This window comes from Mobula hypostoma, chromosome 8 (genome assembly GCF_963921235.1).
Source record: "Mobula hypostoma chromosome 8, sMobHyp1.1, whole genome shotgun sequence".
In the NCBI taxonomy this organism is placed as follows: Eukaryota; Metazoa; Chordata; class Chondrichthyes; order Myliobatiformes; family Myliobatidae; genus Mobula; species Mobula hypostoma.
Window position 1 is genome coordinate 2805020 of NC_086104.1, and position 144179 is coordinate 2949198.

General features: G+C 45.5%; 3 protein-coding genes across 3 annotated transcripts; 2 read left to right on the forward strand and 1 right to left on the reverse strand.

Annotated features, from left to right (window-relative positions):
• The first annotated feature begins 5468 nt into the window (after window positions 1–5468).
• Window positions 5469–14449, forward strand: il17a/f2 (interleukin 17a/f2). Its single transcript, XM_063054935.1, has 3 exons — window positions 5469–5570; window positions 9836–10062; window positions 12453–14449. The coding sequence occupies exons 1-3, from the start codon at window positions 5547–5549 to the stop codon at window positions 12688–12690; spliced, it is 489 nt and encodes a 162-aa protein (XP_062911005.1). The 5' UTR covers window positions 5469–5546; the 3' UTR covers window positions 12691–14449.
• A 34209-nt stretch (window positions 14450–48658) lies between these two features.
• Window positions 48659–117889, reverse strand: mcm3 (minichromosome maintenance complex component 3). The gene is made up of 17 exons (XM_063055395.1): window positions 117794–117889; window positions 114813–114925; window positions 112437–112645; window positions 104896–105026; window positions 102971–103209; window positions 94190–94298; window positions 89613–89766; window positions 87590–87721; window positions 81194–81402; window positions 76813–76987; window positions 75755–75881; window positions 58895–59045; window positions 57310–57450; window positions 53749–53843; window positions 53106–53218; window positions 51811–51898; window positions 48659–50206 (listed from the first exon to the last, which is right to left on the reverse strand). Exons 1-17 carry the CDS (start codon window positions 117854–117856, stop codon window positions 50008–50010), a joined length of 2448 nt encoding a protein of 815 aa, XP_062911465.1. The 5' UTR covers window positions 117857–117889; the 3' UTR covers window positions 48659–50007.
• Window positions 117890–135013: 17124 nt separating this feature from the next.
• On the forward strand, window positions 135014–139320 carry paqr8 (progestin and adipoQ receptor family member VIII). Its single transcript, XM_063055396.1, has 2 exons — window positions 135014–135747; window positions 138242–139320. The coding sequence occupies exon 2, from the start codon at window positions 138251–138253 to the stop codon at window positions 139310–139312; it is 1062 nt and encodes a 353-aa protein (XP_062911466.1). The 5' UTR covers window positions 135014–135747; window positions 138242–138250; the 3' UTR covers window positions 139313–139320.
• The last annotated feature ends 4859 nt before the right edge of the window (window positions 139321–144179 follow it).

A 144179-nucleotide genomic window follows, 5' to 3' on the forward strand; every position in this document is an offset into this window, starting at 1 on the left:
TGCCTCAGTATATGGGACAATAATCAGCCAAGTTAACGATTTCCTCTCTCTGACTTCCTTCCTGACCACAACACTTATCACACCAGTCAATTTACACAGTGAATGGTCGTGCATTAAAGAGTGCAAAAGAACAGAGAGATCTGAGAAAACACATCCAGAGTTCCTTGAACGTGGCATCACAGGTAGATAGGGTCATAAAAGAGAGCCTCATTAAGGCCTTTGACAACGTCCATGTGGGAGGTTGATCAAGGACGTCAGAATCAGGTTTATTATCACCGGCATGTGATGTGAAAGTTGTTAACTTAGCAGCAGCAGTCCAATGCAATACATAATACATAAGTACAGCAGGCGGTGAAAAAGGTGAATGGTATGCTGGCATTTATAGCGAGAGGATTCGAGTACAGGAGCAGGGAGGTACTACTGCAGTTGTACAGGGCCTTGGTGAGACCACACCTGGAGTATTGTGTGCAGTTTTGGTCCCCTAATCTGAGGAAAGACATCTTTGCCATAGAGGGAGTACAAAGAAGGTTCACCAGATTGATTCCTGGGATGGCAGGTCTTTCATATGAAGAAAGACTGGATGAACTGGGCTTGTACTCGTTGGAATTTAGAAGATTGAGGGGGGATCTGATTGAAACGTATAAGATTCTAAAGGGATTGGACAGGCTAGATGCGGGAAGATTGTTCCCGATGTTGGGGAGGTCTAGAACGAGGGGTCACAGTTTGAGGATAGAGGGGAAGCCTTTTAGGACCGAGGTTAGGAAAAACTTCTTCACACAGAGAGTGGTGAATCTGTGGAATTCTCTGCCACAGCAAACTGTTGAGGCCAGTTCATTAGCTATGTTTAAAAGGAAGTTAGATATGGCCCTTGTGGCTACAGGGGTCAGGGGGTATGGAGGGAAGGCTGGGTTCTGAGTTGGATGATCAGCCATGATCATAATAAATGGCGGTGCAGGCTCGAAGGGCCGAATGGCCTACTCCTGCACCTATTTTCTATGTTTCTATGTTTCTATAATCTAGCAGAAAAAAAAGTAAAAATAAATAAATTACAGTACATATATATATATATATATTATTGATTAAAATCGTGTAAAAACAGAAATAATATATATTAAAAAAATAAGGTAGTGTCCAAAGATTCAATGTCCATTTCGGAATCGGATGGCAGAGGGGAAGAAGCTGTTCCTGAATCGCTGAGTGTGTGCCTTCAAGCTTCTGTACCTCCTACCTGATGGTAAAAATGAGAAAAAGGCATGCGCTGGGGGTGCTGGGGGCCCTTAATAATGAGCGCTGCCTTTCTGAGACACCGCTCCTTGAAGATTTCCTGGGTACTTTGTAAGCTAGTATCCAGATGAAGCTGACTAGATTTATAACCCTCTGCAGCTTCTTTCGGTCCCGTGCAGTAGTCCCACCTCCCCCCACACCAGACAGTGATGCAGACTGTCAGAATGCTCTCCATGGTACATCTATAGAGGTTTTTGAGTGCTTTTGTTAACAAACCAAATTTCTTCAAACTCCTAATGAAGTACAGTCACTGTCTTGCCTTCTTTATAGCTACATCGATATGTTGGGACCAGGTTGGGTCCTCCAACCCCCAGGAACTTGAAGCTGCTCACTCTCTCCACTTCTGATCCCTCTATGAGGATTGGTATGTGTTCCTTCATCTTACCCTTCCTGAAGTCCACACTCAGCTGTTTCGTCTTACTGACATTGGGTGCCAGGTTGTTGCTGTGACACCACTCCACTAGTTGGCATATCTCGCTCCTGTACGCCCTCTTGTATCCTTCTGAGATTCTACCAACAATGGTTGTATCATCTGCAAACTTATAGATGGTATTTGAGCTATGCCTAGCCACACAGTTATGTGTATACAGAGAGTAGAGCAGTGGGCTAAGCACACACCCCTGAGGTGCACCAATGTTGATCGTCAGCGAGGAGGAGATATTGTCACCAATCCAGACAGATTGTGGTCTTCCGGTTGGGAAGCCAAGGATCCAATTGCAGAGAAAAGTACAGAGGCCCGGGTTCTGGAACTTCTCAATCAGGTTTGTGGGAATGATGGTATTAAATGCTGAGCTATAGTCGGTGAACAGCATCCTGACATAAGTGTTTGTATTGTCCAGGTGGTCTAAGGCCATATGAAGAGTCATTGAGATTGCATCTGCCATTGACCAATTGTGGCGAAAGGCAAATTGCGATGGGTCCAGGTCTTTGCTGAGGCAGGAGTTTAGTCTAGTCATAACCAACCTCTCAAAGCATTTCGTCACTGTCAACGTGAGTGCTACCCAGTGATAATCATTAAGGCAGCTCACATTATTCTTCTTAGGCACTGGTATAATTGTTGTCTTTTTGAAGCAAGTGGGAACTTTCACCCATAGCAGTGAGAGGTTGAAAATGTCCTTGAATACTCCCGCTAGTTGGTTGGCACAGGTTTTCAGAGCCTTACCAGGTACTCCATCGGGACCTTCTAACTTGCGAGGGTTCACTCTCTTCAAAGACAGTCTAATATCAGTCTCTGAGACAGAGATCACACGGTCACTGGGTGCAGCAGGGATCTTCACAGCTGTAGTGATATTCTCCCTTTCAAAGCGGGCATAGAAGGCTTTGAGTTCATCTGGTAGTGAAGCATCACTCATTCATGCTATTGGGTTTTGCTTTGTAGGAAGTAATATCTTGCAAACCCTGCCAGAGTTGTTGTGCATCATTTAGGATGAAGTAGTAAACTGGATTAGACATTGGCCTCATGGGAAAAGCTAGAGATTAGTTTATTAGATTATGAGGACACTCAGTCCTCGTTTATTGTCATTTAGAAATGCATGCATTAAAAAATGATACAATGTTCCTCCAGAATGATATCACAGAAACACAGGACAAACCAAGACTAAAACTGACAAAACCACATAATTATAACATATAGTTACAACAGTGCAAAGCAATACCATAATTTGATAAAGAGCAGACCATGGGCACTGTAAAAAAAAGCCTCAAAGTCCCGATCGACTCATCATCTAACCAGATCATCATCGATCTGGTCGAGCCTCTGCCCAGCCCCTCCGACACAGCCTCTCTGAGCACCATTCTCTGCCAAGCGCTTTGACCCCTCCCTGGCCGCCGAGCAACAAGCAAAGCCGAGGACTCGGAGCCTTCCTCCCGGAGATTCTGGACCACACAGTAGCAGCAGCAGTGAAGCAGGCATTTCAGAAGTTTCACCAGATGTTCCTCCATGATCTCACGTCCGTCTCCATCAAATCAGGATTGTATACAGCACCCTACTTGACAAATAACAGACATCACCACCGGAGTAGCCGCTGCGAGCCGTGTCGCGTCGCCATCTTCTCCTCCCGAAGATAGTTGTAGATGGTTGTCTCTCGGACTAAAGAGGTGACTAGTGGTGTGCCACAGGGATCAGTGCTGGATCCTGTGTTATTTGTCATCTATGTCAATGGTCTGGATGATAATGTGGTTAAATGGATCATCAAATTTGTAGATGATAACAAGATTCGGGGTGTAGTGGAGAGCAAGGAAGGCTATCTTGGCTTGCAGCAGGATCTGGAACAGCTGGAAAAATGGGCTGAAAAATGGCTGGTGGAATTTAGTGCAGACAAGTGTGAGGATTTGCACTTTGGGAGGACCAACCAGGGTGGGTCTTACACAGAGAAAGGTAGGGTACGGAGGAGTGGGATAGAACAAAGGGAACTGGGAATACAGATCCATAATTCATTGAAAGTAATGTCACAGGTAGATAGGGTTGTAAAGAAAGCTTTTGTCATATTGGCCTTCACAAATCAATGTATTGAGTACAGGAATTCGGTTGTTATATCATTGGCGAGGTCCAATTTGGAGTATTGTGTGTAGCTCCAGTCATCTACCTACAGAAAGATGTCAATAAGATTGAAAAGTGCAAAGAAAATTTACAAGGGTTTTGTCCAGGTTTGAGGATCTGAGTTATAAGAAAAGTTTGAATAGGTTAGATTTGATAGAGATATGCAGAATTATGAGGGGTATAGATAGGGTAAATGCAAGCAGGCGTTTTCCACTGAGGCTGGGTGAGACTACAACTAGAGGTCATGGGTGAAGGGTGAAAGGTGAAATGTTTAAGGGGAACGTGAGGGGAACTTCTTCACTCAGTGGGTGATGAGTGTGTGGAACGAGTTGCCAGCCAGATGTGATGGATGAATGTTCGATTCCAACATTTAAGAGAAATTTGGACAGATACATGGATGAGAAGGGCAGGGTGATAATTCAACATAGACTAGGTGTGCTGAAGGGACCGTTTCTGTGTTAAGACACTATGACTAACTGAAACTGAATGAATGAAGCAGCAATCTGTAAACTCAGTCAGCTCTGTCATGGGCACTAGTTTCCACAGCATCCAGGACGTCTTCAAATGTGATGTCTCAAAAAGGCAGCACTCATCATTAAGGACCCCATCACCCAGGACATGCCCTCTTCTTATTGCTACCATCAGGGAGGAGGTACGGGAGCCTGAAGACACACACTCAATGTTTTAGGAACATCTTCCCCTCTGTCATCAGATTTCTGAATGAAAAATAAATCCATATAAACATATTAAACTGTACGTGCTGAAATTTAGAAGAATGAGAGGGAGGGGGATCTCATTCAAACCTACTGAATATGGAAAGGCCTGGATAGAGTGGATGTGGAGAGGATGTGGGGGAGTCTAGGACCAGAGAGCACAGCCTCAGAATAGAGGAATGTCCCTTTAGAACAGAGATGAGAAGCAATTTCTTTGGTGAATCTGTGGAGTTCATTGCCACAGGCGCTGTGGAGGCCAAGACAATGGCTATATTTGAGGTGGAAGTTGATAGGTTCTTCATTAGTCAGGGCATAAAAGATTTAGAGGAGAATGGGGTTGAGGGAGAATAATAAATCAGTCATGATGGAATGGTGGAGCAGACTCAATGGGCTGAATGGCCTAATTCTGCTCCTGTGTCTTATGGTCTTATGTTCTGATTCTGGTTCTGGCTCTGTCTATTTCGCACCATTTTCCCCTGGGTTTACCTGCAACCAGAGCACTGGTCAGGGACTGGGATCTTTGGCCAACCTGTTGGGAACACTCAACACTGTACACCCCTAAAAGCCAAAAGCTGCGTCCAAATAGCTAGCCTCCAGAAAGAAAAGGAGTCATTACGAAGACCACAGAGAGTTAAAGAATAAGCTTGCTCTAAAACCCAATGCAGGTCGCTGCTTTGATCCTGACATTAAATAGGTTAGATGTGGTTTTCAGATTAATTCTGCTCTAAATTATTAGAAAGAGGAGGAAAGTCCATGAACCTGGATACTCTCTGAGCCTCAACCCCTGACTCAGTCATCTGCTGATATCATTTTCCATGCGAGAAGGTAGAAACCCCTGCACGTCTGCCAGTAATCTGCGGTGAACCACGTGAAGTCTGCCCTCAATAAAAGGGGATGTAGCAACCACTCGAGCAGACAGGCTTGAGGCAGACCTTCCAGTGATCACAGCCCAGCTCGAGAACGACCAGCGTCAGGTGGAACTCCAGCCGCATCAGGCAAGAGGCTTCAAGATGTTTTACAAGGGCAGATTGATGGTAAGAAAAGCGATATTTTTAAATAATGCACGCAGCCACAAGAGATTGTAGATGCTGATATCTTTTAGATTTATATTACAAGAACACTCAGTCCTCGTTTATTGTCATTTAGAAATGCATGCATTAAGAAATGATACAATGTTCCTCCAGAGTGATATCACAGAAAACAGGACAAACCAAAGACTAACACTGACAAGACCACATAATTATAACATATAGTTACAGCAGTGCAAAGCAATACCATAATTTGATAAAGAACAGACCATGGGAATGGTAAAAAAAAGTCGCAAAGTTCCAATCGACTCCCGATAGTCCCCGATAGCCCCGGATAGCAGGCGGCAGAAGGGAGAAACTCTCTCTGCCATAAACCTCCAGGCACCGACAACTGTCGATGCATTGGAAGCACCCAATGAGCAGCTGGATATCAATATGATTGAAAGAGTGCAGAGAAAATTTACAAGGATGTTGCCAGGACTTGAGGACCTGGGTTAACGAGAAAGTTTCAATAGGTTAGGACTGTAGTCCCTGGAGTGTAGGACATAGAAGGGCAGATTTGGTAGAGATATACAAAGTCCTGATGAAGGGTCTCGTTTATTCATTTTCATTGATGCTGCCTGATCTGCTGAGTACCTCCAGCATTGTGTGTGTGTGTGTGGAGTGTGTGTGTGTGTGTGTGTGTGTGGAGTGTGTGTGTCTGTGTGAGTGTGTGTGTGTGTGAGAGTGTGTGTGTGTGTGTGTGTGTGTGTGTGTGTGTGTGTGTGTGTGTTTGCTGCTCAATCATTCATTAGTTGCCCAAGTACCTTCTGCTGGGATTTCGCTCAGCTGAGATTCCCAACTCGAGGATCATGCAGCATGGAAGTAATATTAGAACAATTACAACATTTTGAAAGACATTTGCAAAGGTACATGGACAGGAAACCACAGAGCCCCTCGGTTAATGGGACTAGCTCACTTAGTCAGCATGTGTGTGACATCCAAAGGATCTGTTTCCATGTTGTATAATCCCATAACCGTGACCCCCATGTTGTGGGATTAGGACAGAGGATGATTACTAATGGGTCTATTTTACCCACAATCCCCTACACTCCAGGGTCCACTCTATCCATTAACCAGCAAACTTCAGCATGCTACTGCTATTGTGATTCTGACCAATAAAGTGGATAGAGCCACAGAGTCACAGATCACAGAACTAGGCCCTTCAGACTAACCCAGTAAACCTATTCTTACTAAACCCATTTACCCAGTCTACGTATCTATACTAAACCCATTTACCCAGTCTACGTATCTATACTAAACCCATTTACCCAGTCTACGTATCTATACTAAACCCATTTACCCAGTCTACGTATCTATACTAAACCCATTTACCCAGTCTACGTATCTATACTAAACCCATTTACCCACATTAGGTCCACTGAGTTCCATTCTTTGCTGATTTGAGTGCTTGGCAGAATCTGAACCAGCATCAGGTTTATTTTCACTGATATATGTCATGATGTTTGTTGTTTTGCATCAGCAGTATAGAAATGTTCTGAGAGTTTATTAACTGGAGTGCAGGAGATTGGATAGAATTATGAGGGGTATAGATAGGGTAATGTATGTAGGTTTTTTCCCCTGAGGTCGGTGAGACTCAAGCTAGAGGTTATGGGTTAAGGGTGAAAGGTGAACTGTTTAAGGGGAACATGAGGGGGAATTTCTTCACTCAGAGGGTAGTGGGAGTGTGGAACGAGCTGCCTGGACAAGTGGTGGCTGTGGGTTTGAGTTCAATAGTTAAGAGAAGTTTGGATAGGTCTATGGGAGGGGTATGGAGTGATATGGTCGGGGTGCGGGTGGATGGCACTAGGCACAAGGACAGTTCAGCACAGACTAGATGGGCCAAAGTGCCTTTCTCTGTGCTGTAGTAACCTATGACTATGTTTCTGACATCAAATGTGCATCAGAGCTCCAGAAAGGTGCTGGGGGTGGGGTGGGTGTTCTGGCAAGGAAAGAGCAAGCACCATATAAGAAACATAAATGAAATATCATACATAATTATTGCTAGAAAACCCAACAAGAACGAAGTCACCGGTCTATTTTAGTTCAGTGGTCATAGTGATGAGGGTAGTGCTGGCTGAAGAGCTAAAGGAAAGCAGCTGTTCTTGAACCTGATGGTGTGGGACTCTGGCAAATGGTAGCTGAATGAAGATAATGTAGGCTGCAAGGAGGGGATCTTTGATGCTGGATGTTGCCAGTTCGAGGCAGTGCCTCCTGGAGATGGTACTGATGGGATGCCCATGGTGTGTGGGGCTGATACCACCAGCCTGTGCGGGTTCGGACAGTGACATGCCACATGCTAATTTTTATCTGTTAGAATTTTTGTGTTAATATTTCCCCTGTTCCTTCCCTTTCTCCTACGGTCCACTCTCTTCTCCTATCAGATTCTTCCTTCTCCAGCCCTTGACCTTTCCCACCCACCTGCATTTGCCTCTTTCTGCTCCTGTCACCTTTTTTATTCTGGTGTCTTCCCCCTTCCTTCTCAGTCCTGAGGGAGGGTGTCGGCCTGAAATGTCGACTGTTTATTCCTTTTCAACGATGGTGCCTGACCTGCTGTTCCTCGAGTGTTTTGTGTGTGTTGCTGTGCTAATATTGTTTTATGTGCTGCTTGTGATATACAGTATGTGATATACGGTATGTGATATTGTATGTGATATACGGTTTGTGATATATTGTATGTGATACATGGTATGTACTGTGCTTTGCACCTTGGTCCTTGCAGAACATTGTTCCATTTTGCTGTACGGATGAAAGTTGACCTTGAGCTTGAGATCATCGTGGATCAGTGATCCCCATGGTTTCTGGGTAGGAAATCCATACGGCGTAGGCGAATGGTGTAATTCTGCTCCTCTCGAGTCTGCTCTGCCATTCTCCTTCCCCCCGTAACATTTCACACCCTTGTTGATCGAGAACCTATCAACCTCCACTTCAAATATACCCAATGGCTTTGCCCCCACAGCCATCCGTGGCATTGAACTCCACAGATTATTCACCACTCTCTGCCTAAAAGAAATTCCTCACCGTCTCTGTTATAAGTGGATGTCCCTCTGCTCCGAGGCTGTGCCCCCTGGTTCTAGACTCCCATTATTGGAAACATCCTCTCAACATCCACTCTTTCAATATTCAAAGTGCTTCAATGAGATCCCTTTCCGTTCTTCTAAACTGCAGCGAGTACAGGCCCAGAGCCATCAAATGATCCTCATATGTTAACCCTTTCATTCCTGGGATCATCCTTGTGAACCTCCACTGAACCTTCTCCAATGTCAGCACATCCTTTCATAGATCAGGGGCCCAAAACCACTCACAACACTCTAGTTGCTGTCTGACCAAAGCTTTGGAAAGCTTGAGCTTCAGAGACTCCTCATCGAAGGATCAGAGGTGGAGAGGGTCAGCGACTTTAAATTCCTCGGTGTTATTATCCCTGAAGACCTGTCCTGGGCCCGGCACGTAAGTGCCATTATGAAGAAACCACAGCAGTGCCTCGACTTCCTGAGCAGTTTGCAAAGATTTGCATGACATCTAAAACTTTGACAAACTTCTATAGATGTGTAGTGGAGAGTGTATTGACTGTTTATCACAGTCTGGTATGGAAACACCAATGCTCTTAATTAGAAAATCCTACAAGATATAGTGGATACAGCCCTCTCAACCATTGAGAACATCTACATGGAACGTTATCACAGGAAATCTGCATCCATTGTCAGGGACCCCCACATGCTCCCTTCTCACCTCTGTCATCAGGAAAATATAGGAGCCTCAAGGGCCACACCACACGATTCAGGGATAGTTGTTCCCCTCCAGTCATCAGGCTCTTGAACCAAAGGGGAGAACTTCACTCGTCCTATCACTGAACTGTTCCCACAACCTAGGGGCTTACTTTCAAGACTCTTAATTGCATGTTCTCGATACTTATTGCTTATTTATTTATTATTACTATTATTACTTCTGTCTTCTTGGATTTGCACAGTTTTTTTCTCTTTTGCACAACAGTTGAATGCCCAAGTTGGGCAGTCTTTCATTGATTCTGTTATTATTCTGTGTTGGATGTATTGAGTTTCCCGACAAGAAAGCGAATCTCAGGGTTGTACATGGAGACGTATATGTGCTTTGATAATAAATTTACTTTGAAGTTTAGGATTAGCTTTACTTGTCACATGTGGGGGGGGGTGAGGGGAGGTTAAGTGGAGACAGGTTCCACAACCACCATCAACGACGCTGCCGTTTGCCTCCAGGTAACTGCGGTGCTGGTCACCTTGCTGCTCGCTGCCATGACAGACCCCGCTGCGGCGGGGAAAGGGAAGAAGAATGGGAGGAAGGGGAGCCACCTGCGCTTGAGGAGAACCACAAAGTACACGCTGGAACTGGGGAACCTGAAGCTGCATGCCGACTTCCCGAAGCACAGCCAATATTTCCACGATGCCTCCTTCAGGAACCGCTCCCTGTCCCCTTGGCATTATAAGTAAGTAGCCCTACAGCCCTCTCTCTTCTTTATAAAGATTAGCTTCATTCATCACACCTACCATGCATCGAGACACACAGTGAAATGTTCCGTCTGCATCAACAGCCAACACAGTGTGAGAATGTCCTGGGGACAGCCCACAAACCCACATCTCACTGACACTAACCAGTATGTCTTCGGACGGTGGGAGGAAACTGGAGCACCTGGAGGAAGCACACGCGGTCGCAGGGAAAGCGTACATACGCTAGAAATTGTACCGATTGCAGGCGTTGTCATAACATTAAGCTACTGTGCTGCCTTTATAGACCCCATTACCTCCCGCACAGCCAGCTAAAGAAACGCACCCTACAAGGAATAGCTCTTTCCATCACTGCCGATCTCTTCAGCACACTGGCATCTCCACTGTGTGGGCTGAATCTCTTCATCAGGGCTGGAAGTGAAGAGGGCAGAAGCCAGAATAAGAAGGTGGAGGGAGAGGAAGGAATACAGGCTAGGAATTTAACTTCCCATTTCCATTCTGACATGCCAGTCCATGGCCTCCCCCACTGCTACGATGAGGCCACATCACGCTGGAGGATGAACACTGCATGTTCTGCCTGGGTAGTCTCTAACCTGATGGCATGAACATTTATTTCTCCAATTTCTACATCCCCTTTTATTCCAGTCACCACTCTGACTCCCCTCTCACCCCTTCTCTTCTCCTCACCTGCCTATCACCTCCCACTGGTTCCCTCCTCATTCCCTTTCTCCCATGGTCCACCTATCACCTCCCAGCTTCTTACTTCATCTCTCTCCCCCACTCATCCACCTTCCCCCTCACCTGGTCTCACCTGTCACCTGCCAGCTCGTACCCTTCCCCTCCTCCACCGATCCACCTTCCCCCTCATCTGGTCTCACCTGTCACCTGCCAGCTCATACTCTTCCCCTCCTCCACCCATCCACCTTCCCCCTCACCTGGTCTCACCTGTCACCTGCCAGCTGGTTCTCTTCCACTCTCCCCACCTTCTAATTCTGGCATCTGCCCCCTTCCTTTCCGGTCCTGATGAAAGGTCTCGAGCCAGAACATTGTCTGTTTATTCCCCTGCAGAGATGCAGTCTGACCTGCTGAATTCCTCCGGTGTGTTGTATATGTGACTGAACTCTGAGTGTTGTTGCTAGGTTTTGGACACTCATGATGGAGTGTCCTCGGCTATGTTGCTGGAATTGTGAAGTTTCTGCAGTTTTCTTTTGCATTCTCATGTTTCCTTACAACATAGACCTGATGAGCGAAGTGGCTTCTTTCTATTGTGAACACAACAGCTTCTGCAGATGCAGGAAGTCCAGAGTAACCACACAACATGCAGGAAGAACTCAGCAGGGCAGGCAGCATCTGTGGAAGGGAAGAAGTTTCGAGCTGGGACTCTTCCCTGCACTGATGCTGCCTGGCCTGCTGAGTGGCTCCTGTTACCTGGAGGCAAATGCCAGCGTCATTGATAGCGGCTGGAACTGGCCAGTGCACAGAACCTGTCTCCACTTAACCCCCTCCCTTCAACATGCACACACGACAAATAAAGATAATCTAACACTTAGCCAGTTTATCCCTCAACTCTCAGATTCCATCATTGACCTACAGTGGTCAATTAACCGTGCAACCAGATTTGCTGGTGGTACATCTCATTCTGTAGATGCTGGAAACGTTGAGGAAACACACATAATACAGGATACGAGAGGTTGCTCTTCGAATATGAGAGTGACCTCACCCTGGCCCAATAGAAGCATATGGATGGGTATGTCGGAATGGGATTGTGTCATAGAATTAAACTGGGCAGCCACTGGGAAAGATTGTGCAGATGCTGGAGATTCCAAACAACCAAACTGAGAGTGGGTAACTGTCCTATGCACCTAAGGTTCAAAGTTCAAAGTAAATGTATTATCAAGTACATACGTGTCACTCTATGTAACCCTGAGATTCACTCTCTTGCGGGCATTCGTAGTAAATACAAAGAAGCAACAAAAAAAAGTAATAACAATAAATAAATACGCAATAAATATTGAGACCACGAGATGAAGAGTCCACAGTGAAAACAGTTCAGTGATGGGCTGAGTGAAGTTGTCCCCTCTGGTTCAGCAGCCTGGTGGTTGAGAGGCAATGACTGTTCCTGAGGCTGTACCTCCTTGCTGATGGCGGCAAGGAGGAGAGAGCCTGGCCTGGGTGGAGGGGGTCCCTGATGATGGACGCTGCTTTCCTGAGACAACGCTCCTTGTGGATGTGCTCAGTGGTGGGTAGGGCTTTACCATGACCAACTGGGCCATGTCCACTACTATCCGTTCAAGGCCAGAGTGATGAAGGAAGAGTATATTTGTCCCGGTGACTTTGTGACTGACATTTTCCCCCTTTTCTCCTACGGCAGAAAGGACTCCGATGATAACCGCTACCCTTCCATCATCTTCAGGGCAGAGTGCAGAAACAGCTACTGCCTGAACAGTCGGGGCCTTCCCGACCAAAGCTTGAACACTCGCCTGGTCAAGCAGGAGATGCTTGTCCTCAAGAAGAAGTCGTCGCCTGGCAACAAGATTACTTTCCATGTGGAGAAAATCTTGGTGCCCGTTGCCTGTGTCTGCGTCCGCCCAGATGTGCATACTGCCTGACAGAGACAGCCGTAGGCAGCCAAAGCAGAAAGTAATATTAAGCCAATTAGTAGCACGTTCCTTTAGCATTCCGAACTAGAGTCACAGTGAGGGAGACAGTATTTTCATCATAAGCCAGACTAACGTATTGCTTTAAAGCACCCACTCCAGCCGGTCACCAACATAACGAGAGGCCCCACCAGCACAGTATTGCCCGTGCTTTGCTTGAGAATAAACGCCTTCAGTAGATCCCGCAGCCTGAGCGGTTAGAATTGCAGGCTTCACAAGGAGACCATAGGACCATAAGGCCATTACATTTGACACCCTTACTAATCAAGAACGTCTTACCAGACCATGAAACAGAGGAGCAGAATTAGGCTATTCGGCCCATCGAGTCTGCTCCATCATTCCACCACGGCTGATTTATTATCCTTCTCACCCCCATTCTCCTGCCTTCTCCCCGTAACCTTTGACACCCTGACTAATCAAGAACCTCTCAATTTCACCTTTAAGTATATTCAGTGACTTGGCCTCCACAGCCACCTGTGGCAATGAATTCCACAGATTCACTCCTCATCTCTGTTCTAAAGTGTTGTCCTTTTGTTTTGAGGCTGTGCCCTGGGGTCCTAGACTGCCCTACTTTTGGAAACATTGTCTCCACATCCACTCTATCTAGGCTTTTTGATTTTCAATAAGTTTCAATTAGAAACACCCTCATTTTTTTTAACCTCCAGCGAGTACAGGTCCAGAGCCACCAAACGCTCCTCATTCATTAACCCTTTCATTCCCAAGATCATTCTTGCGACCCTCCACTGGACCCTCTCCAATGCCAGTGCACCCTTTCTTAGATAAGGGGGCCAGAACTGCTCACAATACTCCAAGTGTGGTCTGACCAGTGCCTTATAAAGCCTCAGCATTACATCATTGCTTTTACCTTCTAGTCCTCTGGAAATGAATACTGACATTTTGCCTTTTGCCTTCGCCGTGCAGTCAGTGAACTCGGTGAAAGATCACAGGACATAGGAGTAGAATTAGGCCATTGGGCACATCGAGTCTGCTCTGCTATTCCATCACGGCTGAGTTATTATCCATCCCGGCCCCATTCCCCCTGTAACATTTGACAGCCTGACTAATCAAGACCCTACCAACCTCTGCTTTAAATGACTTGGCCTGCACAGCTGTCTGTGGAAATGAATTCCCTCAGCTTGCCCACCCTCTGCCTAAAACTCAGGCCCTCCAGTCCTGGAGGCATCTGGTCAGTGAATTCACACAGAATATCGATCTTTTGTTCTCCTTGTCTTTCTCTCCATCAGCCAGACTAGGTAATGCAGCTGCTGACAGACAACAGCACCCCCCTGGGAGTGGCGTCTGAAGTCACAACCCATCAGCTGGTCGCTGGCTAATGCCCTCAGCTGAACCTTTGTTTAGCAGGGCTTTGCCATTTTTACCAGCTCTTTAAACCGAATGGTGACGTGCCCAGATCGTGGGACAGTATAACGGGAAGGCCTGTGTTGACTGTAAGCATCGCCCCAGCGGTATGGCCATGTCATATCTGTGGTCAGCACATCAGCCCCCAGTCTGAACTGGCACAATCCTGGCTCACATCTGCTGGCTGGTACGGCCTCTGCTCACTGTCGTGTCAGAGTAGGAAGCCAGGCAGGAAGGAGAAATCCTGGAGAAGTCCACCTGAGATCTGGGAAGTGAAGCAAAGGGAAGTGTCAGAATGTATTAATTATTAATTTATTAAGTTATTTTAAAAAATATTTATATGAAATATTTCTGACTAAAGAGCCTCACTGTACAATTTAATTTTAAAATAAAGATTTATGTTTCAAGCATCTGTGGTTTCCAGTCTGAGTGTTTGCGATCAACGGTGCTTGGCTAAAGACAGGCAAAAGTCTGATTTTAAATTTGCTTTATTTGTCACACATGCATCGAAACACAGCGTGACGGTGCTGGGGGCAGTCGCAAGCGTCACCATGCTCTGGCACCAACATGTTGGCTGTCCTTTGTAGCCAGCGATGACAGGAGACCTGCGCAAGTGAGTTTTTCTAAGGGGGTTCGGAGAGGCTGTAGAAGAGGATTACCAGGATGTTGCCTGAATTAGAAGGCGTGTGTTATCATGAGAGGCTGGACAAACCTGGGTTGTTTTCTTTGGCGCGGTGGAGGCTGAGGTGCGAAGTTCAAAGTAAGTTTATCATCAAAGTATATATATGGCAGCATATAGTGCACAACCCTGAGATTCATTTTCTTGTGGACATTCACAGTAAACACAAATAAACAACAAAAAACACACACAGGTTGGACGATCAACCAATGTACAAAAGACAACAAAATTGTGCAAATACAAAAAGAGAAAAAAAATTAATTAATAGCAATAAATAATGAGAGAATAAGTTGAAAATCCCTTGTAAGTGAGCTCATAGGTTGTGGGAACAGTTCAGTGATGGGGTGAGTGGAGTGAAGTTGGGTGGAGTGGAGTTGGGTGGAGTGAAGTTGGGTGGAGTGAAGTTGGGTGGAGTGAAGTTGGGTGGAGTGGAGTTGGGTGGAGTGGAGTGTGGTGGAGTGAAGTTGGGTGGAGTGGAGTGTGGTGGAGTGGAGTGTGGTGGAGTGGAGTGTGGTGGAGTGGAGTGTGGTGGAGTGGAGTTTGGTGGAGTGGAGTTTGGTGGAGTGGAGTGTGGTGGAGTGGAGTTTGGTGGAGTGGAGTTTGGTGGAGTGGAGTGTGGTGGAGTGGAGTGTGGTGGAGTGGAGTTTGGTGGAGTGAAGTTGGGTGGAGTGGAGTTTGGTGGAGTGGAGTTGGGTGGAGTGGAGTGTGGTGGAGTGGAGTGTGGTGGAGTGAAGTTGGGTGGAGTGGAGTGTGGTGGAGTGGAGTTTGGTGGAGTGAAGTTGGGTGGAGTGGAGTTTGGTGGAGTGGAGTTTGGTGGAGTGGAGTTGGGTGGAGTGGAGTGTGGTGGAGTGGAGTGTGGTGGAGTGAAGTTGGGTGGAGTGGAGTTTGGTGGAGTGGAGTTTGGTGGAGTGGAGTTGGGTGGAGTGGAGTGTGGTGGAGTGGAGTGTGGTGGAGTGGAGTGTGGTGGAGTGGAGTTTGGTGGAGTGAAGTTGGGTGGAGTGGAGTTTGGTGGAGTGGAGTTGGGTGGAGTGGAGTGTGGTGGAGTGGAGTGTGGTGGAGTGAAGTTGGGTGGAGTGGAGTGTGGTGGAGTGGAGTTTGGTGGAGTGAAGTTGGGTGGAGTGGAGTTTGGTGGAGTGGAGTTGGGTGGAGTGGAGTTGGGTGGAGTGGAGTGTGGTGGAGTGGAGTTTGGTGGAGTGAAGTTGGGTGGAGTGGAGTTTGGTGGAGTGGAGTGTGGTGGAGTGGAGTTTGGTGGAGTGGAGTGTGGTGGAGTGGAGTTTGGTGGAGTGAAGTTGGGTGGAGTGGAGTGTGGTGGAGTGGAGTGTGGTGGAGTGGAGTTTGGTGGAGTGGAGTGTGGTGGAGTGGAGTTTGGTGGAGTGGAGTGTGGTGGAGTGGAGTGTGGTGGAGTGGAGTGTGGTGGAGTGGAGTTTGGTGGAGTGGAGTGTGGTGGAGTGGAGTGTGGTGGAGTGGAGTGTGGTGGAGTAGAGTTTGGTGGAGTGAAGTTTGGTGGAGTTATCCCTTCTGGTTCAAGAGCCCGATAGCTGAGGGGTAATAATTGTTCCTGAATCTGGTGGTGTGGGTTGTGAGGCAGATGTACATTCTTCCTGATGGCAGCAGTGAGAAGAGAACATGGATTCAAGACTTGACAGATATATATATAAGACTATAAGAGTCAGTATGTTCCCCATATTGCATACCCCCTTGCTGAAAGTGTAACATTAGATAGCATGCATACAATTTTATTTATTTGTTTAATTTAGAGTGGGATAGCCTCTTCTGGCCCAATGAGCTCACCGCCCCAGCTACTCTTCCTGGTTCAACCCAAACCCAATCACAGGACAATTTCCAGTCACCGATCGATTAACCTATCAGTACATATTTGGACTGTGGGAGGACGCTCACACATTCCATGGGGAGGATCTCCTTACTGAGGACTCTGACAACTCAAGCTGTAATAGCTTTGCGCCAACCTCTACCATACTGTGGCACCAACACTTTTTGTAGCAATATCACCTAATGGATACCTTCAGATTCAGATTAATTTACTGATCCCTTGTACAGCGAACCATACAGTGAAATGTGCCACGTGTGTTCAGGACCAACACAAAGTGAGGATGTCACCGCACGTTCTGACACCAACATAGCACGCCCACCATGTTCACCAGAACAACACAGATCACAGAACACCACAGGCAACAACACAACAACAGCAAGGCAAGCCCCGTTCCTCCCTCCCACACACACAGACACACACCTCCAACTCCCTCTCTCTCTCTCTCTCTCTCTCCCACACACACACACAGAGACAGACACACAGACACTCCAGGACAGGCTGCCTCCGGGCCCCCAAGTTGAGATGGGATAGTCAAATTCACGATCAAAATCAAGTTTATTGTCCTTTGGCCAGAATCAGAATCATAAACTGATATGGTGTCAAAGCGAAGGGTCTCGGCCTGAAACGTCGACTGCACCTCTTCCTATAGATGCTGCTTGGCCTGCTGCGTTCACCAGCAACTTTGATGTATGTTGCTTGAATTTCCAGCATCTGCAGAATTCCTGTTGTTATGGTGTCAAATTTGTTGTTTTGTGGCAGCAGTACAGAACTAAGACAGAAAATAACTATAAGTTATAAAATAACTAAATATTGCAAAAAACTATAACCATGAGGTTCATAGTACATTCTTAGATCTGATGGCATGGGAACGAAGTTCAAACTTCAAAGTAAGTGTATTATCAAAGTACATATATGTTACCAGATACTACCCTGAGATTCATTTTCTTGTGGGCATACTCAATAAATCCATAGCAGAACCAATGAAAGACTGCCCCCAACTTGGGCATTCCACCAGGGTGCAAAAGACAACAAACTTTGTAAATACAAAAAGAAATACATAATAATAAATAAATAAGCAATAAATATCGAGAACCTGAGATGACGAGTCCTTTAAAGTGAGTCCACAGGTTATGGGAACAGTTCAGTGATGGGGTGAGTGAAGTTGAATGAAGTTATGCCATCTGGTTCAAGAATTTGATGGTTGATATTTAGACTAAACTGCTCTTTGCAGCTTCCATCGGTCCAGAGCAGACCAGGCTGGGACACAACCTGTCAGGACAATTCCAACAGCGCACCTGTCAAAGTTAGCCTGTTGCACTTTGGTTATTTCTGACTGTTCCTTGATCAATACACAGAATAGAATCAGGTTAATATCACTGGCATATGAAGTGAAAATTGTTGTTTTGTGGCAGGTGGTGTACATGGGTTCATTGTCCATTTAGAATTCTGATGACGGAGGGAAGAAATGTCCCTAAAACATTGAGTGAGTGCCTTCGTGTTCCTGTATCTCCTCCTTGATGGTAGCAATGTCCTGTAGTGAATCTGCGGAATTTGTTGCCACAGGCAGCTGTGGAAGCCAGGTCATTGGGTGTATTTAAGACAAGAGGTTAATAGATTCTTGATTAGTGAGGACATGAAGGGATATGGGGCAAAGGCACCTGGTGTACTGTGTGTAGTTCTGGTCTCCATACTTGAGGAAAGATATACTGGCTTTGGAGGCAGTGCAGAGGAGGTTCACTAGATTGATTCCAGGGATGAAGGGGTTAACCTGAGGAGAGATTGAGTCGCCTGGGACTATACTCTCTGGAGTTCAGAAGAATGAGAGGGGAATCTTATAGAAACATACAAAATTTTGAAAGGGATAGATAAGATAGAAGTAGGAAAGCTGTTTCCATTGGTAGCTGAGACTAGAACTAGGGGACATTGCCTCAAGATTCAGGGGAGAAGATTTAGGACAGAGATGAGGAGAAACTGTTTTTCCCAGAGAGTGGTGAATCTGTGGAATTCTCTGCCCAGGCAAGCAATTGAGGCTTCTTCACTAAGTATATTTAAGAAACAGTTAGATAGGTTTATACATAGTAAGGGAATTAAGGGTTATGGGGAAAAGGCAGGTAGATGGAGCTGAGTTTACAGACAGATCAGCCATGATCTTATTGAATGGTGGGGCAGGCTCGATGGGCCGGATGGCCTACTCCTGCTCCTATTTCTTATGTTCTTCTGATCTTAAAGGCAGGAGATTGGGGCTGAGAGGGAAATGGAAGAGCCATGATCAAATGGCAGACAGACTCAGTGGGCTGCGTTATTTCTGCTCCAATGGCTTATGGTTGTTAAGGATGGATGCTTCCCTTTTGAGGCATCTCCTTCTGAAGATTCAAAGATTCAGAGTACATCAGGACTCATGAAGAGCCTTGCCCCGAAACACCATCTATTTGCTCTTTTCCGTAGACGCTGCCTGGCCTGCTGAGTTCCTCTGGCATTTTCCTAATAAAGTATAACCACTTTTGTGCCTTCTTTGTAACTGCATCAATATGCTGGGCCCAGATTAGATCTTCAGAGAATTTGACACCCAGCAATTTGAAACTGTTCATCTTTTGCACCAGAACACGCCTGCTGTGGACAGTGTAATTCTAAAATTAATAGAGAAATTGCTGGAAGAAACCAGAACAGTTAAATATTTAAAGATTAGCTTTATTTGTCAGATTAGTTATGATCTGGGTGCCGATGGAACTAGGCAGTATATACAAATAAACTTTTCTCGGGCTTCCAACCGGGTACAGGTATCGATTATAACTGATGCTTTGATGACAAACTTTGCCATCTTCATCAGGTATGATACCTGGTCATGTCTAGTCAGGTGCTATTTATACCCCTGTAGTCCATCCCTCCTGATTGGTTAGTCCTCATCCAATCAAGTTTCAGCTCTCCCATCTTGTTTACAATTGAATTCAGGTTCTTACTTAGAGTGACACCTTTGCCTTGGTTAAAATTTTTTTCCTCTAGTTTTATTTCAATGGCTTCCTTTACCAGACAATCCCAAAAGCCATTGGTACGACACAGTAGCTTCATGCCATCAAAGTCAATCCTATGGATATTGTGAATGTAATGTTCTGCACTGCCGATTTCTCCGGGTAACTTCAGTTACAATATTATCTGTACCCGGCTGGAAGCCGAGAAGAATGTATTCATCATATCCGTCAGGAAAGCAGCAGATCCAGTTTTAGGCAGTGTATAGTTCAACATGGACCAGATGGGGCAAAGGGCCTGTTTCTGTGCTGTAATGCTGTATGATTCTCTGACATGTACATCGAAACATCAAAATTTATGGTGAAATGAGGACGGGAGAGGTTCCCGAGGACTGGAGGGTTGCGGATGTTGTTCCCTTATTCAAGAAAGGGAGTAGAGATAGCCCAGGGAATTATAGGCCAGTGAGTCTTACTTCAGTGGTTGGTAAGGTGATGGAGAAGATCCTGAGAGGCAGGATTTATGAACATTTGGAGAAGCATAATATGATTAGGAATAGTCAGCATGGCTTTGTCAAAGGCAGGTCATGCCTTAGGAGCCTGATTGAATTTTTTGAGGATGTGACTAAACACATTGATGAAGGTAGAACAGTAGATGTAGTGTATATGGGTTTCAGCAAGGCATTTGATAAGGTACCCCATGCAAGGCTTATTGAGAAAATAAGGAGGCATGAGATCCAAAGGGACATTGCTTTGTAGATCCAGAACTGGCTTGCCCACAGAAGGCAAAGAGTGGTTGTAGATGGGTCATATTCTGCATGGAGGCCGGTGATCTCAGGGATCTGTTCTGGGACCCCTACTGTTTGTGATTTTATAAATGACCTGGTTGAGGAAGTGGAGGGATTGGTTAGTAAATTTGCTGAATGCACAAAGCTTGGGGGTGTTGTGGACAGTATGGAGGGCTGTCAGAGGTTACAATAGGACATCGATAGGATGCAAAACTGGGCTGAGAAGTGGCAGATGGAGTTCAACCCAGATAAGCGTGAGCTGGTTCATTTTGGTAGGTGAAATACGATGGTAGAATATAGCATTAATGGCAAGACTCTCGACAGTGTGGAGGATCAGAGGGATCTTGGGGTCCAAGTCCATAGGACACTCAAAGCTGCTACACAGGTTGACTCTGTGGTTAAGAATGCATATGGTGCATTGGCCTTCATCAATCGTGGGATTGAGTTTAAGAGCCGAGAGGTAATGTTGCAGCTATATAGGACCATGGTCAGACCCCTTGGAGTACTGTGCTCAGTACTGGTTGCCTCACTATAGGAAGGATGTGGAAACCATAGAAAGGGTGTAGAGGAGATTTACAAGGATGTTGCCTGGATTGGGGAGCATGCCTTATGAGAATAGGTTGAGTGAACTCGGCCTTTTCTCCTTGGAGTGACGGAGGCTGAGAGGTGACTTGGTAGAGGTGTATAAGATGATGAGAGGCATTGATCGTGTGGATAGTCAGAGGCTTTTTCCCAGGGCTGAAATGGCTAGCATGAGAGGACACAGTTTTAAGGTGCTTGGAAGCAGATACAGAGGAGATGTCAGGGCTAAGTTTTTTATGCAGAGAGTGGTGAGTGTGTGGAATGGGCTGCCGGTGATGGTGGTGGTGGAGGCGGAAATGATAGGGTCTTTGAAGAGACTCCTGGGTGGATACATGGAGCTTAGAAAAATAGAGGACTATGGGTACGCCTAGGTAGTTCTAAGGTAGGGACATGTTCGGTACAGCTTTGTGGACTGAAGGGCCTGTATTGTGCTGTATGTTTTTTATGTTTCTATGCTTCTAAATGTCCCGCATACCATCCCGCATTTCGACGACTGCATTGTTGCTGCTTCCTGCACCCATGCTGAACTAGCATCCACCCGGCCCTCAAATTCACCTGGTCCATTTCTAACAGTTCCCTTCTCTTTCTTGATCTCACTGTCTCTGTCTCTGGAGACAGCTTCTCCGCTGATGTCTGGTATAAAGCAACGATTCTCACAGCTACCTGAACTATACCTTGTCCCACCCTACTACTTGTAAAAATGCCATCCCCTTCTCTCAATTCCTCTGCCTCCACTGCATCTGCTCCAAGGATGAGCCTTTTCATTCTAGCACAGAAGTGTCCTCCTTTTTCAAAGAAAGGGGCTTCCCTTCCTTCACCATCAACGCGCCCTCAAACGCATCGCTTCCATTTCACACACGTCTGCTCTAACCCCATCCTCCCACCACACGACCGGGGTTAGGGTTCCTCTCTTCACCTGGCACCCCACCAGCCTCCGCATCCAGCACATAATTCTCCAAAACTTCTGCCACCTCAACTGGATTCCATCACCAAACACATCTTCCCCCACCCCGCAACTTTCTACTTTCCACAAGCATCACCCTCGACCCGACTCCCTCGTCAATTTGTCCCTCCCCACTGATCTCCCCTCCTGGTACTTATCCTGGCAAGCAGAACCAGTGCCACACCTGCCCCGACACCTCCTCCCTCACTACCATTCAGGGCGGCAAACAGTCCATCCAGGTGTGGCAACATTTCATCTGTGAGTCTGTTGGGGTCATATACGTACTGTGCTCGGTGCTCCTGGTGTGCCCTCTTGTATATCAGTGAGACCGGACATAAATTGGGAGACCGCTTCGTCAGGCATCTACACGCCACCCCCCAGAATAAGTGAGATCTCCCAGTTTTCACCCATTTTAATTCCACTTCCCATTCCCATTCTGATATATCCATCCATGGCCTCTTCCACTGTCAGGATAAGGCCACACCAAGTTTGGAAGAACAACACCTTATTTTCCGTTTGGGTAGCCTCCAACCTAATGACGTGAACATCGACTTCTCAAACTTCCAGTAATGCCCCCATCCACACCACCTCCCCCCACCATTTCCTATCCCCTTGTTCTTCTCTCATTTTATCTCCTTGCCCGCCCATCGCCTCCCACGGGTGCTCCTTCCCCACACCCCTCTTCTTTCTTCCATGGCTTCTGTCTCTTCCACCAATCAACTTCCCAGCTCTTTGCTTCATCCTTCCCCTTCCAAGTTTCACCAATCACCGGGAGTTTCTCTCTCTCCTCCCTCCACCTTTCACATCTACTGCTCAGCTTTTTTTCTCCAGTCCTGCCAAAGGCATTTGGCCAAAAACGTCTACAGACACTGCCTGGCCTGCTGAGTTCCTGCAGCATCTTGTGTGTGTTGATACAGTGAAATGTGTTGTTTGCACCCACGATCATCACAGTCCAAGGTTGTGCTGGGGGCAGGCCGCAGGTGTCACCATGCGTACAGCGCCAACATAGCACGCCCACAACGTACCAACTCTCACCTGTACATCTTTGGAGTGCGGAGGAACTCGACCACTCTGAGGAAAGTCGCGCAGTCCGCTGCAGTGCATACAGATAGCGGCTGATATTGAACGCCAGTTGCTGGTACCAAAAAGCGATTGCGCTAACCGCTAACTTTTCATCCAGATTCACTGGCTAACCTGCACAGTGTTTCTGGGTGGGAATCAAATTAAAGAGGCTAGGCGTGAGGAGGTTAGTTCACGACAGAGGGATGGGAACCAGTGCAGAGAGACAGAGGGGTGTAAAGTGAGGGTAGAAGCAAAAAGTACTAAGGAGAAAAGTAAAAGTGGCAGGCCGACAAATCCAGGGCAAGCATTAAAAAGGGCCACTTTTCAACATAATTGTATAAGGGCTAAGAGAGTTGTAAAAGAGCGCCTGAAGGCTTTATGTGTCAATGCAAGGAGCATTCGTAATAAGGTGGATGAATTGAAAGTGCAGATTGTTATTAATGATTATGATATAGTTGGGATCACAGAGACATGGCTCCAGGGTGACCAGGGATGGGAGCTCAACGTTCAGGGATATTCAATATTCAGGAGGGATAGACATGAAGGAAGGGGAGGTGGGGTGGCGTTGCTGGTTAAAGAAGAGATTAACGCAATAGAAAGGAAAGACATAAGCCGGGAAAATGTGGAATCGCTATGGGTAGAGCTGCGTAACACTAAGGGGCAGAAGACGCTGGTGGGAGTTGTGTACAGGCCACCTAACAGTAGTAGTGAGGTCGGAGATGGTATTAAACAGGAAATTAGAAATGTGTGCAATAAAGGAACAGCAGTTATAATGGGTGACTTCAATCTACATGTAGACTGGGTGAACCAAATTGGTAAAGGTGCTGAGGAAGAGGATTTCTTGGAATGTATGCGGGATGGTTTTTTGAACCAACATGTCGAGGAACCAACCAGAGAGCAGGCTATTCTGGACTGGGTTTTGAGCAATGAGGAAGGGTTAATTAGCAATCTTGTCGTGAGAGGCCCCTTGGGTAAGAGTGACCATAATATGGTGGAATTCTTCATTAAGATGGAGAGTGACATAGTTAATTCAGAAACAAAGGTTCTGAACTTAAAGAGGGGTAACTTTGAAGGTATGAGACGTGAATTAGCTAAGATAGACTGGCAAATGACACTTAAAGGATTGACGGTGGATATGCAATGGCAAGCATTTAAAGGTTGCATGGATGAACTACAACAATTGTTCATCCCAGTTTGGCAAAAGAATAAATCAAGGAAGGTAGTGCACCCGTGGCTGACAAGAGAAATTAGGGATAGTATCAATTCCAAAGAAGAAGCATACAAATTAGCCAGAGAAAGTGGCTCACCTGAGGACTGGGAGAAATTCAGAGTTCAGCAGAGGAAGACAAAGGGCTTAATTAGGAAGGGGAAAAAAGATTATGAGAGAAAACTGGCAGGGAACATAAAAACGGACTGTAAAAGCTTTTATAGATATGTAAAAAGGAAAAGACTGGTAAAGACAAATGTAGGTCCCCTGCAAACAGAAACAGGTGAATTGATTATATGGAGCAAGGACATGGCAGACCAATTGAATAATTACTTTGGTTCTGTCTTCACTAAGGAGGACATAAATAATCTTCCAGAAATAGTAGACGACAGAGGGTCCAGTGAGATGGAGGAACTGAGCGAAATACATGTTAGTAGGGAAGTGGTGTTAGCTAAATTGAAGAGATTGAAGGCAGATAAATCCCCAGGGCCAGATGGTCTGAATCCTAGAGTGCTTATGGAAGTAGCCCAAGAAATAGTGGATGCATTAGTGATAATTTTTCAAAACTCGTTAGATTCTGGACTAGTTCCTGAGGATTGGAGGGTGGCGAATGTAACCCCACTTTTTAAAAAAGGAGGGAGAGAGAAACCGTGGAATTATAGACCAGTTAGCCTAACGTCGGTGGGGGGGGGGGGGAAACTGCTGGAGTCAGTTATCAAGGATGTGATAACAGCACATTTGGAAAGCGGTGAAATGATCTGACAAAGTCAGCATGGATTTGTGAAAGGAAAATCATGTCTGACGAATCTCATAGAATTTTTTGAGGATGTAACTAGTAGAGTGGATAGGGGAGAACCAGTGGATGTGGTAGATTTGGATTTTCAAAAGGCTTTTGACAAGGTCCCACACAGGAGATTATGTGCAAACTTAAAGCACACGGTATTGGGGGTAAGGTATTGGTGTGGGTGGAGAATTGGTTAGCAGACAGGAAGCAAAGAGTGGGAATAAACGGGACCTTTTCAGAATGGCCGGTGGTGACTAGTGGGGTACCGCAAGGCTCAGTGCTGGGACCCCAGTTGTTTACAATATATATTAATGACTTGGATGAGGGAATTAAATGCAGCATCTCCAAGTTTGCGGATGACACGAAGCTGGGTGGCAGTGTTAGCAGTGAGGAGGATGCTAAGAGGATGCAGGGTGACTTGGATAGGTTGGGTGAGTGGGCAAATTCATGGCAGATGCAATTTAATGTGGATAAATGTGAAGTTATCCACTTTGGTGGCAAAAATAGGAAAACAGATTATTATCTGAATAGTGGCCGATTAGGAAAAGGGGAGGTGCAACAAGACCTGGTTGTCATTATACACCAGTCATTGAAAGTGGGCATGCAGGTACAGCAGGTGGTGAAAAAGGCGAATGGTATGCTGGCATTTATAGCGAGAGGATTCGAGTACAGGAGCAGGGAGGTACTACTGCAGTTGTACAAGGCCTTGGTGAGACCACACCTGGAGTATTGTGTGCAGTTTTGGTCCCCTAATCTGAGGAAAGACATCTTTGCCATAGAGGGAGTACAAAGAAGGTTCACCAGATTGATTCCTGGGATGGCAGGACTTTCATATGAAGAAAGACTGGATGAACTGGGCTTGTACTCGTTGGAATTTAGAAGATTGAGGGGGGATCTGATTGAAACGTATAAGATCCTAAAGGGATTGGACAGGCTAGATGCAGGAAGATTGTTCCCGATGTTGGGGAAGTCCAGAACGAGGGGTCACAGTTTGAGGACAGAGGGGAAGCCTTTTAGGACCGAGATGAGGAAAAACTTCTTCACACAGAGAGTGGTGAATCTGTGGAATTCTCTGCCACAGGAAACAGTTGAGGCCAGTTCATTGGCTATATTTAAGAGGGAGTTGGATATGGCCCTTGTGGCTACAGGGGTCAGGGGGTATGGAGGGAAGGCTGGGGCGGGGTTCTGAGTTGGATGATCAGCCATGATCATAATAAATGGCGGTGCAGGCTCGAAGGGCCGAATGGTCTACTCCTGCACCTATTTTCTATGTTTCTATGTTTCTATTTTCTGATGTTATTTCCAGCACAGATTTAATGGTTTCAATGTTGCTCTGAATCCTCCCACGTTTCACTGGGTTCATTCTGTAGGGCATTCGTAATCTCACTTTCAGATTCCTAGAGATCTTCAAAATGTGAGTAATTCAAAATTTTCCAGGTAAAATCTAAAGTTTATGTACATACCAATCAAAACCAACTGATTATTGATAATGTCTCAGAGGTACAGTGTATCAATCCTGTGGATTCGGGCCTTCATACGAGACTGTGATGCAGCCAGTCAGAATGCTCTCCACTGTACTTCTGCAGAAATCTGCTACAATCTTCAGTACAAACCAAATCTGTAGAACAGTCGTCAGTGACAAACCAAATCTGTAGAACAGTCATCAGTACAAACCAAATCTGTAGAACAATCTTCAGTACAAACCAAATCTGTAGAACAGTCGTCAGTGACAAACCAAATCTGTAGAACAGTCTTCGGTCCAAACCAAATCTGTAGAACAGTCGTCAGTGACAAACCAAATCTGTAGAACAGTCGTCAGTGACAAACCAAATCTGTAGAACAGTCTTCGGTACAAACCAAATCTGTAGAACAGTCGTCAGTGACAAACCAAATCTGTAGAACAGTTGTCAGTACAAACTAAATCTGTAGAACAGTCTTCAGTACAAACCAAATCTGTAGAACAGTCTTCAGTACAAACCAAATCTGTAGAACAGTCTTCAGTACAAACCAAATCTGTAGAACAGTCTTCAGTGACAAACCAAATCTTGTCACACTCCAAATGAAATATAGCTGCCAGTGAATCTACTTTGTAATTGTGTCAATGTGTTGGGCCCAGCATAGATTTCAGAGATGTTGACACCCAGGAAACAGAAACTGCTCACCTTTTCCACTGCTGATCCCTCCACTTCCCTTCCTGAAGTCCACAAGCAATTACTTGGTCTTAATGACATTGAATGCAAGGTTTAGGTTGCAACGCCACTCACCCAGCTCCTCTGTGCCTCCTGATCACCATCTGAGATTCTGGCAACAGGAGTGGTGCTGTCCAACAGTTTACAGATGACATTTGAGCTGTGCCTAGCCACACCGTCGTGGGTGTAGAGACAGTCGAGCAGAGGGCAAAGCGCATATCTTTGAAGCATGTCTGTGTTGATTGCCATCAGTGAGATGTTATTACCAATCAGAATCACATTTATTATCAGTTTTATATGCTGTGAAATTTGTTGTTTTGTGGCAGCAGAACAGTGCAAACTCCCACTGCTGAAGTTGAGGTACTGAGGCCCAGTGTCAGCTAAATGTTGGTAAACTGAGTTCAACAGCTGAGGTAACATTACAGCTCTATAAATGCCTGGTTAGTTCACACCTGGAACATTGTGTTCTGTTCTGTTTGCCTCATTATACGGAGAGGGTGCAGAGGAGATTTACCAGGATGCTGCATGGATTAGAGGGCATGTCTCATGAGGATAGGTTTAGTGAGCTGGTGTTTTTCTCTTTGGGCGAAGGAGGATGAGAGATGACCTGATAGAGGTGTACAAGATGATAAAAGTTACAGACTTTCCCCAGCTGGAAATGGATAATACCAGGGGGCAGAATTTTGAAGTGATTGGAGGAAAGTATAGGAGGAGTTGTCACAGTTAGTTGTTTTTTTTTACAGAGAGTGTTGGTGGGTGTGTGAAATACCCCGCCAAATGCTGGTAGAGTCAAATACCTTAGGGGTCTTAAGAGTCTCTTTGATGGACACATGGACGATAGAAAAATGGAGGGTTATGTGAGAGTGAAGAGTTAGATTGATCTTGGAGTAGGTTAAAGACAACACTATATAATGGGCTAAGAGCCTGTTACTGTTGTATGTTCTATATCCTGTTGAGTGTGACATTCATACACACACTTTGTGGGTAATCACTGGCCTCAGGTGAAGCTGGGTGGACTGATAAGGATCAGAAAAGGTTTGAATGCTGTTTTCCGTGAGGCCACGGGGCAGTGAGGAATTAGTGGTGCACCATCTCCAAAACGCCCTGGATGAAGCAACCAGGTGTAACACGTAGAAGTTTAACAGAGTGTGATGGTGAGTTGTGAGGAGGGTGCAAAGAGACTTCAAGGAGGCTTAGAGATTGAGAGCGTGGGCAAAGATGACGAGTCGATCACAATGTCAAAAAAATCTGGCTGGAAAATTGGAGGAAGTATTGGAGTCCCAGAGTCAAACAGTTACTTCCTCCAAGCAGTAAGGCTGATCAACACCTCCATCACGACTTTACCATTTCCTGTCAGTCACTTTATGGACATACACTCAATCGATGTACATAAACTCTCTTGTGTTTTTATTCTTATTATCCTGCTCTTTACCTTATTGTGCTTTTTGTGCTGCATCAGATCTAGAGTAACAATTATTTTGTCCTCCTTTAGACTTGTGTACAGGAAATGACATTAACCAATCCTGAGCCCAGAATCTCAAAATCGAACAGAAATGGGTTGACTGGAAATGTGAAGATATCTAAGTTTATTTTATTTAGAGATACAGCCTAGTATCAGGCCCAACGACCCCTCCCCGCCCCCACTCAATTACACTCACGTGAACAATGAACACATTTGAGAGAGTGAGGGCAGGATTACCCCGGGGACAACTTGTAGAGAACATCATATCAATGGGATAATGGAGTCAGTCAGAGTGAGTGAAAATTCACCAGAGCCATGAGCTGAGAGCGGTTAGAGAGACGATGAACAGAGATAAAAGTAGTGTGGTATCAGCTACCGAAGACTGAAACACTTGGAGGAAGTGGACATGGAGAGGATGTTTGAAAAAGTGTGAGAGTCTCAGACCAGAGGACACAGCCTCAGACTAGAGGAGCGTTGATGGAACGGCGGTGCAGACTAATGCCCTGGTCCTGCTCCTTCGTGTTATGGTCCTATGACATTGGAGAAGGTTAAGAGGAAGTTCATGAGATGAGTCTTGAAATGAAAGGGTTAACATCTGAGGAGCATTTGATCCCTCTGGACTGTACTCACTGGATTTTAGTAGCACGAGTGAGGAGGGGACGGGATTTCATTGAAACCTATTGAATATTAGAAGGCTTAGATAGAGTGGACATGGAGTGGAGACTGATTCCTACAGTGGTGGGGTGGGGGCTCTAGGACCAACCAGAGGGCATAGCCTCTGAGTAGAGGGATGTCCCTTTTGAACAGAGATGAGGAGGAATTTCTTTAGCCAGTGAGTGGTGAATCTGTGGAATTCATTGGCACAGACGGCTGTGAAGGCCTAGTCTTTGAGTAGATTTGAAGTGGATGCTGAAAGTATCTTGATTAGTAAGGATATCAAAGGAAGGTAGGAGAATGGGATTGAGAGGGATAATAAATCAGCCACGATGGAATGGGGTAGCAGACTCAATGGGCAAATGCCCTAATCCTGCTCCTGTGCCTGATGGTCTAATGGGATGTGAAGGGGGAGTTAGGATGTTGCAACAGGCTTGTGGGAGGATCTCTGGGTTTCAGAGAGTGCAAACTGTTCATGTTCTTCTGCTAATAACATCTCCCTGCCAACCAGGTCAAGCCTGTTGCTGTTGACTTGTCCAATGCTGCAGCAGGTATCTTCACCAATGAGAGACATTCACCCCACTATCAAATGAGTCATCTTGTAACCTGCAATCTGGCTGAAGATAAGCTGATGTCTTCATCTCAGGGCTGCTGCTGAGAGATCGTATCTGGTATGGAGGATGGGTAGCAGATGTAGGCCGCCTGCCTACCTTCCCATTACACCTCAGTCACTCAGCAAGTTTAAGCCGAGCTGGAAGCCAAGACATTCACAACTTACTTCTGGGTAGTCACAGGGGAGGAGGGAGTGGAAAAGTCTACACAAAATGGTGAATACAGCCCAGTCTGTCACAGGAAAAGCCCTCCCCACCATTGAGCAGATTTACACTGAGTGCTGCCACAAAAATGCAGCATCCATCAAAGTTCAAAAGTGAATGTATTATCAAATGTCAGTATATACAGTCCTGAGATTCAGCTTCTTGTGGACATTCACAGTAAACACAAACACAAACACAATAGAATCAATAAAAACGCTTATAACATATACGGACAAATAACCAATGTAAAGATTCAACAATACGCTGGAGGAACTCAGCAGGTCAGGCAGCATCCGTGGAAAAGATCAGTCGACGTTTCGGGCCGGATGTTGCCCGACCTGCTGAGTTCCTCCAGCATGTTGTGAGTGTTGCTTTGACCCCAGCATCTGCAGATTATTTTGTGTTAAAGATTCAACAAACTGCAAATACAAAAAAACATGAAAAAGGTAATGGTAATAACAAATAAATCGGCAATAAATGTTGAGAACATGAGTTGTAGAGTCCTTAAAAGTGAGTCTGTAGGTTGTCCAAAGGTTGTGAAATCGGTTCAGTGTTGGGGTGAGTGAAGTTATCCCTGCTGGTTCAGGACCCTGATAGCTGAGGGGCAATAACCCATTCCAGACCCTGGTGGTGTGAGTCCTGAAGCTCCTGTGCTGTCTTCCTGATGGCAGCAACAAGACGAGAGCATGGCCTGGGTGGTGAGTCTCCCCGATAATGGCTGCTGCTTTCCTGCAACAATGCTCTGTGTGGGTGTGCTCAATGGTGGGGCGGGGTTTACCCCCTGATGGACTCAACCATATCCACTACTTAGTGTACGATTTTCCATTCAAGGGTATTGATGTTTCCATACCAGGCTGCGAAGAGGCTTGTCAATGTACTCTCCACTTCACATCTATGGAAGCTTGTCAAAGATTTAGATGTCATGCTGCATCTTTGCAAACTTGTAAGGAAGTAGAGGCTTTCTGTGGAATCAGGATAAATGCTGTTATCTTTTCCAAGCTGCTGTCACTCTGTCTTCCTCTGATCCCCTGACAAGGACTGGCTCACGGACCTCTGGTTTCCTCCTCCTGAAGCCAATAATCGGCTCTTCGATCTTGCCAACACTGAGTGAGAGTCTGTCGCTGTTGCGACACCACTCAGTCAGATTTTCAATCTCCCTCTGAGATGCTGATTCATTACCACCTTTGATTTGGCCTGCAACGGTGTTGTCAACAGCAAACTTGAATACAGCATTGGAGCTGTGCTTAGCCACAGTCGTCATGCGGGAAGCGAGTAGAGCTGGGGCTGAGCACACAGTCTTGTGGTGCACCTGTGCTGATGGGGATTGTGGAGGAGACGTTGCTAACTTAAACTGATTGGGGTCTGCAAGTGCGGAAAATCAAGAATCCAATTGCACGAGGAGGAATTGAGGCCAAGGACTTGAAGTTCATTGATTAGAATCGAGGGAATGATAGCATTATTGCCGAGCTATATTCGATAATGGTCCAGGCTTGAATGAAGAGCCAATGAAATGGGATTTGCTACAAACCTGTTGTGCCGGTAGGCAAATTGGAGCCAATCCAGATAGCTTCCTAGGTAGGAGTTGATGTTTCACCAGGAACCTCTCAAAAACACTTCATCACCGTGGACCTAAATGCTACTGGACAAGAGGCAGGTTACCCATCCTTCTTAAACGCTGAAACCCGTTGGAAGCAGGTGGGTACCTCAGACTGCCGAAGAGAGCAGTTAAAGATCTCAGTGAACACTCCAGCCAGCTGATCAGCACAGGTCCTTAATACTCGGCCAGACACCCTACCTGGTCCTGCTGCTTTTCTTGGGTTACCCTCCTGAAGGCTGGAGGCACACCAGTCTCAGAGACTGAAATCACAGGACCACTGGGGCTATAGCAGTTCGTGATGGTCCCTCCATGATTTGAAGGTCAAAGCAAGCATTAAAAGCATTGAGCTCATCTGGAAACAAAGCCCTGCTGTCACCTCTGTTGCTTGATTTTACGAGGGGTGATTGGTGATTGATAAGTGCGTGGGCTAAGGTAGGGGAGTCAATTTTAGAAAACCTAGCACATCTATTTTTCTTACATTTACACACTTAGTCCAGCAGTCGTGGAGCATACGGATCCCTTCTTTGTAGAAGTCGGCGTCTTGGACCTCCAGAAACTGGTCCACAGCAGGGGTGATTGATAAGTTCGTAGCCTAAGGTAGAAGGAGATGAGTTATTAACTTCAAACTTTCTGCACTTTCACTCAAACTGTTGAACTGTACGTGCATGTAACAAGACCTTAGGCCACAAACTTATCAATCACCCCTGCCGTGGACCACCTGGAGGTCCGAGACACTCTCGTTACATTTATCTGTGGAATTCTCTGCCACAGCAAACTGTTGAGGCCAGTTCATTGGCTATGTTTAAGAGGGAGTTAGATATGGCCCTTGTGGCTACAGGGGTCAGGGGGTATGGAGGGAAGGCTGGGGCGGGGTTCTGAGTTGGATGATCAGCCATGATCATAATAAATGGCGGTGCAGGCTCGAAGGGCCGAATGGCCTACTCCTGCACCTATTTTCTATGTTTCTATGTTTCTATGAAACCTAAAGTGGATGTGAAGAGGATGTTTTCTATAGTGGGGGAGTCTAGGACCAGAGCACACTGTTTCAGAATAGAAGGATATCTATTTAGAACAGTGATGAGGATAAATTTCTTTAGCCAGAGAGTGGAGAATCTGTGGAATTCATTGCCACAGACAGCTGTGGAGGACAATTCATCGAGTATATTTAAAGCAGAAGTTAATAGGATCTTGATTAGTCAGGGTGTGCCAGGTCACAGGGAGAAGGGTGTGCCAGGTCACAGGGAGAAGCCAGGAGAATGGGTTTGTGAAGGATAATATATTGGCTGTGATGGTTTGGCAGAGTAGACTAAATGGGCCGATGGCCGAATCCAGCACCTATATTCTATGGTCTTATGAACTAGAACTAGAGGTCGTGGGTTAAGGGTGAAAGCTGAAAAGTTTCTTGTAGCTTTTGTATCTTCTGCCCCATGGGGGGGCTGTAAGAGAAAGTATCTAGGGTGGGGTTTTTGATGATGCTGCCTGCTTTACTGGGGCACGAGCAGTGTAGGCAGAGTCCATGGAGGGGAAGTTGGTTTCTGTGATGTGCTGAGCCATGTCCACAACTCTCTGCAGTTTGATGTGGAAAATAGCTGCCGTACCAAGCTGTGATGCACCAGGATAGGACGGTTTCTGTAGTGCCAGCTTGCCATCACCTTTGTCAGAGCCAGGTGTGGAGCAGAGAGCTGCATTAATGTACGGTCTGGAAGCTGCACTGTAGGTGGGGAGGCTCAGCAACAGGTGGTGAAGCCTGCCCAACACGTCGCCGGTGCCAGCCTACCTCCCATCCAGGACATGTACCGTATACAGAGAGGTGCTGGAAAGGGGAAGTAACATCATGAAGAACCCCAGCCACCCTGCTCACTCCCATCAGGGAGGAGGCCGGGTAGCATCCACATCCGGACCACCAGATCTGCTGATCTCCACCCCCCACCCTCTAACCCACACCTCCACACTCCCAACCACCAACACTTTATCCTTTACTACCAGTCACCCTTATGTACAGACACTCCTGCGTCTAGTATCACTTCATGCACATACAATCAGTTTACAAGCCAACTTGTGTATTTATATTTACTGTGTTTACTGTTATAGTGTTCTTTACCCTGTCTTTTTGTGCTATATTGGATCTCAAGTAACAATTAGTTAGTTCTCCTTTACACGTAGCATCCACGTCAGGACCACCAGACCCAAAAATAGTTACTTTCCCCAAACAGTAAGGCAGAACAACACCATAGGATGTAGGAGCAGAATTACGTCATTCAGCCTACTGGGTCTGCTCTGCTATTGAACCAGGCCCATCCTTCTTTCCCTCCTTCACTTCTCCCCGTAACCTTTGATGCCGTGGCCAATCAAGAACCTATCAATCTCCACCTTAAAAAACCCAACGGAAGGTCTTACATTCTAGACCTCTCCACAGCTGCTTGTAGAAAAAACTCCACATATTCAGCATCCTCTGGCTAAAGAAACTCCTCTACGTCCGTTTTAAATGGACACCTCTCTATCCTGAGGCTGTGCCTTCTTGTATGGGACTCTCCCACCATGGGAAAACATCCTTACCACATCTATTCTGTCCAGGCCATTCAACTTTCAAAAGGTTTCAATGAGAACCCCCCTCGCCCTAAATTAGTCATAGTCATACTTTATTGATTCCATGGGAAATTGGTTTTCATTACAGTTGCACCATAAATAATTAAATAATAATAAAACCATAAATAGTTAAATAGTAATATGTAAATTATGCCAGGAAATAAGTCTAGGACCAGCCTATTGGCTCAGGGTGTCTGACCCTCCAAGGGAGGAGTTGTAAAGTTTGATGGCCACAGGCAGGAATGACTTCCTATGACGCTCTGTGCTGCATCTCGGAGGAATGAGTCTCTGGCTGAATGTACTCCTGTGCCCAGCCAGTACATTATGTAGTGGATGGGAGACATTGTCCAAGATGGCATGCAACTTAGACAGCATCCTCTTTTCAGACACCACCGTGAGAGAGTCCAGTTCCATCCCCACAACATCACTGGCCTTACGAATGAGTTTGTTGATTCTCTTGGTGTCTGCTACCCTCAGCCTGCTGCCCCAGCACACAACAGCAAACATGATAGCACTGGCCACCACAGACTCGTAGAACTTCCTCAGCATCCCAGCGAGTATAGGCCCAGACCCATCAAGCGTTCCTCACATGATAACCCTTTCACTCCCAGAATCATCCTTATGAACCTCCTACGGACCTTCTCAAATGCCAGCACATCTTTTCTTAGATGAGGAGCCCAAAACAGTTCACAATATTCAAGGTGAGGTCTCAGCAGTGCCTTATAAAGCCTCAGCATCACATCCCTGCTCTTGTATTCTAGACCTCTTGAAATGAATGCTAACATTGCATTTGCCTTCCTCACCACCTACTCAACCTACAAGTTAACCTTTAGGTTGTTCTGCACAAGGACTCCCAAGTCCCTCAGCATCACAGATTTTTGGATTTTCTCACCATTTAGAAAATATTTTGCACATTTATTTCTTCTACCAAAGTTCATGACCATGCATTTTCCAACATTATGTTTCATTTGCCACTTTCATGCCCAGTCTCCTAATTTGTCCAAGTCCTTCTGCATCCTACTTTCCCCTCCACCAATCTTTGTATCATCTGAAAACTTGGCAACAAAGCCAACTATTCCATTATCTAAATCATTCATATACAGCATAAAAGAAGTGGTCCCAACACTGACCCTGCAGAACACCACTAGTCACTGGCAGCCAACCAGAAAAGGTTTCTTTTATTCCCACTCGCTGCCTCCTACCAATCAGCTAATGCTCTAACCATGCTCCTAACTTCCTGTAATACTTAGTAAGCAGCCTCATGTGCAGTACCTTGTCACAAACCTTCTGAAAATCCAAACATCCACTACATCCCTTTTAGTCTCCTTAAAGAATTCCATCAGGTTCGTCGGGCAAGATTTTCCTTTAAGGAAACTATGCTGACTTTGTCCTATCTTGTTCTGTGTTACCAAGTACTCCATAACCTCTTCCCAACCATTGAGGTCAGCCTGCCTCCTTCCTTTCTTTCTAAAGAGTGACATTTGCAATTTGCCTGTTCTCCAGAACCATGCTATAGTCCAATGATTCTTCAAAGATCATTACTACTGCCTCTACAATCTCTATCGCTACCTCTTTCAGAACCATAGGGTGCAGTTAATCTATTCTGGGTGACTTGTGTTCCTTTAGGTCTTTCAGCCTTTTGAGCACCTTCTCCCTTGTAATAGTAACTGCACCCACTTCTCTTCCTTCACACCCTTCAACATCTGGCACACTGCTAGTGTCTTCCACAGTGAAGACTGATGCCAAATACTTAGCTCATCTGCTACCTCCTTTTCCCCATTATTATTTCTCCAGCCTCATTTTCTAATGATCTTATATCCACTCTCATCTCTCTTTTATATACTTGGAAAAGCTTTTTCTATCCACCTTGATATAGATTGCTAGCTTGTTTTCATATTTCATCTTTTCCCTCCTAATGATTCTTTTAGTTGCTTTCTGTAGGTTTTTCAACAGTTCCTAATCTACCTTCCCACTAACTTTTGCTTTGTAGTATGCTCTCTCTTTTGCTTTTACTTTCCTTGTCAGCCACAGTTGTACTATTTTGACATTTGAGTATTTGTTTTTGGAAGACATCTATCCCGCAGCTTCCTCATTCACCTCCAGCCACTAACCCACCCCTCCGCATGCCCAATTATAACTACTTTATCATTTTCTGTCATAGTCACCTTATGTACAGACACTCCTGTACCTAGTGTCACCTTACGGACAGATTCAATCTATGTATACAAGCTATTATGTACTTACGTATCTATCCTATTTTGTTGACAATTATTGTTGGCAGAATCTCAGATGGTGTGCTGAGGAGACGTACAGGAGTGAGGTAGATCAGCTGGTTGAGTGGTGTTGCAGCAACAGCCCTGCACTGAATGTCAGTCAGACGAAGGATCCAACTGTGAACTTCAGAAAGGGGAAGTCAAGAAAACACACAACAGCCCTTATTAAGTGAGCAGTTTCAAGTTTCTGGGTACCAACATCTCTGAGGATCTATCCCCGGGCCCAACATATGAATCCAATTAAAAAGAAAGCACAACAGTAGCTAAATTTCATTAGGGGTTTGAGGAGAATTCGTATGTCACAAAAGACAAATCTCTGCACACATACCGTGCAGAGCATACTGGTTGTATCTGGTATGGAGGGGCCACTGCACAGGATCGGAAAGAGCTGCAGAAAGTTGTAAACTCAGCCAGCCCCATCGTGGACACTGGTCTCCCCACCATCGAGGACATCTTCAAAAAGGTGGTATCCGTCATTCAGGACCCCCATCATCGAGGACATGTCCTCTTCTCATTGCTCCCATCAGGGCGGAGGTGCAGGAGCATGAAGAGACACATTCAACGTTTCAGGAACGGTTTTCTCCCCCCGCCATCACATTTCTTAATGGACAATGAAACCACGAACAATACCTCACAACTTTCTCCACTTTTTGCGCTAACTGATTATTTGCATATGTATACTAATTGTAATGTATAGCGATTTTTTACTATTATGCCTTGCAATGTGCTTCCGCTGCAAAAGTACAAATTTCATAATGTATGCCACTGGTATTAAACCTGAGATTATTTATATTTATTGTATTTTTATTATTCTGTTATCTCAGTGGATTTTTTTTTGTGCTGCAGCAGATCCAGACTAAGTATTTAGTCTTTTTTAAAAAAAATACTTGCATACTGGCAATGACATTAAGCAATCCTGAACCCTACGTGCGTGGTGTGTAGAGGCCAGATTCAATGTCACAGCAGCATAGCGGATAGCACGACACTCAGTTCCGATGTCATCCTCAAAGTGTTTGTGAATCTTCCCTGAGGAATGTGAGTTTCCGCCGCGTGTTCTGCTTTCCTCCCACAAACCAGTTAACAGCTTATCATTGTAAATTGTCCCGTGATTAGGACAGGGTTAAACTGGGGGTTGCTGGACAGCGCAGTTCCAAGGACCGGAAGGACCTATTCTACACTCTCCCTGAATAAACAAAAAGCATACTTCACTGCTGCCCTCCCCCTTCCCACGACAGATTAACGGGCTCTGTCGGGCCGTGCAATGATGGACACTGACAGGAAGTCCACTTTATGTTGTCAAGCATAGCACAGCATCTTACCCTGCTGTTAGATTATTAAATTGTTCCCCTGGACTCTTGCCCTCACGATCTGCCTCATTATGATTTGCACCTTATTGTCAACCTGCAATGCACTCTCTGTAACTGTTGCACTTTACTCTCCATTCTTGATCACTTTACCTTGCACTACTCCAATACACTGTAGCAAATCTGTAGGAACAGGGGACAGGACTAGCTACACAGACAAAATACTGGAGGAACTTAGCAAGTCAGAGACCATCTATGGAGGGGAATAAACAGTTTGCGCTTAAAACTGAGACCCTTCGCCAGGACTGATATCCTTCATTTAGGCCCAAAATGTTGACTATTTATTCACCTAAGTTCCTCCAGCATTTTGTGTGTGTTGCTCTGTATTTCCAGCATTTGCAGAATCTCACTTTATTAAGACAAGCTTTTCACTGTACCAAGGTGTGTGACTGTAATAATCCAAACCCAATTTCCCTACATTATACCATTTATTAGATCTCTCCAATCATCAAGATTGAAGGTGCAGTGGACAGCAAGTTAGACCATCATGGCTTGCACAGGGATGTGGACCAGCTGGGAAAATGGCAGATTGAACCTAATGCAGGCAAGTGTGAGGTGTTGCGCTTCCAGCAGGACCAGCCACAGTCGGTTTCACACAGTGAACGGTAGGGCACTGAGGAGTGTGATAGAACAAAGAGATCTGGGAATACAGATCCATAATACCTTGAAAGTGGTGTCAAAGGTAGATAGGATCCTAAAGAAAGCTTTTGGCATTTTGACCTTCATAAATCATGTATTGAGTACAAGAGATGAGATGTTATGTTGAACTTCTGTAAGACGATGAGACCTAATTTGGAGTATTGTGTGCAGTTTTGTTCATATACGTACAGAAAAGATATTAATGAGGTTGAAAGAGTACAGAGAAAACTTACAAGGATGTTGCCGGGTCTGGAGGACCTGAGTTATGTGGAAAGATTGACCAGGTTAGGACTTTGTTCCTTAGAACATAGAAGATTGAGAGAAGATTTGATAGATATACAAGAGGCATGAATAGGATAAACATAAGCATGCTTTTCCACTGACTACAGATAGAGATTATGGGTTAAGAATGAAAGGTGAAAAATTTAAGCAGAACACGAGGGGAAGCATCTTCAGAGGGTGGTGAGTGTGGAATGAGTTGCCAGTGCAAGTGGTGCATGTCAGTTCCATTTCAGAATCAGAATCTGGTTTATTAACACCGGCATGCGACGTGAAATTTGTTTACTTAGCAGCAGCAGTTCAATACAATACATAATCTAGCAGAGAGAGAAAAAAATAATAATAAAATAAATAAACAAGTAAATCAATTACATATATTGAATAGATTATTTAAAAATGTGTCAAAACAGAAATACTGCATATTTTAAAAAGTGAGGTAGTGTCCAAAGCTTCAAAGTCCATTTAGGAATCGGATGGCAAAGGGGAAGAAGCTGTTCCTGAATCACTGAGTGTGTGCCTTCAGGCTTCTGTATCTCCTACCTGATGGTAACAGTGAGAAAAGGGCATGTCCTGGGTGCCAGATGTCTTTAATAATGGACGCTGCCCTTCTGAGACACCTAGATGGGCCCAAGGACCTGCTTCTGTGCTGCACTTTCCGATGGCCCTTTGACTCTATGATCTAACCACCACCATCTATATCTTCTTTTGTGCAACATGCACAAAATACTGGAGAAACTCAACAAGTCAGGCAGCATCTATGAAATGGAATAAACAGTCATTTCAGGCCTTTCATCAGGACACAGGATTTCTAGCATCTGCAGAATCTCTTGTGGTTATATTGATTATATCTTTTTTGCGATCACCTCATGCCCTTAAGTGACGATATCGAAGTTCTGATGTTTAATATTCCCAAGCAACGCATGAGGCTCCATCAAGGGCTCTTGCTGTTACTTTGCCAAACTAAGCTCAAACTCATAAGTTTAACTATGTGAGCAGCTTAACTCTTCACCCATCGCAGAGCAGCTACTGTCTCGATCTGGTGCACGACTCTTGACACCAGTGTTCAATGCATAGTCATTTCCATAAGATTGTTATGTTGCATGAAGTTGCTACTTACTGACGGCTGTTAATCTGGTGCAATGGCCAACAATTACTAACATTGTCGCTGCACTGGTGCAGCTCTTTATAAATAGTCTGAATCTATAGGAACTGTACACTAAAGCTAGCAAGCAAGGATGCTTGGGGAAATAGGCAGAGTTGGCTGAGGTTGCATGTACAAGTAATCTATCTTTTTATACTATCGGTTACCTCATACTATTTTAAAGGTTTTAGAGACATCTTTATCTGTAACTTTACTAGAGAGTAGAGAGATTTAACAGGATGCAGCCTGGATTAGAGAGCATGTCTTACGAACAACACACACAAGGTGGTGGGGGTCCTTAATGATGGACGCTGTCTTTTGAAAATTAGTCTGCATCCTCAGCAATGTTCCCTCTAATTTTTAGTAGTCAGTGTGCACAAAAATCTTATAATGTGGAAATTTTTTTCCTGTGACAAAAGTACGTACGCACTGAATGCACACATGGGACAGTTTATGTAGGTTCACAAAATATTTGACATAAAAACTGCACAGAACAACAACAAAATAACATACATATGTAAGTCACACACACAAAAAATTGCTGGTGAACACAGCAGGCCAGGCAGCATCTATAGGAAAATGTACAGTTGACGTTTCGGGCCGAGACCCTTCGTCAGGACTAACTGAAAGAAGAGATAGTAAGAGATTTGAAAGTGGGAGGGGGACGGGGAGATCTGAAATGATAGGAGAAGACAGAAGGGGGAGGGATGAAGCCAAGGGCTGGAAAGTTGATCACAAAAGGGATACGAGGCTGGAGAAGGGAGAGGATCATGGGACAGGAAGCCTAGGGAGAAAGAAAGGGAGAGGGGAGCCCAGAGGATAGAGAGCAGGCAAGGAGTTATTGTGAGAGGGATAGAGAACCCTATTCCTAGAGGGGTGGCGGGAGGATGGAGTGAGAGCAGATGTACGTGAAATGGGGGAGATGTGTTTGAGAGCAGAGTTGATGGTGGAGGAAGGGAAGCCCCTTTCTTTAAAAAAGGAGGACATCTCCCTCGTCCTAGAATGAAAAGCCTCATCCTCAGAGCAGATGCGGTGGAGGGAGAGGAATTGCAAGAGGGGGATGGCATTTTTGCAAGAGACAGGGTGAGAAGAGGAATAGTCCAGATAGCTGTGAGAGTCAGTAGGCTTATAGTAGTCTCCAGAGATAGAGACAGAAAGATCTAGAAAGGGGAGGGAGGTGTTGGAAATGGACCAGGTAAACTTGAGGGCAGGGTGAAAGTTGGAGGCAAAGTTAATGAAGTCAATGAGCTCAGCATGTGTGCAGGAAGCAGCGCCAATGCAGTTGTCGATGTAGCGAAGGAAAAGTGGGGGACAGATACCAGTATAGGCACAGAACATGGATTGTTCCACAAAGCCAACAAAAAGGCGGGCATAGCTGGGACCCATTTGGGTGCCCATAGCTACACCTTTAAGTTGGAGGAGCCATAGGAGAAATTATTCAGAGTAAGGACTAATTCCGCTAGACAGAGGAGAGTGGTGGTAGAGGGGAACTGGTTAGGTCTGAAATCCAAAAAGAAGTGGAGGGCTTGTCCTCACCTACCACCCCACCAGCCTCCGGGTCCGACATATAATTCTCTGTAACTTGCGCCACCTCCAACGGGATCCCACCACTAAGCACATCTTTCCCTCGCCCCCTCGCTCTGCTTTCCACAGGGATCACTCCCTATGCAACTCCCTTGTCCATTTGTCCCCCCCCCCCATCCCTCCCCAGCGATCTCCCTCCCGGCACTTATCCGTGTAAGCGGAACAAGTGCTACACATGCCCTTACACTTCCTCCCTCACCACCATTCAGGGCCCCAGACAGTCCTTCCAGGTGAGGCAACACTTCACCTGTGAGTCGACTGGGGTGATATACTGCGTCCGGTGCTCCCGATGTGGCCTTTTATATATTGGCGAGACCCGACGCAGGTTGGGAGACTGTTTCGCTGAACACCTACGCTCTGTCCGCCAGAGGAAGCAGGATCTCCCAGTGGCCATACATTTTAATTCCACGTCCCATTCCCATTCTGATATGCCTATCCACGGCCTCCTTTACTGTCAAAATGAAGCCACACTCAGGTTGGAGGAACAACACCTTGTAGCCTCCAACCTGATGGCATGAACATTGACTTCTCTAACTTCCGTTAATGCCCCTCCTCCCCTTCACACCCCATCCATTGATAAACATAACAATGAGATACAAAGAGATCAGGATTACATTAATGGTTAGCGTATACAGACACAGAACATATTTAATTTAAACCTCCCAATCTCTTAATAACTGAACATGAAAAAGATTCAAAAAAAAAAGTTTTTACCCCCTACACTAAAAAAAAGACTGGGCTGCCCTATTTCATCGGTTAGGATCATTATTTGTCATTAACTCCGCTCCTCCATACACAAACAAAAAGTTATTAAAAAGGATTCCGAAAAGGTCAACTTACATCATATGGGACAGCCTACAGGGCCAGCACCTGGCCGCATGGTGTGCCAACAACAATCTGGCCCTTAACACCCAGAAGACCAAGGAGATCATTATGGACTTCAGGCATGCTAGGAGCCACACTCACGTCCCCATCTACATCAACGGAGCTGTAGTGGGGCGTGTATCAAGTTTCAAATTCCCTGGTGTCCACATTTCCGAGGATCTCACCTGGTCTCTGAACTTCTCCATCCTGATCAGAAAGGCGCAACCGCTGTACTATTGAGAGCATACTCACCAACTGCATCTCAGTGTGGTATGGCAGTTGTCCCATATCGGACCGCAAAGCACTCCAGCGTGTGATGAAAACTGCCCAGCAGATTATCGACACCCAATTGCCCACCATTGAGAACATCTACCATAAACGCTGCCTGGGCAGGGTGAAAAGCATCATCAAGGATGCATCTCATCCTAACCATGGACTTTTTACTCTCCTCTCATCCAGTAGGTGCTACAGGAGCCTCCGCTCCCACACCAGCAGGCACAGGAAGAGCTTCTTCCCTGAGGCTGTGACACTGCTGAACCTCACATCACAGCGCTAAGCAGTATTGCACCCATATTGTACTGTCTCAGTACTTTTATATTGGTGTGCTGTAGCACTTACTTTTTATTTGCAGTTATTTTTTTAAATAACACTATTCTTTGCATTTCTGGTCAGATGCTAACTACATTTCATTGGCTTTGTATCTCTACTCAGCACAATGACAATAAAGTTGAATCTAATCATATGTTGAAAGATTGGAGCAAATGGGCTTGTATACACTGGAATTTAGAAGGATGAGAGGGGATCTGATTGAAACATAAGATTATTAAGGGATTGGACACACTAGAGACAGGAAACATGTTCCCAATGTTGGGGGAGTCCAGAACCAGAGGCCACAGTTTAAGAATAAGGGGTAGACCATTTAGAACGGAGTTGAGGAAAAACTTTTTCACCCAGAGTTGTGGATCTGTGGAATGCTCTGCCTCAGAAGGCAGTGGAGGCCAATTCTCTGGATGCTTTCAAGAAAGAGTTAGATAGAACTCTTAAAGATAGTGGAATGAAGGGATATGGGGAGAAGGCAGGAACAGGGTACTGATTGTGGATGATCAGCCATGATCACAGTGAATGGCGGTGCTGGCTCAAAGGGCCGAATGGCCTACTCCTGCACCTATTGTCTATTGAATTTCCAGCCCGCAGATTTCCTCGTGTTTATGTCTTACGAGGATAGGTTGAGCAGGCTAGTGCTTTTCACTTTGAAATGAAGGAGGATGAGAGGTGACGCTAGAGGTGTACATGATTATAAAAGGCATAAATTGAGTGGACAGAGACCTCCGCCCCCAGGGCAGAAAAGGCTAATCATTTAAGGTGATTATCCTAAATTTCCCAGCGTCAGTGATATTAACCCTGATTCTGAATGGACAAAAGTATAGGTGGATGGGAGAGGTAGATTATCTACAAAGAGATTGATGGGTGTATGAAAGACACTGCCACAGGTGGTGGTAGAGGCAGATATACCAGGAATATTTTAAAAACTCAAATTGGTAGATGGATGATAGAAAAATGGTGGGTTATATAGAAGGTAAGGAATCTTAAGACCAGTTTAAAAGATCAGCATGTATTTTATGTTTAACCAATACATGGCTTGCTTACTCCCAGCCTGCTGGATAAAACCATCTGCCCAAAGGCATAGGATGGAGCGAACTACTGATTTTGAAAAGGCAAACAGCAGAGGTGCAAGTTTCATGATCAACTCTTGGTAGTGCTCCAATGAGGCAGTTTTGTCAAACTCTCCTTCCCGCCAAGTTTATTTACCTAGTGAGTTCTCATCTGTGATCCTCACTGGTGTTTATATACCACCCGAGGCCAATTATAGTCCATGCTTCAGATACTGTGTAATGCCATCACCAAACAAGGAAGAGTCCATCCCAATGCATTTTAAAATCATTTCAATTAGGCTTGTTTGAAGAAATCCCTGCCCATTTATCATCAGCATATAACCTGTAGCACCAGAGGTCCTAACACACAAGGCAAGGAATACCAGACCACATCAAAGTAAATCTGATCACTCAGCTGTTCTTCTCCTACCTGCATACAGGCAGAGGCTAAAGAGCAAGGTTCCAGAGATTAGAAAAACAAAGAGATCGTCGCAGGATTGCTTCGAGTCGGTGGACTGGGGCATGTTGAAGGAACCATGAAGGAGTACACCAGAGCTTTCAAGGCTTTGTTCAAACAATTGTAGGTAAGCATCCCCACAAAATCAGCCTTCAGCAACCAGAAGCTCTGGGTGAACCATGAGATCCACAATCTGCTGAGGGCCAGATCAGATGTATTCACGTCTGGTGACCAAGAATGTCACGAGGTCTAGGTACAACCTCTGGAAAGCCATCTCATGGGCAAAGTGGCAATTCCAGACTAAACAATGAAGGATGCTGAACAGATGTGGCAGGCCTTGAATGCTATCACCTCTTATAATCAAGCAATATAGGTGACATCAGATGATGAGATGATTGATGGTGTAGATAGCCAGAGGCTGTTTCCCAGTGCTGAAATAGCTAACACAAGGGGGCACAGTTTTAACGTGCTTGGAAGTACATACAGAAGGGATGTCGGGGCTAAGTATTTCACACAGAGTGGTGGGTGCAACTGGATCCTGGATTTCCTCACTTGTAGACCCCAGTCACTTGAGATTACAGTAGCAACATTTCCTCCACGAACTCTATTAGCATAGGTGAATCATAAGGCTGTGTGCATAGTCCCCTACTCTAGTCACTTAACATTTATGACTGTGGCCAAGCACAGCTCCAATGCCATATTCAAGTTCATTGATGACAGCACTGGGGTCATCAAAGTTGGTGACAAACCAGCAGTCCTCAGAGAATCAGAAATGAGAGGGTTAGCAACTTTGAAATAATAGCACAAATGAATTTAGAGGACCCGTCCTGTGCATGCAGTAACAATTACAAAGTAAGGCAGTGCCTCTATTTCCTTAGAAGTTTGCAAAGATTTGGCGTAACATCTAAAATTTTGACCAAATTCTATAGATGTGAGGTGGAGAGTACATTTTCAGAATGGCAGGCGGTGACTAGTGGGGTACTGCAAGGCTCAGTGCTGGGACCCCAGTTGTTTACAATATATATTAATGACTTGGATGAGGGAATTAAATGCAGCATCTCCAAGTTTGCGGATGACACGAAGCTGGGTGGCAGTGTTAGCAGTGAGGAGGATGCTAAGAGGATGCAGGGTGACTTGGATAGGTTGGGTGAGTGGGCAAACTCATGGCAGATGCAATTTAATGTGGATAAATGTGAAGTTATCCACTTTGGTGGCAAAAATAGGAAAACAGATTATTATCTGAATGGTGGCCGATTAGGAAAAGGGGAGGTGCAACGAGACCTGGGTGTCATTATACACCAGTCATTGAAAGTGGGCATGCAGGTACAGCAGGCGGTGAAAAAGGCGAACGGTATGCTGGCATTTATAGCGAGAGGATTCGAGTACAGGAGCAGGGAGGTACTACTGCAGTTGTACAAGGCCTTGGTGAGACCACACCTGGAGTATTGTGTGCAGTTTTGGTCCCCTAATCTGAGGAAAGACATCCTTGCCATAGAGGGAGTACAAAGAAGGTTCACCAGATTGATTCCTGGGATGGCAGGTCTTTCATATGAAGAAAGACTGGATGAACTGGGCTTGTACTCGTTGGAATTTAGAAGATTGAGGGGGGATCTGATTGAAACGTATAAGATCCTAAAGGGATTGGACAGGCTAGATGCGGGAAGATTGTTCCCGATGTTGGGGAGGTCTAGAACGAGGGGTCACAGTTTGAGGATAGAGGGGAAGCCTTTTAGGACCGAGGTTAGGAAAAACTTCTTCACACAGAGAGTGGTGAATCTGTGGAATTCTCTGCCACAGCAAACTGTTGAGGCCAGTTCATTAGCTATGTTTAAAAGGAAGTTAGATATGGCCCTTGTGGCTACAGGGGTCACGGGGTATGGAGGGAAGGCTGGGTTCTGAGTTGGATGATCAGCCATGATCATAATAAATGGCGGTGCAGGCTCGAAGGGCCGAATGGCCTACTCCTGCACCTATTTTCTATGTTTCTATGTTTACTGGCTGTGTCACCGCCTGGTATGGAAACACCAATGCCCTTAACCAGAAAATCCTACAAAAAGCAGTGGATAAAGCCCAGTCCAACATGGGTAAAGCCTTCCCCACCACTGAGCACATCTACACGGAGCACTGTCACAGGAAAGCGGCACCCATCAGGGACCACCACCCAGGACATGCTCTCTTCTCGCTGCTGCCATCAGGAAGGTGGTACAGGAGCCTCATCACTGGGTTCACAATGCTATTTCCCCTCAACCAGACCTCTTGAACCAAAGAGGATAACTGCATTTACCCCATCACTGAAATGTTCCCACAACCTAGGGACTCACTTTCAAGGACTCCATCTCATGTCTCAATATTCATTAACAAACGAGAGAATCTGCAGATGCTGGAGGAACTCTGCAGGCCAGGCAGCATCTAGGAAAAGAGTACAGTCAACGTTTCCGGATGAAACGCAGCCTTGCCGAAGGGTTTCAGTCCGAAACATTGACTGTACTCTTTTCCTAGATGCTGCCTGGCCTGCTGAGTTCCCCCAGCATTTTGTGCTTCTCAATACTCATCGCCGATTTATTATTTCTTTGTATTTGCAGTTTGCCTTTTGCACACTGGATGAATGCAAAGTTGGTGTGGTCTTCCATCAATTCTGTATGGTTATTATTCTATTATTGATTTATTAAGTATGTCAGCAAGTAAATGAATCTCAGGGTTGTATATGGTGACATATATACTTTGATAGCAACTTTACTTTGAACATTGTGGCGCAGCCCTCCGGTGAAAATGATATTGTATCCGTTAAATAGAGGCAGTGGACAATTCTGATTCGATGGAGACAGACGTGAAAGCACAGAGGAACAGCTGGAGAAATTTCTGAAACGCAGGTTCGCTGCCGCTGTTACTGGGCGACTGAGAATCTTCCGAGGGAAGGCCCCAAAATCCCCGGCTTTGCCTGCTGCTGGCGACCGAGATTGAGGTCGAATCGTTCAGATAGAGATGGTGCTCAGTACTCGGTGTCGGAGAGCTGATCGGTGGCTCGAAGTTTTCGGATGGCTCAGAGTCGGACATAGCAGGGAGAGTTTTCTTCTTTCTGTCTGCGTGAGATGTGGGACTTTCGAGAGACTTTGAACTTTTTACTGTGCCATGGACTGTTCTTCATCAAGTTATGATATTGTTGCACTGTTGTAACTATATGTTATATGTGGTTTTGTTATTTTTTCCAGTCTTGGTCTGGCCGGAGGAAGCATTGTATCATTTCTTAATGCATGCATTACTAAAATGACAATAAAAGGGGACTGCGTGTCCTCATAATCTAAAAAAAGGTCTGTAGCGTAATGTTCTATGTTCTCAAAGTACAGGTTGAAAAGACTAGACAGAGTGGATGTGAAGAGGATGTTTCCAATAGTGAGTCTTGAATCAGAGGGCACTGCTTCAGAATACAAGGACGTCCCTTTAGAACAGATGAGAAGGAATTTCTTTAGCCAGTGGGTGGTGAATCTGGAATTCATCGCCACAGGCTACTGTAGAGGCCAATTCATTGGGCATATTTAAATTGGAGGTTCTTGATTCATCGGGGTGTCAAAGGTTATGGGGAGGAGGCAGGAGAATGGGGAATGAGGGATAATAAATCAGCCATGATAGAATAGTGGAGAAGACTCGATGGGCCGAATATTTTATGGTCCTGTTTGGAAATAAATGCTCAAACTGGCATGCTGTCCGTATGATAGCTGGAGCTGGTAATGGGGATGCAAGAAACTGAAGTAATTGTGACACATCTTATCAGGAAAATTAGCACAATTTAGAAAGCAGGTATAAATTATGATCAGTAAGCCAGGCTGACCCTCTTCTCCTTCACACTGGTGGAAAATCTCAGCCCCTATTCCTCATTGGTATCCGTGGCTCCAATGAAACTGACTTCAGAACAGAACCTGCAACTTGAAAACTGCCTCAAAAACCACACAATACAGAAGAACTTAAGACCAAGCTAATACCAATTAGCATAACGCAGCAGAATGTAGAAAGTAGAACAAAAAACAAGGTCAGATGCATGCTTGGTATTGGAAAATAAAATGTCTCTTGTTCCGACATTCTCACGTCTAGCTTCATCTCAGTCTGAACGACTCATATTGAAACTGAAGACAAGGGTTTCTTTGGTGGAAAGAGTGGGCTCAATGAGTAAACAAATTAAATTTTATTACAAAAATCCTTTTCACAAGCAGTAACGCAATTTCAGCATGATACAACTTTGCAGCTGGCCACCCCTTTCTGCGGGAACCGGTTATTCCAGGAGACGGTCAACAAGAGAGGACCCAACCACTGCCTAACACAAGCAAGATCATGCGCCTTCAAAGGGTCACTGATGTCAGAAACTTGACCGGCAATGACACTCCTGCAATGTCAGAACTAACCACACTGAAGTTCAAAAGAGCCTACTGTAAACTTGCAAACAGCTGTCAGTACAGCCCTCCCCTCCCACCTGGGCAAAGGGCCACTCTGGACCGTTTTACTGAACCTTGACCTTCACCCCTGTTGGTCACTGGTTGATGTAGCACTGGATAATCAAAGGGGCCATGAATTAGCGGGACACTGCGGAGCGAAGGACCAATCATACCGGAACTATTTGAATTTAAAACTATTTTAGGAGCAAGACAAGAAACGGAGTATGATGCAACACCGCCCCAAGAGGATCTTCAGAAGGAAGCCTTTAAGCAGGGTTGATGAGCCATTTTGATGATTTAACCCTTTCAACACTTCGACAACCTCTTGGACTTATAGAGATGTACATCCTGAGTTTAACCCTTCCACTTCCCTACCCACCTCTGCCATAGGCAGTCCCAAGCCAGCTGCAAAAGGAAGGAGGTTGGGGCATAGGCAAGCAACTCAATCATGTTAAAAACCCAGAGCTACAAGAATGCCAACAGAAGCTCCAAAGACCTCATCCCTGGAAGAGGAAGGATCTTTGTGGATGGGCTACAGCTGGGGATAACTTGACAGTCCGGCCCAGGACAGAGGACTCTGATGAGTTTCTGTTGGCAGACTATGTCCCAGTAGGAATGAGGGGCTGAGAAGAATTTCCCTACCTTTCAAACCAGTAGACCACCCCTTCCAGTGTCATGGCAAGCTAATTATGTCCCCTCCACCCACACTTCCCAGGATACTGATGGGCAGCAGGTGTACTCTGAAATCCCTCAAACTCAAGTCTTTATAACAGACACAGGCAATATTCAGCAGTGCAATTCTGAAGAAATTAGGCTGCGTATATATATAAAAAAAATAATAAATGTTTTCCTTCTTGAACCAATGGAAATCCCCCCCTCCCTGCAGACCACAGGGGACACATTTACCGGACACCTACATCGAGCTCAAGCTCTTGAAGTGCATTGAGAATGACCCAATGCAACAGGGTAGGGAAAACTTAATTTCTACAAAAATTGGCCAATATTTAAGCAGTCACAGCAGGTCCTTTAGTCACACCCCACTGTGCTTTTAGATCTGTCTGATGCACAGGAGGTGCATGTTGAAATTGACTACTTCAGATCAGGAAGATGATCTGATCTGACACCATAATCTGGTTGTCTTCCTGCATCTTGTCGAGAGCGGCCTGCACCTCCTCCTCGGAGAATGGAACCTCATTTCCTTTGTTGATTGAAGCCATCAGGGTTTGCATTCCGAGGGACTGTGCATGTACAGCTTTGAAAGCATCTAACAGGGCAGCTTTGAACACCTTCAACCTGTGCCGGGATTAAAGATAGCATTAGGACCACAAAACATTATAGTCACCCACAGGAATGTGCCCCAACTTTTAGCACCAACTACAACCAACGGCAAGGGATGCAACACTTGTTTGACTGCTGCACAACTTTCCTACTAGACAATCTGCAATCCATAAATTCAAGAATTCAGCAAGCTGACTTCCAGCAAAAGTTTGGGGGGGGCGGTTTGAGTTTAAAATCTGCAAGGTAATGTCACAGCTCTATAAAACCCTGGTTCAACCATACTCGGGAGTATCCAGTTCAGTTCTGGTCACCTCATTCACGGACGGGAGGAGTATGGACGACTATGGTTCATGTGCCAGTCAAAGGGAATAGGTACAGTAACAGTTTGGTAGAGACTAGGAACTTTTTCTGTGCCGTAGTGTTCAATGACTCTAATTTGGCAAGGGGATGAGAACCAGTGATAGGGCTGAAGATGGGGCATTTGGAATGATGTTGCGATAGTTATGGGGGATTTCAATCGAGAGAGACTGATGGATACTTCAATTCCAAGGAAATTGCAGTGTCAGTAGCATCACAAGTGCACAGTATAAGTACACAAAGATGCAGGCAGACCGGGAAAGTCAGGTTTATGCTGGATCCCAAAGGAGTGAACTTGCAGAATGCCTACAAGATAGGGCAGCTTGTGGTTGAGCTCACTAGGTGATCAGCTATTCTGGATTGGGTATTGTGTAATGAACTGGAACTGATTAGAGAGCTGAAGGTGAAAAAAAAAACAACCCTCAGGAGGCTGTGATCACAACATGACTGAATTCCCCCTGAAATTTGAGAGGGAAAAAACTAAAGTCAGATGTGTTGTTTAATCTAGGCCAAGTATGAGGTGTTGCACTTTGGCAGGTCAAATGAAATACAATATACAGTTAGGTCTCCTGATAGCAGTGAGCTGCAGAGGGTTCTTGGGGTACAGATCACTGAAAGTGGCTAAGCAAATGGATAAGATGGTTACGGAAATGTACTTTGTTACAACCTTTGAAGGTCCTTCACTGTCCACAAAACTCAACCAATTTTGATAATCCACCCATCTACATTTTTCATTCAAATTATTCATATACTGTATATCAGAGAAACCCAATACTGATCCTTGTAGAATACCACTGGTCACGGACCTACAACCAGAATAAAAGCTTTTAATGCCTGCTACCTTCTACGGACAAAACCAGTTCTGAATCTAAACTTGTAATTCATCCTGGATGTCATGCATTTTTATCTTCTTATAAACCCACTGTGAGGGACCTTATAAAATGTTTATGAAACTCCATGTAGATAACGTCCACTGCCATATCCTCATCAATGTCCTTTGCTACCTCTATAAAAATCTCAATCATTTCTACCGGTTAGTGCTCTTAAGTGATATTACATTGAAAGAGCCCATACCGGTCGTGTACAACTGCCTGTAGACAAACCAGACCCAAAGAGTCACCTTCACCCTACCCAAAATTGCTCATGGCTCAAAAAGTTGGCCCTGGCCATTCCCGGTGAAGAAGGAAAACCAAACATCCTCCATTGTGAACACGAAGGTATCTGTGAATCCAGAGGTGGTGTCCAGATGCCAATGGACTGACCTTTCTTCACTTAGCACAGTTTCAGCAGCTCCATCACCGACGTCCATCCGCTCGTCAGCATCAGGGGTCTTTGGAGTGCGCGGCTGGGCTGAGGGGCGAAGAAAATAATCAGATTATTTCCCCAATTTAGTCACGTACATTCATGTTCTACATCCAAACTAAAGCAGGGGTCTTAAAAGTCCAGACCTATGTACACCACCATCATAGCACAAGCCTAACTTCATCCTACTCCCAGAGCTGACTGGTGGAGCTTCACCATTCAGCCTGAATCAGAACACAAAATACAAGAGCAAAATTAGGTCACTTGGCCCATCGAGTCTGCTCCACCGTTGCATCATAGCTGACTTATACAGTTAGAGTTGCTTGGAGTGTTTTTTTTTTGTCTTCATGGTGTAATTTTTAAACCAGGATACTGACTCACCAGCAGTTGGACCTTCCAGATACAGGTGTATTTTTACTACAATCAATTGAAACACCTCAACAGCGTATGGTGATTTCTAAAACCAATTGGCTGCACCAGTGATGATTAGATGCATCATGGGGGGGGGGGGAGAGGCGGGGTGGAGAGATGAGAGGGGCATGTGAATACTTATGTAATCAATTACTTTTATATTTCTAATTAACTTAGATCACTTTTTTTTTCCACACACTGACACAAAAGAGACTTTTGTCTGTTGATCAGTGTCAAAAAGCCAAAGTAAACCCACTGGGATTCAATACTGTAAAACAATAAATTTGAAAACTCGCAAGGGGTGGGAGGGGTGGGGTGAATACTTTTCATAAGCACTGCATGTCCTTAATTGCAGGTAGCCTGGTACCAGGGATGTGTTGGACATCAATTATGTTTCTCCTGAGGTCATATTGCTCGGGTTTCGTCCTACATTCCAAAGATGTATGCGCAAGGGTTACTGAGCTGTGGGCATGCTACGTTGGGACTGAAGCATAGGCACACTTGCGGGCTCCACCCAGCACATCCTCAGTCTGTGTAGGTCGCTGACAAAAACAATGCATTTCATTGTAGGTACACATGACAATGAAGCAGATCTTAAAAAGAAAATTAAATTGAAATCTTGTCTTCATTTCCAAGGTGTATAGTGCTGCCCTGTCTGTGTAGACTCTCATTCAGCAACAGGAAGCCCTTAATTCAGTGCGTCGGTTAATTCACCTTACACACCCAGGTCAAGTAACTGTGACAACACAACGGTAGCGACTCAGTCTGTCTTTCACAGGGCACATGCTCCTATGCAGTCCTGAAGAAGTTAGTGACAGAAGAAGAAGAAGAAATGAGAACTCACTGTCTGGAGCCTCCTCCTCAGCATCACTGAAGTCGTAGGGGTCATACTGCTCATCCTCACCCAGCTCCCGTCTCCGCTTTCTGCCTTCACCACCCTTCGACTGGGGCTTCCTCCTGAGAGTGCACAGAATCAGGATCAGACACAGGTTTATTCCCATTGATCATACATCGTGAGACATGAGCAGCCTGGCTAGGACAACACCAGCAATCACCATTTGGGATTCAATCCCACCACTGTCTATGAGGAGTTTGTAGGTCCTCCCCATGACCGTCTGAGTTTCCTCCCCAGAGCTCGGGCTCCCCTCCCCCCCCCACACCCCCAGAGCTCGGGCTCCCCCACCCCCTCCCCAGAGCTCAGATTCCCCCTTCCCCCAGAGCATGCTATGTTGCTGTGGGAAACATGGTGACACTTGCACATTCTCAGACTGAGCTGGTCGTTAACACAAACAACAAATCTCACTATCTTTCAATATATATGTGACAAATAAGTTGGGCAGCACAGGCTCGCGAGGCTGGAAGGGCCTGTTACTGTACTGATCTTCCGAATCAAATAGCCAACGACAATCTCACTACCTGGGCCCCCAAATGCAAAACTGATACACAATGCAGAACCATGTGCCCGTCCACATTAGCAGGATCTTTACCTCTTCTTGCTGTCGCCATCATCCTGGGTCACCTCCTCTTCCTCCGTCTCCACGTCACTCTCATCTTTGCGTGATTTCTTTTGTCTCTCCAAAACCTGCACACCACAGACGAGTGTTAGGTTTATGGGAATTGAGTGGCTTTTACAGGATAGACTACATTTCTCTGCAGTCATAACCATATGTGCTACTTGGGTTATGTGCTGTGCGTTGCGGGCTGTTGGTAACGTGTTCAGCTCCTTTAGATCAGAGAGCTTATGACAAGGTAGGTACAAGTCTGCTTCTTGGAGATGCCTGCCACCTCACCATCACACGCAGCTGTTCTTGGAAGCTCTACTTTGTTGCAATGATTAATGTGGCATTTGTTTGCAGGAAACACAAACACGAGGTTCTGCAAATACTGGAAATCCACAGCATCATACACAAAATGCTGGAGGAATTCAGCAGTCAGGCTGCATCTATGGAGGGGAATGAACAGTTGGCACCTCAGGCTGACTCTTCAAAACTGGAAAGGAAGCAGAAGCCAGAAGGTGTGGTGGGGGTGGCGAGGGGAAGGGGTACTAGGTGAAGCCAGGTGAGGGGTAAGATGGCGGTTTGTGATTGGACTCTAGCTACTTTCCCCGTCGCTATTTTGGGCAATTTTGAATCTGGGTGGCCTACAGATAGTGAACACTGAACTGCACTGAATATGGACTCTCTCGGTTTTTGTTTTTATATTGTTTTCGCTCATTCATTCCAGTCACCATTTGCATGGGGGGGTGGGGGGGGTTTCTTTGAATGTGTTTCATGGATTTCTTTGCTTCGTGGCTGTCTGTGGAGAAGAATAACCTCCAGGCTGTATACTGCATACATACTTTGTTAACTAAATGTACTTTGAATGGGTGGGGGGGGGGGAAATTAAAGCAAGCTTCCAGCTTCTTTTTACGTTGTACATCAATGGATAACAGAATTGATGACTTATTACAAACTTCGTGGACAATATGAAGGTAGGTGGAGAGCCAGGTAGGTTTGAAGTAGAGACACTAAAGGAGGACTTTCTTTGCCTATTCTCCTGATCAAAGGGGCAGATGGAATACCGTGTCAGGAAGTGTATGGCCATGTACTTTGGAAGAATAAAAGGGTTGACTATTTTCTAAATGGAGAGAAAATTCAAAAATCTGAGGTGAAAAGGGACTTGGGAGTCCTTGTGCAAGATTCCCTAAAGCTTAATTTGCAGGTTAAGTCAGCGGTGAAGACGACAAATGTGCTGTTAACATTTGTTTCAAGAGGACTAGAATATAAAGCAAAATGTAAAATTGAGGCTTTATTAAGCACTGGTGGTATTGGGAGCAGTTTTGGGCACCTCATCTTAAAGGATGTGCTGACACTGAAGAGGGTTTGAAGAAGGGCTCACCAAAATGATTCTAGGATTGAATGGCTTGTCAAACGAAGAGCGTTTGTTGGCTATGGGCCAGTCTTCACTGGAATTCAGGAGAATGAGGGGTGACCCAATCAAAAGCTATCAAGTGTTGAAAGACCTGGATAGAGTGGATGTGTAGAGGATGTTTTCTATGGTGGCAGAGTCTCAGACCAGAGGACACAGCCTCAGAATAGAGTGGAGGTGAATTCTTTATGAATATTTAAGGCAGAGGTTGATAGATTCTTGACCAGTCAGGGCATGAAGGGATACAGAGAGAAGGCAGGAGATTACAGCCGAGAGGGAAAATGGATCAGCTATGAAGTGGCGGAGTAGTCTCAATGGGCCAAGTGGTTTAATTCTGCTCTGTATCTCACGTCCTTATGATAGATGGAAGAAGGGCTGAAGGAGGAAGCTGATGGACATGTAATTAGGTGGAGGGGAGAAAGCAGAGGGAGTGGTGGGCAGATAAGAGATGGAATAAAAGGAGAGCCAGTATGGGGATTGGAAAGAGAAGGGGAGGGGTGAGAAATTACTGGAAGTTAGAGAAGCCAATTATTTATGTCATCAGGTTGGAGGCTACCCAGACAAAATCCAACTGTTTATTCCCTTCTATAGATGCTGCCTGACCTTCGGAGCTCCGCCAGCATTCTATGCATGTTGCATTAGTTGACACATTTGCGCATGGTCACATGCTCAATTAGGAATTGAGATTCTATCAATTTTTTCACCCAGGCAAAGAGTAAAATGAAAAGCAAAATGAGAGTGTGTGTACCAGCAGTTTGCTTCCAAAGAGAATGCTGCCAGTTGTTCGCACACTAGGCTGAGGGTACGCATGCTCTGCAGCAGAAAGCCGTTTCCACTATCGGCTGATAGAACATACCCTAATCAGGCCATGATGTTGTGCCACCTTTTAATCTATTTTTAGGATCAATCTTGTCCTCGCCTCCTACACTAACCTGTCATCTGTGTGCATTTCTAGAGTTTCCAACATGTTTCTACTATATCTACCACCCCCTACCCTCTTAAAAACCTGCCTCTGACATCCGCCCTATACTTTCTTTTAATCTCTTTAAAATTATGTAGCCTTGTGTTAGAATTTCCATCTCTGGCTGTCCGCTCAATCTACGCCACTTATCATCTTTTACATCTGTATCAAGTCACCTCTCCTTCACTCCAAAGAGAAAAGACCCAGCTAATTTAACCACTCCTCATTAGATACTGTCTCTAATCCAGGCCAATGGACACCTTCGCTAAAGTTCACATCGTTCCAAGAATGAGGCAAAGAACTGAACACAACACTCCACGTGTGGTCAAACCAGTGTTTTTAAAGAGCTGTAACATTACCTCAGGCCTTCTGAACTCAATCCCTCGACTTATGAAGGCCAAACCACCACACACCTTCTTAACAATTCCACCAACTTGCGTGGCAACTTTAAGCGATCTATGGACACGGAGCCCGAGATTCCTCTGTTCCTCCACACTAAGAATCCTGCTAATTTTCTCCTCAGCCTTCAAATTTAGGCAACTAAAGAAAAGCACTTACACTTTTCCATAGTCATAGAACACTACAACACAGAAACAGGCCATTCAACCCATCTAGTCCATGCCAAAATATTAATCTGCCATCCCACTGACCTGTGCCCAGACCATATCCCCACCATCTATGTATCTATCCAAATTTCCCTCAAACATTGTGATCAAGCTCACATCCACCTCTTCCGCTGGCAGCTCATTCTACACTCACTCTAGAGTGAAGATCCCCCATCATGTTCCCCTTAAACATTTCACCTTTCACCCATAACCTCTAGTTCTAGTCTCACACAACCTCAGTGGAAAAATCCTGCTTTCATTTACCGGATTTATACCCATAATGATTTTGTACACCTCTGTTACATCCCCCCTCACTCTCCTACGTTCCATGGTACTAAATGGAGCTTCACATTAAACTCAATCTGCCACTTCTCAACTGGGCTCTGCATCCTATCAATATCCTGTCGTAATCTATAGTAACCTTCGACAACATCCACAACTCCACCAAACTTCGTGTCAGCTACAAACTTATACACACACCCTTCCCCTTGCTCATCCAAGTCATTTATAAAGATCTTATGAAAGAATATGTCAGGAATGCACTTGGACGAACACAAATGCTCACAAGCCTTTACCTTCTTGAAGTAAGCAAACTGAACCAGTTCGACAGCAGCTTCAGCATCTTGGAGGTCGATGGATTTGCTCATCCTGGCTTTTGCGTGGGCAGTCGACAACCTGATCAAGGTCTCCAGAGTTCGGGCAGTGACCGGTGAAGTCTAAGCAGAAAGTGTGGTGGGAGAGGAAAGACTGCTCATTAAAAAATCCTCAGCCCTTGGTAGAAATCCACTGCTGATCTCACCAACATGAGGTGCAGCCAGCACAATTGCATTAATTCTCACTGTCCACAACAGTGCACTGACTACAGGAGGAAACCTATAAAATACAAAAGCAAGGAAGTCATACTGACACCTCTGAACCTCCAATGAGGACTCTCTGAAGCTCAGGATTTATAAGGCATTGATCAGAACACACTTGGGAGTATTGAGATCAGTTTTGGGCCATTTATCCAAGAAAGTATATGCTGACATTGGAGAGGGTTCAGAGGAGCTGCCCCACCTTACCTCAACTTTGCTTTCTTTTTACTCTATTTTTATGCATTTCTAATTTAGCTTACAATATAGTAATTTTAAAAAATGTATTGCTTTGAACTGCTGCTGCAAAGTTTACATTTGTTGGTGACAATAAACAATTCTGATTCCTTACAAACACATGCAGTTGACATGGTGGATGGAAGGGCAGACAGTAAATGTTGTGAAGACTGAAGGAGGGATTGATCTTGGAATAGGTTAAAAGGTCAGCACTACACTGTGGGCCAAAGGGCCTGTACTGTCCTATGTTCTATGACATAGTTACAAGAGATGGGCTGGGAGGTGGTGTCGTCTTGTTAGTTGTGGGAGTGAGCGGATGCGAGATCAGTGAGGGTGATACACACTGTGTAGGAGACAGTGTCAGTACAGTTGCTGATGCAATGGAGAAAGGTGCCGGGGTAGGTTTGGAACAAGAACTGCCCTACATCAGCAATGAAAGGGCAGCCTATCAGAAGCACCACAAATCCTGCTAATCTAGAGCAATGGGATCCTGTGAAAAGAACGAGAGATGACTTACATGATAATGAAGCTTAGATTAATTGGACAGCCAGAGACTCCACCCCCCCCCCCCCCCCAGGACAGAAATGGCAAATACAAATAAGCATAATCTGAAGATGGAGGAAGTATGGGGGGGGAGAAAGGGTGCAGAATGTCAGATGTAGGCTCTTTACACACAGACTGGTAGGTGCGTGGAATGCATTCCGGGATGGTGGCAGAGGCAAGTGTATTAGAGAGATTTAAGAGACTTAAAAAAACACATGGTTGGTTGAAAAAAAGAGAGCTCCATGTAGGAGTGATGGGCTAGATTGACGTTGAAGTACGTTAAAAGGCTGGCCCAACATCACAGGCTGAAGGGTCCGTACTGCGCCGTGCTGTCCTACGAGGGGACAGGCCCGTGCTGTCCTACGAGGGGACAGGCTCATGAGCTGAGTCTCCTGCTTGTATTATGCAATCACGCTAAACAAGATAACTAGATCTCCCAGAGGAGACAGTCACATCAAGCCACAGTGATCGGTAACCAAACAGAATAGGAACGAGAAACTGAGAAAGAACCTCTACAAAGCTCACACACCCGAGCCACATCGGAACTCATCTGGTCCTGGCTACGCAAGCTGGAGTACTCCTCCGCAATGTAGTTGGCTGCTTCTGTGGTGAGCACAGGTTTGACAATCTTTGCGACGTGGATGTATTTGCGCATGAACTCCATGCTGACGATCTTCTCTCTGAAACACAGGAAATTAAAGGGTTTACCTACGAGGAGCGTTTGATGGCTCTGGGCATGTACTCGCTGGAATTTAGAAGAATGGAGGGGTTATAACAGATGTGAATCTTAAGGCTCTATTCCCTAGTTCTCGTCTCACTCACCAGTGGAAACAACTTTCCTGTCTCAATTGTTCCATTTATAATTTTTGTTATTTATATAATATTATTGTCTTTCATAATTTTATATGCTCCACAAGATCCTCTCATTCTTTTTAGTTCCACCCAGACGATTCTCAATAGGCTCACTCTGTCACCTCTGGAATCAACCTCATGAACCTCCTCTACTCTGCCTCCAAAGCCAGTACACCTTCCTTGCCCAAATTTACCCAAGCCCGAGACAGAAATTGTTCACCCACAAAACCACCTAACCTTTTCCTTTCCCACCTCTGTGTATTGTTGTAATGAACTGATTTGTTTTGTATCTCAGAACACACGACAGAAAGCTAATCGTCCAATCTTGCATTCAAACCCGGGGATCTCCAGGATCATGTTTGGTTGGCAGGGTGGATCTACAAGTTATTTGCACAGAGGCAAGGTAGACCACTACTAATAACATGCCATACAGAATTCAGGTGAGGGTCGCCGGCTGAGATAGTGACCTTAGTATGCGAAGTCAGCTCTGGCACACTGGGAAGAGGCCATCTACTGTGCGATCGGACGGCCAGAAAGGCAGTCCTGCAACACTCCATGGACAGCGAACGCCATGACGAGACAAAGCAGTAGTTATGGTCATCCGCTGCAACCAAGGAGGTCGTGATCACCACCTGCACCACTGGAGCCGGTCGAGAAAGCAGCAATGTCTGTCTGCAATGGTCTTTTCACTTTAAAAATTCTCCTGCACAAGTTAAACACAATGGACAACACCACAGAATTCAGGAGAAACTTTACTCTGTAGCATAGGAAGCGCCTGTATCAGCTCACCGAGACAAAGTGGTAGTGATGATTGAGGGAGAACAGAACAGAAAGTGTCAATGAGTAATGACAACCACAAATACCAACCAGCAAGATCAAATGGCATGCTGGTGTGCCGTAGATAATTCAGTGAAATGGTGTTGCATTGCAAACTCATTTGTTGAGGACAGTTAATATACTGGACTAAACCTGAATTAGAGGGCATGCCTTAGGAGTGAGTGCAGAGGATGAGACGGGTGTACAAGATAAGAGGCATAGATCAAATAGACGGTCAGACTTTCTCCCCCAGGGCAGAAATGGCTAATACACAAGGGGCCACAATTTTAAGGTGAATGGGGGGGGGGGGGGGAGAGGAGGTGGAGGGGATAGACGTCAGATGCAAGTTCTTTACAGAAATGGTTGGGTGTGAGGAATGCCCTGAACATGGGTAGTAGCAGAGCCAAATATTAGGTACATTAAAGGGGCACACAGATGACAGAAGAAAGAGGGTTATGTAGGAGCGAAGGGTTAGATTGATCTTAAGAGTAGGTTAAAGGGTTGGCATAATATCACGCACCAAAGGGCCTGGACCGCCATATGTTTATACATTTACCCAGTTCCTTGGCCTCAACTGAACCTGCCTCTACCACATCTACAAGAAATAAACTTTAAACCCCAACCACACCCTGCAGACCAAAGTTTAGCCATTTCCTCCTTTTCATTTGAACCTGTGACTGCTCCAAAGGAGAACCTCCTGACCGGCTACATCTGGGAACGCTGCCCCAACTCAACCCACCTCATTGTGCAAGCTTCTGTGAACGTCGCCACTCAGGGAGGAAAGTCCTCCTCAGATCCCCTCACTTTTCTTCCCTCCTCCCCTGCTCAATGTTTCTATCAAGGGACATTCTAATGCAACTCCGCCGCAGTCAGTCCAAAGCCCAGGGCTGAGAGGGGAAGGGTGTTGGACATGGGGCTAGCAACCCCACCCCGTAAAAACTCAGTGCTACGGAAACGCCAACAGAAGCTCAACAGACATCATCCCTGGGAGAGGAAGAATCTTTGAGGATGGGCCACACCCGGACACAACCTGAAAGGCCGCTTCAGGACAGAGGACTCTGGTAAGTGGCTGTCAGTGACCTCTGCCCCGGTGGATCAATATCGGTATATTTCAATGCTCATTCCTGCCCTTATTTAAGCCAAGCTGCTGTCCTCATCACATCGTATTTCAAGTGTCCACATTCCCGTTCAGTTTGGTTTTCCACATTCTCTGGCCCACAATAAAATTCTTAACCCAACATAATCGAGCTTCTACACTCTGGCCCTAATTTATGCCCTTTGCTTATCCTCTGACTAAACAAAAAATATCCAATGATTGTGACAGAATACGTGAAGAAAGACTGCAACATGAGCAACACACAAAATGCTGGACAAACATAGCAGGTTAGGCAGCATCTATGGAGTGGACACGTGGCCAAGTGGTTAAGGCACTGGACTAGCGACTTGAAGGTCGTGAGTTCGAGCCTTAATGAGACAACGAGACAAGGCACTTAATCACACATTGCTCTGCGACGACCCTGGTGCCAAGCTGTATGGGTCCTAATGCCCTTCTCTTGGACAACATTGGTGTCGTGGAGAGGAGAGACTTGCAGCATGGGCAACTGCTGGTCTTCCATACAACCTTGCCCAGGCCTGCGCCCTGGAGAGTGAAGACTTTCCAGGTGCAGATCCATGGTCTCGCAAGACTAACGGATGCCTTTATTATGGAGTGGAAGAAACAATTGACATTTCAGCCTGACACCCTTCATCAGGACGGAAAAGAAAGACTTATTCTGCTTTCCCCTCGTCTCGTATGACTGTTTGTAAACTGCAGGGCTGCGTAAACTTGGAGAGGAGGCCTTTCAGCCTATATTCATGCTAGTTAAAAAGGCAGGGGTTTAGATTTGAACTGCTCAGATCTTGTGTGTTGGGTTAACTGTACAACGGAGGAACAAAGTCTCGACTGGTATTAGTGCAGTAACTTGAAGCGAATGTTATCAACGATGGAACCTGAGCCACTGATCTGATGTGGTTAATGTCAGCGTTGTCTACATCCACTATCAGATTGTAAATTGCTGAGCTGGTAACCATGCATCCTCTGAATCACTACCTCCTGGGCAACGTTACGCTGGCGCGCACTAAACTGCAGCAGTTATTTGTCAGCTCTTGGACTGAATCACCAGTGAGTGACAGTACAACATAAAAATCAACATCCTTCCCAATCAACTCAGCTCTAGCAGGCTCTGAAGTGGGAGTGGGAAGTGTCAGCAAGGTTAGAACAGGACAGGAGGTCCTTCTGGAGCAGTCTGCCCCATTAAAGTGATTTCCAAACACATTCAATACTTATTCTTTCACCAGCCCCCTCTAATCTGTACACTCTACTTATGAACTGCCTCAGCCTGGTACAGCAACTGCTCTGCCCGTGACCGCAGTGAAGTGCAGAGCTCTGGACAGAATGGAAATCAGCCTCCTCTCCATGAACTCTGTCTACACTTCTCACTGTCTCAGTGGAGCAGCCACATTGAACCCATCCCACTCGGACATTCTCTCCTCCTCCCCCCCCGCCCAGGCAAAAGCCTGAAAGCACACAGCACCAGGCTCAAGGACAGCTTCTATCCCACTGTTATCAGACTACTGAATGGACCTCTTGTATGATAAGATGGACCCTTGACCTCACAATCCACCTCATTACGATCTTGAAACTTATTGTTTAACAACACAGCCCTTTCTCTGCAGCTGCTACACTTTATTCTGCATTCTGTAACTGTTCTACCTCAAAACACTAATGATTTGATCTGTATGGAAGGTACGAGAGCAGCTTTTCACTGTATCTCTGTACCTGTGACAATAATAAACCAATTCCAATGTCCCTATAGCAAATCACAATCACAAGAGATTCTGCAGTTGCTGGAAATCCAGAGCAAAACACACACATGCTGGAGAAACTAAATTTAGGCAGCATCTATGGAGAGGAATGAACTGTAGATGTTTTGGGCCAAGACCCTTCACCGGGAATGGGAAAAGGGTCAGAAGCTGCAACTAACAGCATGATTTGTTGAGCTATAGAGATTACAAAAGAAAGATTAACTATTTGTTACATGTACATGGAAATGGAGAAGTGCGACATTTAGGTCAAGGACTAACACAGGCAGAGGATGTGCTGGGGACAGCAACAAGTGTTACTATGCTTCCGACACCAACACAACATGCCCACAACTCAGTAACCCAAACTCATATGTCCTTCGAATGGGGAGGAAACTGGAGCACCCCGAGGAAACCAAAGCTGTCACAGGGAGAATGCACAAACTCCTTACAGACAGCAGTGGGAATTGAACGTTAATCTTACAGCTGCAGGCCATATTGGGCACTTGGGGAGAAGTTTGGAGTTCAACCTCGATTTCTTCTGTACATCCACACAGGGAAAGCGTGGACCTTCCCCAGGTGTTCCAGTTTCCTTCCACAGTCTAAAGACCTACAGGACAGTTTAATTAGTCGTTGTAAGTTGTCCTGTGATTGGGTTACAGTTAATCAAAACTGTGTGTTTGCTGGGACAGCATGGCTCAAAGGGCCAGAGGGGCTTATTCAGTGCATAACTGTTAAATAAAAGTAACTGAACAACTATTCAACCTCAATTACCAGCAAATACAGTGAAATACTCAGCACAGGAGCAAACAAACTTGATTATCACTTTCTCACAGGCCCATTGGTTCAGAAGCTGACAAATGCCAAGTTAAACACAGATAACCACAATGAATCTATCAATCAAGGATGTTTGAAAGCAAGATGTTTATCAAAGTTCAAAGTAACTTTTTTAATTAAGGTAAGTGTATGTCAACATGTACTACCCCGAGATCATTTTTGCAGGTATTAACACAAAGAAATACAATAAAATCAATGAAAAACTACCGTAATACGTAGAGCCCTTGAAAATAAATCCACTGGTTGTGTTCAGTGATCAGTTCCGGGGCAAGATGATTGAAGTTATCGCTGTAGTTCAGGAGACTGGTAATAACTGATCCTGAACTTGGTGTGGTACCGGAAGCTCCCGTACCTCCTTCCCGACGGCAGCAGTGAGAAGAGAGCATGGCCTGGAAGATTCTAAAACTTCACTATTTTCCGCAGAGCCCAAGCAGTTCCCACTGCGGCGCCCAAAGACAATCCATAGAAGAGTTGCCTCACGGAACAGGTCCCTCCAGCCCAAGGAGCCTGCTATCCATGTGCCCAATTACCCCACTAAGCTGTGCACTTGTGGAATGTGGGAGGAAATCAGACCCCCACACAGGCAAGGGAGGAATGTACAAACTCCTTACAGACAACTGTGGGAATTGACCCCGGGTTTCTGGTGCTGTAATTGTTGCACTAACCGCCATGCCATTGTGTCACCCGACTGCCCTCGTCTCATTACTACTAACAGAATGAAGACACAATAACTCAGCAGCTCAGGCAGCATCGTTGATTTTATTTTGGATTTCAGCACCTGCAGAATCTTGTGTTTATGAAGATCCTACCTCAACATTTTAGGAACAGCTTCTCCTCCATCAGATTTCAGAATGAACAACGAGCCCATGAACACCACCTCTACTCTTTGCGAATTACGTATCCAAATTTAATTTAATCTTCATTTAAAGTCTTTATTCTGCTTTGCAATGTCTTGCTACCTCACTAGTTTTGCTCTCCTTTTGCACCACTGGTTTATTTTTAAAATATCCTGCAGATGCTGAAATCCAGAGCAACACACACAAAATGCTGAAGGGACTCAGCAGGGCAGGCAGTATCTATGGATGCTGGGACAAGACACTTCTCAAGACTGGAAAGGAAAGGGGAAGATGCCAGAACGAAAATGTGCGGGGAAGGGAAGGTGATAGGTGGGTAGGAAAGGTAAAGGGCTAGAGAGGAAGGAAAGTGAATGAGACTCCATTGACCAGAGAGGAGACGAAAACACAAAATAGCAGCCGACCACCAACTGGCATTGTAAGTCTGCGCCATTCAATAGGATCAGAGGCAGACTGATGCACAGAAAAAGAAATATAGGCCGTTTAACCCACTCAGCCATTTTCACAAAGCCCACACTCACTTCATTCCCCAGTCTCATCTGCAAGCCAGACAACTTACAGCAATTAGCCCACCAACCTACGCGTCTGAGGCAACACCCACACACTGACGAAAACACAACTCCACACAGACACAACTGAGAGTACAAGGCTTCAGTAATGCCACTGATCACCTGGCTGGCACATCAACAGATTCCTACTCTGTTTCCTCTGACAAACAGTCATAGAACCCTGCAGCACAGAAACAGGCCCTACATCAAACTATTGATCTGCCCAGTCCCATTGACCTGCACCCAAACCATAGCCCTCGAAACCCTCCCCAACCACGTCCCTATCCAGATTCCTCTTTAAACGCTGAATCGAACCCACATCCACAGTCAGCTTGCTCCACGCACTCACCACCCGCTGAGTGAAGTTTCTACTCTTCTCCCCCCCATAAACATTTCACCTTTGACCGCTGGCTCTAGTCTCAGTCAACCTCAGTGGAAAAAGGCCTGCATTTACCCTAGCTATACCACTCGATTTTGTATACCTTTATCAAATCTCCCCTCATTCTCCTGGGCTCCAGGGAATAAAGTCCTCACCTTGCCAACTTTCCTGTAACCCAGGTTATGTCCAAAAATAGCTAGGGGACCAAGCATTGAATGATCATGCAGTTATCAGGGGGCTTAACTTTTTGGTTATTGTAGGAAAGTATAGGGGGCTGACAGAAGCAAGTGCCTGCAGAGAGAATAGTCACAGCCTGTTCAGTGTCTCATATAACTCAAGCTCTCCAATTCCAGCAACATTTTCCTTGCCCTCTCCAGCTTCCTTCAGCATAGTTAGGAACAGACAGCATTTAACTGCAGCAAGGGGAAACATGAGGCTATCAGGCAGGGACTTGGAAGTATAAATTGGGAACAGATGTTCTCAGGGAAATGTACAGCAGTAGTATGGAAAACGTTCTGGGGATATTTGCGTGGCGTTCTGCACAGGTACATTCCAATGAGACAGGGAAAGGATGGTAGGGTACAGGAACTGTGTACGAAGGCTGTTGTAAATCTAGTCAAGGAGAAAAGAAAAGCTTACAAAAGGTTTAAAAAAAAAAGCCTCAAAAAAACTAAATAATGATAGAGCTCTAGAAAAATATAAGGGAAGCAGGAAGGAGCTTAAGAATGAAATTAAGAGAGCCAGAAAGGGGCTATGAGAAGGTCTTGACAGACAGGATTAAGGAAAACCCCCAAGGCACTCTACAAGTATGTGAAGAGCAAGAGGATAAGATCTGAGAGAATAGGACCAATCAAGTGTGACAGTGGAAAAGTGTGTATGGAGCCGGAGGAGATAGCAGAGGTATTTCATGAATACTTTGCTTCAGTATTCACTATGGAAAAGGATCTTGGCGATTGTAGGGATGACATGTAGATATTAAGAAAGAGGATGTGCTGGAGCTTTTGGAAGGCACCAAGTTGGATAAGTCACTGGGACCGGATGAGATGTACCCCAGGCTACTGTGGAAGGTGAGGGAGGAGATTGCTGAGCCTCTGCCGATGATTTTTGCATCATCAATGGGGACAGGAGAGGTTCCGGAGGATTGGAAGGTTGTGGATCTTGTTCCCTTATTCAAGAAAGGGAGTAGAGGTAGCCCAGGAAATTACAGACCAGTGAGTCTTACATCAGTGGTTGGTAAGTTGATGGAGAAGATCCTGAGAGGCAGGACTTATGAACATTTGGAGAGGCTTAATATGACTAGGAATAGTCAGCATGGCTTTGTCAAAGGCAGGTCGTGCCTTATGAGCCTGATTGAATTTTGAGGATGTGACTAAACACACTGGTAAGGTAGAGCAGTGTGTGTGTGCCCTCCATCAGTCGTGGTCGACAAAAGGGTACTGGGCCTCTGGTAGTCACTGGTTTGTTGAGCAGCGTCGACTTTGGCTATTGAGGTTGATCCTGGAACAGCAAGCTTTGTCACAGTTGCTACATGTGTAGGGCGTCGTGGAATTGTTGTTCGCCGTGCTCTCCGCTTCTCAACCTGACTCAGGATCACTCTTTCTCCTCGCTCTAGGTGTTGCTGAAGAGTACCTCGCCATTTGTTGTGGTCATCTGCTGTATTCTCCCAACAGTGTGTTGATTTTTAAGGATTTCATGTCGCGCTTGCAGAGGTCCTTGAAGAGAAGCTGGGGTCTACCAACGCTCCTCTTGCTAGTTCTCCGTAGACCAGTAGATGTAGTGTATATGGATTTCAGCAAGGCATTTGATAAGGTACACCATGCAAGGCTTATTGAGAAAGTAAGGAGGCATGGGATCCAAGGGGACTTTGCTTTGTGGATCCAGAACTGGCTTGCCCACAGAAGGCAAAGAGTGGTTGTAGATGGGTCATACTCTGCATGGAGGTCAGTGACCAGTGGTGTGCCTCAGGGATCTGTTCTGGGACCCCTACTCTTCATGATTTTTATAAGTGACCTGAATGGATGGGTTAGTAAATTTGCTGAATGCACAAAGGTGTTGTGGATAGTATGGAGGCTGTCAGAGGTTACAGCAGGACATTGATAGGATGCAAAACTGGGCTGAGAAGTGGCAGCTGGAGTTCATCCCAGATAAGTGTGAAATGGTTCATTTTGGTAGGTCAAATATGATGGCAGAATATAGTATTAATGGCAAGACTCTTGGCAGTGTGCAAGATCAAAGGGATCTTGGGTTCCGAGTCCATAGGACACTCAAAGCTATAATATTCGTACATTGTTAAATATCGTTTATACTCCCTCACAAAATGTTCCTGAGTGTGTTATTTCTTTAGATGCCGAGAAAGCTTTTGATAGAGTAGAATGGCCTTATTTATTTAAGGTGCTTGAAATGTTTAATTTTAGCTTGAAATTTATATCCTGGATTAAACTGTTATATCACTCCCCTGTAGCCTCGGTTCGTACTAACTCTTTAAACTCACCTTTTTTTCCTCTCTTTCGTGGTACTCGACAAGGCTGTCCTCTTAGTCCCCTATTATTTGATATTGCATTAGAACCTCTTGCAATTGCTATTCGAGAATCTTCAAATATTACTGGGATAACTCGGGGATTAAAGTCCCATAAATTATCACTCTATGCTGATGATTTACTTTTATATATTTCTAATCCTGAGAGATCCATTCCTGCTGTTTTAGAGTTATTAGCACAATTTGGTCTTTTCTCAGGTTATAAATTAAATCTTAGTAAGAGTGAACTTTTTCCGATTAATAAACATCTTCCCTTATATTATAAATTTCCATTTAAATTGATTAATAATTACTTTTCATATCTTGGGATTAAAATTACTTGTAAACATAAAGATTTATTTAAGACTAACTTTTTACCATTAATAGACCATATTACTCAACTTTCATCTAAATGGTTTCCCTTATATTTAACTTTGATTGGTCGTATTAATGCAGTTAAGATGTTTTTTTTGCCAAAATTTTTATATGTGTTTCAGGCATTACCAATTTTCGTTCCTAAATCTTTTTTTGATAAAGTTGACTCTAAAATTTCTTCATTTATTTGGCAGAATAAGAATCCGAGACTGGGTAAAATACATTTACAGAAAGCTAAGAGAGATGGAGGTTTAGCATTACCTAACTTTAGATTTTATTATTGGGCTATTAATATTCGACATATGAAATTTTGGTTACTTGACCGGGACATACTATCTATTCCTAAATGGGTAGCATTGGAATTACAATCTGTTCAGGGTTATACACTTGGTTCTATTTTAGGTTCCTCTCTTCCTTTTGATTCGAAACGCCTTAAGCAGGTCTCTAACCCGATAGTTAAATATGCTTTGCGCATTTGGTTTCAATTCAGAAAATTTTTTGATCTTAATCAATTCGGGTTAGCGATTCCTATTTTAGGTAACATTTTTTCCTCCCTCTTTTACGGATCGCGCTTTTCAAACTTGGAAGACTAAGGGTATTTTACGGTTTTTGGATTTATTTTTAGATGGTTCCCTTATGTCTTTTGAACAATTATCTAATAAATATAACTTATTAAGAATACATTTTTTTACATATTTACAAGTTAGAAATTTCCTAAGTACTATACTTTCTTCCTTTCCAATGCTTCCTCCTATATATATTTTAGATTCGATAATTAACCTTAATCCATGTCAGAAAGGTGCATCGGCTATGATTTATAATATTATTATGAAACTTAGGAAAGCTCCATTTGATAAGATTAGGGTAGATTGGGAACAGGAATTGGGGCTTACCATTTCTGTGGATGATTGGGGGCAGATTTTACAATTAGTTAATACTTCCTCTATTTGTGCTAAACATTCCCTAATTCAATTTAAAGTGGTTCATAGAGCACATATGTCCAAAGATAAGTTAGCGCGTTTTTACTCGCATATTAATCCTTTCTGTGATAGATGTTCGGGGCAGATAGCCTCTTTAACTCATATGTTTTGGTCTTGCCCTACTTTGGAAACTTTTTGGAGAGATATTTTCAATATTATTTCTAAGGTATTAAATATAGATATCTCTCCTCACCCTATTACTGCTATCTTTGGACTACCTAAAATTTCTAGTAATCTTTCCCCTTCAGCCCGTAGAATGATTGCATTTCTTACTTTAATGGCGAAAAGATGTATTTTACAACATTGGAAAGAGCTTAATGCTCCAACTACCTTTTTTTGGTTTTCTCAGACGATTTTATGTTTGAATTTGGAGAAAATTAGAAGTAACCTTTATGATTCTTCATTTAAATTTGAACAGATTTGGGGACCTTTTATTCGATATTTTCATTTAATGTAATATTTACCCTTCTTGTTTTTTTTTCACTGTTTTAATGGAGGTCGGGATTGAGGACGTGATTTTAAGTTTAACTCTGTTTGGTTTCAAGTTAGCCCATTGCTTTGCCTTGCTTTTAGTTAGCTGCACGGTGGGTTTTTTTTTGGGGTTTTTTTTTCTTTTTTTTCCATTGATATATATAAAATTTAGTATACTATTATGTTATCTTGGTTTCTTATGCTTAAATTACATTGTTTGTAGCATTTTCTTTTTGGTATTGTTATCTTTTGGAATTTTATTATACTTTAACATTGTATTAATGTTTATATGGCTTACCTTTTTTGTATACTTACTCAATAAAAAGATTTAAAAAGAAAGAAAGACACTCAAAGCTGCTGCGCAGGTTGACTCTGTGGTTAAGACGACATATGGTGCATTGGCCTTCATCAATCACGGGATTAAGTTTAGGAGCTGAGAGGTAATGTTGCAGCTGTATAGGACCCTGGTCAGACCCCACTTGGGAGTACTGCGCTCAGTTCTGGTCGTCTCACTAAAGGAAGGATGTGGAAACCATTGAAAGGGTGCAGAGGAGATTTACAAGGATTTTGCCTGGATTGGGGAGCATACCTTATGTGAATAGGTTGAGTGAACTCAGCCTTTTCTCCTTGGAGCACAGAGGATGAGAGGTGACCTAACAGAGGTGTATAAGATGATGAGAGGCATTGATCGTGTGGATAATCAGAGGCTTTTTCCCAGGGTTGAAATGGCTAACACGAGAGGGCACAGTTTTAGGTGCTTGGAAGTAGGTACAGAGGAGATATCAGGGGCAAGTTTTTTTTAAAAAAACGCAGAGAGTGGTGAGTGTGTGGAATGGGCTGCTGGCGACAGTGGTGGAGGCGGATACACTAGGGTCTTTTAAGAGACTCCTGGATAGATACAGAGCTTAGAAAGATAGAGGGCTATGGGTAACCCAAGGTAATTTCGAAGCTAGAGATATGTTCTGCACAGCTTTATGGGCTGAAGGGCCTGTATTGTGCTGTAGGTTTTCTATGTTTCTATAGAGACCAGACCAGCACACAATACTCCACACTGTAATACAGCACGCAAGACACTTGCAAATTTCTACAGGTGTACCATGAGGAGCATTCTGACTGGTTGTATCACCATCATGCCAGTCCGTGGCCTCCTGTACTGCTGTGATGATTGGAGGAGCAACACCTTATATTCCATCTGAGTGGCCACGAACATGAAAATCCATTTCTCAAACTTCTGGTATTGACCTCTCCTCCCCACTTCACCATCCCCCATTCCCATTTCCCCTTCTCACCTTAACTCCTTACCCACCCACCACCCCCCTCTGGTGCTCCTCCCCCCTTCCCTTTGTCCTCTCATCAGATTTCCCCTTCTCCAGCCCTGTACCTCTTCCACCAACCCACTTCGCAGCTCGTCACTTCATCCCCCTCTAATTTCACCCATCACCTTGTAGTACTTCCTCCTCTCCCCACCCCCCACCCTCTGACTTCTCATCTCTTTTCTCCCCAGTGCTGATGAACGGTCTTGGCCCTAAACGTCAACTATTTTCTTTAGCTACTGCCCGGCCTGCTGAGTTCCCCCAGCAAATTGTGGGTATTACTGCATCACCATCTGGTTTGGAGGCACCAATTCAGCCAGTTCCATCATGGGTACTCGCGTCCCCACCATCAGGGACAGCTTCAAAATGTGAAGCCTCAAAGTAGCTGTCCCCAACACCCGAGAGTGCTCCCATCAATGACGGTGGTTCAGAATCCTGAAGACAAAGTCAGTCTTTCAGGAACAGCTTCTTCCCCTCCGCCATCAAATTTCTGAATGGACAATGAACGCTACCTCGCTACTTTATTCTGTTTTTGCACATTCTTATCGTAATTCATAATTATTATGAATTGCACTGTACTTGTCGCAAAATAAATTTCACAGTATGCCAGTAATTCTCAACGCCCCATCTCTTATACTCAATGCCCTTTCCAATGAAGGCCAAGTTGCTACCTCAGCACCCTGGCTACCTGTGAGAACACTTTCAGGGGACTTTTGTTCTACAATACTCAGGGCCCTCCCATTCACTGTGCATATTCTGCCCCGCTTTACCTTCCCAAAATGCATCAGTGAATCAACTCCAATCTACCTGCCGTTTCTCAGACCATCTCTCAGATGACGCACATCTTGTTGTGACCTTAGACCATCACACCACCAACTTTAGTGCCATCTGTAAACTTAATAACCATGCCACTGACACTACTATCCAAGTAAATAGCATTGGGTAGGAGGTCATGTGTTATGGGTGAAAGGTGAGAAGTTTAAGGGGAACATGAGGGGAAACTTCACTCATGGGGTTGAGAGTGTGGAATGAGCTACCTGCACAAGTGGTGCATGTGAGCTCGGTTTCAATGTTTAAACAAAGTTTGGATAGGTACATGCATGGTCGAATGTGGAGGGTTGTGGCCCTGGTGCAGGTCGATGGCAGTAGGCTGCTTAAATGTTTCAGCGCAGCCTAGATAGGCTAAAGTGCCTGCTGCTGCTCGGTACTTTTCCATGACTAATGACAAAACTGAAGTAGATGTATCACTTGTCACAGGCACCAATCTGACTCAAGTTCAGTTCACTGTCATTCAACTGTAGACATGTACAGTATACTGGCAAACAATGCAACATTCCTCCAGACCTACATGCACAATACATATATAACTCACACACAACACGCAAAGTAATATTACCAGTAGTGAGCAAATTCATGACACAAATTAAAAAGTAAACAGTATAACGCTACTGGCGCTTCATACGTGATGAGAGCTGGATGGTGACAGGAAGTTGAGCAGTCTTACAGCCTGCTGCAAAGAGATTGGTGGATGAATGGGAGGGATCACGCCCTGTGTACACAGTATTTCTGATAAATATCAGATGGGTGGAGATAGTGCCAGTAGCCCTTGCAATTTGGCCCTTCAAACCATGCAGCCCAGCAATCCCCCAATTTAACCCCAGCCTAATTATGGGACAATTTACAATGACCAATTAACATACCAACCGGTACATCTTTGGACTGTGGGAGGAAACAGGAGCACCTAGAGGAAATCCATGCAGTCACGGGGAAAACATACAAACTCCTCAGACAGTGGGGGGGAATTGAAACCAGTTCGTCTGCATTGTAAAGTGCTTGTTAACCACTATGCTACCAGGCCACACAAGAAACTTATGACCAGAGGCCTTGGGATGCCCAACCCAAACGATGAAGCGTCTGGTCAGGACGCTCTTCCACCAAAGAAGCTTTGTATCCAATTGACTAGCTCACCCGGGACCCCAAATGATCTATTTTGCAGACCAGTATACAATCTGAATCTTTGTTAAAATCCATAGATTTATTCAGCATGGAAACAATCCCTTAACCCAACTCACCCATGCCAATCAAGATGTCTGTCTAATTTGCCTGCATTTGGACCACAACCCCTCAAAGTTTGTGATTCTTTGTCTTCACCCCATCACCCCTACCAGGGCATCAGCAGCTCACCGGAGTCCTCTCTTGGGCTCACCTTTCAAGTTGTCCCCAGTTCTAGCCTATCCACAAAGGTTCTTCCTCTCCCAGGAATGAAGTCTTTGGAGCATCTCTGGTGTTCCTGCAACACTGGGCTTTTAAAACAGAAAGTGATTGCTAGCCCATGCCAAATCCTCCTCCTTTCACAGCCAGGCTTGGGACCGATTGTCCACGGCAGAGGTAAACTGTCCCCGTTCATGTACCCAAATGTGTGTTTTTTTAAATCAGAACATTAGTGTGGCAGTTTGCTTATCGCTTTTACAGCGCCGGTAACCCAGGCTCATAAAAGGACCAACACTGGGTCATTTGAACTAACGAGTCTGCTCCACCATTCCACCGTGGCTTGATTTACTATCGCTCTTCTGCCTTCTCCCTGTAACCTTTCACCCTGACTTATCAAGAACCTATCTATCTACTGCCGCTGCCTGAAAGGAATGCATTTTCTGTACTGATGTTATTAATGAGGACAGCTGGGGGGGGGGGGGTCCTTAATATTGGATGCCACCTTTTAAAACATTTACATGTTATGTCAGGATACCCTGCTTTGCAGTGAATTTGAGGCTTTCAGTTAGACACATGAATATGTAGGTGGCATAACACTATTACAAAGCCAGGGGCATGGGCTCCATTCACACCGCTATGCATAAGGAGACTGTACCATCTCTTCATGCCCACTTGGGTTTCCTCCGGGTGCTCTGGTTTCCTCCCACCTCCCAAAGAGCTAGTAAGTTAATTGATCACATGGGTGCAACTGGTTGTTGAGGGGGACCTCAAAATTAAACCCCACAAAACAATATGAACCAGTGCTGTATGAACACACCATGCAGAGAACTTAGTAAATCATGGCTTAGTAAATTGTGTTGTTTCGCAGAAAGAACCGAGATCTGTGGTATATTTAGTATTAGAAAGTCCTGTTCTGTGGTTTCATTAGAAAGTATCACTTCATTATAGATAAAATAGGACATTCACATGTTTCCGGAAGGTTTTGGCAATAGTGCTCAAAAGTGCATTTTCACATCACACACTCTCCAATTGACAAAATGAAGAACTGATCACCTAATTCCAGAGAATCGCTTCATGCAGAGGAAGGAAACAGCTTCAATAAATTCAACAAACAGTCCTGAAATGAGCAGTAAAACCAGCTCAGACATTCAATCCATTTCAAAAAACTGAGGAGTGCGGTAGAACAAAGGGATCTGGGAATGGATCGTTGAAAGTAATGTCACAGGTAGATGGGGTCGTACAGAATGCTCTTGGCGTATTGGCCTTCACACAGCGAAGTACTGAGTACAGGAATCGAGATGTTGAAGTTGTACAAGACACTGGTTAGGCCTGTTTTGGAGTACTGTCTGCCGACATGGTCACCCACCTACAGGAAAAATATCAGTAAGACTGAAAGAGTGCAGAGAAAATATACAAAGATGACTTGAGCACATGAGTTATAGGGTAAGGTTGAATAAATTAGGAATTTATTCCCTAGAAGATAGAACGAGGGGAGATTCAATATATGGGGCAGGGTATAGGTGAGCAGGCTTTTTCTGCTGAGGTTGGGTGAGACCATGTCCAGAGATCATAGGTCAAGGGTGAAAGGTTAAATATTTAACAGGAAACTGGGTGGGAACGTCTTCACTCAGTAGTGAGAGAGTGGAGTGGTGGATGCGGGTTCAATTCAACATCCATGAGAAGCTTGGATAGGTACATGGATGGGAGGGGTTTGGAGGGTTGCGAGATGGGTTGATGGGACTAGGCAGTTCAGCATGGACGAGAATGGCCAGATGGACCTGCTTCTGTGCTGTAGGGCTCTATGTGTCTAAAATGTCAACAGCAAATACAGGTCAGAGCTCAAAAAAACATTTGCTAAACAGCTAACAAGCTCAAAGCTCTGCACCTCCATCTAACTGGTATCATCATCAGTCCCAGGAGAGTCAGAAGGAACATCAAACCCCACTCCCACTACCTTTGTTAACTCCATAACCCTCCACTCCTTTGTAGAAGCAGAGCAGACATTTCAGCAGGGAAAGAGTGCTCACATGTGCGGGCAGTACAGTAGGGTAGTGTTTAGCATGATGTTATTATAGTGCCTGGACCACTGGCACGGTAACAGTGTCACTAATGCACAGACAGCCACAGGATAGTGTGGTTATATCCAATGGTGATTAGCAGGGAAAAGATGGACAGAAGAATTGACGTCCTGATGAAGGGTCTCAGCCCAAAACACAGAGCCATTATTCATTTCCATAGATGCTGCCTGACTTGCTGAGTTCCTTCAGCATTTGTGTGGTACATCCAAATTGGTTACCTGATGGTTAGTTCTGACCAGAAAAGCACAAACACACAGACACTGGGAGACCCCTGACAGTCAATTAACTCTACACTCACTCCTGCAGCTAGTAGACTTACTTTCGTCTCCTGGCTCCATGAAGAAGGTTGTCATGTTTTTCATAAACCTGAAGCTCCTGTTCCTCATCCTGCAAGGCATCCGGGTCCTCTGTCGCCAGGGCGTCTACAGCACTGCCCAACGGCAAAGCTAGAAGAACACATCACACGTCAATGAGTGGTGCCATGATATTCAGCCATACCAGTCAAACACACATTTACCCCTCAGCTTGGGCGAGACTAGAACTGGAAGTCATGGGTTAACGGTGAAAGGTAAAATAGTTAAGGGGAACCTGAGGAGGAACTTCTTCAGAGGGTGGTGAGAGTGCAAAATGAGCTACCAGCAGAAGTGGTGAATGCGGGTTCAATTACAACATTTAAGCCAAGTTTGGATTTATTTTAGCACCCGTCTTAAAGCTAGATTCTTTAAAGTAAATTTTAACTTCACCTCTCTTGTAAAACTCTACCTGTAGCCACCACATCAGTAACTCTACCTGTAGCCACATCAGTTTGTGGTTAAGTTGCTGTACAAAGGGGGGGGGGGGAGGGAGGGCACCACCCAGGTGCAGGTCGATGGGATTCAGCAGCGGTCACCAATTGGGGTGTAATTCCCACTGCTGTCTGTAAGGAGATTGTATGTTAGTCCTGTGACCACGTGGGTTTCCTCCAGGTGCTCCAGCTTCCTGCCACATTCCAAAGACATATGGGCTAAGAGCTGGTAAGTTGTGGGCATGCTATGTTGGCCCCAAAAGTATGGTGGCAGTTGTGGACTGCCCCCAGCTCAGTCCTTGGGACTGTGCTGGGCATTCACCCCAAACAATGCAAATTAACTGTATATTTCCATGTATGTGTGATACATCAAGCTAATCTTTACCTTTAGGGGGAAATGGTATCTTTGCCTATTTGTAAATGGACACTTGATAAACTAGGGTACTCCAGTCGGCAGTAATACAGAGAAAGTCACAGCAGCCTTGAGGAGTGAGGGCAATTCCTTACTGGCAGACAGTGTGGGTAATGGACGAGAAACAAACTCTTCACCTCCTCCCTCCCAACCACTTGGTCCTACAGATCCAAGAACTCACCATCACCATCTTGCTCGCCTGCGGCTCTGTACCTGTGCATTCGCAGCACGTGTTCAGAAACCGCGCGGTCCTGCTCCGGGTCCATCTGGTCCAGCATGATGAAGAGCAGGTCAAAACGGGACAGCAGTGAATCCTGCAGGCCAATGTTCTCCATCGGAGTTTTATACTGGTTATACTGGGGGAGAAAAAGAGACACACACAGATCAAACAGGACAGCAGCGAATCCTGCAGGCCAATGTTCTCCATCAATGTTTTACACTGGCTATACTGGGGAAGGAGACAGTTCAACAGAAGGAAAGTGATCCGACCCTCAAGGAGAAGCAAACACTTGAGCAACTCTGCAATAGGACAAAGAAAAATATATTAACTTAAAAGCAGTTCAGTTCTGGTTGCCTCATTATGGAAAGGATATGAAAGCTTCAGAAGCTGTAGCGATTTATCAGGATGCTGCCTGGATTAGAGCACATCGTATGAGGATCTTCTCATTACAATCAGGAAGGTGGTACAGGAGCATGAAGACAGTTTCATGAAGTGTTCGTTTACATACACATGCCGGTGGGAGTGTGGAACACACTGCCAAGGGTGACAGAGATATTACGGGTATGCAAAGGGCTCTTAGATAGGATCATGGATGAAAGATGAAATGGAGAGTTATGTGGGAGTGAACTCAGAGGACCACAACCTTGTCGTGGTTTGGAGGTGTGACAGGATCCTGAATTACCCCTATGAACTGTGCTCGCTTGCCCCCATTAACTGTGCTTTAGAAAAGAGAGAGTTATTTAACATCGATATCTTGTTGAGGGGGGAGAGGGGGCGGAGGAGGGGGCGGGGGGGGCGAGGGGGAGAGGGGGAGAGGGGGAGAGGGGGAGAGGGGGAGAGGGGGAGAGGGGGAGAGGGGGAGAGGGGGAGAGGGGGAGAGGGGGAGAGGGGGAGAGGGGGAGAGGGGGAGAGGGGGAGAGGGGGAGAGGGGGAGAGGGGGAGAGAGAGGGAGAGAGAGGGAGAGAGAGGGAGAGAGAGGGAGAGAGAGGGAGAGAGAGTGAGAGAGAGGGAGAGAGAGGGAGAGAGAGGGAGAGAGAGGGAGAGAGAGGGAGAGAGAGGGAGAGAGAGGGAGAGAGAGGGAGAGAGAGGGAGAGAGAGGGAGAGAGAGGGAGAGAGAGGGAGAGAGAGGGAGAGAGAGGGAGAGAGAGGGAGAGAGAGGGAGAGAGAGGGAGAGAGAGGGAGAGAGAGGGAGAGAGAGGGAGAGAGAGGGAGAGAGAGGGAGAGAGAGGGAGAGAGAGGGAGAGAGAGGGAGAGAGAGGGAGAGAGAGGGAGAGAGACTGAGACTGAGACTGAGACTGAGACTAACTGTTGGACTGTCACTTTAAGGCACGAGGAAGAACGGGCTAACTTTTGGATTTCTGCTGAGTTGGAGAGAGAGAGGTGGCACCGAGCAGCTCGTAAGTTGCTATGGTGACCTAAGGATTTCCAGCAGTGTGTTGATACTTCCCAAGGACATTCACCTGCTTGTGATTTTCTTAAACAGAGAGAGGAAGGAGGAGATACTTGAGTGTCAGTTGATGCTCAGCACGGGAAGATAAAATAGCAGGTTAGATGATAGACCTCAGACACATGTTTTGGACACTGAATGAGCATGGTTGTGCCCGCAGAGAAAAGTGGGTTTTGGAGGAGCGATCAGTTGCTTTTGCAGTGAAAAGGAAGGGGGCTGTCCGTGTGTCCAACCTCGCCTGGGGGAGAGCTCCACCACAGAAAACCGGTCCCCTTTGTTAAAGTCACAGTCAGTGACTTGTAAAGGATTTCGAAGGACAACGAGAAGATCGACGGCATCAGCTCACCTGAAGACTCAAATCTCTCCCTCTCTCTCTCCATCACTACTCAACTCAATACCACGAACTGAACTTTACTCATCATCGTAAGACTGTATCTTTTTAGCCCTAGACTTAAAGAAGCTTGATTTTCATATATTTCCACACTTATTGATATATTTACTAATATATAATCATTGCTAACCTGTTTGATTTATCTACATTTACATTACTGTATTGCATAGTCACTAATAAATATTATTAGTTTATAGCAATACTGGACTCCAAAGTGTTTTCCATCTCTGCTGGTTCTTTATTCCTGTCACGGAGTACGTGACAGGAGGCTTGTGTGCCTTAATGACCCAGACAGCAATGTTGGTTGGAGTCAGGGCTTTATGCTTTGGTTCTTAGGGTCACCCATGTCGAACGGGTGCAAGGCAGAGGCCAGTCCACTGGATCTCTAGGTTTGCGAGTTCATCTCAGTCCTAACAACCCTGAGTGGTCAAACAAAACTGTTAGGGAAACAGAATGAAGAATACTTCTACATTTGAGCAGCCAAGGACAGACAGAAAGGGAGAAGCTGCATCACTGTCCTACAAGCTAACAGGGAGAAAGTACGTTGGGGGGGGAGGGGGGGTTAGACCAATCTTGGGGTAGGATAAAAAGTCAGCACATGGGCCAAAGGGCCTGTACTGTTTTATGTTCTATGATTCATTACTGAACACTAACAGCCTAATTACTCCTGATAGCAACATCTCCCTGCCATACCCATCCATTGTAACCCATGTTTACTAGGCAGAAGCTGGAGTTCGAGACAACGAGCACTGCCCTGCCATACCCATCCACCGTAACCCACGTTTACTGGGTAGAAGCTGGAGTTCGAGATGACAACATCGCCCTGCCATACCCATCCACCATAACCCACGTTTACTGGGTAGAAGCTGGAATTCGAGATGACATCCTCTCCCTGCCATACCCATCCACCATAACCCACGTTTACTGGGTAGCAGCTGGAGTTCGAGATGACTAGCATCTCCCTGCCATACCCATCCACCATAATCCACGTTTACTGGGTAGAAGCTGGAGTTCGAGATGACTAGCATCTCCCTGCCATGTGATTCAGTGGTGAGAAGGCTACCTTTCATAGACAACACACATCTACAGTCATTATGATTTGGGTTCAACCAAGCAAGAAAGTTGGAATGTTCTGATGAGGAAACATCAATTGTGGTGAATGCTGTGTGGGGCAGTAATCATTTGCCAGATCATACACTTGCATAAAATTACATGGGCTTGTTCCAGTGGTAGGAGGGTGTATTGCTTTAACCACAGCTTTGAATTCCCATCACAAGCCCCAGGTCAAACTTCTCCAGAAGAACATCATGAACAAACTGGCTAATTCAGCAGCATTGTCACCTACTCCTTGAAACCATTCATCTGCACAAAGGACTCCCTGCGATAGGGATCCTCCGAGCATCGCCCCTTGTGCTCTTCTCCGCACCCTCTCACAAAAGACCCTAAACCCGACTACTATCCTTCAAAAATCTGACCTCATCTAGCTCTCTCAAATCTTCCATAACATCCCACTAGGCTGAAAGCTACAGCACATTAGCAAAACAAACTCAATTGTCTGACACAACATTCCCAAGTTGGGCAAATGGCTCCATAACTTTAGCTGAAGTCAAAACATTAGCCTAGGAAGTTTAATTATAGGACATACTGTGTTTTCAGAAAAAAAACTGCTATAATAATTCAAAGCATATCAGCAGAAATACAAACCATGTTCTTAACCAGGGTATTACAACAGTCACAACTTATCACTAACATCACAAATAAAAACACTCTACAAAACATCTCTCCAAGCAACAGGATCCAGTAACAAGGCAGCCTTCCCTGCCTAAACACATTACTCACAGAATGAGAATATAAAGAATTAAAATAAAATACGAGTGATGGGATTGGATACCCTCACTGATATACCAAAGGTGCCACAGGTAGATAGGTTCATACAGAGTAGAGTGCTTTTGGCACACTGACCTTCACAAATCAGAGTATTGAGTACAGAAGATGGGATGTTATGTTGAAGTTGTATCAGACACGAGGCCTAATTTGGAGAACTGTGTACAGTCACTTACCTACAGGAGGATATCAACAAGATTGAAAGAGCGCAGAGAAAATTTCTGAGGATGCTGTTGAGACTTTAAAACAAAGATTGAATAGGTCAGAACTTTATTCCCTGGAGAGGAGATTCGCCAGAGGCATACAAATTTACGAGGTATTGATAGGGTAAATGCAAGCGGGTTTTTTCCACTGAGATGAGAACATTTGCAGATGCTGGAAATCTATGCAACGCACACAAAATGCTGCAGGAACTCAGCAGGCCAGGCAGCATCTATGGATATGAATAAACGGTTGCCATTTTATCAGGACTGAAAAAAAGGATTTTTGTTTTAAAGATTAATAGTTTGGCACTAGATGGGCTGAAAAGCTTAGTTTTGTGGTGTAGCTTTGTATGCACCTGCAGAGTAAAAAAGTGTGACTGATTGACTCCAGCCTGCATTGGTACCACATGCCCTCACCTTTCCATAGACAGGATTGGCTGCAGCCAGCACGCTGCACCTGGCATTGAGCCTGGCGTGGATGCCAGCTTTAGCTATAGTCACACGGCCTTGCTCCATCACCTCGTGGATAGCAGTACGATCCAGGTCAGACATCTTGTCAAACTCGTCAATGCAGACGACTCCTCGGTCAGCTAAAACCATGGCACCAGCCTCGAGACGTCGCTCTCCTGGGAGAGGGGCAGAGCAGACGATCAGAATTTCATGGCTGAACAACAGATGGATGTGGCTCCAACAGTTGGCAAATCAACAAGTAATAAGCATGAATGAACCACCCATGGACAAGTTAAACATCACAAATAACTCACTCCAACACTCAGCAGGGTTATAAATGCCAGCCTTGCTGGCATTGCAATCGCGAACTAAAGCACACAAGCAGCCCTCTTTCATTAGGAGTGTGAGGAGAATTGGGACATCAAAAACTAGCAAATTTGTACCATGGAGAGCATTCTGACTGATTGCGTAACTATCTCATCTCGAGGGGCCTTAGAGAGAGGAGAGAAGGGTGCAGTGGATTATAAACTTAGCCAGCTTCATCATGGGCACAACCCACCCCTCAAGAAGATGAGTTTCATCCATCATGAAGGACCCTCACCAACCAGGACAAACCCCTTCACACTGGGGAGGAGGTACAGGAGCTTGAAGAAACTCCACTTTTAGGAATAGCTTATTCCCCTCCAGCAGATTTCTGAATTGTCCAAGAACATTACTTCACTATTTTTTTTGCTCCTTTTGCACTATTTACTTTTTAAATATATCTTTATTCTGATTTACAGTAATTTTGAATTCTACTACAGTTTAGCTCCTGCTAGGGTGATAAATGGCAGTAAAGTCAAGGGGGAAGTTCCAGACAAAGTGATCTGTTGAAGCTCATCAGTAGAGCTGGCGGAAGCAGTGAAGGTAGAGGAAAGCTGGAGCAGTGAGGGGTCCTGAGTCATCTTGCACTCCATGCCACTGACCCCTGACCTCAATCTGACAAGGACGGTGCAGTGGCTGCCCGTGCATCAGCCTCCCCATGTTAAACAAATTCTCATAGGCGTGCACCATTAAGGGAATGCACCCTAACATCCCAGATTATGTGAATCCCGGACTGATCTCCACAAACATACGAAGACCCACCAGAGACAGCCCCTTAGTAGATCGTCATACTTGACCCAGGTGACCCTACTACTACCTTATGTTTATATGTTGCTCTGCACTGCTGCAGCAAAACAAAATTACAACTTGTCAATGGTAATAAACCTGATTCAATACCCACTTTGTATAAACAGATGAAAGAAAGAAATCATTTCAGCGCCACTCAGCTTTTCTACAGCAACAATGAAACTCCAAAGCCACCACCAAAATACTATGAATTAGATTTCCCCCTCTCGACTTAAGTTCATGCCCTCTCGTATTTGACACTTCCACCCCTGGGGAAAAAACCCAGACTAAGTCTGCAGACAATATGAAGATAGGCAGGTTGTTTTGAGAAAATAGGCTACAGAAGGACTTAAAACAGATTAGGAGAATGGGCAAATAAATGGTGATGGAATACAGTGTTGGGAAGTGTACGGTCATGCACTTTGGTAGACGAAATGAAAGGTTTGACTATTTTCTAAATCAGAGAAAATACAAGAAACTGCAGTGCAAAATCACTTGGGAGTCCTCATGCAGGATTCCCTATAGGTTAATTAGCAGGTTGAGTCTGTGGTGAGGTAGGCAAATGCAATGGTAGCATTCATTTCAAGAAGACTAGAATATAAAGGCAAGGATGTAGTGTTGAAACTTTATAAAGTACTTTATAAAACGCTTGGAGTATTGTGAGCAGTTTTGGGCCCTCATCTTAGAAAGAATGTGCTGAGTTCACAAAAATGATTCCAGGATTGAATAGCTTGTCAAATGAAAAACATTTTATGACTCTGGGCCTGAATTCACGAGAATTCAGAAGAATGAGGGGTGATGGTGAAAGGCCTTGATACAGCATATCTGGAGAGGATGTTTTCTATGGTGGGAGAGTCTAAGACCAGAGGCCACAGATTCAGAATAGAATGGCGTCGTTTTAGAATGGAGATTAGATTAGATTCAACTTTATTGTCATTGTGCCCAAGTGCAGATACAAAGCCAATGAAATGCAGTTAGCATGAGGAATTTCTTAGCCAGAGAGTGGTGAATCTGTGGAATTTTTTGCCAGACAGCTGTGGAGGTCAAGTCTTTATGTATATTTAAGGCAAAGGTTGATAGATTCTTGATTGGTAAGGGCATGAAGGGATACAGGGAGCAAGGAGGAGATTGGAGCTGAGAGGAATACAGAATCAGCCACGATGAAATGGTGGAGCAGACTTGATGGTTCGAGTGGCCTAATTCTGCTCCTATATCTCATGGTCTTATAAATATAAAGAACATGAGATTAAGAGTTAAAAGTAAGTCCATAGGTTATGGGAACAGTTCAGTGGTGGGTTGAGGAAAGTTGAGAGAAGTTATCCCCTCTGGTTTAAGAGCCAGGTAGTCGAAGGGTAATAATTTTTCCTGAACCTGGTGGTGTGGGTGCTGAGGTTCCTGTACTTCCTTCCTGATGGCAGCAGCGAAAAGAACACATGATCTGGGTGGTGGGATCCTTGACGACGGATGCTGCTTTCCTGTGACAATGCTTCATGTTGATGTGCTCAACGGTTGGGAGGGCTTTACCTGTGATGGACTGGGTTACTCTGTCAGCACCACTTAGAACTGTATAAACCTCTGTTAGATCTCCCCTCAGCCTCCAATCAAGGTTTGCCCAGCCTCTCCTGACAGCCACCCATTATCAATAAAGCAAAGGAATGAACCGACCGGCTGTGAACTGCGACAGTTTTCCCTTACTACACGCTATCACAACGATCACTGAACTCAAGCACGAAATGTTTGTTTTGTAGCAGCAGTGTAATATACAGCAAACATAAATCACAATACAGAGTGTGTGTGTCTGAATACAAAGTGCAAAAAGGAGAGCAAGATGAGGTAGTCTTCATGGGTTCATTGTCCATTCAGAAATCTGATGGCGGAGGGGAAGAAACAGTTCCTCAAATGTTGAGTGTGTACCCCCCCTCAATGGTAGTGATGAGAAGAGGGCACGTCTTGGATGACAAGGGTCCTTAATGATAATGTCGCCTTCTGTTAGGAAGGATTGATGCCATCAGGTTGCATGAACTACCCTGCTTCATCCCCCTTTACTGGGAAAATATCAGACCTCATCAGAACCTGAACTTTAACTGGTAGTTGAAGTGTTAATGAAATGGGAATTCATGTCACATTTTTATACAATAACATCTTTAGCACTTACCGCATATTCTCGGGAGGAAATAGATTTATTATATATAGGACATTTGGCTACACCCTGCTTCTCCCTGACCACCCCACCCTTAGCCACAGGGTTGGTCGCTAGCTTAGCAGCTGCTTAACACAGCAGGCAGCTTCCTCCAGACAGATCAGGGGATTGTGGGCTTCACAGTTCGCTGCCTATCCACTTGCCCTCGAGAAGTTGGGGGTGAGGGTGAGCTGCCTTCTTGACATGCTGCAGTCCTCAAGATGACGGTAAGCTCACAATGCTGTCAACAACAGAACAGTACAGGCACTTGGGCCCATCACATTGTGCCGACCTTCTAACCTGCTCCAAGGTCAATCTAACCCTTCCCTCCACATTTCTATCAAGCACGCATCCCTTAAATGTCCCTAATTTATCTGCCTGTACCACCACTGCTACACAACTTCCATAGTCATGGAATACTCCAGCATAGAAACAGAGCCATTTAGTCCATGCTGAACTAGATATCTGCCTAGTTCATCTACCTGCACCCAGACCACGTCCCTAGGCTAATTTCTCTTAACTGTTGAAATCAAGCCCGCATCCACCATTAGTGCTGGCAGCTCGTTCCACATTCTCACCACCCTGAGTGAAGTCCCCCTCATTTTCCCCCTAAAGCATTTCTCTTTAAATCAAAGTATTAAGTCCTGGACATCTAGTCGGTCATTTCTAACAACCTCACTTCCCTTGGCACTTTAAAAAAAATTTTTATGAGTGGAGATGCCTCTCTATCAAAGGAGGTGTATAACACTCCTTCTCTCCGCTAGCCTGCAGGTCACCCTTCGGCAGAGTGTAGCACCTGCTTAGCCCCCAGTCGGCGTCACGGGAAGTCATGAGAGTAGCTGGTGCACATCACAAGTCCTGGTTATGTGACCACTGACATCAGGCAGACAATGTCTGAAGAATAGTGATGATGGTTGGGGTCACCCGGCAGTGTCTTTACAAGACTAGAAGGTGGCAATGGTAAGCCATTTCTGTAGAAAAATTTGCCAAGAACTATCATGGATAAGACCATAATCACCAAAGTCATACAACTTGGCAGGTAACAATGATGACCATTGCTAATCAATGTGCTAGGATACAGAAGCTCTGTAGCGGAAGAGCTTCAACGACACAGCATTTTAGAGCAGAGGTGACGGCGCAGCAAGGTAACTGGTAACACTGCACCCTTGTGTGGCAGAAATAAACACTGCAAGCAGCAAAGACTCAGATTCCGGGTAACCTGCAGTTCCATTCCTCCAGCAGGAAAAAGCAGACTGTACCTACACTAAACTTCTGTACAGAGATTTCTTCTGAATTGCACGTAAATGCAATTGCGGAGAAAGCATGGCAGCTCTTCTACTTTCTTCGTAGTTTGTGGAGGTTCTGCAGGACATCAAAAACTTTGACGAATTTCTATAGTTGAGTAGCAGAGTGTTGCCTGGCTGCATCACAGCCTGGTATGGAAACACTAATGCCTTCGAATTGAAAATCCTACACCAGGTCGTGGATTTGACCCAGTACAACCCGGGCAAAGCCCTCCCAACCATCGAGCACATCTACGTGAAATGCTGTTGTCGGAAAGCAGCCACCCATCATCACAAGATCCTCAACACCCCAGGCCATGCTCTTTTCTCAATGCTGCCATCACCACCAGTTTCAAGAACAGTTACTACCTCTCAAACATCAGGCTCCTGAACAAAGGAGATAACTACACTTATTGCCCATCCATTGAGACGTTACCTCACTTTAAGCACTCTATCTTATTTCATGTTCTCGTTATTTATTGCTATTTATTTATATTTGCATTTACATAGTTTGTCGTCTTCTGGACTCTACTTGACCTTTCATTGATCCTGTTATAGTTACTATTCTATAGATTTGCTGAGTATGCCCACAGGAAATGAATCTCAGGGTTGTACGTGATGCCATACATGTACACTAATAATGAAATTTACTTTGACTTTGTAGTGAAACGGGGACACCTCTTTTTCCCTTATAGGGAGAGAGAGAGAGCGCCTGTGGTATGTCGAATTAGGTGAACAAGTAGTCTTTGGGGTACTGCAAGTCTGTCTCCATGCATGCTTTGCTACACGCCTGAGTGCCCGGTGGGGGTCGCTGATGCTTTTTGCTGGTTGGGGGGGGGGGTTGTTGCTTTGCTGCTACTGGTGTGTGGGTAAGGACAGCTGGGGGGGGGCTTTGGGGGTCCAACATTTAACTGTCATTCACTCTGGAGCACTCCTCTGTTTTCGTGGATGACCGCGAAGTAGTAGTATTTCAGGATGTATATTGTATGCATTTCTCTGACACAAGTACCTTTGAAAAGTATATACATAGACTGACTGTACAATATAAAGTGACACGAGGCAACGTGCAAGTCGTGGTGATTGGGGATGTGGTGGGATGGATTATTGGCTGGAGGTGTTGATCAGCCTTACTGCTTAACATAGAATAGTACAGCACAGTACAGGCCCTTCGGCCCACAATGTTGTGCCGACCCTCAAACCCTGCCTCCCATATAACCCCCAACCTTAAATTCCTCCATATATCTGTCTAGTAGTCTCTTAAACTTCACTAGTGTATCTGCCTCCACCATTGACTCAGGCAGTTCATTACATGCACCAACCACTCTCTGAGTAAAAAACCTTCCTCTAATATCCCCCCTGAACTTCCCACCCCTTACCTTAAAGCCATGTCCTCTTGTATTGAGCAGTGGTGCCCTGGGAAAGAGGCACTGGCTATCCACTCTATCTATTCCTCTCATTATCTTGTACACCTCTATCATGTCTCCTCTCATCCTCCTTCTCTCCGAAGAGTAAAGCCCTAGCTCCCTTAATCTCTGAACAGTAACTGCTTGGGGAAAGTAACTGTTCTTGAGTCTGGTGGTCCTGACGTGGATGCTATGTAACCTCCCTGATGGAAGTGGGACAGTCTGTGATCAGGCTGGTGGGATCCTTCATGCTTCCAACTATAAAATCTCTGTACATCTGCCCATTTAACAAGCACACATTCACCATTGCCTCCAGGTCTGTCAGTGGGCAGACCAAACAACAGCTTACCGGTTTCCTGGTCAGTGGTTACCGCTGCAGTTAAACCCACCCCAGTGGAACCTCGGCCGGTGGTTGGAATTGCACGTGGTGCACTGAATAGCACATAACGCAGGAGCTGCGATTTAGCCACTGACGGGTCGCCTGTCAGGAGGAACACACAGGAGAGTAAGTTGCACAAACAGAAAGATACTCCATAATCAGTTGGCTATATCCAACATTTCCCAAACAATGCAATGTTTACAGAACACACAAAATGCTGGAGTAACTCAAGTCGGGTGGCATCTAAGGTATTGCCTAAATAGTCAATACTTCAGGCAGATACCCTTCACCAGGACAGGAAAGGGGGAGGATAAGGCAGGGGGAGGGGAAGGAGGACCAGCTAGTAGGTGACAGGTGAAACTAGGTGGATAGGGGAGAAGGAAAACTGAAGATGTTAGGTTGAAAATGATAAGGAAAAAAAGAGTGGACCATGGGGAAAAAGGAAGGAGAGGCACCACAGGGAAGTGAAAGGCAGGTGAGGAGAGGCAAGAGGTCAGAATGGGGATAGAAGCAGATGGAAGGGGGGAGGGAAAAAAAATTATCAGAAGGAGAAATCAATGTTAGTGTAATCAGGTTAGAAGACCAGAATGTGAAGGGAAGCCATCCATGTCACCAATGTACAAACACAAAAAGCAAAGGCACGTGCACATGCACACTACAGATATCTTAATACCACATCCAACTGAATGCTCCCTTTATTTCAAAGGTAGCTGCTCTCTTTACCCATTTGCTCCATGTTTGAACCAAAGTTGCGACAAGGAGCAGGCTGGGCAAGGATAGCAGCTTTCCTGAGGAAATCTTCAATTACAATCCACAGTTCAAAGTACTACCACATGCAATCTTGAGATTATTCATCTTCTTACAGCCACAAAACAAAAACAATCGAATCCATGAAAAACCCCCACACAGACTGTCAGAAGAGTGAAATAAACAAATGGTGCAAACAATTAAAAAAAAAATAAAACATTAAACATGAACCACAGGGCAAAACCACATCACCGGAGGCAGCTCAGCACTGATGCGGGAGCAGACCGTCAAGACTTCAGCACCTCATTTCTGATGGGAGTGGTGAGAAGAGGGGGAGACAGGTCAGGAGGAATAGTCTCAGTGGAGGTCCTAGCAGGCACAGAGTAGTTCATCCTCTGCCCTCGGACTCAAAGCGTTAACAGGACTCCCGATGAATGGTCTTGGCTGGCTTTCCATCCATCAATGCTGCTGGACCCGAGTTCCTCCTAAGTTTTATGTGGTTTTTCGGGTCTTTACCATTGAAATATTCTATGTAATTCCAAATACAAATTTCACAGCTACTGCAATGCAGATTTCACTTGACGATTTTTCATTTAACAAATACAGTAGGAGCATTTAAGAGCCTCCTGGATAGGCACATGAATGTGAAGGAAATGGAAGGATATAAATATTGTGCAGGCAGAAGGGATTATTTTAGTGGGACGTTCGATTACTAGGCCAGCACAACATTGTGGGCTGAAGGGCCTGTTCCTGTGCTGTACTGTTCCCTGTTTTATAATTCCACTGCAGCTCCGCCTTTACAGTCAAGGATGGACCAACTCTGAAAGGGACCTGGCGTAGACACATGGATCTTCCTTCCACAAATGCTCCTCGAGAGGTGTGGGGGAGCAGCACGGTGGCACAGCAATTAGCGTAAAGCTATTAACAGCACCACTTCCTGCTGGTGTTTGTACATTCTCTCATGTCTGCAGGGGTTTCCTCAGGTGCTCTCACATTCCAAAGGAGCATGGGTTGGTCAGTTTTCTGTAATTGGATGGCATGGGCTTATTGGGCCAGAAGGGCTGGTTACTGGGATGCATCTCCAAGTAAAGAATGACAAAGATCTAACCAAATGCTACCACCCTAGAAGCTCTGCCAATGACTATACTGGGGTGGGGCAAGAATTCAAAGTTAACCTTAGGAGCCACGCATAGCTCAGCCAAGATTCGCCTTGAAGACATCCAACAATACAACAGGCATACTGCACCTATTAGAAGGATGTTGATATCACCCCGAATCCGGCTGCCGTTCTCCAGGTGTTTCTCGGAGCCACCCAGCAGCAGGCAGAGAATGGCTTTCTTGATGTAGTCGTTTCCATGAATACTGGGAGCCAGGGACCTGGCCAGCTGATCAAAGATGTCCTAGAACAGAGCAGGAAAACATGACGGATGTAGTCAGAACAACTAAGTGGGCAGCACGATAGCACAGTGCTTTACAGTACCAGTGACCCGGGTTCAATTTCCACAGCTGCCTGTAAGTAGTTTGTAAATTCTCCCCATTACTGCATAGGTGGGTGCCCTGGTTTCCTCACACAGTCCAAAGGCATATTGGTTGGTAGATTAATTGGTCTTTGTAAATTGTCCCACAACTAGACTAGAGTTAAATTGAGGGTTGCTGGTCGGCACAGTTCGAAGGGCCAGAAAGGCCAGTTCTGTGGTGTACCTCCATAAATAAAATTTTAATCAGTGTAAGACCAAAAGCTCATATGAAACTTTTTCTTCAGATTCAGATGTATCACAAGCAATGAAATGCATCATTTGCATGAACAAGTCGAAGGATGTGCTTGGGCCCCATGCTTCCAACACCAGTATAGCATGCCCACAACTCACTAATCCAAGCCCATACATCTCCTGGTTTCCTCCCACATTCCCAAAGACAAACTGCTCTTCCAATGTCTTAACGTAAGCATGCTGCGCTGGTGCAGAAGCACAGCGACACTTGCAGGCTACCCTGAGCACATCCTTGGCCTGTGTTGGCTGTTGACACAAATGGTACATTTCACTGCATGATGTACATGTAAAAAACACTGTTAATCTTTTAAATCTTTCGGCTGGGGGAGGAAACCGGAGCACCCAGAGGAGACGGGGAGAAAGTACAAACTCCTTACAGACAGTGGCAGGAATTGGGCCGCATTCACTGTAAAGCAATCGCGCTAACCACTATACTTCCATACTGTCCTTCATCAATACCCAATTTGACTGAGGTTTCAGCACTGAATATTCCTGATGTACGTCAATGATTTGGACTACAGTATTAATGGATTTGTGGGTAAATTTGCTGATGATACAAAGATAGGTGGTGGAGCAGGTAGTGTTGAGGAAACAGAGAGCCTGCAGAGAGACTGAGATAGGTTAGGCGAATCGGCATAGAAGTGGTAAATGAAATACAATGTTGGAAAGTGTATGGTCATGCACTTTGGTGGAAGAAATAAACTGGCAGACTATTATTTAGATGGGGAGAGAATTCAAAATGCAGAGATGCAAAGGGACTTGCGAGTCCTTGTGCAAGATACCCTACAGGTTAATCTCCAGGTTGAGTTGGTTGTGAAGAAAACAAATACAATGCTGGCATTCATTTCTAGAGGTACAGAATACAAGAGCAGGGATGTGATGTTGAGACTATAAGGCACTTGGAGTATTGTGTGCAGTTTTGCGCCCTTATTTTAGAAAGGATATATTGACATTGGAGAGAGTTCAGAGAAGATTCACAAGAATGATTCCAGAAATGAAAGGGTTACCGTGTGAGGAACGTCTGGCAGCTCTTGGGCTGTATTCCCAGGAGTTCAGGAAAATGAGGGGGGGGATCTCATAGAACATTCCGAATGTTAAAAGGCCTGAACAGATTAGATATGGCAAAGTTATTTCCCATGGTAGGAGATTCTCGGGCACAACTTCAGGACTGAAGGACTTCCTTTTAGAGCTGAGATGCGGAAAAATTATTTTAGTCAGAGGGGGGTAAATCTGTGGAATTTGTTGCCATGAGTGGCTGTGGAGGCCATGTCACTGGGTGTATTTAAAGCAGAGATAGATAGGTTCTTGATTAGCCAGGGCATCAAAGGGTATGGGGTGAAAGCAGGGGAGTGGGGATGACTGGAAGAATTGGATTGACCCATGATTGAATGGCGGAGTAGACTTAATGGGCCAAATGGCTCCTATGTCTTATGGTCTTATAATGGATGTCACCAAAACACAAAATAATATTGGCATTACTCTGTCTGGGAATTTTTAAACAAGAGGCTGAGCTGATGCTCTAAAAGATGATTCTGATTCCCAACACACTGCATTTTGGGTCCATCAATGGGGCAGGTTGGAGGAGCTCAAGCAGGACCAGTTACAGATCCTCACGGGAAAGTTAAGCCAGCTTGGGAAGGACATGAAAAAAACCAGAAGGAAGAGAAACCAAGTAGAAATGGAAAATAGAAAAGTACAAACAGAATAGATACCGAAACAAAAGAATATTGGCATTGCTGGATCTGGAGGACCTGAGTTACAGGGAAAGATCGAATTGGTCAGAATTTACTCCCTCTAGAACACAGGAGAATGAGGGGAGATTTGACAGAAGAATAGAAAATTATGAGGTATAGATAGGGTAAATGCAAACAGGCTCTTTCCATTAAGATTGCTTGAGACCAGAACTAGAGGCCATAGGTTAAGGGTGAAAGGTGAAACATTTTAAGGGAAACACAAGGGGAAGCTTCTTTACTCAGAGGGTGGTGAGAGTTTGCAACAAGCTGCCAGTGCAAGTGGCAGATGTGGGCTTGATTTCACCATTTGAGAGAAATCTGATTAGGTAAATGGTTGGGAGAGGTATGGAGGGCTGTGGTCCAGGAGCAGGTCGATGGGACTAGGCAGATTAACAGATTGTCACAGACTAGATGGGCCAAAGAGCTTGTTTCTGTGCTGTATTGTTCTATGACTAAGCAGCCAGAGGCAGAGAACTGAAACTGATAAAAAGCCAAATTTAAAGATAATATTTAAATGCAGTTGCGAATTACCCAGTTATGAATGTGTAGCTGTTAAGATCTAATTGTCAGTACAAGAACGTAGCAACAATATTACTAAAGCCGGGAACTAAATATTCCAGAGTATTCAACATTTAGGAAGGAGGATGGGCTGACAAAAAAGGAGTAGAGTAGCTGTATTAATATGGGTCGACATCTGCACAGTAGTTTAAAACTATTTTGACACGTCCCTTTGTTTCGTTCTTCTGCTGCTAATCTCTAGAACAGACCGATAGCTTCAAGGAACATCACCATGGTGATCACCCATCAGATGTGTTCTCCCTGCTCCCCATCTTTCCCCCACTCTCTCTGCAACTTAACGCCAAGTTCCATTCTCTCGTTTACAGTTCCCAGGAAGGGTCTTCAATTTAAGCATCAACTCTCTTGCTCTTTGTGTACTCCCTTCAGATTTCCAACGTGCCCAATTTCAGAAATAATGGCTGACCAACCAATGGGATTTTTGGTTGACGATGAACCTGGTCAGGAACCAGTGAAGTGGATTCTGGTTAATTGGGACACATTTGGGATCAGTACAGTTTGGCCCAATTAATCGGCTGCCCTAATTAGCTGAAGTACCATGCAAACATTTAAAAAATGTATTTAAAAAACTAATTTTTAACTGAGTAACGTATAAATAAATGAAATACAGAACTAATTATACTACCAATACTACTACAGCACTATAAAACTGTATATTAGTCCTCAATAGTTAGGGGAATTCATCCAGTGTACGCTATGTTCTTTTGACTGACTATAAATGAACAATTGAGCCCCTGTGCGGACCTTGTCAAAGGCTTTCTGAATATCCAAATAAAGACCCACCAATTCTCCTTTATCTAGCCTGTCTATTATTTCCTCAAAGATTTCCAGCTGATTTTTCAGATAAAGATTTTCCCATAAGGAAACAATGCTGACTTTGGCCTATTTTATCGTATACCTCCAAGTACCCCAAAGCGTTACTCTTAATAATGAACTCCAATGGTTTTCCAGCCAGAGGTCAGAGCAACTTGCCTACAATTAACTTGGTTCTGCCTCCCTCCCTTCTTAGAGTGGAGAGATTTGCAATTTTCCAGTGTTCCTAAACTATTTCAAAATCAATTGATTCTTGAAAGATCATTAGTACTGCCTCCACAATCTCTTCAGCTACCTTTTTCAGAACCTGTAGATGTAGTCCATCTGAATAAGTGACTTATCTACCTTCAGACTTCTCAGCACCTTCTTGCAAATAGCAACACCAACAATATCTGCCCTGACACACTCGCATTTCTGGCATTCTGCTAGTGTCGTCCATACTGAAGGCTGACACAAAATACTTCAGTTTGTCCACCATTTCTTTATCTCCCATTACTGCCCCTCCAACATCATTTTCCAGCAGATCAATAAGCACTCTCGCCTCTTTTTTACTCTTTATATATCTAAAACTTCTGTACCCTTATATTATTGACTAGCTTACCATCATATTTCATCTTATCTCCTTGTGGCTTTAGTGAAAATTTGTTTTGCGGCATCAGTACAGCGCAAGAAAAAATACTATGAATAACATTAAAATGAGTGTAAGAAGAGCACAACAGTGAGGTAATGATCACGGGTCCAGAGGGCTACTAAGCTTCACTCATTAATTCAACTGAGGATTGAAGTATTCATGTTACACCGTGTTCTTACCATTTAAGGAACATCTGCTGTCCTTCTGCAGTTTGAAGGGCATCTGTTTCATGAGATTATATTAAAAGTACATGCTTGTCATCACCAATTCCCCTCCACCACCCATCGTCAGTCCCTCTTACCTTTGAACGCGATTTGCTGAATTTCTTTATTTTGGCCACATCGTCTGCAGAAAACATGGGAGACACCTCCTTACTCATCATCTTGACATGGCACGCAATCAGAATCGTCCTGAAGAAAACAAAGCATTCATACTTACACAGGGTCCGTTCCCCTTATTATGCAAGGATTAGCTTTCCTTTGACAGAGCATGACAAACAGAGCAAAGGTAATCAGAAATTACCTAAAAACAAAATCAGTATCAGTTTATAATCACTGCCATATGTCGTGAAACTTGTTGCTTTTTAGTAATAGTACAGTGCAAAAGATGTACTATAAATTACATTAAGAAATATATTTTTAATAAAATATTACAGAAAGAGCAAAAGTATTGAGGTAGTGTTGCATTCATTATCCATTCAAACGTCTGATAAGACCACAAGACATAGGAGCAGAATCAGGCCATTCAGCCCATCGCGTCTGCCCAACCTTTCCACTATGGTTGATCCTGCCTTCTTGCCACATCCTTTGATGCCCTGACTGATCAGGAAACGATCAACTTCCAACTTAAATATACCCACGGACTTGGACTCCACCACAGTCTGTGACAGAGCATTCCACAGATTTACGACTCTTTGGCTTAAAAAAAATTCCTCTGTTCTAAAGGGTCATCCCTCAGTTTTGAGGTTGTGTCCTCTAGTTCTGGATACCTCCACCATAGGAAACATCCTCTCCACATCCACCCAATCCAGTTTCAACAGTTGGTAGGTTTCAATGAGATATCCCCGCATTCTTCTAAATTCACTAAGGGGCAGAAGACGCTGGTGGGAGTTGTGTACAGGCCACCTAACAGTAGTAGTGAGGTCGGAGATGGTATTAAACAGGAAATTAGAAATGTGTGCAATAAAGGAACAGCAGTTATAATGGGTGACTTCAATCTACATGTAGATTGGGTGAACCAAATTGGTAAAGGTGCTGAGGAAGAGGATTTCTTGGAATGTATGTGGGATGGTTTTTTGAACCAACATGTCGAGGAACCAACTAGAGAGCAGGCTATTCTGGACTGGGTTTTGAGCAATGAGGAAGGGTTAATTAGCAATCTTGTCGTGAGAGGCCCCTTGGGTAAGAGCGACCATAATATGGTGGAATTCTTCATTAAGATGGAGAGTGACATAGTTAATTCAGAAACAAAGGTTCTGAACTTAAAGAGGGGTAACTTTGAAGGTATGAGACGTGAATTAGCTAAGATAGACTGGCAAATGACACTTAAAGGATTGATGGTGGATATGCAATGGCAAGCATTTAAAGGTTGCATGGATGAACTACAACAATTGTTCATCCCAGATTGGCAATCAAGGAAGGTAGTGCACCCGTGGCTGACAAGAGAATTTAGGGATAGTATCAATTCCAAAGAAGTAGCATACAAATTAGCCAGAGAAAGTGGCTCACCTGAGGACTGGGAGAAATTCAGAGTTCAGCAGAGGAGGACAAAGGGCTTAATTAGGAAGGGGAAAAAAGATTATGAGAGAAAACTGGCAGGGAACATAAAAACAGACTGTAAAAGCTTTTATAGATATGTAAAAAGGAAAAGACTGGTAAAGACAAATGTAGGTCCCCTACAGACAGAAACAGGTGAATTGATTATGGGGAGCAAGGACATGGCAGACCAATTGAATAATTACTTTGGTTCTGTCTTCACTAAGGAGGACATAAATAATCTTCCAGAAATAGTAAGGGACAGAGGGTCCAGTGAGATGGAGGAACTGAGTGAAATACATGTTAGTAGGGAAGTGGTGTTAGGTAAATTGAAGGGATTGAAGGCAGATAAATCCCCAGGGCCAGATGGTCTGCATCCCAGAGTGCTTAAGGAAGTAGCCCAAGAAATAGTGGATGCATTAGTGATAATTTTTCAAAACTCGTTAGATTCTGGACTAGTTCCTGAGGATTGGAGGGTGGCTAATGTAACCCCACTTTTTAAAAAAGGAGGGAGAGAGAAACCGGGGAATTATAGACCGGTTAGCCAAACGTCGGTGGTGGGGAAACTGCTGGAGTCAGTTATCAAGGATGTGATAACAGCACATTTGGAAAGCGGTGAAATCATCGGACAAAGTCAGCATGGATTTGTGAAAGGAAAATCATGTCTGACGAATCTCATAGAATTTTTTGAGGATGTAACGAGTAGAGTGGATAGGGGAGAACCAGTGGATGTGGTATATTTGGATTTTCAAAAGGCTTTTGACAAGGTCCCACACAGGAGATTAGTGTGCAAACTTAAAGCACACGGTATTGGGGGTAAGGTATTGGTGTGGGTGGAGAATTGGTTAGCAGACAGGAAAAAAGAGTGGGAATAAACGGGACCTTTTCAGAATGGCAGGCGGTGACTAGTGGGGTACCGCAAGGCTCAGTGCTGGGACCCCAGTTGTTTACAATATATATTAATGACTTGGATGAGGGAATTAAATGCAGCATCTCCAAGTTTGCGGATGACACGAAGCTGGGTGGCAGTGTTAGCAGTGAGGAGGATGCTAAGAGGATGCAGGGTGACTTGGATAGGTTGGGTGAGTGGGCAAACTCATGGCAGATGCAATTTAATGTGGATAAATGTGAAGTTATCCACTTTGGTGGCAAAAATAGGAAAACAGATTATTATCTGAATGGTGGCCGATTAGGAAAAGGGGAGGTGCAACGAGACCTGGGTGTCATTATACACCAGTCATTGAAAGTGGGCATGCAGGTACAGCAGGCGGTGAAAAAGGCGAATGGTATGCTGGCATTTATAGCGAGAGGATTCGAGTACAGGAGCAGGGAGGTACTACTGCAGTTGTACAAGGCCTTGGTGAGACCACACCTGGAGTATTGTGTGCAGTTTTGGTCCCCTAATCTGAGGAAAGACATCTTTGCCATAGAGGGAGTACAAAGAAGGTTCACCAGATTGATTCCTGGGATGGCAGGACTTTCATATGAAGAAAGACTGGATGAACTGGGCTTGTACTCGTTGGAATTTAGAAGATTGAGGGGGGATCTGATTGAAACGTATAAGATCCTGAAGGGATTGGACAGGCTAGATGCGGGAAGATTGTTCCCGATGTTGGGGAAGTCCAGAACGAGGGGTCACAGTTTGAGGATAGAGGGGAAGCCTTTTAGGACCGAGATTAGGAAAAACTTCTTCACACAGACAGTGGTGAATCTGTGGAATTCTCTGCCACAGGAAACTGTTGAGGCCAATTCATTGGCTATGTTTAAGAGGGAGTTGGATATGGCCCTTGTGGCTACAGGGGTCAGGGGGTATGGAGGGAAGGCTGGGGCGGGGTTCTGAGTTGGATGATCAGCCATGATCATAATAAATGGCGGTGCAGGCTCGAAGGGCCGAATGGCCTACTCCTGCACCTATTTTCTATGTTTCTATGTTTCTATTCCAGAGAGTACAGGCTGACCACAGAGTCAACCTGTAAATTACCTTCTGGGAGTCTTGGCCGAGGCCTCCCAAGTCTCTGCACCGCTGATGTTTGAACCTTCTCATTCAGATAATAGCCCACACCATTGCTCCTTTAATCAAAATGCATCATTATAACCATATAGTCATACTTTATTGATCCCAGGGGAAATTGGTTTTCGTTACAGTTGTACCATAAATAATAAATAGTAATATAACAATCTCGGCCCTTCTAGACTGTGCCGAACTCTTACTTTTACCTCGTCCCCCCGACCTGCACTCAGCCCATAACCCTCCATTTCTTTCCTGTCCATGTTGTTCCTTTAATCAAAATGCATCATACATTGCCCACTGTATTCTAACTGCCACTTTTTTGCCTATTCTTCCAATTTGTCCAAGTCTTTCTGCAATCACATTGCTTTCCTCAGCACTAACTACCCCTCCATCTATCTTTGTATCACCCGCAAACATGCCATTATCTAAATCACCGAATGTGAGTAGTGGTCCCAATACCGACTCCTGAGGAACACCACTAGTCAGGGCAGCCAAACAGAGAGAGCCCCTTTTATTCCCACTGATTCCTACCTATCAGCCATTCTACTATCCATACCAGTATCTTTCCTGTAATGCCAGAGGATTATATCTTGTTAAGCAGCCTCATGTGTGGCACTTTATCAAGTGCCTTCTGAAAATCCAAGTAAATGATGTCCACTACCTCTCCTTTGTCCACCCTGTTTGCTACTTTCTCCAACAACTCTTAACAGATTTGTCAGGCAAGGTTTCCTTTTACAGAAACCATGCTGACTTTGACTTGTTTTATCATTAGTTGCCAAGTACCCCGAAACCTCATCCTTAATAATAGACTCCAACACTTTCCCAACCAGGGGTTATACGCTAACTGGCTTATAATTATCTTTCTATTGCCTTCTTCCCTTCTTAAAGGCATTTGCAACCTTCCAGTCCTGCAGGACCATGCCAGAATCAAGTGATTCTTGAAAGATCATAACTAATGCATCCGTTATCACTTCAGCATCCTCCCTCAGGACTCTGGGATGTAGTCCATCTGGTCCAGGTGACTTATCCACCTCAAGGCCTTTCAGTTTGCCTCACACTTTTCTTTGCAATAGCAATGACACTCACGGACCTCTGGCACACTACTAGTGTCTTCCACAGTGAAGACAGATGCAAAACTACCCATTAAGTTCATTCTTTGTCCTCCATTACTACTTCACCAACATCATTTCCCAGTATCAACTCTCACCTTTTTTACTCTTTATATAAATGAAAAAAAACTTTGTATCCTGCTCTATATTATTGGCTAGTCTGCCCTCATATTTCATCTTTTCCCTTCTTACAGCTTTTTTAGTTGCTTTTTTTTAGGATTTTAACAGTTTCCCAATCATCCAACTTCCCACTCACTTTTGCTACTTTGCGTTTTATGAATCCTTAACTTCCATATCTGCCATAGTTGCCTGGCCCTGCCATTTGAGAACAACTACTTCTGTGGGACACACATATCCTGTGCCTTGTGAACTAGTCACAGAAACTTCAGCCACCTCTGCTCTGCTGTCATCCCCACCAGTATCCTCCTCCAATCCACCTGGGCAAGCTCCTCTCTCATGCCTCTGTAATACTCTTTATTCCATTGCAATACTGATACACGAGTTATGCTTCTCCCTCTCAAACTGCAGTATGAATTCAATCATATTATGATCACTAAGGGTTCCTTTACATTAAGCATCCTAATAAGACCTGGGTTATTATCTAGAGGGGAAGAGGGGAAGAAACTGTTCCTAAAATGTTGAGTCTTCAGGCTCCTCCTTGCAGGCAGCAATGAAAAGTCCCGAATAGGAACCCTGAACGATTGGTGTAGTGTTCAAAAGGTATCAAGGTGTCCTCTGGTGGGGAGCTGGCGGTGTTTACAGCTGTCTGCAACTTTTTCCCGATCCTCCACACCAGACCTTGGTGCAACCAGTAAGAATGCTGTACATGTGGTGCATCTGTAGAAAATTTGTAGAATCTTTGGTGACATACCAAATCGTCTCACACTAATAAAATAAGGCTGCTGGAGGGCCTTCCTTGTAATTAAACGCATGAGAAAATTTTCCATGAAATGTAGTGTCACTATAACAATGGGTGGTGAAATTGTGCCATTCAGTCCCTGTTAAATGGGCAAGAATCTTTATTGGGAGGAGCGACTGTATAGGATCAGTAAAAGCTGCAACAGTTATATCATGAGCACTAGCTTCCCCAGCAGAGGACACCTCCAAAGGCATTCCTCAAGACAGCAGCATCCATCATTAAGGCCCCTATCACTTGGGACATGCCCTCTTCATGTTGCTACCATCAAGGAGGTGGTGCGCCAGCCTGAAGACAGATACTCAACGTCTCAGGAATAGCTTCTTCCCTTCTGCCATCAGATTTCTGAATGGGGAGGGAACCCACATCTTTTTATTTTTGCTTAGTGTTTTTATTTGTACTAAATTAAATTCTTTATATTTCTTACTGCAACATATATTTTTATTATATTAAACTCGATTCCGATTCTACTGGTGTCGTCACTTTCAAAGAACGATGGACTTGCACCCCCGAGAACTCAATGATACTGAAGCAGAACAGTGAGGCTTAACAGGTACCATGGAAACACAACGCTATTAAAAGCATCGGATTTCAGATTTCAATCCCGACAGGATCTGTTTGTATGTTCTCCCGTAAGCGTATGGGTTTCCTCTGGTGGCCTGTTCCCTCTCACTGTCTAATTGGTCATTGTAAACTGTCATGTGACTGGGCTAGGATTGAATAGGTGGGTACTGAGAGACGCGCCCGTTGACTGTACCACATTTTATCTCTAAATAAATACCCAATATGGCTCATGTAGATCAAGCTTTTAGTTCATTGGTTCATAACTTCACAAAGCCAAAGAGAAATTCTGCGTTGCTTTCAACCACACACAAGATCCTAAACACACAGGCTTACTTCAGTACAGTGGAGTTGATCCAGAAATGTCAAATCTGATGGAATGGTGCGGACAGAGATACTTAGACCTCAAATACACACGGCATCTAAGGGTACCATCCTAATATGAGCAAATGGGGTTAGTGTCGATGATGAAAAGGGTCAGTGTGGACGTGGTGCACAAAGGAGCTGTTTCTGTGTTGCCCCACTCTGGCTCCAAGACCATTCATTCCAGGTCTCTGCGTGCAATGGTTCTAGCCAGCTTTCTGACTCTACAAGTCACGTTCTTCAGCCAAACAGGTTACAATGACCCTTTTCTTAATCTACACTAACCCCAAGGTAAATTTCAAAGTCATCTAGACTATATTTTATTAGGAATTGGAGAAGACTCAAGTTTTTACAGGTGTAGCATTGCAGAGCATTTTTACTGGCTGGTACGGAGGGGCGATTGTACAAGATTGGGAAAAACAAAGTTGTAAGCTCAGCCAGCTCCATCATGAGCACTGGCCTTCCCAGCAAAAGGCGATGCCTCAAAAAGGCAGCATTCATCATTAAGGACCCCATCACCCTGGACATGTCCTCTTCTCATTGAGACCAGAGAGATGGTACAGGAGCCTGAAGACACACACTGCATGTTTCAGGAATAGCTTCTTCCCCTCTGCCATCAGATATCTGAATAGACAGTGAACCCATGTCTGCTACCTCCATTTTTTTGTCTTTTTGCACTATTTCATTTAATTTTAAAAAATACACTTACAATGTGATGCACTGCAATGTACTACTGCCACAAACAAATTTCACAACACCAGTGATATTACACCTGAAACTTGCTGATATTACGATTGTTGGCAGAATTTCAGATGGAGACAAGAGGTCATACAGGAACGAGTTACATCAGCTAGTTAAGTAGTATCTCAGCACTCAACGCCAGTCAGACCAAAGTGCTGAATGTTGACTTCAGGAAGGGTAAGACGTGAGAACATGAATCAATCCTCACCAGGAGTTCAGAGGTGGAGAGAGTGGATCTAACCTGGTCCCAACATATCGATGCAGCTACAAAGGAGGCAGGACAGTGGCTATACATCATCAGCAGTTTGAGGAGTTTGGTTTGTCATCTAAAACACCCAAACTTCTACAAGGTACCGTGGAGAGCACTCTCACTGGCCTGGTTACGGGGGCAGCTACCACACAGGATCGAAGTAATCCGCAGAAAGTTGTAGAACTAGTCAGCTCCATCACGGGTACCAGCCTCTGCAGGATCCAAGATATCCTCAAGGTGCGGTGTATCAGAAAAGCAGCTTCTATCATTAAGGACCCCCACCACCCAAGATGTGCCCTCTTCTTATTGCTACCATTCGGAAGGTGTTACAGGAGCCTGAAGGCACACACTTAGCAATTCAGGAACAGCTTTTTTCCCCCCTCTGCCATCCGATTTCTGAATGGACAGTGAATCCATGAACACTTTGTTTATAATTTCCGTTTTTGCACTATTTATCTTAATATAAGGTTCCTTAAGGTTGTTATTGCCAGGGGTGATAATGGGACAACTTCCCACTACCTATTTAACGCTCCCAATTGTGTGTACCTCAGATAGCCTCCGACAACCAAGTCCAGCTCCTGGCTTTCACCTGTTTCTACTCACAAGAAAGGAAGCAAAGGCAGATTACTGGCACCTTAAAACCAGCCGCTTTGGGTAATCGGGGCTCGTCAGCCTTGATTGGCAACTCATTTAGAAGGAAAACCCTGATCTCAAATCAAAGCGGCTATACTCACTCATGGGGAAGGTTTCAGGAGTAATCCCAGAGGGAAAAACCCATAGCTGGAGCTCCTAGGGCAGTCCTACATTGAGTTCAATGCTGACTGGCAACTCCTTCAACGCTGTTGGTGCCAAACTGTATCGGTCTCTGCCGTTCCTTTGGGTGGAGAGGGGGACATGGGCACCAGCTTGCTCCCCTACTGTACTGCCCTGGCTTGCGTATCTACACAGCTAGAAGACAACACTCATGGTCAAACCTGACCGGAGGCCTCAGAGACATCTTAACTTAACTATTTAATATATATAGCTCCTTACTGCAATTCAGTTCTGATTTTCTATATTTATTTTGCATTGCACTGCTGCTGCACAGCTGATAAATTTCACAACACATGCCGGAGATAGTAACCTGATTTTGATTTTAACCTGATTGCTGAAGAATTTGTATTCTGTTATATTGTTCTATATCTACTCAGTGTCAAACAAAAATGCTCTCCTGTAATCTTCTTTAGAATGCCTTCCTCTCACCCTTAACGAAACTTATGCTTCTGACACCACACCCAGGGAAATGCGTTTGTTTGTGTGATGTATTTTCTAAGAACGCTGACTACCGAGGGCAAGCTGTTCCCCCTGGTGGTGACTGAAGCATTAATGCTGCCTTACCTGAACGTGCCAGAGGTGTAACCATTCTTCTTGCCTGGCAGGCAGCGGTAGGTACCTACCACCTGCACCCGGTCACCCGGCTTGACCACATCCACCAGGTCGTTGTCCAGGATGATGTCAACAGAGCGAGGCAGCTGTCCAGCGGGAGCCTTCTCCGGCATCTCCTGAATGGTGATGGTCTGGTGGTCTTTGTACGAAGACAGCCCAAACTCTGTCTCAAGGGGATTATTCTCCTCGTCCTAGACAGGTTAAAGCCAAAGTAAATTATCAAAGTACATACGTGTCACCACGTACTATCCAGAGATTCAACTTCTTGCAGGTATTTACAGGAAAATAAAATAAATTTCTGAAAAACTGTACATAAACAGACTGACAGACATACAAAATGGAAAAGAGGACAAATTGTACAAGTAATGAAGTTAAACAAAAGAAAATAAATAATATTGAGAACACGAGTTGCAGAGTCCTTGAAGGTGAGTCTGTAGGATGCGAGTTGAGGGGAGTGAAGTTACCCAGGTTGGTTCAGGCTAATAACTGTGCCTGAAGCTGGTGGTGTGCGACCCAAGGCTCCTGTACCTCCTGCCCAATGGCAGCAGCGGGAAGTATGGCCTGGATGGTGGGGGTTCTTGACAGACGCTACAGTGCTCCTGGTAAATGCACTCAGTGTCGGGGGGAGCCCTTTCTGTGATTGATTAGCCTGAATCCATCACTCTTTGTGGACTCTTCCATACCAGGCCATAATGCAACCAGTCAGGCTGCTCTCTACTGCGCATTTTCGAAGTTTGTGAAGTTTTCAGGTGACATGCCAAATCTATGTACACTTTTAAAAAAAAAGTTGGGGTACTCTCCTTCCTTCTGCAACAGATCAGAAGTCGTACAATTCCTCATCAGAAGTCTAACTGGGTGTTGAATTTGTCTCCAATATTCTCTCAGAAGCCATGGATGTACCATATCTGACTGTGAGAACGTGTTGTGCATGCAGCTGATTGAATGCGTGGTGAATCAACTGGGCCTCTTGCACGCAGATGCACTTTCTTTTAGCACGTTTTCAACTGCGTGTTTTTCAATTTGGTGGGCCTGCTTCGTTGCCCCAACACTGCAAGTAGCCCAGCATGCATAATTACCAACATGACTCAATAAGAACACTTAATCATACTATTCTATAACAGTGACTCCAACCAACATGGTAGAACAACCTGACTTTCAAATCTAGATGCTGCATGAGCTCAGCAGGTCATGCAGCATCGGTGGAGGGAAATGGATCAAGGCTTCCATGCCAGCCAGTTCCACCTGAAACTCTGTGCCAGAAGTGCCAAGCAAGATCAGAATCACAACATCAGAAAGAAGCTCTGCACCGTGGAACAAGGTCAACGGACAGCTCACACAACAGAAAGGCTCAATTACTCTTGAAGGAGAGAACAAAGATACCCCAACGTAAGCCTGCATCCAAGATGCGCTATGCAACATTTGAATACAATTTTCATTGTGTTCTGAGGAAAGTATAGAGGGGATGTCAGAGGTAGGTTTTACACAGAGAGTGGTGGGTGCGTGGAACCCACTGCTGGGGGCATGGGGGAGGTTGGTAGAGACATTACAGATGTTCACGGATGATAGAAAGATGGAGGGCCATGCATGAGACAAAGTTTGGACTGATCTTGAAGTAGGTTAAAGCCCCAGCACAACATTGTGGGTGAAGGAGCTAGACTGTTCTGTGTTTCTCGAATGGTGAATAGGAGGGGACATAATTTCAAGGTGACTGGAGGAAAACATGTCGGGAAGGTCAGAGGTACAGTTTGTTCTTTTTTAAAAAAAAGTGATGGGTGCCTGAAATGTTACTTCATTTCCAACTCTGAAGGGGAAATGGAAAAGCAGTAGCTCAGATGGAAACAGGACAACCCCTGCTCACTGGACATCAGCAGCCTCACCTTTGTTGGGTAGATGGCACTGGAAGGGAAAGCTTCCAGAGAAGTCATGTCCGTGTACTTGCGTTCAATGGTTTTCTTTGTGGCAGGACAATAGTGGACACTTCGAACAACTTTCGGACGTACCAGTGAACCTACGCAGGATACAAAACAGGCTTAGATCCATTGATTCATCAGACACAAACCATGAAACACATGGTTTTCGTGAACAACCGGCACAACTTAAGGATGTACTGAGGGACTCAATCAGGTTTACTATCACCAGCATACATCACAAAACCTGTTGCTTTGCAGCAGTACACTGTCATACATAATAAAAACTATAAATTTATAGTACATGTTAAAAAAGCAAATGAAAAAGCACAACGATATTGCCGCTGTCTATGCTCTCACTGTGCCCGTGCGGGTTTCTGCCAGATGCTCTGATCTCCAACTCCACGATGGATGGTCCCAAGCCTGGCCTCGAGAGGAGGGGTGTTGGGCATGGGCTGGCAAATGCATCCAGTGAAAACTTACTGTCACAGAACCTCAAAAGAAGTCTCCCTGGGATAGGAAGGAGAAGATGAGATAACTTGAAAGACTGGCCCAGGACAGAGGACTACTTCTTTCTTTCTTTGTCCATCGTCATCGTCGATGAAGACCTCGACACCATTAGATGATGTCAAGACTAGCGCTTGATTTGGATTTAAGTGAGGGAGAGTTGCGCAGTGTCAGCCTCACTCTCTCTTCCCAATTCCCATCTGGATCCAGTGGCAAGACAAGAGTCGAGATGGCTGGAGATGGGACTAGGTGCAGTGGATGACCAGGACGTCTTCTGTGTCTTGTCCTGCTCTACGCGTTCCACGACGCTTGCAGAGACTGCCTTCTTGACCGTTGGACCTTCCATTGGTCTCGTCCGCTCAATCCGCCGGAGTCTGTCTTCACATGCTGGGATAGACAACTCCCTATCTCACCGAGCGTTTGAGACCCGTCGGCTATCCTCACCTGGTTTAACCGACTTGTCGAAGCCGTTGCCCGGGGTGTGGCCGCTGTCGCATGCAAACAGCTACGGGGAGCCACAGGTGAGAGCTGAGTGCCAGGTGGGGACCAAAGGTGGACTAACCGCCCTGAAAAGGACGCGACATGTTCCCCCACCAGAGGTGCTACCCCTCCCTGACACCCCTTACACAGAGGACTATGGCAAGCTGCTGTTGGCGACCTATGCCCCAGGAAGGGTAACGTGCAAGTAAGCTTTGGTTTCCTCCTATATTCCAAACCTGTATGGATTAGGGTTAGTTGTGGGCATGCTACATTGGTGTTGCAAGTGTGGCAATACTGGCAGGCTGCTCCCAGCTCATCCTGGGACTATGTTGGTTGTTCATGCATTTCACTGTATGTTTCAATGTACAGTGTCTATAAAAAGTACTTCCCCCAAGTTTCATGTTTTATTGTTTTACAACATTGAATCATAATGGATTTAATTTGGCTTTTTTTTGACACTGATCAACAGAAAAAGACTCTTCCGTGCCAAAGTGAAAACAGATCTCTACAAAGTTATCTAAATTAATTAGAAACACAAAACAAAATAATTGATTGCACAAATATTCACTCCCTTTAATACAACATACAAAATCACCACTGGTGCAGCCAAATGGTTTTAAAAGTCACATAATCAGTTAAATGGAGATCACCGTGTGCAAGTTAGTGTTTCAATTGACTGTAGTAAAAATACACTTGCAAGGTCCAACTGCTGGTGAGTCAGTATCCTGGGAAAAACTACACCATGAAGACAAAATAACACTTCACGCAATTCTGCGAAAAGGTTATTAAAAAGCTCCAGTCAGGAGATGGATCCAATAAAATTTCAAAGTCACTGAATATCCCTGGGAGTATAGTTAAGTTAATCATCAAGAAATGGAAAGAACGTGGCATCGCTGTAAATCTGCCTGGAGCAGGTTGTCCTCAAAGCCTGAGAGGCCGTGCATGATGGGGACTAGTGAGGGAGGCCAAGAGATCTATGACAACTCTGGAGGAGTTACAAGCCTCAGTGCTGAGACGGGAGAGACTGCACATACAACAACTGTTGCCCAAGTGCTTCATCAGTAGCAGATTTATGGGAGAGTGGCAAAGAGAAAGCCACTGTTGAAAAAAAACTAACATGAAATCTCAGCTAGAGTATGTCGGAAGGCATATGGGAGACTCTGAAGTCAGCTGTAAGATTCTATAGTCAGATGAAACCAAAATTGAGCTTTTTGGTTAGACTAAATGCTATGTTTGGCATAAGCCAAAGACCACACATCAAAAGCTCACCATTCCTACTGTCAAGCGGTGGCTGCATCATGCATCATGCTGTGGGGATGCTTTACTGCAGCAGACCCTGGATGGCTTGTGAATGTAGAGGGTAAAATGAAAGCAGCAATATACAGGGAAGTCCTGGAGGAAAACCTGATACAGTCTGCAAGAGAACTGCCACTAATCTGTTTTCCAGCAAGACAATGATCCTAAGCATAAAACCAAAGCTATACAGGAATGTTTTAAAAACAAAGTTAATGACTTGGAGTGGCCGTCAGAGTCCAGACCTCAAGCCAATTGAGAATGTGACTGGACTGAAAAAGGGCTGTTCACTCATGATCCCCATGCAATCTGACAGAGCTTGAGCAGTTTTGTAAAGAATGGGGAAAATTTGCAGCTGATAGAGACCTGTCCACACAGACTCAAGGTTGTAATTGCTGCCAAAGGTGCATCTATTAAATACTGACTTGAGGGAGTTAAGTAATTCTGGAATCAATTATTTTGTGTTTAATAAATGTAATAAATTTATACCAATTTGTTCTCACTTTGACACAGAAATGTCCTTTCTGTTGATCAGCGTCAAAAAAGTCAAATTAAATCCACTGAGTCATTGTAAAACAACAAAACATGAAAACTTCCAGGTGGGGTGGTGAATACTTTTTATAAGCACTGGGGATGTGAGAAATAAGGCCAAGCTTTTGCTGCTTACACTGTTCAGAAGAACACAAGAACACCCCTTTCCCAGCGTCCCACACACAAACACACCTCTAACCCCAGGACCGAGATTTATAACAAGGTTAAACATTTCACCGGATGATTAATCACTCAAATTCCTTCCAGAGAATGACTCTTGGAAGATTCAGCCAGCCTGGGGCAGCTGTTGACCAGCCCCTTGTGGAGCCATGAAATCACAGCACGTGCCCAAACCCCTTACACAAGTCGTTCAGCTTTTAGGGTGTGAGCTTCACTCACAAGGCCAACATCCCCATTTGTCTCAAGAAGGGGTGGCACTGAGACATCCTGAACAACTCTATCCACAATGCATTTAGGGGGGGACCTTTCAGGATTTAGATGCAATAAAGAGCAGAGTTCTGTTGCCGTCAGGATGAGAGGACAGGCAGCAGTGTTCCCAGGCACAGTCCCTTCTCGGTGGTGAAAGCCCTGGTCTGGGGTAGTGCTGACAGAATCCCAGGGGATTAACTGCAGTTCATTTGCAGACAGTGGGACTGTGGTCGGGGGTAGTGCGCCGATCCAATCAGATTTATTATCACTGACCTGATGTGGTGAAATTCTGCTGTTTTGCAGCAGTCATCATCATTGTGCGCTGTGTTGCAACATGGTCCCATGACCATGATTATTCTTGGCAAACTTTCTGATGGAAGTGGTTTGCCACTGCCTTCTGGGCAGAGTCTTTACAGAACGGGTGACCCCAGTCATTATCAGTACTTCTCAGAGATTGTCTGCCTGGCCTCAGAGGTCGCATAACCCAGACTTGTGGTATGCACCAGCTGCTCACACAACCATCCACCATCTACTCCCATGGTTCCACACGACCCTAACAGGGAAATCAGCAGGTGCTACACCTTGACCATGGGTGACGTGCAGGCCAGCAGAGGGAAGGAGTGGTTACACCTCTTTGATAGTCGTGTCTCCACCCCACCACCCAGTAGTACAGCGCAGATCACAACAAATTACAAACCACGATGAACAGGTTACAACTTCACTCACTGCAACATAGGAGAACGAGGGGAGATTTGATGGAGGTACACAAAATTATGAGGGGTATAAATAGGGTAAATGGAAACAGGTTTTCTCCACTGAGATTGGGGGAAACTCGAATGAGAGATTACAGATTAAGGACGAAAGGTGAAACGTTTAAGGGGAGCGTCTTCACTCAGAGGTTGGTGTGTGGAATGAGCAGACAGCAGAAGTGGCGGATCCAAGATTTAAGAGGTTTGGACAGATACATAGATGTGGGGTTGTATGGGGGGGGGTGGTAATATGATCCAGTTGTGGGTCAATGAGTCGTCAGAATAATGTCAGCATGGATTGGATGGGGCGAAGGGATTGTTTCTATACTGTAGTACTGACTGACTATAAATCGTGAAATAAATAAAGGATAACAGCGCTCATGGACTGTTCAGAAATGTGATGATGGCAGGGAAACAGCATTTAGATGTTATCACCATCTGTAGTGGCTCTGGTCTCCCCATGAGGAAGTGGCAGAGGGATGTACAAGCTTAGTCATTAATACTGAGAGGGTGACGGCATTGTAATCGATATACAATGGCCTGACGTTATGTTTCACTGTTGTCTAGGTGCTTCAAACAAAGCTGACTCTGACTTCCAGAATACTCCACGTGGTTGTCAGTGTGTGCACAAATATCTATCCAACTCAGGAACAAACCAACAATAACAGAGTGAAAAGCCAAAACAAAATCATTGACATCCATGGACCAAAAATCTCTGCCATTCTAAAAGAAATTAATATAATCGCCTCATTATAGGAAGGATGTGGAAGCTTTAGAGAGGGTGTGTGGAAATGTACCAGGATGATGAGAGACTTATGAGCATACGTTTTGTGAGTGAGGGCTTTTCTCTGGAGCGAAGGATGAGAGATGACTTGATAGAGATGTACAATATGACAGAAGCAGAGACTAAGTCGACAGCCAGAGACTTTTTCCCTAGGTGGAAATAACTAATATGAGGGGACAATTTTAAGGTGATGGGGGGTGGGGGGGGGGGAGGGATTCCAGATTTTGTTTAAAAAAAAACAGTATGGTGGGGGCACAGAATTCACTGCTGGGGTGGTGATGCAGGCAGATACATTAGGGAGACAAACTCTTAGACAGGTACATGGATAATAGAAAATGGAGATCTATGTAGAGGATTGTGGGTTAGATTGATCTTGGAGTAGGTTAGAATTGTGTGCTGAAGAGCCAGTACTATGTTGCAGTGTTCCAAGTCAGATTATGTTTGACTCAAGGCAATTTGATTCCCAGCCTCCCATTTACTGAACAATTTCTGACAATGAACCAAGTTGCCAAAAGCCATAGGAAACAAAAACAGGACACCAATTGACAGAAGCACTGTGCAGAACTTTTCAAAGATCAATGCAGCGCAAACCTAGCACTTCATCAAGCATCAGGACAAGTGTGGAAAGTGGTCACCTCCAGAGACTCCATACATGTCCCACAGGGCAGACTGCAGATCAGAAAGATTCACCGTGCAGGTTGTCAAGTCAGAAACAGGCCCAGTTAGTGCAGGGCCAACACTCTGTATAGTCACAATGACCTGGACCATAGCCCACCCTTCCATGTAGCTATCCAAACTTTTCTTAGATGCTCCAATCGAATCCACAACCACCGGCTCTGCCAGCAGCTTGTTCCACACTCCACCACACTAAGTGAAGATATTTCGCTGAGACATTTCACCTTTCACCCTTAACCCATGACCACTAATTATATTCTCATCCTACCTGCTTGTATTTACCCTATCTATACCCCTCATAATTTTGTACACCTCTATCAAATCTCCTCTCAATCTCCTGGGCTCCAGGGAATCAAGTCCAAACCTGTTCAACCTTTCCCTGTAACTCAAGACCCTCAAGTCCCAGCAACATCCTTGTAAATTTTCTGTTCTTTTGATCTAAAGTCAACCATCAAGTACATTCACAACCATTTTAAAGATTAATCCTAATTCTGTTCCTCCCTATATTTCTCACCAAATTCCTTGTGCATTTTCAGGGGTCATGAAAATTGTGCAATACATTTTGTATGGTTCTTTAAAATTGTCATAGTTGGGTAAGGGGGGGGTGGTACTGGGGTCAGGCTCCCACTAGCGATTAAATGCTCCCAATGGCGTGCCTCTCGAATAGCCTCTGAAAATTAAACGCTCCCAATGGGATGCGTCTCGAATAGCCTCTGAAAATTAAACGCTCCCAATGGGATGCGTCTCGAATAGCCTCTGAAAATTAAACGCTCCCAATGGGATGCGTCTCGAATAGCCTCTGAAAATTAAACGCTCCCAATGGGATGCGTCTCGAATAGCCTCTGAAAATTAAACGCTCCCAATGGGATGCGTCTCGAATAGCCTCTGAAAATTAAACGCTCCCAATGGGATGCGTCTCGAATAGCCTCTGAAAATTAAACGCTCCCAATGGGATGCGTCTCGAATAGCCTCTGAAAATTAAACGCTCCCAATGGGATGCGTCTCGAATAGCCTCTGAAAATTAAACGCTCCCAATGGGATGCGTCTCGAATAGCCTCTGAAAATTAAACGCTCCCAATGGGATGCGTCTCGAATAGCCTCTGAAAATTAAACGCTCCCAATGGGATGCGTCTCGAATAGCCTCTGAAAATTAAACGCTCCCAATGGGATGCGTCTCGAATAGCCTCTGAAAATTAAACGCTCCCAATGGGATGCGTCTCGAATAGCCTCTGAAAATTAAACGCTCCCAATGGGATGCGTCTCGAATAGCCTCTGAAAATTAAACGCTCCCAATGGGATGCGTCTCGAATAGCCTCTGAAAATTAAACGCTCCCAATGGGATGCGTCTCGAATAGCCTCTGAAAATTAAACGCTCCCAATGGGATGCGTCTCGAATAGCCTCTGAAAATTAAACGCTCCCAATGGGATGCGTCTCGAATAGCCTCTGAAAATTAAACGCTCCCAATGGGATGCGTCTCGAATAGCCTCTGAAAATTAAACGCTCCCAATGGGATGCGTCTCGAATAGCCTCTGAAAATTAAACGCTCCCAATGGGATGCGTCTCGAATAGCCTCTGAAAACCAAGCCCAGCTGAACAGAAGAGGCAAAGGCTGACAGAAGAGGCAAAGGCTGGTTACTGGCACCTTAAAACTAGTCACTTTGGGCAGAGGAGGCTTGTTAGCCATGGTTGGCAGCTCAGCTGATGTGGAACACATGGGGAAGGCTTTGGGAGTAAACCCCGAGGAAAAACCCAGAGCTGGAGTCCTTAAGGCAGTCCTATGTTGAGATCACCACTGACTGGCAACTCCTGTCACACCGCTGTGCCGAACTGCAACAGTCTCTGCCGTTTCTTTGGCTGAACAGCTGTATGGAGAGCTGCTGTAACGGCACCAGTTTGCTCTCCGTATCATACTGCCCTGGCCTGCACAGCAACATTGACAGCTAGGACACAGCGTCCATTTTCAAACCCAGTGGAGGGCCTCCCAGATTTGGCATCCACTTTTATATATCCATTCTCACACCGTGAACCCACGAGACCAAAGGCAACACAAATAAGGACTTACATTTGACCACAATCCCCTCCACACAGACGATGTTGCTGAGGAAACGCGAGGTCAAGGTACGTGGACTGACATGCTTGGAGCCAAAGCTGCCCTCCAGGCCAATGTAGAAGTCCTCAAACTGTTTGGCATAGGTGGCATCGATGGAAGCAACAAAGTCCTTCAAAGCACGCTGGAAGGCCAAAAGCTCCTCGAAAGAGTTGTTCAGTAGCCTAGAAGAGGGTATTAGAGGTAAACAGTTACTTTGTGGATCGATATTTATTTTAATTTTACTTAGAGATACAGCATGAAACAGGCCTTTCTGGCCCAATGAGCCATACATCTCAGCAACCCACCCACTTTACACCAGGCTGATCACAGGACAATTTACAATCACCAATTAACCTACCAACTGGGAGATCTTTGGACTGTGAAAGGTAACCAGAGGGCCCGGAGGAAACCCACAGTCACAGGGAGATCATACAGATTCCTTACGGACAGCAGAATACTGCACAAGGACTCCCAAGTCCTTCGTTGCACAGTATTTTGAAATCTCTTCCTGTTTTAGAAAATAGTCTGCACATTTCCTTCCAAGGTGCATGTGCTTGCACTATATTCCATCTGCAACTAGTTCACTCATCCTCCTAATCAGTCCTTCTGTAGCCTCTCTGCTTCCACATTACCTGCCCTTCCACATGTCTTCCTATCATCCACAAACTTGCCCACAAAACCATCAACTCCATCATGCAAATGATTCACATACAATGCTAAAAGAAGTGGTCCCTACACCGACCACTGTGGAAAACCCCTGGTCACCAGCACCCAACCAGAGAAGGCCCCCTTTTTCACAGCCTTTACCCCACGCCAATCAGCCAATCTTCTAACCATGCTGGTATATTTCCTATAATACAATTGGCTCTTAACTTGTTAAGCAGCCACACGTATGGCCCAGTCCATCACAAAGAGGCACCATCATCTTCTTAGCACATCAGCTTAGTTTTTAATGTTTCTGCTACAGCGTTTACAGATTGTCGGGTATAATGTGGCCATCACTGAATCGTGGCTGGGTGTCCAAGGTTATATATTGTGTCAGAATTCTTTGAGATTACAAGTAGGATAGATAAAGGGGATGCTGTGGAAGTTGTACATTTGGACTTTGAGGCCTTTGACAAGGTGCCACACAAGGCAGCTTACCAAGTTAAGAGCCCATGGTATTACAGGAAAGTTACCCGTATGATTACAGCATGGGCTGATTGCTAGGAGGCAGCGAATGAGAATAAATGGACCCTTTTCTGGTTCGCTGCCAGTAACTAGTGGTGTTCCGCAGGGGTTGGTATTGGGACCACTTCTTTTTATGCTGTATATCAATGATTGAGATGATGGAATAGAATGCTTTGTTGCCAAGTTTGCAGATGATACGATTGGTGAAGCAGCAGGTAGGGTTGAGGAAACAGGAAGGCTGGAGGACTTAGATTAGGAGAATGGGCAAGAGAGTGGCAAGTAAAATACAACGTTGGAAAATGCATAGTCATGCACTTCAGTAGTAGAAAATGCAACCTATTTTCTAAAAGGAGGGAAAACCCAAAAATCTGAGATACAAAGGGACTTGGGAGTCCATGTGCAGAGCATCCTAAAGGTTAATTTGCAGGTTGAGCTGGTGGTGAGGAAGGCAAATGCAATGTTAACATTCATTTCAAGAGGTCTAGAATAAAAGAGAAAGAATGCGATTCTGAGGCTTTATAAAGCACTGGTGAAGCCTTACCTTGAGTGTTGTGAACAGTTTCGGGCTCCTTATCAAAAAGGTGTGCTGGCATTGGAGAGGGTCCAGAGGCAGTTTACAATTATGATTCTGGGAATGAAAGGATTATCATACAAGGAGCGTTTGATAGCTCTGGGCCTGTACTCGCTGGAATTTAGAAGGATGAGGATGGATCTCATTGAAACCTTTTGAACATTGAAAGGCCAAGATGGTAGATGTAGAAAGGATGTAACCCCACGGTGGGGGAGTCTAGGACAAGAGGGCACAACCTCAGGATAGAGGGATGACATTTAAAACAGATGCAGAAAAATTTCTTTGGTGGTGAATAAGTGGAACAGGCCATGTTGTTAGGTCTCTTTAAGGCGGAGATTGATAGTTTCTTGATGGCCCAGGCAAAGGTCCAGGGGAGAAGGCCCGGGAGTGGGGCTGAGGAGGAAAGGATCAGCCATGATTGAATGGCAGAGCAGACTCAATCAGCCAAATGGCCCAATTCTGCTCCCAAGTCTTATAAACAATCGTGAAGCAACAAGTTTTGTGCCTCTTTCCTGACTTCTGAAAGAACCTGGATTTTAAAAAATCAGAATCCAACATTCATAAACACAAGATATTCTGTAAGATACTTCCAGCATGTAGATACTTACTGATGAGCTCTTTTTTCGTTCTTTCTGCGAAGATCATTAATGTTGACAATCAGTCGGTACAAGTTTTGATTGATCATATCGCTAACCTTGCTCTGATAAATCCCCTGATCTTGCTGTAAAAACATTTCAAAAAATTATATTTGCTGCTATAAGCTTAGCATCACCTTAGAAAACTAGAGATACCAACCGACTATGAAGAGCGTTCCAACTATTTGCATCAACTATTTGCATTGTACGGGGGGGGGGGGCCACTGCACAGAATTGGAGAAGGCTGCGGGAAGTTGTAAACTCAGCCATCATAGGCACGAACTTCCCCAGCATCCAGGCACCATCAAAAGCTGATGCCTCAAGAAAGCGACATCATTGAGGACCCCAATCACTCAGGGCATGCCCTCTACCCGTCGCTACCAGTAATGAGCCCGAGGACAGATACTCAACATGTCAGGAACAGCTTCTTCCCCTGTCATCAAGTTTCCGAATGGACAATGAGCCATGGTACACCACAGCAATACCTTTCCCGTTTTTTGTACTTTTTTTTTAATAAAAAACTATAAATTACAGCAAGTATATATTGTACATTGCAGTGAACTGTTGCCAGAAAACAACACATTTCATGATATGTACATGACATGATACTACACAGGAGATTCTGCAGATGCTGGAAATCCAGAGCAGGTCAGGCAGCATCCAGGAAAAGAACATTGGGAGGTGATAGGTTGAAAAGGCAAAGGATTGGAAAAGAAGGAATCGATCAGAGTGGATCATGGGAGAAAGAGAAAGAAGAGTGTTACTGAGGAGGGTGGGCAAAGAGGTGTTAGGCAGGTGAGAAGTAGTAGCATGAGGCCAGAGTGGGAAAATGAAAAAGAGGGAAAAGGGAAAAGGATCATCCTTGTCAGACACACATCCATCATTATACAAGATGACAGGAACACATCACATGCCATCTGTCCACATTATTGCCCAAGAGATGGGAAAGAAGAGGGATCTTGGGGTCTGAGTCCATTGGACACTCAAAGCTGCTGCGCAGGTTGACTCTGTGGTTAAAAAGACATACGGCGTATTGGCCTTCATCAACCATGGGATTGAGTACAAGAACTGAGGGGTAATGTTGCAGCTACACAGGACCCTGGTCAGACCCCACTTGGAGTACTGTGCTCACTATAGGAAGGATGCAGAAACCACAGAAAGGGTGCAGAGAAGATTTACAAGGATGTTGCCTGGATTGTGGAGCATGCCTTATGAGAACAGGTTGAGTGAACTCGGCCTTTTCTCCTTGGAGCGATGGAAGATGAGAGGTGACCTGACAGAGGTGCATCAGGCATCGATTGTGTGGATAGTCAAGAGCTTTTTCCCCCAGGGCTGAAATGGCTAGCACGAGAGGGAATAGTCTTAAGGTGCTTGGAAGTAGTTACAGAGGAGATGTCAGGGGTAAGTTTTTTGTATTATGCAGTGGTGACAGTGTGGAACGGGCTGCTGGCGACAGTGGTGGAGGCGGATACGATAGGGTCTTTTAAGAGACTCCTGGATAGGTATATGGAGCTTAGAAAAATAGAGGGCTATGGGCAACCCGAGGTAATTTCTAAGGTAAAGACATTTTCAGCACAGCATTGTGGGCCGAAGGGCCCGTATTGTGCTGTAGTTTTTCTACATTTCCAACATCTTTCAACTGCATCCACACTCTGACCAAGGGCATTGCAGATGGCAGGACCTCAGCACACAACACAAAGATTCTGACCAAAAAATAGTTCTAAAACTATCCACTCTCGCCAGGAAGGAGGTACAGGAACATCAGGAAAGGGACTGTCAGACAGCTTCTTCCCTCAGGCTGTGACACTAATACCTACTGTGTGTTTACCTGTGCTGTGTTCTACATGCATTTTGAATGATATTTTATTAATGTATTGATGGTAATATTTGGCTTTATGTGCTGTGCTTTGTGGGCGCACAGTGGTCCAGAGGAACAACATCTAGATCTACGTATGTACAGTCAGAAGACAATAAAATTTAAAGTGAAGACAGGCAATTCGGGAATTATGCCAAGAATTTGGAACCAAAGTCACAGTTCAGGATACTGATAAGCAGGACTGACACAAGGGATTGTGGCCAAACTATTTCTTAACTACTGGCCAGAGCAGCGGCCAAGATGAACTGAACAGATTGAGGGATTGACTGGCCATCATTTATCCAGAGCCCAAGGATTCAACTAACACAGATGCAGAAAATATCCACAAGGATGCGGCCACAACTGGAGTGCTTCAGAATCAAATTTGCTGTCGCGGAGATGCCGTTTTGTGGCAGCAGTGCAGTGCAATACATACATTTTCATTAGGAATACATATAAACAAACTCAATGCAAAAAGACAGCAAAGTATTCACGGTTCACTGTCCATTCTAACATCTGATGAAGCTGTTCCTGGAACTTTGGGTGTGTGTCTTCAACTCCTGTATCCCTTCCCTGATGGTAGTGATGGTTTGCGTGATATAGGGAGAGGAGGAGTGGGTTAGGACGAGTGGCCTAATTCTGCTGCAATATCTCATGGTGTTAAACCACTACCGGAGAGCGCAGAACAGAACAGCACGGGTACAGGCCCTTCAGCCCACAATGGTATACCAAATCAATTAGTAATCAAAAGGCCAACTAACCTAGTCCCCTCGGACTTGGCCATGTCGGAGGATAGGACTGGGGGGGGGGGGATCCTCTCCCCAATGACATCCACTGACACCGGGGGCCTCCGACCCGACCACAACAGTCCTTCCCAATACCGCTCCCCCACCGGCAGCTACCGGGGGATCCGCCCTCCACCCCATGGACTGAACACCGGGAATGCTCCCCATCCCACCAGCGGCGTGCAGGGTGCCTTCACCCCGGGGCCCGGGCCCGGCTGACCTGGGTGCACATTACCACCCAGCCCGCCGAGCTCCTTTTTCCTCCCCCGGCAGCAGCAAGCTCGAGCCCTGTCCCAGGCCCTCTCTCAGCGCACCTCATCATCCAGGAAGTCCAGGTACTCCCGTTGCGCCTCCCTCAGAGCCGGCTCGTCCGCCATGGTCCCCTCCTTCCAGCTTCAGCTTTTCGCGCCAAACGTCTGGTCACATGTCTAGGACGTCCTCCTCAAATTAACATATCTGGCGGGTAAGGCGCTGCACCAATCGGAGGGCGAGTTCGTATTCTAATTGATGCTGTTAGCATAAGACGGTGGTTCGTTACGTCACCTCGTAGCCCCGCCCACTGGCCCGGCGCTTGTGAAGCCGTCAGATTGTCGAGGGAGGGCCTTGGCCGGTAGTGATGTAGTCCTACTTTTAAAAAAGTTCAAAGAACATTTATTATTAAAATACATAAATGTCACCATATACGATATTGAAGACATTTTCTTGCGATTATGTACAGTAAATGCTAAGAAACAGAATAAAACCAATTCAAAAACCACACAAGAATGATAATGTGCAAAAGACAACAACCTGTGCAAATACAAAAGAAAATAAATAATAATGATAAATATATAAGCAATAAATATCGAGAACATGAGATGAAGAGTGCTTGTAAGGGTCCAGAGTACTCCGAGGAGAGAGGGCGAGCAGCCAGAAGTCTTGGTACATGTTGATGCCAATGACACAGACAGAAGAAGAGAGGAGGTCCTGAAGGAAGATTACTGGGAGCTTGGAAGAAAATTGAAAAACCGAACTTCCAGAGTAATAATCTCAGGATTACTGCTTGAGCCATGCACTAATGAAGGTAAGAATAGCAGAATTAAGCAGATGAATGAGTGGCTAAGTAACTGGTGCAGGGGGCAAGGCTTCAAATAATTGGATCATTGGGATCTATTTTGGGGGAGGAATGACTTATACAAAAACGATGGGTTACACCTGAACTCAAAGGGTACTCATATCCTGGCGGGATTGTTTAATATAGCTGATAGGGAGGGTTTAAACTAAGTTGGCAGAGGGAAGGAAACCAGGGTGTCAGGGTCGAGGAAGAGGAAAATAGAAATAAGTCAAAGATGGCAAGAAGGACAGGCAGGTGAATAGGCAGGATAAGCAGGAGGAGAAGATCGCAGCGCGCACGGCCTCTCCGGAGATGAATATCTGTAATCTGTCAAGTAGGATGCCGTGCACAATTCTGATTTGATGGAGGCAGATGTGAGAGCACGGAGCAACATCTGGTGAAACTTCTGAAATGCCTGGTTCGCTGCCGCCGCTGCTGTGTGATCCGAAATCTCCGGAGGGGAAGGCCCCGAATCCTCAGCTTTGCCTGTTGCCCGGCAGCTGGGGCCGGGGTTGAAGCACTCAGCAGAGATGATGCTCGGTGCTCGGTGTTGGAGGGCTGGTTGGAGGCTCGAAGTTTTGGAACGGTCTCAGAGTCGGACTGTGGTCGAGTGCTTCCAGGAAGCTGCATCAGCAAGTTTGCTGCGCTGGAAGCTTATGGCAGGGAGAGCTTCTCCCTTCTACCATCTGCGTGAGACGTTGGGGCGTTTGGGACTTTGAGATTTTTTTTTTACTGTGCTCATGGTCTGCTCTTATCAAATTATGGTATTGCTTTGCACTGTTGTAACTATATGTTGTAATTATGTGGTTTTCATCAGTTTTAGTCTTGGTCTGTCTTGTGTTTCTGTGATATCATACCGGAGGAACATTGTATCATTTTTTAATGCATGCATTTCTAAATGACAATAAATGAGGACTGAGTGTCCTCATAATCTAATCTAATCTAATTTGCTGTGTGATAGAAATATAGCAAAATTGGTAACACATACTGATCTAAATGTACTGTACTTAGTGTATGCAGCATTAGAAATAAAGTGGATGACCTTGTAGTACAGCTGTAGGTTAAAAGATATGACATTGTGGCCATCACCGAGTCATGGCTAAATGATGGATGTGATTGGGAGCTGAATGTCCAAGGATACACAGTGTATAGGAAATGTAGATAACGAGAGAGGTTAAGGCCAAAATAAAAGCAAAAGAGACGACGTACAAGGAAGCAAAAATTAGTGAGAAAACTGAGGACTGGACGACTTTTAAAAACTTACAGAAGGAAACTAAGAAAGTCATTAGGAAAGAAAAGATGAATTATGAAAGGAAGTTGGAAATTAACATAAAAAAGGATACTAAGAGTTTTTTTTAAATATATGAAGAATATAAGAGTGACACGGGTATATATAGGACTGATTGAAAATGATGCTGGAGAAATTACAATGGGTAACAAAGAGATGGCAGAGGAACTAAGTGAATATTTTGCATCAGTCTTCACAGTGGAAGACATTAGCAACATACCTGATAGTCAGAGGTCTCAGGGAATAGAATTAGGTACAGTCAAGATTACTAGAGAGAAAGTGCTTGGGAAGCTAAATGGACTAAGAATAGATAAGTCTCCCGGACCGGATGAGGTGCAACCACGGGTTCTGAAGGAGGTGGCTTTGGAGATTGTGGAGGCATTGGAAATGATCTTCCAGGAATCTATAGACTCTGGCATGGTTCCAGAGGACTGGAAGGTCGCAAATGTAGTTCCGCTGTTAAGAAAGGAGGGAGACAGCAAAAAGAAAATTACAGACCTATTAGTCTGACATCGGTAGTTGGAAAGTAATTGGAGTCGATCCTCAAGGACGAGGCTATGAAATACCTCGAGGTGCATGACAAGATAGGCCCAAGCCAGCATAGTTTCATGAAGGTGAGATCCTACCTCACCAACCTATTGGAATTTTTTGAGGTAATCTCAAATAAGATTGACAAGGGAGAGGCTGTGGATGTTGTGTATTTGGATTTTCAAAAGGCCTTCAATAAGGTGCCGCATAAGAGGCTGCTTAACAAGACGAGAGCCCATGGAATTACAGGAAAGATATTGAAATTGGTGGAGCATTGGCTGATAGGCAGAAAGCAAAGGGTGGGAATAAAGGGATCCTATTCTGATTGGTTGTTGGTTACTAGTGGTGTTCCGTAGGGGTCGGTGTTGGGGCCACTTCTTTTTACAATGTATATCGATGATTTAGATGATGAATTAAATGATTTTGTGGCTAAGTTTGCGGATGACACCAAGATAGGTGGAGGAGCAGGAAGTGTTGAAGAAACGGAAAGGTTGCAGAGAGACTTGGTCAGTTTAGGAGAGTGGGCAAAGAAATGGCAGATGAGATACAATGTTGAGAAATGTACAGTTGTACATTTTGGAAGAAGAAATAATCGGGCAGATTATTATTTAGGTGGGGAGAAAATTCAAAAATCTGAAGTGCAAGGGGACTTGGGGGTCCTCGTGCAGGATACCCTAAAGGTTAACCACCAGGTTGGATCGGCAGTAAGGAAAGCGAATGCTATGTTGGCATTCATTTCAAGAGGAATAGTGTATAAGAGTAAGGAGGTGTTGATGAGGCTCTATGGGGCACTGATGAGACCTCATTTGGAATACTGTGTGCAGTTTTGGGTCCCCTATCTTAGAAGGGATGTAGTGGTGTTGGAGAGAGTTCAGAGAAGATTTACGAGGATGATTCCTGGAATGCAGGGGCTAACATATGAAGAGTGTTTGTCGGCTCTTGGACTGTATTCATTAGAGTATAGAAGAATGAGAGGGGATCTCATAGAAACATTTCGAATGTTGAAAGTATTGGACAGAGTAGATGTGGAAAGGCTGTTTCCCTTGGTGGGTGAGTCCAGTCTTAGAATTAGAGGGTATCCATTTAAAACAGAGATGAGGAGAAATTTTTTTTAGCCAGAGGGTTGTGGATTTGTGGAATTTGTTGCCACATACAGCTGTGGAGGCCCGATCATTGAGGGTGTTTAAGGAGGAGATTGATAGGTATCTAATTAGTCAGGGTGTCAAGGGATATGGGAAAAAGCCAGAAATTGGAACTAAATGGGAGAATAGAATTAGCTCATGGTGGAGTGGTGGAGCAGACTCGATGGGCCGAATGGCCTACTTCTGCTCCTTTGTTTTGTGATCTTGTGAAGTTATGGGAAGAGTTCAGAGTTGGGTTGAGTGAAGTTATCTCCTGGCGATCAAGGGGCGTTAAGTGTTGCTGACCCCTCGAGGAGATCCCTCACACAACAAAGCTGAATTCTTCATCTCCCAGTCTACCTCATCGTGGCCGTTGATCGCATGCACTTTCTCTGTAGCTGTATTTTAACATTATGTTCTGTAACACACACAAAATGCCGGAGGAACTCAGCAGGCCAGGCAGCATCAATGGAAGAGTACAGTCGACGTTTCGGGCCGAGACCCTTCAGTAGGACTAGGAAGATTTAAGCTTCTTCAGGATAGGCATCCCGGGAAGAGATTTTGCAGTGTAGTAGTTCAGTGCCTCGGCCTGAAATGTCGACTGTACTTTTTTCCATCGATGCTGCCTGGCCTGTTGAGTTCCTCCAGCATTTTGTGTGTGTGCGTTGCTCGGATTTCCAGCATCCGGAGATTTTCTCCTGTTTGTGACTATATTCTGTTTTCAACCACGTCCGCGTACTTGTGCATGGTATGATCTGTCTGGATCGCATGCAGACAAAACCTTTCCATGTTAGCTTTCGTGTTAATTAGTTTGACACAAGATTGCAAAGGGCAAGTAAAAGAAGAGCAAAAGTTAGGTGGGATGAGAATAGGTTCTCTTAAGGATCAGTATCTTCATTGTGTAGGACCAATGGAGATGAACAAGGAGGTTGATGGGAAGATAGAGAGGGACAGTTCACTCCGTCACCACAGTCAATACGCAGGATGACACGGAAGTCACTGTTGACACTGTGGCCAGAGCAGAAACCTGACCAAAGGGTTTCAAGCCAGAAGTTCCAGGACAGTTGGCTGCCTGCAACATACGTGCTTATTGAAATCAAGTTCAGGTTGAATTGTCATTCAGCCATACTCGTATATTCATAATTACAGCCAAACAAAGCAGAGTTTCTCTGGCGCCAAGATGCAAAAACACAGTACCAACAGCCATAAACAGCACAAAGCATATATCAGAGTTCAAAGAAAATTTTATTATCAAAGTACGTATATGTCCCCATATACAACCAGTTATTTTCTTGTCGGCATACTCGATAAATCTGTAGAATAATAACCATAACTGAAAGACCACCCAACTAGGGCGGTCAACCAGACTGCAGAAGACAACAAACTGTGCAAATACAAAAAGAAGAAATAATAATTGCAGGGTCCTATATAGGACCCTAGTCAGACCCCTCTTGCAGTACTGTGCTCAGTTCTGGTCGCCTCACTATAGGAAGGATGTGGAAACCACAGAAAGGGTGCAGAGGAGATTTACAAGGACGTTATGTGGATTGGGGAGCATGCCTTATGAGAATAGGTTGAGTGAACTCGGCCTTTTTTCCTTGGAGAGACGGAGGATTAGAGGTGACCTGATAGAGGTGTATAAGATGATGAGAGGCATTGATCACGTGGATAGGGTAGTTAAGAAAGCTTATGGGGTGTTAGCTTTCATAAGTCGAGGGATAGAGTTTAAGAGTCGCAATGTAATGATGCAGCTCTATAAAACTCTGGTTAGGCCACGCTTGGAGTATTGTGTCCAGTTCTGGTCACCTCACTATAGGAAGGATGTGGAAGCATTGGAAAGGGTACAGGGGAGATTTACCAGGATGCTGCCTCGTTTAGGGAGTATGGATTACGGTCAGCGATTTAGGGAGCTCGGGCTTTACTCTTTGGAGAGAAGGAGGATGAGAGGAGACATGATAGAGGTGTACAAGATAGTAAGAGGAATAGATAGAGTGGATAGCCAGCGCCTCTGCCCCAGGGCACCACTGCTCAATACAAGAGGACATGGCTTTAAGGTAAGGGGTGGGAATTTCAAGGGGGATATTAGAGGAAGGTTTTTTTACTCAGAGAGTGTTTGGTGTGTGGACTGCACTGCCTGAGTCAGTGGTGGAGGCAGATACGATAGGGTCTTTTAAAAGACTTTTAGACAGGTACATGGAGCTTAGAAAAATAGAGGGCTATAGGTAACCCTAGTTAATTTCTGAGGTAGGGACATATTCGGCACAGCTGTGTGGGCTGAAGGGCCTGTATTGTGCTGTAGGTTTTCTATGTTTCTAATAATAATAAATAAATAAGCAATGAATATTGAGAACATGAGATGAAAAGTCCTTGAAAGTAAGTCCATTGGTTCTGGGAACAGTTCAGTGATGGGGTGAGTAAAGTTGAGTGAAGTTATCCCCTTTGGTTCAAAAGCCTGATGGTTCAAGGGTAATAGCTGTTCCTGAGCCCGGAGGTGTGAGTCCTGAGGCTCCTGTACATTCCTCCTGATGGCAGCAGTGAGAAGAAAGCACATCCTGAGTGGTGGGGGTACCCGATGATGGATGCTGCTTTCCTGCGACAGAGTTTCAAGTAGATGAGCTAAATGGTGGGGAGGTTTTATCTGTGATGGACTGGGCAATATCCACTACGTTTGGTAGGATTTTCCGTTCCAAGGTGTTGGTGTTCCCATACCAGGCTGTGATGCAGCTAGTCAATATATTCTCCACTACACATCGATAGAAGTTTGTCAGTTTTAGACATCATTATGAATCTCCACAAGCTCCTAAGTAGAGGCACTAACATGCTTTTTTAATAATTCCGCTTACATGCTGGGTACAGACCAGGCCCTCAAAAGAGTAACACTGAGGAATTTAAGGTTGCTAACCTTCTCACCTCTGATCCTCTGATAAGGACTGGCTCATGGACCTCTGTTTCCTCCTCCTGAAGTCTATAATTAGCTCCTTGGTCTTGTGAGGTTGTTGCTATGGCACCACTCAGCCAGATTTTAAATCTCCCTGCAATATGCTGATTCATCACCACCACTGAAGGCAGAGCGGAGTGATGTTGCCGCTAAACGGCCACTCCTTTGCTTGCATCTTCGGAAACAGCTCGATTTCCATCTTTAATATCTCTATTCTTCCCTTTCAGGGTTCTTTTGAAGACCCTAACCTGGAGTTATACACAAACTGCAGTTCTTAGCGGTTCTTAATGGGGCCCGGTCTCGTGGTTACACAACTGGCCGTTGTTCGGCACGCCAAGGGCTCGGCCGAAGAGTTCGGCTCGGCTTTGGAGGCCCAGGATCTCGGGGCTCTGGAGACAGGCGGGTCGTAGGTCAGTGTCCCGGACGGGAGTGTCGTGGCAGCTGGAATATCTTTGGCTGTGTGCCCAGAGACCTGAGACCTTTGGGCACAGAGCTCGAAAAAAGTGACACAACGGACTCTTAACATCATAAACCAGCGAGTTGATGGTTATGTCTCCCTTCTCACTGTGAAACGGAGACACCTTTTTCACCCTTATTAGGGAAAGAGAGAGCCTGTGGAAGGTCGAATGCCAGGTGAAGAATGTAGTCCTTGGAGTACTGCAAGTCTGTGTCTTTGCTGCACACTTGAGTGCTCGGTGACAGGTGTTGATGCTATTTTTTTGCCAGTGGGGAGAGGGGGAATCGTTGCTTTGCTGCTGCTTACCCGTGGAAGGGGGGAGCTGGGGAGGTACTTTGGGGTTCTAACAATGAACTGTCATTCATCCTTTTGGGCACTCCTCTGTTTTCGTGGATGTTTGCGAAGAAAAAGCATTTCAGGATGTATATTGTCTACAGTTCTTTGACATTAAACGTACCTTTGAAACGTTTGAAACCTTTGATTAGGCCTGCTACAGTGGTGGCATCAGCAAACTTGACTATTATTTTGGAGCTGTGCTTAGCCAAACAGTCATAAGTGTAAAGTGAGTAGAGCGGGGGGCTAAGCACACAGCCCTGTGGTGCCCCTGTGCTGACGGAGAGTGTGGAGGAGATGTTGTTGCCAATCTGAACTGACTGAGGTCTGTAAGTGAGGAAATCCAGGATCCAGTTGCTGAAGGAGGTAATGAGGCCCAGCTCATGGAGCTTGTTGGTTAGTTTTGAGGGGATGATGGTATTGAATGCTGAACTTGCCAGGATGCTGTTCGTTAGGATGCTATGTCAACAAAAGCACTCAGACACTTCTATAGTTGTACTGTGGAGAGCATTCTGACAGGCTGCATCACTGTCTGGTATGGAGGGGCACTGCACAGGACCGAAAGAAGCTGTAGAGGATTGTAAATCTAGTCGGCTCCATCTTGGGTACTAGCCTACAAAGTACCCAGGACATCTTCAGGGAGCGGTGTCTCAGAAAGGCAGCGTCCATTATTAAGGACCTCCAGCACCCAGGACATGCCCTTTTCTCACTGTTACCTTCAGGGAGGAGGTACAGAAGCCTGAAGGCACACACTCAGCGATTCAGGTACAGCTCCTTCCCCTCTGCCATCCGATTCCTAAATGGACATTGAATCTTTGGACACTACCTCACTTTTTAAAAAATATACAATATTTCTGTTCTTGCACTTTTTAAAATCTATTCAATATAAGTAATTGATCTACTTGTTTATATATTATTATTTATTTATTATTTATTTTTTCTCTCTGCTAGATTATGTTTTGCATTGAACTGCTGCTGCTAAGTTGACAAATTTCACGTCACATGCCAGTGATAATAAACCTGATTCTGATATCCTCGGAGATCTTGACACCCAGGAACTTGAAACTGCTCACTCTCTCCACTTCTCATCCCTCTATGAGGATTGGTATGTGATAGAGCTATACTAAATTATGAGGGGTATAGATAGGATAAATGCAAGCAGCCTTTTCCACTGTGGTTGTGTGAGACTAGAACTAAAGGTTACGGGTGAAGGGTGATAGGTGAAATGTTTAAGGTGAACCTGAGGGGAAATGTCTTGACTCAAAGGTGGTGCAAGTGTTAAACGAGGTGCTGGTGGAATTGATGGGTGTGGGTTCAATTGCAACATTTACGAGAAGTTTAATAGGTACATGGATGGGAGGAGTTATGATTCAGGTGCAGGTAGATGGGACGAAGCAGAAGACCTGGCTGGCACAGAGTTGCGATTGGCCTGTTCTGTGGGGAATGCTCTATGACTGAAGATTCAAGATTGTTTAATGTAATTTCCCGTATACAAGTGTAAAGGGGAGCAAAAAACCCACAATAAGACAAAGAACACAATAATAAAAAAAAATAAATATAAATACTTATGTCCATAAAGTGACGTTAGACACAAGAGTGTCAGTACATAAGGTGACTGACAGGAAATGATAGAGTAGTGGTGGTTGGGAGGGTGGAGGGTGGGTTACTGGCTGGAGGCATTGATCAGACTGACTGCTTGGGGAAAGTAACCACACTTGAATCTGGTGGTCCGAGTGTCAATGCTACAGTATCTCCTCCCTGTTGGGAGTGGGACAAACATCGATGAGCAGGGTGGGAGGAATCCTTTATAGAACATAGAACATAGAATAGTACAGCACAGTACAGGCCCTTCAGCCCACAATGTTGTGCCGACCCTCAAACCCTGCCTCCCATATAACCCCACACCTTAAATTCCTCCATATTCCTGTCCAATAGTCTCTTAAACTTCACTAGTGTATCTGCCTCCACCACTGACTCAGGCAGTGCAGTCCACACACCAAACACTCTCTGAGTGAAAAACCTTCCTCTAATATCCCCCTTGAAATTCCCACCCCTTACCTTAAAGCCATGTCCTCTTGTATTGAGCAGTGGTGCCCTGGGGCAGAGGCGCTGGCTGTCCACTCTATCTATTCCCCTTACTATCTTGTACACCTCTATCATGTCTCCTCTCATCCTCCTTCTCTCCAAAGAGTAAAGCCCTAGCTCCCTTAATCGCTGACCGTAATCCATACTCCCTAAACGAGGCAGCATCCTGGTAAATCTCCCCTGTACCCTTTCCAATGCTTCCACATCCTTCCTATAGTGAGGTGACCAGAACTGGACACAGTACTCCAAGCGTGGCCTAACCAGAGTTTTATAGAGCTGCATCATTACATTGCGACTCTTAAACTCTATCCCTCGACTTATGAAAGCTAACACCCCATAGGCTTTCTTAACTACCCTATCCACCTGTGAGGCAACTTTCAGGGATCTGTGGACATGTACCCCCAGATCCCTCTGCTCCTCCACACTACCAAGTATCCTGCCTTTTACTTTGTACTCTGCCTTGGAGTTTGTCCTTCCAAAGTGTACCACCTCACACTTCTCCTGGTTGAACTCCATCTGCCACATCTCAGCCCACTTCTGCATCCTATCAATGTCTCTCTGCAATCTTTGACAATCCTCTACACTATCCACAACACCACCAACCTTTGTGTCTTCTGCAAATTTGCCAACCCACCCTTCTACCCCGACATCCAGGTCGTTAATAAAAATCACGATGTCAATCTGGTTACTCTAACTCTCTCAGGAAACCTCAGTGGTTTTGATTTGAAACATGAGTTTTTAAGGCAAGCTTTAGTCCCTTGGCACGGCAGCTGTAGTTGCTTTGTGAAGTCACCTTGTGACTGTGATGTCAGGTATTGGGAAAAGCGTGTCTGTGCAAGCTCTGTCTTTGTTTTTCCACAATAACTCATAATCAATGACCACGTACGCCTGCAAGCAGCGGCCTGAATCTACCTCGATCACTTCTTGGCTTTCCTGTAGTTGGGGGCGTGCCCCTCCCATTGTATCAGTGAGCTGAACTCTCCTCATGTCAGTCACCGGTCAGTACACGGCAGCGAGGCTGGTGGGCAGGGGAACAACATCACATTTATACTGTCGGTGGACATGAAGCTGTGGTTACGAGTGCAGAGTTTGTGTGTGAGAGAATGTAGATATGTGTTTACACTCAGCCACAATGGCCTATGTCGGAGGGTGGTGCAGAAAGCATACGGTGTGTTGGCATTCATTTGTCAGGGGATTAAATTCAAGAGCACGAGGTAATGTTGCAGCTTTATAAAACCCTGGTTAGACCACACGTGGACTGTCGTGTTCTGTTCTGGTCGCCTTATTATAGGAAGGACGTGGAAGCTTTCAAGAGGATGGAGAGGAGATTTACCAGGATGCTGCCTGGATTAGAGAGGGCGCAGAGGAGATTTACCAGGATGCTGCCTGGATTAGAGAGCGTGTCTTATTAGGAAAGGTCTTCTAGCTGTTCTCTCTTTGCAGTGAAGGAGGAGAGATGACTAGATAGAGGTGTGTAAGATGATAAGGGGCATAGATCGAGTGGACAGCCAGAGACTTTTCCCCAGGCGGAAATGGCTAATACAAGGCAGCATAGTTTTAAGGTGATTGAAGGAAAGTATAGTGGGGATGTCAGAGGTAGGTTTTGCACTCAGGGAGTTGTGGGTGCATGGAACATGCTGCCAGGGTTAGTGGTAGGCACATAAAAATATGGAGAGCTATGTGGGAGTGAAGTTTTAGATTGATCTTGGAGTAGGTTAAAGGGCTAGCACAAAATAATGGGCTGAAGGACCTATACTATGCTGTACTGTTCTATGTTCAATGGTGAGTTTAGAGTCACTTGTCAAACAGGCAAGACAAGGGAAGCAGTTTTCTCCTCTGAAGGACTCATGTCATTGTTATTGACACCGATGTAGATTCCAAATTAACACAGACAAAATACTGGAGAAACTCCGCGGGTCAGGCAGCATCTATAGAGGTGAATAAACAGGCAATGTTTTGGGCTGACATCATTCGGCAAGACGGTGGGACCAAGGACTCAGTGCAGACTGAGCAAACTAGAAATGTCTTTAGATCAATGAGATCATATGGGAATCAACCAAGTACAGAGTCCACACCAAGGTGAAGCCGTACCAGAGCTGTGTCCTGTCCACATTCTTGTGCAGGTCAGAATGTCGGCGCGTGACAGGGAGCCTCCTTGCCAAGCTGTCATCATTCCACAGGTGAGGATCAGGAAGATCCTCCGTATTTTCTGGACAAAGATCTCCAACCACACCCAATTCCCTCAGTGTCACCATGAAAACATGGCCACAATCAGCATGAGGAAACGCTGAAGATGGATTGGGCACGTAATGAGAAGAGAGGCTAACTCCATCAAGACAGAACTTCTTCAGACCCCTGAAGGGCAGAGGAAATGTGGGAGACCAATGACAACTTGGCACTGTACCACAGAGGCAGAAATGAGGACCCTGAACCACACCTGGGCACAATAGAGAAAATGGCCAAGGACAGGCAGGGATGGAGTACCTTCATTGCTGCCCTAAACACCAGTGGCATAACCGGCAATGTATGTTTTGGGCTGAGACCCCTCATCAAGACCAAATCTATTTAATTCCCTGATGTAAATTTGCAGTAGTACACACAAAATGTTGTAGAAACTCAGCAGGCCAGGCAGCGTCCATGGAAAAGAGCAAACAGTTGACATTCTGGGCCAAGAACTGTTTGCCCTTTTCCATGGACGCTGCCTGGCCTGCTGAGTTCCTCCAGCATTTTGCCTGTTTTACTTTGATTTCCAGCATCTGCAGATTTTCTCCTGTTTTAAAATTTGCAGATCTGGATTAACAATTAGCGGTATTTGTATCACGTACATCATGTACAAGAGGAGAGGCTATACTTGATCTGGTATTGGGAAATGAACCTGGTCAGCTGTCGGGTCTCTCAGTGGGAGAGCACTTTGGAGATAATGATCATAATTCTATCTCCTCTACCATAGCATTGGAGAGGGATAGGAACAGACAAGTTAGGAAAGTAGTTAATTGGAGTAAGGGGAATATAAGGCTATCAGGTAGGAACTTGGAAACATAAATTGGAAACAGATGTTCTTGGAGAAATGTACAGCAGAAATGTGGCAAACGTTTAGGGGATATTTGCGTGGAGTTCTGCATAGGTACATTCCAATGAGACAAGGAAAGGATGGTAGGGTACAGGAACCATGGTGTACAAAGGCTGTTGAAAATCTAGTCAAGAAGAAAAGAAAAGCTTATGAAAAGTTCAAAAAAGTAGGTAATGATAGAGATCTAGAAGATTATAAGGCTAGCAGGAAGGAGTTTAAGAATGAAATTAGGAGAGCCAGAAGGGACCATGAGAAAGCCTTGGTGAGCAGGATTAAGGAAAACCCCAAAGCATTCTATAAGTCTGTAAAGAGCAAGAGGATAAGACGTGAGAGAATTGGACCAATCAAGTGTGACAGTGGAAACGTGTGTATGGAACCGGAGGAGATAGCAGATGTACTTAGTATTCAGTACTTAGTGCTTCAATATTTACTACGGAAAAGGACCTTGATGATTGTAGCGATGACTTACAGAGGACTGAACAGCTTGAGCATGTAGATATAAAGAAAGACAATGTGCTGGAACTTTTGGAAAGCATTAAATTGGATAGGTCTTCGGGACGGGACGAGATGTACCATAGGCTACTGTGGGAAGCGAGCGAGGAGATTGCTGAGCCTCTGGCAATGATCTTTGCATCATCAATGGGGACAGGAGAGGTTCCAGAGGATTGGAGGGTTGCAGATGTTGTTCACTTATTCAAGAAAGGGAGTAGAGATAGCCCAGGAAATTATAGACCAGTGAGTCTTACTCAGTGGTTGGTAAGTTGATGGAAAAGATCCTGAGAGGCAGGACTTATGAACATTTGGAGAAGCTTAATATGATTAGGAATAGACAACATGGCTTTGTCAAGGGCAGGTCATGCCTTACGAGTCTGGTTGAATTTTTTGAGGATGTGACTAGACCCATTGATGTAGTTAGAGCCATAGATGTAGTGTATATGGATTTTAGCAAGGCATTTGATAAGGTACACCATGCAAGGCTTATTAAGAAAGTAAGGAGGCATGAGATCCAAGGGGACATTGCTTTGTGGATCCAGAATTGGCTTGCCCACAGAAGGCAAAGAGTGGTTGTAGACGGGTCATATTCTGCATGGAGGTCGGTGACCAGTGGTGTGCCTCAGGGATCTGTTCTGGGACCCCTTCTCTTCGTGATTTTTATGAAAGACCTGGATGAGGAAGTGGAGGGATGGGTTAGTAAATTTGCTGATGACACAAAGGTTGGAGGTGTTGTGGACAGTGTGGTGGGCTGTCAGAGGTTATAGCGGGACATTGATAGGATGCAAAACTGGGCTGAAAAGTGGCAGATGGAGTTCAACCCAGATAAGTGTGAGGTGGTTCATTATGGTAGGTCAAATATGATGGCAGAATATAGTATTAATGGTAAGACGCTTGGCAGTGTGGAGAATCAGAGGGATCTTAGGGTCCGAGTCCATAGGACACTCAAAGCTGCCGCGCAGGTTGACTCTGTGGGTAAGAAGGCATACGGTGTATTGGCCTTCATCAATCATGGGAATGAGTTTCGAAGCCGAGAGGTAATGTTGCAACTGTACAGGACCCTGGTCAGACCCCACTTGGAGTACTGTGCTCAGTTCTGGTCACCTCACTACAGGAAGGATGTAGAAACCAAAGAAAGGGTGCCGAGGAGATTTACAAGAATGTTGCCTGGATTGGGGAGTATGTCTTATGTGAATAGGTTGAATGAACTCAGCCTTTTCTCCTTGGAGCGACGGAGGATGAGAGGTGGCCTGATAGAGGTGTATAAGATGATGAGAGGCATTGATCATGTGGATAGTCAGAGGCTTTTTCCCAGCTCTGGAAGGGCTAGCATGATAGGGCACAGTTTTAAGGTACTTGGAAGTAGGTACAGAGGAGATGTCAGGGGTAGGATTTTTACACAGAGAGTGGTGAGTGTGTGGAACGGGCTGCCGGAAACGTTGGTGGAGGCAGATATGATAGGGTCTTTTAAGAGACTCCTGGATATGTACATGGAGCTTAGAAAAATAGAGGGCTATGGGTAACCCGAGGAAATTTCCAAAGTAAGGACATGTTTGGCACAGCTTTGTGGGCCGAAGGGCCTGTATTGTGCTGTGGGTTTTCTATGTTTCTATGAAATATAGAAACATATGGTGAAATGTGTCAACAACCAACACAGTCCGAAGATATGCTGGGGGCTGCCTTCAGGTGCCTAGAACATAGGAACCCTATCCCTTATGTCACTGGAATGTGGGAGGAAGCCCACATAGTGACAGGGAGAGCATACAAACTCCTGTGAGACTGTGGCTGGAATTGAACTCCGATTAGTCATCGCAGGTATTGTAAAGCGGTTGTGCCAGTCACTGTAAATGGAACACTTTTTATTCTGTTGTCCTTGCTTGTACTATTTCAATGTGCCAAGGTGTATGGGGTGCCCAGGGAGGAGTAGCGCCTCTGCGGAAGGGTCTTGTGCCCCTTCTGGGGCAGCTCACACACCTTTGGGTCGCACCGGTCTTACCTGCGGCTCCAAGTAATTGTTTGCAGTGACCGCAGCCACAGCCCGCTACAGGCGGGCTAAACCAGCTGAGGGTGGTGGGTGGCTTTATACACCAGTGAGATAGGTACATGGCTAAACTAGCGCGTGAATTCAGCCCTGGTACACTGGTGGGATCTAGTCATAGTCATAGTCATAGTCATACTTTATTGATCCTGGGGGAAATTGGTTTTCGTTACAGTTGCACCATAAATAATAAATAGTAATAGAACCATAAATAGTTAAGTAGTAGTATGTAAATTATGCCAGTAACTTATGAAATAGGTCCAGGACCAGCCTATTGGCTCAGGATGTCTGACCCTGCAAGGAAGGAGTTGTAAAGTTTGATGGCCACGGGCAGGAATGACTTCCTATGACGCTCTGTGCTGTGCGTGAGATCCAATGGCCGAGAGCATTTGGACGATGCTCCACGGAGAGCGAAGGGCATGGCAAGGCACAGAAGATGTCACTGAAAGCAAGGAAGGGCCTATTTTGTGATGACCACTCAGGAGTGTGGAACGGCCCCAGGGCAGTGGCTGTCCCACCTTAAAGACTCTCCCGCACAGGTCTCCTGCCACCTTTGGACACAAAGCACGATCAGCAATTTCAATGACGCTCTGATGTCACTGTGTGACATAATAAACCAATTTATCTTTGCAAAGTTGTAAGTCACAGATAAGATCAATGGTCACAGTTCTTTTTCTCAGGGCAGGGGAGTATAAAACTAGAGGGAACAGGTTTAAGGTGAGAGGGGAAAGATTTCAAAGAGCCTGCGGGGAAATCTTTTCCCAATGAGGGTGATGCATAACAAGTTTAGAAAGGTTCAGGGGGACATGGACAAAATGTAAGGAAATTAGACCAATTTAGGTCAGTTGCTTGTATTATTAGTCTGACTTGTCAACATTTAAGAGAAAAACACACACAAAACGAGAGGAATAAACATTTCAGGCTGAGATCTTTCATTAAGTCTTGGCCTGAAATGTTGACTGTTTATTCATTTACATAGCTGACCTGCTGTGTTCCTCCAGCATTTTGTGTGCGTTGCTCTGGATTTCTGGCATCTGCAGAATCTCTTGTGTTTAACACTTAAGGGTAATTTGGATAGGTACATGAATGGGAGAGGTATGTAGGGCTCTGGACCAGATGTAGGTCAATGGGACAAGGCAGATTAATAGTTTGGCACAGGGAAAAAGGGCCGAGTGGCCTGTTTCTATGCTGTAGTGCTCTTTGACTCTGTGACTGTAGCTTTGCTAAATGTCTTGATGGGTGCGGGCATGTGGGCTTGGGTCTTTTCGGATCAAGTTCAAGTTTATTGTCATTCAACCGTACACGTGTACTGCCAATCAAAACAATGTTCCTCCAGACCAATGTGCACAACACAGTACATATAACTCACACACACAACATAAGGTCATTTCACCCAAAAAATGATCAGATAATAAGATGCATTGAGGACATCAATTAAAAGGTAAATAGTATACCACTATTGATGCTTCATACTGAATGTAGTATCTACTCTAAGAATCCAGTTTGCATCAGAATGTAGCTCCTAGCAAAACTCCCCCCCCCCCCCAGTCCTCCCACCCCAACCTACTCTAACTGAGGAACCCGCTGGGTGCAAAGCTGCAATGCTAATCCACTGTAAATTCCCCAATCACAGCATCCCACCCCCCCCCAGCCCTCCAGCCCCCCAGCCCCCCAGCCCCCACTACATGCACATTCAGACAGAGCCTGATTCTCTGCATTTTACTGTCTCGGACAAAGGGTTTGGGCACAACCCAATAGTCTTTGCTGTCAGAACTGGCGGTGCAACTGGACTCAGGCACTTTGAAACTGGAGAGAGAGAGAGAGAGAGAGTGAGAGAGAGCGAGAGAGAGACAGAGAGACAGAGAGAGAGAGAGAGAGACAGAGACAGACAGAGAGACAGACAGAGGTGGGGAGAGAGAGAGGGAGGCAGAGATATGAGAGAGAGACAGAGAGAGAGAGAAAGAGAGGGAGACAGACAGAGAGAGAGGGAGAGACAGACAAAGAGAGACAGAGAGAGAGACAGAAAGAGATAGATAGACAAAGAGAGAGAGAGAGAGACAGACAGAGAGAGGGGCAGTGAGAGACGGAGAGAAACAGATAGAGAGAAGGAGACACAGAGGCAGAGAGAAGAGAGATAGGATTGAGACAAAAATAGAGAGACAGTGAGAGACAGACAGAGATAGAGAGTAAGAGAAAGAGAGAGAGATAGAGACAAACAGAGAGGGAGCCAGGCAGAGACACTGAAAGAAATTCAGTGAGAGACAGAGAGAAGCAAAGATAGAGACAGAAGCAGATAGAGAAGAGAGAGAGACAGAGAGAGACTGACACTGGCGTACTGACAGGGAGCCAGTTGCTTTAAGAGAGTCCGATCGGCTCGGGGAGAGTGGACCCAGGCACCGGCCCTCTCACACTCACACAACCAGCGCTTTGTCACTGTGGGTTTCCATGGAGATGCTCGGACAGAGGAGCTGGGATGCGAAGCCGGGCTAACCCGGCCGGTTACTAATGAGGAGTTCGCTCGCCTCAGCCCGGCATCAAAGGCTCTCTCTCTCTCTCCCCGGAGAGAGCCCCGGCGTCTGCCCGCTGCGTACCGCCGTGCGAGGCGCCGGGAAATTGGCCAATATCCTGACTCATTTCAGTTCCCTGTTGTAAAACTGTGGGTTTGGGAGTTGTCTAAACTTTCCTGACCAATCCGCTCTTTTGTAATTCGCACCCAGGAGACGTTTGAATCCGAAGAATGGCGTCTCCGCTGTAGCTGGGGCGGACGGAGAGACAGAGCGCCTGAAGAGGGGAGTGCAGACTTGGTCTGACCCGGGGCATACCAGGTCAGTAAACCCGGGACAAAGTGCAGGATAGAAGGATAATCATGTCCGGGAATCACACCCGTCTCTGTGTTGTCGTGCCTGTGTGTGTGTGCCTGTCTCTGTTGTCGTGCCCGCGTGTGTGTGTGCCCGTCTCTGTGTTGTGCCCCTGTGTGTGCCCATATCTGTGTTGTGCCTGTGTGTGTGTGCCTGTCTCTGTGTTGTCATGCCCGTGTGTGTGCCTGTCTGTGTTTTTGTGCCAGTGTGTGTGTGCCCATCTCTGTTGTTGTGCCTCTGTGTGTGTGCCCGTCTCCGTTGTCATGCCTGTGTGTGTGTGTGTGCCCATCTCTCTGTTGTTGTGTCCCTGTAAGCGTGTGTGCCCATCTCCGTGTTGTGTCCCCATGAGCGTGTGTGCCCATCTCCGTGTTGTGTCCCCATGAGCGTGTGTGCCCATCTCCGTGTTGTGTCCCCATGAGCGTGTGTGCCCATCTCCGTGTTGTGTCCCCATGAGCGTGTGTGCCCATCTCCGTGTTGTGTCCCCATGAGCGTGTGTGCCCGTCTCTGTGTTGCTGTGTGTGTGCGCGCGCACGCATGTCTAGATTCTGGAACAGTGGCGGTGACTTAAATTGAACCATTGCATGGTGCAGGGGCTTGGGAATCACCCCGAGGTTATTAACAAGAAGAGACTACTTTTGAATTTTGATTCAGGAGTAGGGAAGCCGATTGTGAGCAGATTATAAAGTCATCTACAGGAAGAGGAGATGAAAGGGAAGGATTCGAGATGGTTTTCTGACCCATTCTTGTCTGGTCCGGACTACTGGTGGACCCAGGAATGATGAAGAAAATATCACCTGTCTGACAAAGTTGTGGGCTAGGATACCAGGGCCAAATGTTCACCTCCTTCTCCATAGGGCAGGGTAAGTTGATGAGACATAGGAGCAGAATGAGCCCGCCTGGCCCATGGAGTCTGCTTCATCATTCCATCCTGGCTGCTTTATTCTCCCTCTCAGACCAATGCTCCTACCAGTAATCTCTGATGCCCCGACTAACCTCCACACAATGAGTTGGGCAGCATAGCCGTCTATGTCAGTGAATTCCACAGATTCAGCACCCTCTGGTTAAAGAAAATCCTCCTCATCTCTTTTCTAAATGGATATTCCGCTATTCTGAGGCTGTGCCCTCTGGTCCTAGACTCACCCATAATGGGAAGTGCTGCAACTGTAACGAAAACCAATTCCCCCCGGGATCAATAAAGTATGACTATGACTATGAAACATCTTCTTCACATCCACTCTATCTAGGCCTTTCAATATTCAATAGGTTTCAATGAGATCCTCCCTCATTCTTCTAAACTCCGGTGAGTACAGGCCCAGAGGCATCAAATGTTAACCCTTTCATTCCTGGGATCGTTCTTATGATCCTCCTCTGCATCTTTTCCAATGCCAGCACATCATTTGTTTGATAAGGAGCCCAAAACTGCTCACAATACTCTAAGTGCAGTCTGACCAATGTCTTTTAAAGCCTCAGTGTGACATCCTTGCTTTTGTATTCTAGTCCTCTCAAAATTAATGCTAACATTGCATTTGCCTTCCTCACCATCGTCTCAATCTGCAAGTTAACCCTTAGAGAATTCTGCACAAGGACTCCCAAACCTCTTTGCACCTCTGATTTCTGAAGGAGATGCTGAAACAGCCATCATTTGGGGTTTACATTAACACTTCAGTCCAGATGTTTGATGAAAGAAGAGAAACCTATCATGACCCAGTGACAGGCTATTTGGCCCATTGGGTGCTTGCCAGCCACCAGCAGGATAAAGCATTGAGTTCCATTGCCCCTGTACCCACCATTACACATTTATGTTCCTATCTTGTGTCTGTACCTCCCCCCAGTTACTTTCACACTTGATCTCTAGCTGGAGTAAGTGGTATAGACAGTTAACTTACCAGAGTATCTGGTTAATGTTAATGTGATTGGACGAACCAGCCAAGGTAGTGTAGAGGTTAGCTATTTCAGCTCAGGATGTCAGGAGTTTTACAACAGGACAGAGTAGCGCCTTCAACCTCCGCCAACCCCAGTTTAACCCTGGCCTCATCAGGGGACAACTTACAATGACCGATTAACCTACCGACTGGGGGGGGGGAACTGGGGCACCAGAGGGAGGCTCTCTACAGAATGGCGTCAGAGTTGAACTTTGAACTTCGGAGTGCCCCAGGATGGCACAGTGCTAGCCGCTATGCTGCCTGGAGTTCCGAGTTCAACCCCAGTTTGTACGTCCTGCCTGTGACCACCTTGGTTTCCTCTCGGTGCTCTGCTACCTTCCACAGACCAAAGACCTACCAGTTGGCAGGTGAATTGGTCATTGTAATTTGTGGCTAGGGTTGAGTAGGTGGGTTGCTGGTGCACAGCTTGTGCTAAGTACCATCGATGTACCCTGTCCTATGTTCAAAGTCGTACCTGGGGCGTGACAGTGGAGCTGGAGGTCTGAACTAAATCCTGTGTTTGTCCTCTCCTCCCTTAGGTGACCTGGATGGTGATGGTGTGTGAAACGAAACTAAGGAAGCCTCTCGGCCGCATCCTGGAGCGGTTCTGCCCACAGCAGGTGTTGCGGGAGCTCCTGCCCGAGGTGCCAGGCACTCTGCGAGACTCCGACGTCCCTGAGCTCTTCCGTGAGCCCTTCATCTGCAGTGGCTACCGGCCGGTGGGCCGGGCCTGGAAGTACTATGCACTGAGCCTCTTCCTGTGCCACAACGAGGCGCTGAACGTGTGGACGCACCTGCTGGCCATCCTGGTGCTGCTGGCCCGTTTCTGCGCCTTCCTGTGCACGGCTGCGCCCCTGCCCGTCCTCTACGCACTGCCGCTCCACTGCTTCGTGGTGGCCTGTCTAATCTACCTGTCGTGCAGTGTGCTGGCCCACCTCTTTCAGTCCAAGTCTGAGTTGGCACACTATTCTTTCTACTTCCTCGACTACGTGGGGGTGGGTGCCTACCAATACGGCAGTGCGCTGGCACATTACTACTACTGTGCTGAGCTGGACTGGCTGCGTGTGATGAGGCCCTTCTTCCTCCCCGCCGCCGCCCTTCTCGGCTGGCTCTCCTGTCTTGGCTGCTGCCTCTCCAAGATGCATTTCAAGCGGCCGTACCCCACCCGCCGCAAGTTGTGCCAACTGGTGCCTGCCTGTCTGGCGTACATGCTTGATATCAGCCCTGTGGTTCACCGCCTAGCCGGATGCTGGGCGGCCGGCTGTGCGGACCCGGCCGCCGTTTACCACGGCCTGCAGATCGCCCTCTTCCTGGTAGCCTCGGCCTTCTTCTCCTGTCCCGTGCCGGAGAGGTACTTCCCGGGCAGCTGTGACATTGTAGGGCACGCCCACCAGATCTTCCACACCTTCCTGGCCCTGTGCACGCTGGCCCAGATGGAGGCCGTGCTCCTGGACTACTGGGGCCGCCGGGACGTGTTTGCTGTCCGCGGGGACCATGACTCCATCTACGCCGCCTGTGGCCTCTTCGCCCTTTTGCTCCTTGGGTGCGGCTGCTCAGTGCTGTACCTGCGCCACGTCCTGCAGCAACGGCTGAGGAAGAGAAGCGAATGAGGGCCGATCCCGCGGGGAACCTAGACTGTGCTCTAACAAATTAACATGATGTGTGAATAGATTCATGTGCAGAGCCTGGCGGACTCCCAACTTCCATTTGTCTTTATTGGTCACCTCGACGTACGGGGGTGTGAAAGGGGTCAGCCCCTGTTGGCGGGTGTCTGTGTGCTGCTGGTGTTGGAGGTGGGGCTAGGGAAGGCTGCAGTGAGGGGCTTCACTCTCTGTCTGACACTGGAAGTGAGTGTTGGGACCGCCTGCAGGGAGTTCCACTGTGTCTGACATCCAACAGTGTGTGATGCAGTGGGAGCTTCATTCCATGTCTGACCCCAGGAGAGTGTGATTGGACAGTGGAGGGATTTTCACTCTGTCTCCGATCTTGGGCATGTGTGATGCAACAGTGTGGAGGAAGTATCAATCTGTGTCTGACCCCGGGAGTGTCTGGTGGGATGGTGCAGAGGGAGTTGTGTCTGACCCCAGGAGTGTGTGATGGGATGGTGCAGAGGGAGTTGTGTCCGACCCCGGGAGTGTCTGGTGGGATGGTGCAGAGGGAGTTGTGTCCAACCCCGGGAGTGTCTGGTGGGATGGTGCAGAGGGAGTTGTATCTGTTCCTGGGAGTGTGCGATGGAATGGTGCATAGGGAGTTGTGTCTGACCCCGGGAGTGTGTGATGGGATGGTGCAGAGGGAGTTGTATCTGATCCTGGGAGTGTGTGATGGGATGGTGCATAGGGAGTTGTGTCTGACCCCGGGAGTGTCTGGTGGGATGGTGCAGAGGGAGTTGTGTCTGACCCCGGGAGTGTCTGGTGGGATGGTGCAGAGGGAATTGTATCTGATCATGGGAGTGTGCGATGGGATGGTGCAGAGGGAGTTGTGTCTGACCCCGGGAGTGTCTGGTGGGATGGTGCAGAGGGAGTTGTGTCTGACCCCGGGAGTGTCTGGTGGGATGGTGCAGAGGGAGTTGTATCCGATCCTGGGAGTGTGTGATGGGATGGTGCAGAGGGAGTTGTGTCTGACCCCGGGAGTGTGTGATGGGATGGTGCAGAGGGAGTTGTGTCTGACCCCGGGAGTGTCTGGTGGGATGGTGCAGAGGGAGTTGTATCTGATCCTGGGAGTGTGCAATGGGATGGTGCATAGGGAGTTGTGTCTGACCCCGGGAGTGTCTGGTGGGATGGTGCAGAGGGAGTTGTGTCTGATCCTAGGAGTGTGCGATGGGATGGTGCATAGGGAGTTGTGTCTGACCCCGGGAGTGTCTGGTGGGATGGTGCAGAGGGAGTTGTGTCTGACCCCAGGAGTGTGTGATGGGATGGTGCAGAGGGAGTTGTATCCGATCCTGGGAGTGTGTGATGGGATGGTGCAGAGGGAGTTGTGTTTGACCCCGGGAGTGTCTGGTGGGATGGTGCAGAGGGAGTTGTATCTGATCCTGGGAGTGTGCGATGGGATGGTGCAGAGGGAGTTGTGTCCGACCCCGGTAGTGTGTGAGAAGATGGTATAGAGGGAGTTGTGTCTGACCATGCTGTCCCTGCCTGGACGGTATTTTATTCTATCTGCCCCGTATTGACCCTGCTGTAGTGGTGTCTGGTGGTTCAGTATTGAGGGACTATCACTCTGTACCTAATCAATGCTGTACAATCGTGATGTGGAAAAGAGTCCTTACTCTGGGCAAATCGATCTCCCTGCCTAATCCAGTCCAGTCTTGGTCCACATTTCTACAGGTTACACATCTGAGTGCTGTTTATGTGTGGTGAGTCTCTTGCTTCAAACCCCACATTAGGTTTGAGCTCCAGATTCCAACACCCTCAGTTTCATTTAACCCTTCTATCACTCTGCACCCGTACCCTCAGTACCAGTGCTTTACTGGATGTAAGGGGGGCAGGGTGGGTGCCATGGCAGTGTAGCGGTTAGCACAACTCTTTTGCAGCTCGGGGCGTTGGAATTCAGAGTTAATTCCAAGATCCTCTGTAAGGAATCTGTTTGTCCTCCCTATAAACCCCCAGCTGCTCCGGTTTCCTTGCACAGTGCAAAGACATACCGGTTAGTTGGTTAATTGATCAAAGTAAATTGTCTTGTGATTAGGCTGAGGTTAAACCTGTGGTTTGCTAATTGGGCCTGAGAGGTCAGTTCCATGACGTATCTCTAACTAAGTAAATAAACAAGTGGCCGTGGCAGGACTGAGGCTAGCCCAAAGCTTTACGGTACCAGCGACTGGCATTCAATTCTGGGGGCTGTCTCTAAGGAGTCCGCAGCAGTTTCCACCGGGAGCTCTGGTTTCCTCCCACAGTCCAAATACATACAGATTAGGGATGGGAAATTGTCAGCATGAGATGTGGGTGCTGAATCATGGCAATACTTGTAGGCTACCCCTCGGACAGTGTTGGTCTTTGAAGCAAACAACTCATTTCACTGTGTTTCAATGTACTGTACATGTGACAACTCTTAAGTAAGATTGCAGGGGATACACACTCAGAGTAGTGGATAAGGAAGAAGATTGTCTAAGGCTGGATGTGGACCAGATGGAAAGCTGGTCAATGGAGTTCAGTCCCAATAAGGGCAGGTAATTTTTTTTCCAGGATGTCAGATAAGGATAGGACTTGCACAGTGACTGGAACAGGGCCCAGTCCATAAGCTCGTTGAAAGTAGCAGCAGAGGCTACCAGGAAAGATGTGAATAAGGTTGAAAAAGTTGGGATGTTATATTGAAATTGGATGAGATCTTGGTGAGGCCTTCCTCTACAAGCTGCCGGCCGGACATGCTGGGTGTGGGTTGATTGCAGCATTTAAGATGTTAATATGGAGGGCTGGGATCCAGGTGCAGGCAGAATACTAGTTCCACATGGACTAGATGGGCTGAGGGGCCTCTCAGTGCTGTCGATTTGTATGACTCTGGGGTGGCGAAGATGGCGTGGAACACGTTTGCCTTCATGGGATACGGCTGGAGAAGGTACAGAGGGTCCCTCCCAAGCGGTTTGGTTTAGAAGGCTTTAGTTAAGGGAAGACATTGATTAGACTGGGCTTGTTTCACTTGGTGAAAACGAGGCTGAGAGAGTGACCTGGCCTGATCAGGCCAAGGTGGAGCATGGAAAACAAGAGGCTTTAAGGTGAGATGTTGGTGATGTAAAGAGGCTGTTAGATGATATCTGGAATACACTGCCAGAGGAGGTGGTGGAATCTGTTTCAGGTCATTTCTGCAGGTAGACTGTGTCCTGTACACAGGTGATTTCCTTTTCCACTTGTTTTGAACGCAAAGTTGTCAAGGAGACTGTTCGCCTGCTCGAATTGTTCAGCCAATGTGAGATGTATATGTCCCACTGTTGTATGAAGCAGGTCCTCAACACCACCTCGGCCAGTTCCCCTGGGGATCTGGCAAAGCTGAGTCGAGCCGCGGTAGTGTAGTGTTCAGTGTGATGCTATTACAGTTCTTGCTGTCGGAGTTCAAAGTTCAATTCTGATGTCATCTGTAAGGAGTTTGTATGTTCACCCCGTGACCCTGTGGGTTTCCTCCGGGTGCTCCAGTTTCCTCCCACAGTCCAAAGACGTACTGGTAAGTAGGTTAATTAATCGTTGTAAATGGTCCTGCGACTAGGCTTGGCTGAGAAGATGGGCGAATAGACCAAAGGGTAGAGTGGTGGCTGATGAATGATGATGTCAGCGCACAAAGTGGCTCGTTCAAAGCTCCAGCAGCAAGGTGGGGTGCCTGTGAGACAAACCAGAGGGAGTTTTTAAAAGCTTTTCATGGGGTGACAGTGGACCAGAGCGGAGTGTTACCTTTCTCTGAGCTGTCCTCACATCTGGGGCTGAGAATTTATTTATTTAGATATATAGCATCGAACAGGCCCATCCAGATCCATGAACCACTTTGCTCAGCAACTCATCTATTTCAACAGCTCCCACCCCTCCCCCCCCACCAGGGATTCAACCACTCACCCATACACTAGGGGTTGCTTCTGCCTTGGTAGTGTGAGTTTCAACAGAGTAGGAGGAGCTTTCTGTGACTGTAGCCCACACGCAAATAGTGTGATAGGAGTGTGTAGAGCCAACGTTCTCAACCTGGGGTCTGTGCACCCATTGCCTAATGGTATTGGTCCGTGGCATAAAAAAGGTTGGGAACCAGTGTGTGGAATGACTTCTGCTCTGTTAGTTATGCATGCTGACCCTGACCTGAAAGTCTGTGATGGGACAGTGCAGAGGAAGACACACTCTGTGTCTGACCCTGAGACTGTGTGATGGGACAATGTGGAGGAAGATTCACTCTGTGTCTGAACCCAGGAGTGTGTGATGGGATGGGTCACATGGAGCTTCATTCTGTGTCTCACCCTGGGATTCTGTGATGGGAGTATGTAGATGGAAATTTGCTCTGTATCTAACCTATTTGGTCCCTGCCCTAAAGTGGGTGATAGGACAGTGTGGAGGGAATTTTGCATTTAACCAATACTGATTATAATAGATTAATGTTCTGAAATCAATTTACAAATCGATGTAGGTGGAAAGGGTGACCTGCTCCATTTCTCAATTGAAGTTAAAATTGTGTGATATCTTCACCTGACCTGTTGGTTTGGGGGATTTCCTGTCAAAGACTGTGCAAAGGACAGGTCTACAACATGGCCGACTATACCTCGAGCACTTTGTGTGCAGGGTAGGTGACGTCAGGGGACAAAGTCAACAGAAGCATCGCACTGCTGACAGTAACATCAGTCTGAAATGTTTTGTTTCACTTTTGGTTGAGTTATTGGAGTGTATGTTCCAGCCTCCTGGGGAACTCTTTCACACAACACAAACAAAGGAAGAACGGTATTGGTCAGTTTGTGTCACTGAGATTTCCATGGAGAATCAAGGTGCAAAGTAAATATACTATCAAAGTACATACATGCCATCA

Coding starts and splice junctions, on each gene's coding strand:
- il17a/f2 (XM_063054935.1), top strand. CDS start 5,547: ATGTTTTACAAGGGCAGATTGATG. Junction 5,571..9,835: donor TTTACAAGGGCAGATTGATG/GTAAGAAAAGCG, acceptor GTTTGCCTCCAG/GTAACTGCGGTGCTGGTCAC. Junction 10,063..12,452: donor CTGTCCCCTTGGCATTATAA/GTAAGTAGCCCT, acceptor CTCCTACGGCAG/AAAGGACTCCGATGATAACC.
- mcm3 (XM_063055395.1), bottom strand. CDS start 117,856: ATGGCGGACGAGCCGGCTCTGAGGGAGGCGCAACGGGAGTACCTGGAC. Junction 114,926..117,793: donor TGGACTTCCTGGATGATGAG/GTGCGCTGAGAG, acceptor ATGTTTTTACAG/CAAGATCAGGGGATTTATCA. Junction 112,646..114,812: donor AACGAAAAAAGAGCTCATCA/GTAAGTATCTAC, acceptor ACCCTCTTCTAG/GCTACTGAACAACTCTTTCG.
- paqr8 (XM_063055396.1), top strand. CDS start 138,251: ATGGTGATGGTGTGTGAAACGAAACTAAGGAAGCCTCTCGGCCGCATC.